The 113,734-nt window shown below is 49.7% G+C and overlaps 2 protein-coding genes across 2 annotated transcripts in view; both read left to right on the top strand.

The window, feature by feature from the left end:
- Window positions 1-31,871: 31,871 nt before the first annotated feature.
- On the top strand, window positions 31,872-89,157 carry Col5a3 (collagen type V alpha 3 chain). Its single transcript, XM_038321912.1, has 67 exons — window positions 31,872-31,902; window positions 45,595-45,756; window positions 45,847-46,036; window positions 46,104-46,260; window positions 46,934-47,038; window positions 47,786-47,932; window positions 50,541-50,654; window positions 50,732-50,875; window positions 53,283-53,330; window positions 53,403-53,444; window positions 54,041-54,103; window positions 55,031-55,105; window positions 55,197-55,280; window positions 55,657-55,713; window positions 55,806-55,859; window positions 56,441-56,494; window positions 57,537-57,590; window positions 57,667-57,720; window positions 57,858-57,911; window positions 58,655-58,699; window positions 58,822-58,875; window positions 59,523-59,567; window positions 59,661-59,714; window positions 59,833-59,877; window positions 61,676-61,729; window positions 61,819-61,863; window positions 61,993-62,046; window positions 63,884-63,928; window positions 64,102-64,155; window positions 64,299-64,406; window positions 65,746-65,799; window positions 70,700-70,753; window positions 72,374-72,418; window positions 72,645-72,698; window positions 72,803-72,847; window positions 73,421-73,474; window positions 73,569-73,622; window positions 74,252-74,305; window positions 74,425-74,532; window positions 74,686-74,775; window positions 75,218-75,271; window positions 76,379-76,486; window positions 77,251-77,358; window positions 77,442-77,495; window positions 78,127-78,180; window positions 79,422-79,529; window positions 80,505-80,558; window positions 80,746-80,799; window positions 80,879-80,932; window positions 81,044-81,097; window positions 81,779-81,886; window positions 82,467-82,520; window positions 82,688-82,741; window positions 82,916-82,969; window positions 83,309-83,362; window positions 83,457-83,564; window positions 83,691-83,744; window positions 84,323-84,376; window positions 84,544-84,651; window positions 84,919-84,972; window positions 85,056-85,091; window positions 85,976-86,029; window positions 86,572-86,779; window positions 86,870-86,982; window positions 87,509-87,577; window positions 87,879-88,118; window positions 88,244-89,157. Exons 1-67 carry the CDS (start codon window positions 31,896-31,898, stop codon window positions 88,388-88,390), a joined length of 5,151 nt encoding a protein of 1,716 aa, XP_038177840.1. The 5' UTR covers window positions 31,872-31,895; the 3' UTR covers window positions 88,391-89,157.
- A 22,572-nt stretch (window positions 89,158-111,729) lies between these two features.
- The window catches only part of Olfm2 (olfactomedin 2), an 86,104-nt gene continuing 84,099 nt past the window's right edge, over window positions 111,730-113,734 (top strand). The window contains exon 1 of the mRNA XM_038323306.2: window positions 111,730-111,767. The gene's annotated coding sequence lies outside the window, so the exon portion shown is untranslated. The remainder of the gene's footprint in view (window positions 111,768-113,734) is intronic.

Here is a 113,734-nt window from a genome sequence, read left to right as displayed (position 1 = left end):
TGAGAGAGGAAGAAAGCCATGTATGTGTGGCCTACATTTTTTTTAAAGTGCTGGGTATAAACCCAGGACCTCATAAAGGCTACACAGGTACACTATAAGTGAGTCACGCCCCAGCTCCTCACTGGGGGATTCTAGGCAGGGGCTCTACCACCTAGGCCCTAGATTTTAAACGGAGAGAGGACTTTGAAGTGGTGATCTTCGAGCAGAGCCCCACTGATGCAATGGGCTGAGAAGTGTACCTGGCAGAGGGACAGTGAGTGCAAGGGTTTGTGGCTGAAATCAATAGGGGTGTTGGAAGGACACAGAGGAGGCCTGGTAAGTCCAGACGGTCTGAGACAGTGATGACTGACAGGCACATCATACCTGACACCCACTGAAAACTGGGGCAGAGTGGACTGTCCGCACTGGGTGTTACCAGTTGTATTCTTTGTTTAAGAGCAATCTAATTCCTTCTCCCTCCCTGGTCTCAGGACTCAGTATTAGAGTCTGGCCTCAGTGGAGACCTAATACTTCAGCTGGTTTGGTTCAGTCACTTTGGCTGAGGAAACATACCTAGGAAGGTGGGCTCACCGAGAGGTGCGTAGGACAGTTAGTACTTTTCCTTCCCAGGATCTCTTCCCCTAGGGCAACCGCTCATGGACAGCAGTCACGTAGGGTCCTAAGTCTGCGGGCTGTGGCCCTTCGAGTGAGACTGGCTCCCGTAGGCTCATGTATTTGCCTGTTTTGTTCCCAGTGGGCTCTTGGGAAGGAGGAGGTGTGTCATTGGGGGTGGGCTTTGAGGTTTCAGAAGCCCCGCCAGGTCCAGTGTTGCTGTCTCTGTCTTCTGCCTAAGGATCAGAATACAGCTCTTCTGCTTCTCCAGTACCATGCCTCCCTGCATATTGCCATCCTCCCCCGATGATGAGAAGAGACTAAACCTCTGAAGCTGTAAGCCAGCCCCAAATGATTTCTTTCACAAGAGATGCCGTGGTCGTGGTGTCTCTTCATAGCCAGAGAACAGTGATCAAGACACCATTTTTCTAGATTATTCTGAAAAATGTAACCTTTCTTCTATGTATTTTCTCAATATGCTTTTCTGAACCTTGGAGTTTCCCCTCGACATTTGCATCTTCCTTACTTCCTCTGAAGTTCCTCCCTCTCTCCTCCAGCCTCCTTCTCTGGGCCACAGCTGACTGTTACTGGGTTCCTCCCCTCACAAACTGCCCTGGGCTCCCATTTGAGCCCATTCTTAAATCCTTCTTCTTTTATTTTATTTTTAATTTTTTTCTTTTTTTGAGACAGGGTTTTTCTGTGTCACAGTCCTGGCTGTCCTGGGACTCACTCTGTAGACCAGTCTGGCTTCGAACTCACAGAGATCTGCCTGCCTCTGCTTCCCTAGTGCTGAGATTAAAGGTATGCACTACCACTGCCCAGCTTTTTTTAAAAAATTTTTTTAGCCTGAATGTCTGCACACAGACCAGAAGAGGGCAGCAGATCTCATTATAGATGGTTATAAGCTACCATGTGGTTCCTGGGAACTGAACTCAGGACCTCTGAAAGAGCAGCCAGTGCTCTTAATTTCTGAGCCATCTCTCCAGCCCCACTGCCCAGCTCTCAATTTTCTTTTATTAATGGGACTAAGAACCTCAAAGAAGGACCCCATTTTCCTCTGTCATGGTGGTCACATATTCTGAGATGGTCCACAGTGCTTCCTTGGTCCCACATCCCCTTTGTTGGCCAATGCATGAGGAATTATCTTCTTGCCCCAGAAATAAATGTACCTGTGGGTGGGAGGCAGGGAGATGGGAGAACAGACAAGGAGAGCCTGATGGCCCTCCCCACCCTGATAATCTGTCCTGCTCCTCTGAGGGCTGGAATGGTTACTCCCTCAGTAAAAGGCTTGTCAAGTAGGCATGGAAACTGTAGGGCTGGATCTCCACAACCCACACAGAAGTGAAGTAGACATGGCAGCTGCCTTGAATCTCAGAACTCAGGAGGCAGGGGTAGGGTCCTGGGGACAAGTTGGCCAGCTGGACTAGCCAGGACCAGTGAGCTCTGGGTTAAGAGAAAGGTCCCACCTCCGAGTACATGCGGAGAGGAATAGACCTCTGGCCTCCAAAGGCACATGTGCTCCCCCTCCATGGATCCACACACATGTAAACACACATGCACACAAGAAACCCACCCATGGAGTATGTCCACTACGAGGTCTCTTTGGTCTCCCAGCTACTAGCCCCCGTGACTGGAGATTTGGGGGAAATGCCCCCTTTTGCCTGTTCACTGTTCTCTACTGGATAACTGAGTCCTAACCAACACACCGTCTGCACCAGCATGAGATCCCCTGGAGCTGTCCAGAGCACAGCCTGTGCCTCCACTCCAGGCAGAACTGGCACCCCAGTCAGTGGCTGACAGATGGAACTGAGGATTGGGATTGGATTTCCCACTGATGTGATGGCAGGCCCTGTCCCTGCAATCCTAGTGAGCCCGGGCAGGTGGCGTGGCATGACAAGGTCTGCTCCTGGACAGGACACAGTGCTGGCATGGTCCTCTCTACACAGGGATCACGTGGGATCTACCTGCCCTGAGGATGGCTTGGAGCTGAAGTATGTAGAGATGTAGGGTTCAAGGCAGGGGTCTCCATAGCCTCCGACTTGACCTTTGCTCTAGGGAAAGGAACAGAGTGGCGAATGGTTTTGCTGTCTGGCCAGCAGGTGGGAGCGTGGTGGGAGCCTGTCTGTATCATACCACCCACCCACACTCACCGAAGTGAGCTCTTGCCTCACGTGCAGCTACCTGAGCTCCTCCAAACATCGCTGTCATCCTTCCTCAGGGATGCTGCTCTGATGCTAGGGAGGCTGGACGGCCTCCTCCCACACCTCTGCATCTTCCCTCCACATTTCCAATCACATTGCTTCTCAGATCTTCGTGTCTGGCCATTGCTGTGCAAGGCTCACTCCCATTTTTCTTTTTGACCTCACGGAGCACAGGCTGGCTTTGAACTCACTATGTAGCTGAGGGTGACCTTGAGTTTCTGATCTCTCTGCCTCTACCTCACAAGTGCTAGGGTGTCAAGGGTGCACTGCCTGTCATGCTCTGCTTATCTGGTGCTGGGGTGTAACCCACAGCTTTTGGCATGCTAGACAACTGCTCTGCCAACTGAGCCCCAGAACCCAACCCCAGCCCCTTTCTCTCCTGATAGGCAGTGAGCCTCGCTTAGAACAGGACAGAGCCTGGTATTCAGTAGGTGCTTAACATATGCTTCTTTTGGGATCAGACTTGGACAAGGAAGAACACGGAGAGGCCATCAAAACACTTCAGTAGGTAAAGTCACTTGTAGCACGGTGCCAAGATGGCTTTGAGTGATGGAACCCAATGAAGGTGGAAGAGAATTGAGTCCACAGGGCTGACCTCTGACCTCCACACTGCACTCCAGCTGGGCCCAGCACTCGGGAGGCAGAGGCAGGTGGAGCTCTGTGAGTTCGAGGCCAGCCTGGTCTACAAGAGCTAGCTCCAGGACAGGCTTTAAAACTACAGTAAAACCCTGTCTCTAAAAAACAAAAAGAAAAAGAAAAAGAAAAAGAATGGCACTCCTACTAAAGATGAAAGAACTGGGCAGGGCGGTGGGTTTTGGAGATCATTCTGAGGTATTCATGAGAGAAGTGAGGAAGAGAGGGAGCCATGAAGATCTGGAGAGGGGAGCAAGCCTGGAAGACAGAATCGCAAAGGTCCCAGGGCAGGAGCAAGGGCAGAGCTGTCTGAGCAGGGGCTGTGAGGTTATGAGGCACGCCGGCTGGGACGGAGAGAGCAGAGTGAGGGCACAGGTGTGGGGCAGGCAGATTTGCAGGACTCCACCTCTTTTCAGTACCTGGGGAAGGTGGAGGATGGTGGGTAGCAGATCTCGGAATCCTTTTGCCAGCCCCAGGTCAGGCTCCAGCTTGGTCTCTATCCAGAGGTGGGAAGTTTTCCTTTCTTCTTCTCTGCAACAGAAGACAGCCAGTGAGAGGGCAGCTGGGCGGACTCTCAGCCATGCTCTTCGGCACAGCCACGCAGCTCAGGCTGGCCCTGGACTCTCAGTGATCCTCCTGCCTCAACCTGGGGTTGCAGGTATTCGCCCTGTGATGCTGCAGAGCAGTGTTCCCTGACCTGAAGTTGCCCCTCCAGGCAGGGGAGGGGCAGACAAACCACATCTTTAGGAAAAATTAAACGTACATGGTTTACCAGGGTCCTTCCAAAGGCATGGAAGCGGCGCACACCTGCTGGGGGAGGAGGCCAGCTAGCAAGCAGCAGAAAAAAAGATTGACAGGCCTGTGCAGCTGCTTGCACATTGTGCAGAGATCCACTGATGCAGCGGCCGAGAGCCATTGCTGTGTTGGGTTGTTGGTGATGTAGCTGGTTTGAGTCATTTCTGTTCCATGTGAGTATCCTCTCACCCAAACTCCTGTTATAACCCTGGTGAAACTGTTACTTTGGTCTGTCATTGGTTCCCTTCTAGAGTGAGTTACGTGTGTGTGTATGTGTCTCTCATACAACATGTCCAATGAGGAGGGGTATTTGTCTGGCTCACGGACATGCTCCTATGACCAAGAAATAGCCCAACATGTAACCAGTGCTCATAAATGTGGGTTGAATGGCTGAGCAAAGTTGTGGTTATCGTAGTGGGAAGCAGTTAACTAATAAAGCAGCAGCTGGATGCTGGGGTCACAGCTCACTGGCAGGGGCATGTCACAGAGACACATACAGCCAGAACAGGTCACACATCTCCTCCCAGGTCTCTGAGTCATGGTCAGGATCCACCAGCAGGAAGCGGGTCAGGATCCCTGCTCACTCTCTTTCCTGACCTTCCATGTTTGTAGCCACGTGGGAATTCAAAGTCTGCTCCTCTCAAGCCTTAGCTTACAAGAGTCTCTGTTATCCAGAAGACCCATACAGGGATGGCGAGAGGGCTCAGTGGATAATGGTGTTGCCACCAAGTCTCATAAACCTATGTGATCTGTGGAATTCACAGGGTGGAAGGAGAGAACCAACTCCGTGAAGTTGTACTCTGACCTCTAAATGTGTGAACGCACACACACGTGTAAAATACTAAAAAGGAAAAGAAAATGAACAACAACAACAACAACAAAAAAGCCAGACATGGTGGCACACATCTTTAATCCCAGCAGTCGGGAGGCAGAGGCAGGAGGATCTCTGTGAGCTTGAGGCCAGCCTGGTCTACAGAGCAAGTTCTTGTCAAATCTACATAATGAGATCCTGTCTGGAAAAAAAGTCAAAAGATAAAAAGAAAGGAAAAGGAAATGAAGGCATCTGTGAACCGAGGAGCAAACCCTTCCAGGTACTGACTGCCAATGCCTGCAGCTTGGTCTTCCTGTTACAGAACAGTGAGGACAGACCCTGCTGTTAACGACCCTCCTAAGTTTATGACAGTTTTTGTTGGGTTGTTTTTGCTTTGTTGCTTTCATGAATGCTAGGCGGGTTTTTCAGGGCGCACTAGGAATTTGGGGCAGGTACATGCTGCTGAGCTCACCTTCAGATCACGGTGTGCTCTATGGCAGCAAGCACTCTGAGGGGTGGTAGTGTCACCTGGCGGTGACGTGCCTTTGGCCCTGCCACTGGCCTTGATCTGTAGTTCATCCTCAGCTTAGAACTGAGGGAAAGGTAGGTACAGAGGGGAGAAAAGCCCTCACGGGGGCTTGGCCTTTGATTGTTTCCCCAACCTGGAGTTTCTTCATTTCTGTCTTTCTCACATGGAAACTTTTTCTTTTTTATTTTTATTTTTCCTTTTTTATTTAATGGTGCTCAGGATCAGACCCAGGACATCATACTAGTCAAGTGTTGGATCTCAGAACCATGTTCCCAGCCCCTCACTGGGGGATTCTAGGCAGGGGCTCTACCACTGAGACATACCCCAGCTTCTTTTATTTTGAAGCAAGATCTTACTGAGTTGCCCAGGGTTGCCTTGAACTCACTGAACCCCAGACTGGCTTGGAACTTGTGATGCTTTTGTCTCAGTTTCCCAAATAGGTGGGATGACAGGCCTGCCACCAGACTGGGCAATGGCTGAGGCTTCATGGAATCAGACCATGGAAGTGCTCTTACTCCCTATACCCACATGATTTCCTCCTTTACACACGTACTCCTGTGTTCTTGTGTTTGGAATGCTTCAGATAGAATCTATTAACAATAGACTGTAATGCCTTTCTAAGTTGGATGTTCTGTGCTGGCAAGGGCTGTGGGAATTTTCAAAATTAGGGCTTTATTGGAGCCTCAGAAAGTGCCAACAGGGTGCATGATGTGACATATTGACAGATGGTCAAATTGCACATGGTTATCAGGTCTTCTTATGGTGGAAGAATGGCAGGGACATTACTCTTGCCCCACCCCGCCCCTGTACTGCGTTTTTGTGGAGCGCATGTTCATCCCTCAGAACACTATCTTTGCTAACCACTGCTGGTAGACATTTTTGTGATCAGTGGTCCACTGAGCATTTAAGGTTCTGTTGGGGACATTGATTTTGACATGGACATTGATTTCAGCACCCTCAAAGGGGACAGCTTGTCTGAAGTGGATCAAGGCTTCAAGGGCCATCATGGGGGTCTGAGTGTTGGAACACAGGCTGCTGCTCAGTACCACAAACAGTGACCCATCCTACCATGCCTCTGTCAGGCATCCTCAAGGGCTCAGTGTGTATTGGACCTGGGGTCACATGAGCACCATATTAGCTCTCCCCAGTTCAGCACCATGGAGAGACACCCTTGCATTGGACTGGGAACCTCAGCAGTTTGGCAACTCCATTCCCACTTCCCAAAGCCACATTCAGCACTACAGACAGTCATGTGAGTTTTGAGATACACCAGCACCTCAGTTACCACACCCTGCCCCTCTCCCCAAGGTCCTCAGCACATGAATCTCCGCTGGGTTGTCAGGTGTCCAAAGCCAGGCTCCTCTAGGGCCCCACTCAGTGCCCTGTACAGAACTGTGGGTAACTTCCTTCAGATCAGGCTGGGTGAGCTAGCACCTGTGCTAGTCCCTCTTTCTCAATGTCATTGTCAGCACTGCGGACAGCTCCCACAGGGCTCCTTGCCTTGACGCTCACTTTGTGACTTTACTCAGGACCTCGGACAGCTCCTGCGCCTTGCCGCGGGTCTGCGTGTGTCAACACCTTGGTTAATTCCCAGTCCCTGGCTTCCCCAGTCCATATCACCTGGGTGGACCCAAAGTTACCTCTTAGTTCCCGCTTGTCAATAAACTGCTCTACAATAACATTTGTCTCACTGTGCAGACTCAGCTGCAGATCCTGCATTAGTGTGTAGGCGAGTACCTTATCTTACTCATCTTTGTCTCTCAGCGTCTGAGCTCGAGAGTTGGCACATAGCAGTTTCTCACTAAACACTGGCAACTCACATTCTGCTGTATTTGAGGCCATGCTTGTACCCACCCTGTTGACTTTTAGTGTGGTCAGTCATTCATACGGCTGGTGAAGCTGTCCAAGTGGTAGTTGGCTGGGAGACTGTAGAGAAGCACCAGTGTGAACGAGGTTGTAGCTGCAGTAAATACCATCTGAATGGTGGGGAACTGTGTCTCCAGGAAGTCACTGGCTCTTTGGATGCTGCCAATCAAATTCTAGAGAGTCAGAAAGAGGAGGTTAGAAGAGATCCCTCAAGGGGAAAAGAAGACCCAGAGGGGCTAGTATCTGCACCTACATCATCTTTGGGCACACAAATTTTATCTCTTCATTCAGGGCCATCAGAATGAAGGCTGTGAGAGACATGTCTGTTTCTGAGCCTTGGTATCCCTTCTGTGTGTGGAGATTCACATGTGATCCCTGGAGCATTTCGAAATAGAGACGCTCACCTGAATTTTGAAATGTTCTCAGGCACCCAGATGGGGGTGGGATGATATAACTGGAGGCAAAATGGTGAGAGGGGAAGGAAAGGAGATAGAGAAGGAGAGGGGCTGCTCAGAGTGTGTCTGGGTGGGGGGGTCTGTATTCTAAGTAAAGTGCTGATGGCTGACTGCATGTGTAGCTCAGTGGTGGGCACTTGCTTAGTGTCTTAGGGTTTTTTCTATTGCTGTGAAGAGACACCTTGACCATGGAAACTCTTATAAAGGAAAACTTTTCATTGGATGCCTTAAAATTTAAAGGTTCAGTCCATTATCATGGTGGACAATTTAGAGGTTCAGTCCATTATCATGATGGGACATAGTGACAGGCAGGCAGACATGATGCTGGAGAAGGAGCTGAGGGTTCTTACATCTTGATCCCACAGGCAATAGAAAGTGAACTGAGACCTCAAAACCTGCCTTCACAGTGACACACTTCCTCCAACAAGGCCACACCTACTCCAACAAAACCATACCTAATAGTGCCACTCTCTTTGGGAGCCATTTTATTTCAAACCACTACATTCAACTCCCTGGACCCAAAAGACTTGTGGCCATAACATAATGTAAAAATGCATCCAGTCCAACTTCAAAAGTCCCCATAGTCTATAATAGTCTCAAAAATATTTTAAAGTTTCATGCAATCTCTTAACTGTAATCCCCTATAAAATCAAAGTAAAAAATATCACATACTTACAACATATAATGGTACAGGATATACATTACCATTCCAAAAGGTGGAAAAGGGAACATAGTGAGGAAATACTGGACCAAAAAAAAAAAAAAAAAGCAAGACCAAAACCAAGCTGGGCTAACTCCAAACTTTGCATCTTCATGTCTGATGTTGAAACGCTCTTCAGATCTCCAACTCTTTTCATCTTTGTTGACTGCAACACACTTCTTTCTCTTGGGCTGGTTCCACTCCCTGTTAGCAACTCTTCTTGGCAGAGTTCCACAACTCTGGCATCTCTGGCTTCTTTGGTTCTCCAAGGTAATGTAGGCTTCAACTTCACAGCTTCATGCAATGGTTTGTCTCTCTAGGCCTCCATTCAGGGACACTCCTGACACATGTCTGGCCTCAGCAACTTTCCTTAGCTGTGGAGGAATCTTCCATACCCCTTTTCTTCTGTCCTTAAAGCCATAACCACGTGGCCAAAGCTGCCAAGTTCTGCTGCTTGCTGGGGCTGGAACATGGCCCCCTCGTTTAATTACATCTTCACCAACTTTCTGTTTTTGATGGTTTTCTTCACTCACCTAAGCTTTGCTGTCCTGGAACTGGATTAGTAGACCAGGCTGGCCTCAAACCCAGATCCTCCAATCTCTGCCTTCCCAGGGCTGGGATTAAAGGCATGCACTACCACACCCAGCTCTAAGCTTTTCTTCATTTTTTCCCCCACAAATTGGACATTTAGCTGGGTAGGTTCCTGCCCTATGTCACCACTCCCTTTATTCCATTTTTTAATCTGTTTATCTCCTGGAACACAGGACGTAGCTCCATTCCACTTCCTGGTAATCTTTTTCTCTTCAAAATTTATATTTTGTAATTTATCCTCTCCCCAGTTTGTTTCTTTTCATTATAAATCTTCATTAGAGTTACCACTGATAACTGCTTGACAGAGTCTATACTAGGCTGTTTTGAGATTTCCTCTGCCAACAGAATTAATATAAAATTCTTCACTTTAGCCTCAGGTAGACTCTTCAGACAAGGGCAAAAGGCAGATACTTTTAACAAAATACCACAAGAATGATCTCTAGGCAACATACTAAAATTCTCCTTCCCTGAGATGTCTTTAGCAATTCCCACACAGTTCATCAAATCTCATTCAATATCACTGTTTTGCATGCTCCTACAAGTATGTCCCATTAAATAGCGTTTAAGACATTCAACTGCTTTTCTAATCTCCATCACCAAGGCCCATATTCCTTCAAATAAAAACACGGTCAAGCCTATCACAGTAATACCCCAGTACCTGGTTCCAACTTCTGTTTTAGTTAGGATTTCTATTGCTGTTTTGGTTTTTCAAGACAGGGTTTTGCTGTGCAGCTTTGGATCCTCTCCTGGAACTAACTTTTGTAGACCAGGCTGACCTCGAACTCACAGAGATCCACCTGCCTCTGCCTTCTGAGTGCCAGCACTGCCTGGCTATCACAGTAATTCTTATAAAGAAAAGCATTTAGTTGGGTGGCTTACAGTTCAGAGGTTTAGTCCATTATTATCATGGTGGGACATTGTGGTGTGTAGGCAGACATGGTGCTGGAGAAGGAGCTGAGAGTTCTACATGTTGATCTGCAGATAACAGGAAATGAACAGAATCACTGGACATAGCTTAATCATAGCCCTCAAAGCCTACTGCCAATAGTGTCTTACTTCCCCCAACAAGGCACACCTCCTAAGAGTGCCACTCGCTTTGGGGGTCTTCTTCTTCTTCTTCTTCTTCTTCTTCTTCTTCTTCTTCTTCTTCTTCTTCTTCTTCTTCTTCTTCTTCTTCTTCTTCTTCTTCTTCTTCTCCTTCTCCTTCTCCTCCTCCTCCTCCTCCTCCTCCTCCTCCTCCTCCTCCTCCTCCTCCTCCTCCTCCTTCTTCTTTAAAAAGATTTATTTATTTACATATACAGTATTCTGCTTGCAGGCCAGAAGAGGGCACCAGATCTCATTACAGATGGTTGTGAGCCACCATGTGGTTGCTGGGAATTGAACTCAGGACCGAGCAGTCAGGGCTCTTAACCGCTGAGCCATCTCTCCAGCCCCTGGGGGTCATATTCTTTCAAACTACCACACCTAGTATGTGCCGAGGTCCTGGGTTCCTCCCTAGCTGTCTATCCAATCTCACAGTTTCCCCAAACAACCACGTCTGATAAGGAAATTGAAGGTTAAAGAACCAAAGCTCAATACAGTTTGTACATGGAGAATTCGGGCTTCAAACTCTTTAATTCCAGCTTTAGCCCTCACACCCAGCTGGGATTAAAGGTGTGAACCACCACTGCCCAGCCCGATGGAGTTCTTTTTGGGACTGTGGAACACAGCAATCAGTATGTCCTCCTGCAAGGGGTCAGCCCAGGCCTCCTGGCCTGTCAGGACCAGGAGAAGAGGGTCTATGGCTAAAGAATTGAGATGTGATAGAGGCAGAGAAGGTCAGGACTCAGTCACTTCCACCCTCAGAGAGAGCTCTGGGTGGAATCTGCTGGGAATCCACTCGGACCCTGAAGATGTCCATCTCCTGCCTATACACTGGCTTGTTGAAGACACACCTGGAGATTGGAGGGTCTCCTGATGGCTTGGAGAGACCTATGATCTCATGATTTCAGAGGGTGAGGTTTGGACCTCACTCCATTCAGAACATGAGCCTGGGACAGGGATATGGCTCTGTGGGTGGCATACTTGTCTAGCAGGCTTGGAGTCTTAGGATCCTTCACCAGCACAGGCAGAGCCTGTGACTCCAGCTCTCAAGTGGTAGAGGCAGGAGGCTGCCTGGTAGCAGTGCAGCCTTGAGAAAGGCCAAGGTGTATTGAGTCTTTCTCTGTCCCACCAGTCAGCTCCCAAATCACGACATGGACACATTATTAACTATGAAAGCTCAGCCTATAGCTTAGCTTGTCCCACCAGCTCTTATAACTTAAATGAACCCATTTCTACTCATCTACATATTGCCCCATGACTCATGGCTTTTACTTCTCCTTCTGCATGTCTGTTCCCTCTGCATCCACTTGTGACTCCACCTTCTTCCAGCATCTCCTGTGCCTGGAAGTCCTGCCTCACTATTGGCTGTTCAGCTTTTTATTAAACCAATCAGAGTGATATCTTCACATTGTACAAAAGTATTATTCCACATTTCCCCCTTTTTCCTAGATAAAAGGAAAGATTTTAACTCTAATATAGCAAAACTATATACAATAAGAATAATTAATGTCAGGTAAGAATTACATTCACAATGTTCAGTCTATTTATATTTGGCAAATTTAGAGAAAATACCCCATTAACTGTCCTATCTTGCTGAGTCCAGTTTTGTACCTAACTTACTTTCTACCCTGAAAACTAAGGAAAACTCTGTCTTCAACCCCATCAAAGACCCGAGAAGGATATACTACTTGAGTAAACAGGAAGTGCAGAGCAAGCAACTTCCAAAACTATGAAACAACAGAGACAGCTGGCTGCCTGGACAGTCACCCAAGGTTCCTACTCAGCAATGGGGCATCTGTCTTTGCCCTACAGGTCTAGATTACCTGACAGACTTTTCTGTGGAGCATGAATTTTGAAGGACTGTCCTATCTTGTCTTGGCAAAGTTCAGCAGTTGCCTTCTTCTGTGTCCTGCTTGTCTAGTTTGGACAACACACTGCCTGTAGTCAAGGCAAGGACAGTTTATTTGCCTACTTGGCTAGCGTTGCCACATTGAAAGCAACTACATATGGGGGTTCTTTGATGCCCATTATTCTTTTTTGAAGTAGATTGGTGCTGCCAGGAGCAGATGTGTCTCACTTTCATGAAAAGCCTCATGTTATTAAAAATATCTTAAATGACATAGTCTGTGTGTCTTTGAAGTGTTTGAAGATCACCTATCTATCTAAAATATATCTTTTTGACCTCGAAAACTTACCTAATATGATTACACCAAGGTGGCTTTTAAAAACTGATATGGGGTTATGGGGCTTGAGAGACGGCCCAGTAGTTCAGAGCACTTTCCTCCCGTCAGTATTTCTGTCTCAGCCACAGCAACAAGAGTCAGGTGTCCTTGTTAAGATAGGAGCAACTTAAACAGGAATGGGTTGATTTGGCTCAGAGTTTTAGAGGTGTTCGTCATGACAAGAAGCACATGGTGGACTACAGATCTGAAACAGATTGTCTCGGTGGACAGGTGATAGAGAAGACTGCACAGGAAGCAGGGTGGGGCTTTAGCCTGCAGAACAACTCATCTCCCAGTGACCTACTCCCTTCAGATGTGCTGGAGCCCAGTATTCCAGCACATAAGCTCACAGGGGACATTACAGTCACACCGTAACAGTAATGAGTTGTAGTGATGAGGTGAGCAGGCCTGTTTTTCGTTCCTCCCAGCTCTCGGCCGCCTGGCTAGCTTATGCCCCGAAATAACAACACATAAGCTGTCCTTCCTCTGTGACTTCCCTTGATCTCTCTCCTGGCCTTCACATGTCTGTCTGTCTGTCTGCACTTTGATAATTGGCCTCTATGGTCCAAGCCCCTAAGTTGTGACAGAAAGTTGAGAGTTAAGAAGATAGAGTGACTTCCTATGGTGAAGTGTTTTGAGAGGTACACAAGGCTTTTGGTTCCTTGGGTTCTCTTGGGGTCTTCCTCCCTAGGGGCAAAGCCATAGGCCAGATCTTGGGAAGAGAAGCAGTTGGGGTGTCTGTTGGTGTAGAAGGAAGCGGTGGGCTGTATCCCGCCACCCGGCTAGCTTTGCCCAAAATAATTACACGGAAACTGTATTCTTTTAAAACACTGCCTGGCCCATAGTTTCAGCCTTTTATTGGCTAATTCTCACATCTTCCTTTAACCCATATTTAGTAATCTGTGTAGCACCATGAGGTGTGGCTTACCAGGAGAGATCTTAACCTGCGTCCATCTCGGAGAGGAGAAGCATGGAGACTCACTATGGCGACTGAAGCGTCTCCCCAACTCTACTTCCTTGTTCCCACAATTCTGTTCTGTCTACTCCACCTACCTAATTTTCTGTCTCTTAAAGGGCCAAGGCAGTTTTCTTTATTAATTAACCAATGAAAGTAACATAGACAGATAACTCTCCTCCATCATGTTGGGAGCAAGGCTACCATGTGCAGTTGTGCATGCCGCTCACCACAGGGCATTTGCAGGGAGAGGAATGAGGTACGGGTCGCATTCAGTTCCCTAAAATAACAGAGGGCACTTCCTACTTGATCAGTTTCTGCAGGTGGAAACTGCTGGCCTTTGCTGGACATCAGGGTCTGGCTGGCACAGTGGCTCCCTCTGGGTTCTGCTGGTACAAGGGCCAGGCCTTGTAACTGTCCTCCGTTAAGGTCTCGATGGCCTGTGTCTCCAGTACACAACTCAGATCCAGTTCATAGGGAGAGAGGCCTTAGGGAGATGGAGGCAGCTCCCTTAGAGTATGGGCAGAGGAAGGAGAATTTGGGAGCTGGTGAGGATTTTAGGGTGTTTGAGATAATATAATTTATATTATAAGATAATTTGTGATAGTTTAAATAAAATGCCCCCCCCCCATAGCCTCATAGGGAGTGGCATTATTTGAAAGGATTAGGACATGTGGCCTTGTTGAAGTAGGTGTGGCCTTATTAGAAGAGTATGCCACTAAGGGTGGGCTTTTTGGGTGATGTTTCAGAAGCTCAAGCCAGGCCCAGCATCACTCTCTCTTCCTGCTGCCTACTGACAGATGTAGAACTCTCAGCTCCTTCTCCAGCACCATGTCTGCCTGCGTGCTGCCATGCTTCCTGCCATGATGATAGTGGACAAACCTGTGAACTGTAAGCCAGCCCCAGTTAACTGCCTTCCTTTATAACAGTTGCTGCGGTCATCTTCACAGTAATAGAAACCCAGACTAAGACAGAGCTTCTGTCCCCCCATGTCCAGGGGTGCAGATGACCTCACCCGTCTGTCAGTGCGGCAAAGCACCAGCGCCATCCTCTCTGTGGACAAGGAGTTAGAGCTGGGCATCCAGGTCACTGGATGATGACATTGCTGTCCTTGTTTGTGTGTGTGTGGGTACACCAGGCCCTCCGGGAGCTGGAGAGAGATACTTTCCTCAAGTTCTGTTGGGGTGTTTTCTCTCTCTCTAGGGGGGAAAGTTTTTTTTTTCCAAGACAGATTTTGCTGTAGTTTTGGAGCCTGTCCTGGAACTAACTCTTGTAGACCAGGCTGGCCTCAAACTCAAGAGATCTGCCTGCCTCTGCCTCCCAAGTGCTGGGATTAAAGGTATGTGCCACCACCACCTGTTCAGTCTGCTTTCTTAAGAAAATACCTTCCAGGGGGCTGGAGAGATGGCTCAGAGGTTAAGAGCACTGGCTGCTCTTCCAGAGGTCCTGAGTTCAATTCCCAGCAACCACATGGTGGCTCACAACCATCTGTACTGAGATCTGGCGCCCTCCTCTGGTGTGCAGGCATACATTGAGGCAGAATGTTGTATACATAATAAATAAATAAACCTTTAAAAAAATACCTTCCAGGCTTGCCTACAGCCCGATCTTATGGAGGCATTTTCTCATTTGAAGCTCCCTCCTCTCTGATGACCCTACCTTGTGTCAAGTTAACACAAAAATAGCCAGTAGAGGAAACAAGATTGCTATGCAGAGTTGTACAGGTTTCTCATTGCTCAGGGTGCTCAGTCAAAGGGGAGGGAGTCCAGCTTCTCAGGCTAACATCAGAGGGGAGGCTACAGTTTTCATAGGTATGGTATAATGGGCCAGCCTTTCTTGGAGCTCCAGCTCCAAGGGACTTGTCATTTCTAAATGGACAGGCTGTGAACCAATTACAAAATGCATCCAGGTCCTGCACGGATTCCACAGTGTCCCTTGGGGGAAGCCCTCTGTAGTGTCTGCCCCCCTAATCTTTCTGCTGACCTAGAGCCACATTTTGTAGCCACTTGTCCTCTCCTGTCACCAACCACCACAGGTGTGTCACTCAGGGTTCCTAGAGTAACAGAACTTATCGAATTCATCTCTATCTGTATAGAAAGGGGGTTTATTTGAATTACAGGCTGTAGTCCAGCTAATCTAACAATGGCTGCCTATGAACAGAAAATCCAGGAATCCAGAAGTAGTTCAGTCCATGATGCTGGATGTTGCAGCTGGTCTTCAGTATTTGCCAGAATCCTGAGGAAGTACACTCTAATGCCAGTGAAGGAATGGACTTGCCAGTGAGAGCAAGCAGGCAGAATGAGAGCTTCTTTCCTCCATGTAATTTATAGAGGCTGCCAGCAGAAGGTGTGGCCCAGATCAGTGTGGATCTTCCCATTTCAAAGATCAGGATTAGAAGTGGGTTTCCCAGTTCAAATGATTTCAGTAAGAACTAAAAATCCTTCGCAGGTGTGCCCAACCACTGGGTTTTAGTTAATTCCAGATGTAGGCAAGCTGGCCACCAAGAAGAGCCATCAGAGCGGGCAAATGAACCATGAAACCATTTTCCACTGACAGTGAGAAGCCTGGGCAGCCCTGTCTTCTTCATGGGAGCAGCCTACACCGTGACAGTCACTTTAATAGGTGTCTCCTGGAGTCTGAGTGGGCATGGATACTGGGTCCTCAGAACTGCTGACCTTCATGACTTGGGGGTCACCAGGAGGTACCTACTTGTCAGAGGACAGAAGCATCATGAGAGGAACTCAGTGCTTGAAGAGTCAAACCAGGGAAAAGAGTGAGGTGGGGAGCAGGGCAAAGTCTATGCGCATGCGTGTGCACCCACACTGCTCTTGCTGAGCTGGCCTTCAATTTCTGCACCTACAGGTCTCCACTAGGCTCCCCCTCCTTGTGGGCAATGGCTGCTCTTGGTAAATCAGGTCCATTGTTCCTGACCTATGTCAGCCTCCTTTCCCAGAAAGGGAATGATGTATGTTAAAGGCAGGGAGGAAAAGAGAGCACACTTGACACGCTCCTGGAAGCCGAGCTCTGGCCCAAAAAGTCTGGCTGGCTGGTGTGTGTGTTAAAGAGAATGCTGATCTGATTTGGACACAGTTGGAGTTGCAGAGAAATTCTGCCTGAGGTTTTATCTGCCAGCTTGGGCAAATTATTATTATTTTAGTTTTAAGACAGTCTATCATGTAGCTCAGGCTCCCCTTGAAATCTCTATGTAGCCAAGGATGACCCTAAACTCCTGAACCCGAGTGCTGGGATTACAGGCATGTCCACTACAAAGGGTTGATGTAGTGCTGGGGGCAGAACCCAGCATGGTGAGGGCGGAACCCCGCATGGTGGGGGGGTCACTACCCACTGAGGGTCGGCTTAGTCTCAGCTCCAACAGCCTTGCCTCTTGCATGGCGTCTGATGGCCATAAACAATTCTAGCGTACATTTGTCCAGAAGAATTTTCTCTTGGTTCTGGATCTGCTTAGCACACCGGGAATGCAGCCATCAATGTGACAAATGAAATCACACCTGTGAGTGAGGACATCTCTTGAGAACTTAAAAGCCCAAGGTGTATTTTTCCTCCTTAAATCTTACAGCTCACAGTGAGTTGATATGACAAAAAAAAAAAAAAAAGTCCATATCCTAGCCCTCGCTGGAGCTGGAGGAAGAAGACCCGCCTAGGCTGCATAAAGCCCTCCTTAAAAACAGACAGACAGACAGACAGACAGACAGACAGACAGACAGGGCTGTGTGTGGCCCACACCTTTATTCTTTATTCATAGCACTCAGGAAGCAGAGGCAGGCGGATCTCTGTGAGTTCGAGGCCAGCCTGGTCTACAAGAGCTAGTTCCAGGACAGGCTCCAGAGCTACAGAGAAACCCTGTCTCAAAAAACAAAACAAAACAAAAAATAAAAACAAACAAACAAAAAAGAAGCTGGACCTAGGGCCAATGAGGTGGTTCATAGGTAAAGCCACTTGTCAGAAAGACTGGAACTACGCTCTGGGTCCCTGGGACTCACGAGGTGAAAGGAGAGAATCGGCTCTTGAAGGTCCCTCTTGCCTCTGTGTGTGGTCGTGTGGCTCAGTGGGTAGAGGTGCTTGCTGCCAAGACTGACAACCTTAGCTCTCTCCACAAACTGTCTGCCGAATTCCGCCCAGGTGTGCATGCTAAATAAATACACGCAGAAATGTAGCTTTAAAAATAAAGCAGAGTGCAGTTTGGGAACTTCTGGTCTCTTCAGGTCTCCACATACATGCACATGTGCACACACCTGCACACACCACAGAGACAACACAGACGAACTAGCAAACTGCAGCTTTTGGGATTTGGGGTTCAACAGCTCTCTGCCAAATTACATCTTCACAGCAAGTTAGACCCTAAGAGGCCAGGTGGACTCCAGCAGGCTGGCCTTGAGCTCAGGATCTTCCTACTCCAGGCATCTAGATGCTGGGATTAAAGGCGAGGGCCATCACACACAGCTAGCGCTCTCTCTCTCTCTCCATCTCTCCGTGTCTCTGTCTCTCTCTCTCTCTCTCTCTCTCTCTCTCTCTCTCTCTCTCTCTCTCTCTCTCTCTCTCTCTCTCTCCATAGTATAGGCCAGGGAACAGTTAGCTAGCTGGAGCCCATTCTCTCTTTCTGCTTGGATTTTGAGCACTGTTTATTGTTTGAAGCACGTAGAACTCGACTCTGGAAGGTTCTAGAACATTGGTGTCCACTGACAGACAATCCTAGGCTCTCAAGGAATCACCCTTGGTGCCTTCGTTAGGGTTTGTTTATTGATTGATTGATTGATTGATTGATTGAGACAGGGTTTCACTGTAGCTTTGGAGCCTGGCCTGAATTCGCTCTGTAGACCAGGCTGGCCTCGAACTCACAGAGATCCACCTGCCTCTGCCTCCCGAGTGCTGGGGTTAAAGGCGTGCTCTTCAATGCCCAGCGTAGTTAGGGTTTTCTCCGCTGTGATGAAACACCAGGACTAAAGCAAGCTGGGGAGGAAAGGGTTTATTCAGCTCACACTTCCACATCTCTGTTCATCATGAAGAAGTCAGGATAGGAAATCAAGCAGAGCAGGAGCCCGGAAGCAGGAAGTGATGCAGAGCCCATGGAGGGCGCTGCTTATTGGTTTGCTCCTCATGGCTTGCTCAGGCTGCTTTCTTATAGAACCCAGGACCACCAGCCCAGGGATGGCACCACCCACAATGGGATGGACCCTCCCACATTGATCACTAGTTGAGAAAATTCCTTTATCTGGATCTCATGGCGGCATTTCCTCAGCTGAGGCTCCTCTCTCTCTGATGACACAAAACCAGTCAGTACACTTGGCTAGGTGACTTGACCTCTGTCCCTCGGTAAGTATTCCCCTGTGTTGAAGGTGACGCTAAGGGACCCAGGGAAGCGTATAGACCAGTGGTGAGGGTGTCTGGGGCTCTGAGTTCCATCCTGCCACTTTTTTTCTTTAATTTGGTTCTTCTCGAATCCCCATCCCACATGTTTCAGGTCCAGCGAATTACAAAGAAAAGCATTTGATCAACATTTAGAGATTGCCTTTGTGTGCCCAGTGTGGTGGTTAATCGAACATGTGTGTGAGGTATGTATATATCTGTGTGTTCATGTGTGTGTGGTATGTATATATCTGTGTATTCATGTGTGTGTGGTATATACATATCTGTGTGTTCATGTGTGGGGGGTATGTATATATCTGTGTGTTCATGTGTGTGGGGTGTGTAAATATCTGTGTGTTCATGCATGTGGGGTGTGTATATATCTGTGTGTTCATGTGCGTGAGGTGCGTATATATCTGTGTGTTCATGTGTGTGGGGTGCGTATATATCTGTGTATTCATGTGTGTGGGGTGTGTATATATCTGTGTGTTCATGTGTGTGAGGTGTGTATATATCTGTGTGTTCATATGTGTGGGATATGTATATATGTGTGTATTTATGCATATAGGGTGTGTATATATCTGTGAGTTCATGTGTGTGGGGTGTGTATATATCTGTGTGTTCATGTGTGTGGGGTGTGTATATATCTGTGTATTTATGCATATGGGGTGTGTATATATCTGTGAGCTCATGTGTGTGGGGTATGTATAATCTATCCGTGTGTTCATGTGTGTGTGGCATATGTGCACTTGTATGTATGTGCATATGGTGGTAGAGGACACAGGGGTGGAATCCAGGTCATCAGTCTTTGGCAAATTCCTTTACCCATTGAGCCGTCTCTCTGGGCCTCCATGGTGTTTATTTATTATTTGAGACATGGCCTTACTATGTATGGCCTGAAACTCACAGAGATCTACCTGCCTTGGTCCCCAGGGTGCTGGGTTAAAGGTGTCCACCATCACGCCTTTTGTCTCCACGCTACTCTTTGAGGCAGGGTCTCTCACTAGCCTGGGGCTCACCTGTCCAAGTAGGCAAGAACTCAGCTAGCCAAATACAGCCTCTCGCTGCTTCCCCAGGCTGGGGTTACAACACGTGCCATCATGCCTAGCTCTTTAAGTGGGAACTGGGGGTTAAACTTGGCTCTCTGTCAACTCAGCCACCTCTTTAGCCTATTGTGACAGGGTCTGGAATCATCTAGGAGACAGGCTTTTGAGCACTACCTTGAGACAGTGTCTAGATTGGGCTCGCTGAGGTGGGAAGGCCCACACTGAGTGTGGCAGAACCATTTCATGAGCTAAGAATGAACAAAAGAGGAGACAAACCCCTGGGCATTTAATCCCAGAATTTAGGAGATTTAGGAGGCAGAGGCAGATGGACTCTGTGAATTCAAGTCCAGCCAGGAGACAAACTGAACATCAGCACCTGTCTCTCTCCACTTCCTGATTGGGTGCAGTGTGACCAGCCGTCTGCTTCTGCAGCCACGCCCTCTGCCTTGGTGGGCTGTCTCTGTGAGCTGTGAGCCACGCCCTCTGCCTTGATGGGCTGTCTCTGTGAGCTGTGTTGGGGGCAGGCTTTGAGGTTTCAAGAACCACACCTTGTAACTCGCGAGCGCCACGCCTGCCTGTCTGCTGCTGGGCTACCGCCACTGTTGTCCTGGACTGAAAACTCTTTCTTCTGTACGTTGCCTTGGTCGTGATGTCTTCACACGGCCACAGAAAGGTGACAGACAGTCGCTGTCAGATGTTACATCACAGCAATGGGAAAAGTGAGCAAGACCTAACCTTGAATCATTGGACAGCACTGAACAGGACAGAAACACCAGGTCCTGTGTATTTCTGACACAGACGTGGCTCCCTCTTTTCATTTTTCTATTTGTAGTTGTTTCAACAACTTAATGAATGGGGGACATCATTACTCACCCATTTTACAGATGAGGAAGAACTGAGTCCCAGTATGGAGAAAGTACTTGCTATAAATTGTGCATTTAAGAACAAAGCACAGCCGGGCGGTGGTGGCGCACGCCTTTAATCCCAGCACTCGGGAGGCAGAGGCAGGCGGATCTCTGAGTTCGAGGCCAGCCTGGTCTACAAGAGCTAGTTCCAGGACAGGCTCTAGAAACTACAGGGAAACCCTGTCTCGAAAAACCAAAAAAAAAAAAAAAAAAAAAAAAAAAAGAACAAAGCATAGAGAGGCTGATCATCATGCCCAGGGCCACACAGCATCCTTAATGATCCTGGGTTGAAGAGGGAATTAACAGAGTCAAGGTGGGCAGGTGCCCTACTTTGTTTTCTGTCACCAGGACCAAAAACAACTTCGGGAGCAAAGGGTTTATTTAATCTTACAGCGTACAGTCCGTCATGATGGGAACACACACACAGGTGGGCTGGGGAGGGCTGGGGGCTGGGAGGGCGGGGACAGGGGTGGGATGGCAGGGACGCACTCAGGGGAGGGGGAGGGAGGGAAGGTGTAGCTCCTCTGGGTCATTTTGAAATCCGGGCTGTGGGCTGGTATAGAATTGCCTGGGGTGTGTGTGTGTGTGTGTGTGTGTGTGTGTACGCACGCGTGCGCACTCATGTAAGGGCTAAGGATAACTTCCAGGAGAGGTCAAACCCAGGTCCTCAGGCCTGGCAGTAGACACTCTCTCACCCCTTGGCCACTCACTAGCCTTTGTTTTTGTTTTGAAACAGAGTCCATGTGAATCCTCAAACTCACTATTTGCCTTAAACTCCGGATCCCCCTCCCCCCCAACCCCACTCCCTCCCCGGGCTTCACCTGAAAATGCTGGAATCTCAGGTTGGCGCCGCCAGGCTGTTTATGCGACGTTGGGCACGGAACCCAGGCTACCAACCGAGCCACAGCCCTACAACCTACTCTGGTGTTTTGATTTTTTGAGACAAGGCCTCATTAAGTAGCTGGCCTGGAGCTCGCAGTAGTTCTCCTGCCTCAACCTCTCCTCTGGCGGTGGGGTCTAGTTATAAATGGTCAAGTCCACATCTGGCCACGAGGGGGCGCGAGCGAGCCGATGACTGGCAGGGCTCCTCGCTCCCACGTCCAGCAGGAATGCTGCTGGCTGGCGAGAGCGAGGCGGTGTTGGCCTCCTGCCCTGAGCAGCTGCTTGCTGCGACTGCCTTGCAGCTCGCCTTCCCCTCCCTGGTCCTGGGGATTGGCCTTGCAAGGACTTATCTGTGCAGACGCGAGTGACCCGGGGCCGCCTGCCTCCTCCAGGGCGCTCAGCCCAGGGCTTCCCGGGAAAAGGCTAGGCAGGCTTTCAGGAGGCCAGAAGATATTACCAGTATCTGTGTAATTGGCAAGGGCTGATAACTGGTTTAACTCCTAGCCGGTCCAGCACAGAGCAGTCTTTCCTGCAAGGCCTTGAGCTTACAGATAAGGAACTGAGGCAAGCCAGAAAGGCATGGTTTCTTTTTATTTTATTTTGGTTTTTTGAGACAGGGTTTCTCTGTAGCTTTTGGAGCCTGCCCTGAACTGGTTCTTGTAGACCAGGCTGACCTCGAACTCACAGAGATCTGCCTCTGCCTCCCGAGTGCTGGGATTAAAGGCGTGCGCCACCACTGCCCAGCGAATGGTTTCTGCCAGGTGGACCTCATCAAGAGTGCTCTGTGGGTTCCAAGGACATTCTGTTAGCTGAGGATGACCCCGAACTCCTGACCCTCCTGCCTTTACTTCCTGAGTGCTGGGATGGACCCCTGTGCCTGCTTCATTCCTGAACTGCAGTTGTTTCTGCTGCTACTGTGTCCGCTTGTGAGTTCAGGGCTCTAGACACCGGTCTTCGGGATTCCAGCAAGTGCTCGCTGAGCCATCCCCACGGCTCTGTTTGTATTTTGTAGCCTAGGCTGGCCTTACACTCACTATGGAGCCCAGACTGGTTTTAGATTCCTCCTGCCTCAGCTCTCACTGCTGGGATAACACAAACACACACAGTTCCCAGAAGGCATCTGATCACCATCTTTAACTTTCTCAAGGCTTTGACTGCTGGCCTGGCTGCCTCACCTCTGTGGACACTGACTGGTGCCGGGAGAGAGATGGAAGATTCAGAACTGACTTTGTCTAGCTTTCGTCCTTCTGGGTGTGAACACCTGTCAGGACGGCAGAGGACGAAGCAGTGGGAACAGGAGGGGCCTGCCAGCTCGGTGCACCTTGGATAGTCAAGAAAGACCTCTTGGAGGAAGCAGCATTTAGGCTGGGATCAGACAGTGGTCAGCAGGCGAAGTGACACATATGAGCTCTCTGGGAAGGCTGAGGCAGTGAAATCACCTGAACCTAGGCAACAGGCCCAAGTCAAGCTTTGTCACCCCCTCCCCCTCAAGAAGGTAGGAGGGCTGGGGGGCTGGGAGACATCTCAGGGATGAGGAGATGCTTATGGGGAAGTGCTTGCCACACAGGCGTGAGGACCTGAGTTTGGACCCTCAGAATCGGCAAGAAGCCAGCTTGTCCCGTAGCCAGCGCTTCTACATCAAGTGGAGCTGGAGATAGGGGAACCCTGGGGCTCAAGGGTCAGCCAGCCTGGTACTGGCAGTGGTGAACAAGAGACTGTCCCAAACAAGATGGGGGCTAATGAATGACACCGAGACTGTCCAGTGACCTCCACATGTGTGTTGTGGTGCTTGGGAGCCCACGCACAGACACACAGACACACACACACATGCGCACACACATACACACACGCACACACACGCACACACACATACACACACATTTATACAAACAAAGGCTAAAAAGCTAACACATGTGTCAACTGAAGGAACGATGGCATTGGAGAGGGAAGAAAGATGGTCTGATTTCACTGAGGTAACTGCCAATGGAAAGACCTGGAAAAGGCTGGGTGTGGATTACCATAAGAAAAAGGCCAGCCTGAGATACATAGAGAGACTCTGTCTTAGAACAGCTGGGGCTGTGGCTTAGGTGGCAGAGTGCTTGCTTGGCGCATCTGAAGAAACGGGTTCTATTCACAGTATTCAATAAACCAGGCATGGTTGTGCCCACCTTAGTCCTGGCGCTCAGGAGGTGGAGACAGGAAGGTCATCTTCAGCTATATAGTCATTTCAAGGCCATCCTGGGCTATGGACGAACAAACACCAACAAAACTAAGGCCAAAAGAAAAAGAAGCTGAGCCTTGTGGGGCACACTTTAATCCCAGCCCTTGGGAGGTGGAGCAGATCTCTGAGCTCAAGGCCAGTCTTGATCTGAGTTCCAGGTCTGTTACACAGAGAAACTCTCTCAAAAACAGAAAATACCCCCCCCCCCCAAAGAAAACCCAGACCAAACGAAAACCAAAACCCTAGGGCCAGGGAGATGCTTCCATGGGCAAAAGCACTTGCCTTGCAAGCCTAGAGAGTAAGTTCAGTCCCCAGAATTCCTGTGAAAAGCCAGACGCAGTGGTGCTCACCTGTTATCTCAGCTCGGCTATGGTGAGGTGGAAGGCGGAGGAGACTAGAGAATCCCAGAAGCTCACGGAGCAGCTAGCGTGGAGTATACAGCACCACAGCAACAAGACAGGAGAGACCTTCACATGTGTAAGGACACACACACACACACACACACACACGGAGCTGTAGCACGACTAATAAAAACCCAGAGACAGATATTGGGGTTCAACCTGAAGGTCAGAAAAGCAAAACAGCCAGCCACAGGCTCTTACCTGGACCTCAGTCTGAAATGGTGATCCTGCCTCCAGGAATCTCAGAATGAGAGTGAGTGAGAGCTGTCTCCTCCATTTTGTATTCCTTTCTAGGGCTGGGATTAAAAGCCTGCACTACTACAAACTAGTGTGGCTATTGGGTTTAAAGGTGTGTGTCACCACTGTCTGGTCTGTAAGGCTGACCAGGGTGGCTGTTTACTCTCTAATCTTTTTTTTCCCCCAAGACAGAGTTTCTCTGTAGCTGTGGAGCTTGTCGTGGAACTTGCTCTTGTAGCCCAGGCTGGCCTCGAACTCACAGAGATCCCTCTGCCTCTGCCTCCTGATTAAAATGCTGGGATTAAAGATGTGCACCACTGCACGGCTTACTCTCTAATCTTAAAGCAAGCTTTATTTATTAAATTACAAATGAAATATCACTACATGCAGCCAAAACCCAAAACTAAATAAATGAAAGTAACTGTACTCTGTGATATTCTTTTTTTTTAAAGAAAAGATTCTTTTATTTGTGTATATGTATGTGTGGCTGGTGTGTGTGTGTGTGTGTGAGTGTGTGTGAGTGAGTGTGTGTGTGAATGTATACATGTGGTGCTGTCCCCTTGAAGCTAAAATTACAGATGATCCCGAGTTGCCTAACGTGGGTGTTTGGAAACCAACCTTGGTCTTCTGTAAGAGCAATGAGTGCTCTAACCGCCGAGCTTTTGTTTTTAATTTTAAAAATGACTAAAGCTGGGGAATGGAGAGATGACTCAGCAGTTAAGAGCACGGCCTGCTCTTCCAGAGGACCGGGGTTCAGTTCCCAGCATCTACGTGGCATCTCACAACTGTCTGTAACTCCAGTGTCAGGGGATCAGACACCATCACACAGACATACATACAGGCAAAACACCAGCACACAGAAATAAATCATTTTTTTAAAATCTACTAAAGCTGGGTGTGGTGGCCCAGGCCTATAATCCTAGCACGTATAGGTCGGGGTGGAGGATCAGGAGTTAGAGACCAGCCTCAGTTATGTGGGACTCTGAACTCAGAAAAGAAAATTAAGAGGGTAAATTTTACATTGTGAATAGTTTATCATATTTTTAAAATCATTAGGAGAGAATGTTTTAATGGAAAAAATACATTCTTTTAAACCCTTTCACTGAGAGCAGCATGCCATACACCAAGTTTGGATCTTAGTTTCTTTCTTTGTTTTTCTTTTTAAACGCGTGTTTGTTTGCGTGGGGGGTAGGCGGGTGTGAGCTGGCTACACCTTCACTGCCGCAGTCACAGGGCAGCTGCAGGAGCTGGCTGTCTCCATTTGCAATGTGAGTCCTAGGAGCTGAGCCCAGGCTCTCAGGCTCGGTGGAAAGTGCCTTTACCAGCTGAGCCATCTTGCTAGTCTGTTGAGTTCTTTTCCTGACTATGCATCTTGGAGCATTTTCTGCAGAAGCCTGAAAAGGCTTCCTCATTCTCTTTCAAACCTGCAATGCATTCCGTCTTGTCTAATCATTTCTGGGGCTGGTTTGCTACTGATGGATCAATGGACTGTCTCCAGGGTGTTTTTTTGCTGTTATATAAACATAAGAATGAACACATCATTTCACACGAATGCCAGAGTTCATGAGATAACTTGGCTTGGATTTTTGCCTTTGCTATTGCTGCGTGAGCATTCTGAAGCTAGCCTCTACCCTGAAGGGCTGCTGTCTTCATGCTCGCTTCCCTGGAGTATCACCATGGCTGTTACGGGCCTTCTGCATTGGTGCAAACAACTGAACCACTGGCTCGGTGGTCAGATGAAGAAATCCCACACTAGCTCAGAATTGAGAATAATAGATGGTTATTTACTTAGGGGTGGACCCACAAATCAGAATCCTCTGCTGGAACGGAGAACAGCAACCGAATCCTGCAGCTGGAAAAGAGGCCTGATGCATGCTTTACCTCGGCATAAATAGTATAGAGACCACGCCCGGGGGGCAGTTAACTTAAAGGCTATTGGCTGTATATGTATATTTCTGCCCTTGATTAAGATATTGTGTTTGTGTAGTTAATTTAAAAATGTAATGTATAATTAAGAAATATAGGTTAATAGATAGTCATCTAAATAATAGTCAAGACTGTAGGCATGTTAGTTATGTTTTCTAGATATATAGAGATATATTTCAATTAGTTAGGTATTCTTCAAATCTTTCAGAGACCTTCAGAATATGGCATTTAAAATGTTTTAAGAAGTTAGGACTTTTCATGACAATGAGACACATCTACTCCTGGCAGCACCAATCTACCTCAAGAGGAAGATGGGCATCGAAGAGGCTCCTTATGGAGTTGATTAGCCATTTGGTCAAGAAACTACTATTGCCTGGTAGTTATTATTATGTCCAGTTATTATGTCCAGTTACTGTTGCTTAACTGGACATGCAGGACCCACAGAGAGAGGACTGCTGAACTTGCCTAAAGGTGAAACGATCCTTTGGGGTTCCTGCTTCATGAAAGAGTCTGTGAGACATTTTGCAGGATATAGAAGAAAATGACTGAACTGTCTTTAAAATTTCCTGCTTCATGGAAAAGTCTGCCAGATACTGTGGGCTGAAGATGGATACCCCAACAATACAGAAGGACTTTGGGTGACTGTCTAGACAGCAAGAAGTCTCTGTCAATCTAGAGTTTTGGAAGTTGCTTACAATGTACTTCCTGTTTACTTAGGTAATATTATATCCTTCTAGAGTCTTTGATGGAGTTGAAGAATAGATAAACAGTTATAGTTTTCCTTAGTTACGATAAAAGATAAAGTAGATATAAATATTGTAACTGTAATTCTAGCTTGGTACCTATTTTGTTATATGTAATTTTACTATGTTAAAGTTAAAGCCTTCCTTTTTATTTAAACAGAAAAGGGAGGTGATGTGGGAGTCCCCTTCATGTTGTGATTACCATTAATGAATAAAGAAACTGCCTTGGCCTGTTGATAGGGCAGAACTTAGGTAGGCAGTGAGGACTGGACTGAATGCTGGGAGAAAGAAGGGCGGGGTTATAGAGACACCATGGAGCCAGGAGAGTCAGACATACTTAATCTTTGCCTGTAAGACACTGCCTCATGGTGATATACAGATTAATGGAGATGGGTTAAATTAAGATATAAGAGTTAGCCAATAAGAAGTTAGAGCTAATGGGCCAAGCAGTGATTTAATTAATACAGTTTCTGTGTGATTATTTTGGTTCTGGGCTGCTGGGACAAACAAGCAGTTCCCTCCCCCAACAAATTGGCACCCACGTGGCCAGCTGAATCCATGTAGGATCTGGGAGGGCTTGAAAAGGAATTCTAGACAAAACACACATACAGACACACACACACAGACACAGACACACACACACACACACATAGACACACACACATACATACACAGACACAGACACACACAGACACACACAGACACACACACACACAGTTTAGTACAGCTTCCTGCTGCTTGCTGGCACCGTGCCACAGCTCCTTTAGGAGAGGTTTTCCTGACTCAGCCACAGCAGAAAAAAGTGGCAGTTTTAAAGTTAAAAGCACTTGCAAAGGACCGGGCTGGGCTTCCAGCACCCATATCCGTGGCCCAGCAACCATCTGTAACCCCTGTTTCAGGAGATCTAGAGCCCTTTTCTGGCCTCCTCAGGCAATGCATGCAATTGGTGCACATGCATGTCTACATACACTCATACATACATACACAGAAAACAAAAAATAAATACATTTAAAAATAATAAAGGCTGGTAGAGGGCTGCTCAGTGTTAGAGCACAAGATTGGCATGCTGGAATCTCCTGGGAGTGGGGAGAGAGGAGAAAAAAAGAGTAGGAAAGGGAAGAAGGATGGAAGGAAGGGCGGGAAGGAGGGAGAGGAGGGGAGGAAGCCATAGCTGCAGTGTCAAGGGGGTACTCAGGTGACTTTTAGCCTGAATGGCTGCAGGATGAGTTTGTCCTGGCCAAGCTGAGGAGGTCTGGGAGGCTGCTGGAGTGTAGCGGGCCTGTTTCCAGCGTCGTCTGAACTCGGGCCAGTCTCCCTGTTGGGTCAGCAATAGCATCCAGCCAGTGTTTAACACCAGCTTCCCCTTGTGTGTTTGTTTGTATCGTTACCACTCTTAGCGATGAGGATTCTCCCTTCTCTGCAGCTGAGTCTGACTCAGTGTGATTTCAGCAGCATAGGAATGTATGTGAGTCCAGGGGCCCATGTCCTCAACCACAGGAAATCCAGAGGGATGAAGAGCTACAGCCTGAACCCCCTTACCCCCTCTGTCTCCCACCAAACCCCAAACTGCAATGAATCTTTTTTTTGTGTGAATTTTAAATTACACTTTTTCTTTTTTACTTCCGTGTGTGTGTGTGTGTATGTGTGTGTGCCCGCGCACACGTGTGTGCGTGCATGTATGGGAATGTATGCATGACGGGGCATATGTAGAGGTCAGAGGACAATTAACAGGAGTCGATCTCCTTCTACCATGTAGGAATTGAGCTCAGGTGGTCAGGTTGGGTGGTAAGTGCCTTTGCCCTGGGTCACCCCCATAGCCCTATACATACATATACCATTCAGGGTCTCAGGTGGAAAGTCACAGCACCCTGAAAATGGGTAACGTGGGGAATGATGACGTCAAGTAGGGATAGTGTGGAGGGGCTCTTGGGGAGATAATGATGTTCAAATGGAGGTCTTACCTCCACCTTTAAGCCTAAGGATCAAAGGGATGGTCCTGAGTTCCTGGTCCTCCTGTCTCTACATCCCGGAGTGCTGTGATTGGCGGTCTGTACAGCCACACCTGATCACGTGCTGCTGGGAGACCCTGCCTCAATGTGTGAGGTGGAGAGCAATCTGGAAAGATGCCATTACACATGCACACAGGTGCCTCTGCACATACATCCACATATAGTCACACACATGTGCACCTACACACACACACACACACACACACACACACACGGGTGGGAGAGGTGGCTCAGAGGTTAAGAGGGTCCTCTGAGACCTAAGTTCAGCTCTCACTACCCATGCTGGGCAGCTCACACAGACTGTATACTCCAGCTCCAGGGGATCTAATGCCCTTTCTGGCCTCCGAGGGCACCCCTGGCACATATGCCAGCCTACATATTAACAAAAAAGTTAGCTGGGCTGGCTGGGCGGTGGTGGTGCACGCCTTTAATCCCAGCACTCGGGAGGCAGAAGCAGGTGAATCTCTGTGAGTTCGAGGCCAGCCTGGTCTACAAGACCTAGTTCTAGGACAGACACCAAAGCTACAGAAAAACCCTGTCTTGGAAAAAAAAAAGTTATCTGGGTGTGGTGGTGTTTATCTTTTATTTCAACACTTGGGAGGCTGAGTCAGCCTGATCTCTGTGAATTTGAGGCCAGCCTGGTCTACATAGTGAGTTCCAGGACTACATAGTGAGACCTTGTCAACATTTCTTCCCCCATGGGCCTGGGTGAGCGAAAAAGTCAGTGTGTATCATCTAGGGGCGCAGTCCTGTTGTCCAGGGTGGAAGGGGTCAGCTTTGCTCTGCTCATCCGGGCCACACACGTGTTGGGAGGCAGCCACAGGCCAGGCATCGAAGACCAAGGTTGAGAAGGTGAGGGCAGCGGAAAAGGAGCCTGTGGGCAGTTCTCACGTACAGGCTTCCAGAGGGGTCCACGGCCTTCAGCGCCGTCAGTGGGAGGTAGCGGGCGTTGGTCTGTCTTCGGAGTGGGGGTCTGGTGGAACCGATGACCTTGGCGATGACCTGTAGGAGGGGACCATGAGTTCCAGGACTTACAGCGCTGCCCGACATCCTGAGCCACAGCGTCTGTCCACTCACCTGGGCCACCTCCCCCGGGCTCTGTCCCACAGAGCGGAAGAGCTCCCTGGAGGCTGGGAGGTACAAGTCCCGGAAGTAGCCCAGGGTGTCAGGGTCAGTGTCCGGAAACTCCGTTGTGGAAATCTGAGTCAGGAGTTTTCCTTCAAAGTCAGTGATGACCGGGCCTGGCTCCACCATTGAGATGCTGGGAGGAGGGCCGGGATATGGATGCGGGGCTTCCGCAAACTCCTTCACTGGCTTTCCCCTCACTCTTTCTCCAGGTGTCATTGTTATTGGTATTTTGAGACAGGGTCTCACTGTGTAGCTCAGGCTGGCCTTGAACTCACAGAGACCTGCCTGTCTCTGCTCCCCAGTGCTGGGACATTGTGTGCCACAAGGTCTGGTCCCTCCTTTGTATTTATTATTACTGCTCTTGTTATTACTTTTCAGCCTGGATGGTCTTTCTCACACCAGGCAACTAAGCCGCAGGCCCAGCCCTCTTGGTACTACTTCATCTTCCTTTATCCCAGTCTCCCTCTCAGCCTATTTCCCTCACCTTCCTCTCTCTTCCTCCCACTTTGAAAAAATGTTTTATTAGCATATATTAATTATGGATAATAATGAATTTCCATTTTTCCCCTTTCTTTAGTATTTTTTTTTTTTGAGATAGGGTTTCTCTGTGTAACAGCCCTGGCTGTCCTGGAATTAGGTGGGTAGACCAGGCTTGCCTCAAACTCACAGAAGCCTGTTTGCCTCTGCTTCCTGAGTGCTGGTATTAAAGGTGTGCGCCACCATGCCTGGCTAATAATGGGTATCTTATGTACATAATGTACTTTGATTGTCTTCATCCTCTCTCAACCCCTCCCACTCCTGCCAACCCCTCCCTCCTCCCAGCCCCCTTCTACTTTCGTGTTTTTCTCTTTTTTGTGACCCAGTGAGTTTCTTGGGGGTTGCTTATAGAGCGTGGGTGAGGGGCTGTTCACAGGGCTGTGGGCTCCTTACCAGTGACCACATGGCTGAAGAAATGTCTCTTCTTCCCAAGCCACCATTAACTGCCCGTCCTCAGCGTGGACTGGGCCTCATTAGTGCCGGCTCTATTAACTGGCCTGCCACCACCTTCACTGTCTCCCTTTCCCTGTGGCTGCCAAGGTGCCCAACTCACAAGATATTGAATTGACGCAGCTGGATAGCAAGACTCTCGAAGAATCCTTCCAGGGCAAACTTGGAGGCTGCGTAGACATCGTTGAACATGACCCCTGGAAGGGGAGGAGGGAGAAGGACTCAGGGGTGTGTGTGCCAGTGAGAGACTTTGTGGGTCCCAGGGTGATGAGGTCTTTGGAACACAGAGCAAGGGGGATTTGAGCATTGACTATGGGGACAGAATCATGGATGCAAGGAGCTATGCAATGGGCATCGGGGCAAGGTTGTTCTGGATAACGTGTCACCACCTTCCAGCTCTACCTGCTCCCAGGAAACTCCCCTACTGCCTTCTCTATAGCATGGTCCTTAAGGCATCCCCATGGTCCATGGGCACAGTGACTTGCTAATGCTTCTCCATTGCAGGTGCAGTTAGAATGTGGCTGGGGAAGGAGTCAAATCACAGAGTGTGTCCAGGATGAGGAAGGGAGGGAGTCAAGAAGGATTTGAAGAGGCAGAAGATCCCAGGAGCACAGATGGCAAGTAGGTGGCAGACATCACAAATCGATCTCTGTCTTTTCTGCTGAGTCTTGAATTCCAACACTATATACATCCCAAGGGCCTGCTGGGGGCTTTCTGTCTTTTGGATTTCAGGGGTTGGAGTGGAAGAATGTGTCAGGTATATCTAGAAGTGGAGTTGATTCTAGGATGTGGATGACTGTCTGTGACATGCGTACCATTACTGCCTACTCTTACACCAGGACAGATAGTAAATCAATCCCAGAACATTTCCTTCCTGGGCTTCAGAATCCTTCTCAAGTGGGGCAGTGGTGGCGCACGCCCTTAATCCCAGCACTCGGGAGGCAGAGGCAGGTGGATCTCTGTGGGTTCGAGGCCAGCCTGGTCTACAGAGCGAGTTCCAGGACTGGCTCCATAGCTTCTGAGAAACCCTGTCTCCAAACAAACAAACAAACAAACAAGAAAAGAAAAGAAAGAAAGACATGTTTGTGTGGACTATGAAACCCTGGATGGGGAGGCCCCAGACTCACCTTGGAGCCCCATCACACTGCTGACCACCACGATGTGGCCCTGTCGCCTCCTCTTCATTCCTGGAAGCACAGCTTTGACCAGACGGACAGCCCCAAAAAAGTTGGTGTTGAACACGTTCTGCATAGCAGCTAGGCTGAGTTCCTCCAGGGGCCCCACAAGGCCTACTCCTGCGTTGTTCACTAAAGGGGTGCACAGAGAGTGTTGCTCGGGTCACCCCCAGGACCTGAGTCCTCAGAACAAGTCTAGGAGACGTGGAACTAGGTGGTATTAAGCCATTTGGCTTTTTGTTTTGTTTGTTTTGAGACAGGATTTCTCTGTAGCCTTCGGAGCCTGTCCTGAAACTAGTTTTTGTAGACCAGGCTGGCCTCGAACCCACAGAGATCCACCTGCCTCTGCCTCTCGAGTGCTGGGATTAAAGGCATGCACCACCACCGCCTGGCTAGCAGTTTGGTTTTTATACAGGCCTCTGGGTCTGAGAGAGTGGGTAGAAGATCTACTGGAAACAAAATCTTTGTCATACCATCCATGAGCAATTTCCGTCTGCCCCCAAATTGCACCAAGATGGCCAGACCCACCCGCCTTAACAGGCTCCATAGGGACATGAGTGGCCGCTTCATCATCCTCCTGTCTCTGAGTGACTCACTGAAGTAATTTTCCCAGCCACATATGGTTTTCTCTTTGTGTGAGGATGTCTCTCCCATGGAGGCCCTCCCCCAAAGTCTGGCATCTCTAATTAACAGACTGGTACTCCTGACTCTTGGCCAACTGGTCTACTCCTTTCTCCAGGGCTAGAAGCTGTCATCATGCTGAGGGGGAATACTTGAGTTGATAAGTGTATGTGGTGACTCCAGGGCCTTCCAAGTCTCACCCAGCACGTCCACGCGTCCTCCTTCAATGTGGCTCAGACAGCTAGCCACTGATTCGTCACTGCACACGTCCAGCTGGGCCACGCTGAGCGTCTTCCCGAGTGCCTCCCCAGCAGCTGCCTCCAATGGTTCTTTCTTCCTCAGGTCCCTCATGGTGGCTACCACTGGAGGTAGAGAGCAGAACTGGACAGGTGCTGGGCTTTTTTACCCTGTGTTTTTCTGTAGGAGTGTTTGCCAAGAATGCACAAAGCTCTGGGTTCTATGCCTAGCTGTAGCAGCACACACATATGAGTAGTCACAGCACTCAAGAAGTGAACAAGAGGATTAGGAGTTCAAGGTCAACCTCAGCTACACAGCAAATTCAAGACTAGCCTGAATTTACAGGAGACCCTGTCTTGAAAGGAGAAAAAAAAACAAAACAAGAAAACAAATCAACCCCAAACCAGATCCATGACAGAGAACACCTGAAATTCTACTACTCGAGGAGTTGAGAGTGGAGGATTCTGAATTCAAGGTCAGCCTAGTTCACATAGTGATATCTATCTCAAAATATGGCTCATAGCTGTGTGTCCGTGTGAGTGTCTGTTCATGTGTATGTACAGCCACAGGATAATCCTGGGTGTCGTTCCTTAGAAGACAACTACCCCCTCCCCAAATTAAATGTGTATATGTGTGTATGTGTGTGTGAGTGTGTGTGCGCGTGCATGGGCCATCACACATGCATAGATGCCAGAGGACAACTGAGGATCAGTTTTCTTCTTACACTGTGGGTTCTGGGGAGTGAAGAGAGGCAGATGCTTTTACCTGTGAACCATCTCTCCATCTCAGTCTCTTCCTGAATTGGAACTCATCAAATAGGCTAGCTTCACTATCCGCTGAGCTGCAGGTGCTCCTCCTCCTTCTGCCTCTCCAATGCTGAGCCTGGCCTTTTTACCCAGGTATGGGGATAGAACTCATGTCTTCACACTTGTGTGGAAAGCACTTTGTTGAGTGAGCTGTCTCTCAGACCTATTGTTGGATTTATTTTATTTTATTTATTGATTGATTTTTGTTTTTAAGACAGGGTTTCTTTGTGTAGTCCTGGCTGTTTTGGAACTCTCTCTGTAGACCAGGCTGGCCTGGAACTCAGAGATCTACCTGCCTCTGCCTCCTGAGTGCTGGGATTAAGGGTGTGAGCCACAACTGTCAGGCTATCTCTAGGACTTTTGTGCTAAGCATTCCTCTGCCAACTGGGCCCCAGTCTCAGAGCCTTAGTGTCTCATTTCTAAAATGAGGAAGAAGAGAATGAGTGAGTTCCCCCCCTGGGTAGGATTAAATGACAGACTAGACACTTAGAATGGTCTTAGGTAGTTAGCACTCCCTTTAGCTGGGTACGTGCCTGCCTCCCAACATTCAGAAGGCTGAGTTAGGAGGGTCTTGAGTTCAAGGTCAACATGGGCTGCATAGTGAGGTGGTGTCTCAAAAACAAAACAAAAAGCTAGGGTAGTGCAATTGTCTAGCAAGTAAACTGGCCCTGCGTTCTGTCTCCAGCATACACACACACATGTGCACACACACACACACACACACACACACACACACACACAGGATGCAACCAACAACAAAACAAACAATCCTCTTTAGCAATATTATTCTTTAAAAAACGTACTTAGCTGGGCAGTGGTGGCACACACCTTTAACCCCAGCACTCAGAGGCAGAGGCAGGTGGATCTCTGTGAGTTTAAGGCCAGCCTGGTCTATAGAGTGAGTTTCAGGACAGATTTTGAGGAAATCCTGTCCTCAAGAAACCAGAAAAGAAGTTTTATTTTTGTATATTATTTGTGTGTGTGTGTGTGTGTGTGTGTGTGCATAGCTCAAAGGACAATTTTAGTAATTGGTTTTCTTCTTTCACCGTACATGTTCAATCCCAGAGATTGAACTCAGATCGTTGGCTCTGTGGCAAGCACCTTTTCACCTGCTAAGCCTGTCATAGGCCCCTTAGGAGATGTCTGCCCACCCACAGGGATGCAGCTTTGCTCACAGGGGAAATTCACACTGTGCCCACTTCTAACCCAGAAGCTGGGAGAATCAACTCTGCCAACTGGGGTGATGTCCTCACCCTGGCAGCTGGCTCTAAAGTGATGACATCTGCCAGCTTCCTCCCCAACATACTGTGGGCCGGAGGATCCAGGGGTGGCCAGCACGGTGCAGTCGTGAACTGCACAGCTGCACTAGTTAAAGGCTCCTTTAAGACCCCAAGGTCAGGTTTACTCTAAGACGGTAAGAGTTTCATCCCAGAACTGTAATCCGGCTTAGTGGGGACACTGTCAGTGACCATCCTTGGTTGCTGAAGCCTGCTTCCTTTGAGATGTCTTCCGGGACAGCTTCTCCCCAACAGGCCCCCCCCCCCAAGATTTATTTATTTGCTTTATGTGTATGAATATTTTTGTCTGTATTGTGCTTGTTGGATGCTCTGAAACTGGGGTCCTGGATGGTTGAGAGCCCCATGTCAGTGCTGGGAGTAGAACTTGGAGACCCTGCAAGAGCAGTCAATGCTCGCTCTGTAGCCTGGCTTGTGCTGCCATGCCACCATACCTGGCTCTACTACCACTGGGCATGCTGCAGTCTCTCTCTCTCCTTCTCTTGTTGTTGTTTTTTTTTTGTTTTTGTTTTTGTTTTTGTTTTTCAGCAAGCTCTTGTTATATGGCTTAGTCTGGCCTCGAATTTACCACAATCCTCTTGCCTCTGCTCCGGAATGCTAAGATTACCAACTTGCACCACCATTCCCAGCCTGCATTCCTTCCTTCCTTCCTTCCTTCCTTCCTTCCTTCCTTCCTTCCTTCCTTCCTTCCTTCCTTCCTTTCTTATTACCTCTCTCCTCTCCCCTCTCCTAATGCACATTATCTAGAGTTGAGGGTTTTTTGTTTGCGCGCTTATTTTATTTTGAGATAGATATCACTATGTGAACTAGGCTGACCTTGAATTCAGAATCCGCCACTCTCAACTCCTCGAGTAGTAGAATTTCAGGTGTTCTCTGTCATGGGCCTGGCTTGGGGTTGATTTGTTTTCTCCTTTCAAGACAGGGTCTCCTGTAAACTCAGGCTAGTCTTGAATTTGCTGTGTAGCTGAGGTTGACCTTGAACTCCTAATCCTCCTGTTCACTTCTTGAGTGCTGTGACTACTCATATGTGTGTGCTACTACAGCTGTGCATAGAACCCAGGGCTTTGTGCATTCTTGGCAAACACACTACTAATTGGTCTACATCTTATGCACACACACATACACACATATGCACGCACACACACAACACACACATGCACACACACATGCACACACACGTGCACACACACCAAGTTTCTTTATAACATTTCCTATCTGTCAAGAAATACATGTGAGGGGCTGGGGAGATGGCTCAGAGGTTATGAGCTCTGGCTGCCCTTTCCACAGGGTGGCTCATAGCTGTTTCTAACTCCAGTTCCAGGGTATTTAGCACTCTCTCTGGCCTCCTTGGGCACCAGGTGCACATGTGGTGCACAGATACACATGCAGACAAAACACCCATACACATAAAATGCAAATAAATCTTAAAGAAAAGAAACATTGAGATGACAGAGTTACGTAAGTGAGTGTAAGAGAGGGCTTCCCTCTGTGTCCAGGCTCTTCCCTACACCCAGGACGGTGGGATAATAGAGACAGTACTAGAAACTGTGGGCCCTAGCGAGCTAGTACTTACCCTGGTAACATTGTCTGGGGTCATGAGCTAGCTGAACAGCGAGTTCAAGGCCAATCCCTGAAGAACAGCCAGAGATGAGCACAGTCCGAGGCTGGGAGGCCATGCTGATCCTCTCAGGAACCTGTGATGTCACCTGCACGGCCCCTCCCCCACCCCACAGGACCTATTGCTTCAGCTCATCTCTCTCCTAAGCCCCAGTCACCGGATCCCCTGCAGAGCCTAGAGGTCCAGAGAGGACCTGGCAGAGGCTGGCCCTGGACAGGCAGCTGCAGCCTCTGTCAAACTCAGCAGCTCTATCTCTCATCTAGCAGATGCTTCCTCTTAAAGGGCCTGTAATTCCAGCACTGGCTTGGGAAACTGAGGCAAGAGGATGGACAGTCTGGGATTTTTGTCTATTTATTTGTTTGTTTGTTTTTAATTTTTTTTTAAATTTTGTTGTTCAAAACAAGGTTTCTCTGTGTAGACTTACCTGTCCTAAAACATACTCTGTAGACCAGGTTGAACTCATAGAACCATTGAACTCATAGAGATTTACCTGCCTCTGCCTCCTGAGTGCTACCATTAAAGGTGTGCGCCGCCACTGCCTGGTGAAAGGAAATTTCTTAAGACAAAGAGTATAGACTGGTTTTTTTCTTTTCTTTCTTTCTTTCTTTCTTTCTTTCTTTCTTTCTTTCTTTCCTTCCTTCCTTCCTTCCTTCCTTCTTTCTTTTTCTTTTTCTTTTTCTTTTTCTTTTTCTTTTTATTTGAGACAGGTTCTATGTAGCCCTGGCTGTCCTGAAATTGATATTAGGTTGTCTGGTCTCAGACTCTCAGAGATCCACCAGCCTCTGTCTCCTGTGTCCTGGGATTAAAAGTGTGTGCCTTTAATCGCCATGCTCAGTGATTGTTTTCGCTTAGGCTGGGCAGTTTAGTCCAAACTTGTCTCAACTATAAATATGTACATACATACATACATACATACATACATACGTACATACATACATGGAGATGCAGTTCAAGGCCCAGCCCTAATAGTGCACACACACTCATGCACACACACTCATGCACACACACTCATGCATACACACACATTCTTCAGTCACTATACCCGGCCGTTTTTCTTTTTAAAAACTACATTTATCTATTTGTGAGTGTGTGTGCCCACATGCCATGGCAGGCACACGGAGGTCAGTGGGCAGGTGTGGGGGTGCTCTTCCTCTACCTGTGGGTTCCAAGGATCCAGCTCAGGTTGTCTACCTGACAACAAGCATCTTCACCCTGTGGCCCTCTCACCAGCCCCCCAACTTTTGTGGTTTTGGAGACATGGTGTAGCCTAGGTTATTTGAAATTGAGACTCTCGACCTCTCAGGTGCTGGGATGGCAGGCCATACCCCCACTGCTTGGCTTATAAGTGAGTCTAGAAGTTCTCTTATGGTGTGTCAGTGAGTAACAGAGTGAGTGACTGCTCTCTCTCTCTCACTGTCTCTGCACGGCAAAGGTCTAGCTTCTCAGGGGAAGAGAAAGAGAGTTCCCGGAAGTCTTCACTGACAGAAGTGAGTCAGAGCAAGTGCAGACACAACTTGTGCACAAGGCCTGGCTTTTGTCCCAGCATCCCCTCCCCTCAAAAAGTCAGTTAGATGTCAAGAAGTGAGACGAGGGGTAGCCGGATGTCTCAGTGGATAAAGGTTTCTGCTGCTAAGCCCGGTGACCTGAGTTCAGTTCCAAGGACTTGCATGGTAGAAGGGACAACTGACCCCCCCCCCCCCAACTGTCTTTTAAGTATCCTGGAGAGTTGTGACATAGAACGTGCACGCACTTGCACATGCACACACAATGAATAAATAAATGTGGAAAAAAGCTAGACTACCGGAAGAACTTCCTAGCAAGAGGACCAGGGCTAGGGACTTGTGATGACCTTTTATTTGGAAAAAGCTGTCTCTGGGGAGAGGAGATTCTTTCTTCTCCCTCTACAGTAGGGAACCCCATCTCTTCCAGCCACACAGGGCCCCACCCCCTCTCCTCAGGGACAGAGACTCTTTGTCTGGGGAACCCAGGCTGGGAGTGAGCTCTCTGCTCTGGCACCTCCCAGTTCCCTGTGAGTGGCACTTGGAAACAGGCTCATCTCTTAGATTTTTCCCTGGGCGAATGCCCCTGACTCCTGCCTGTCTGTGCCAGTAAGCTGCAGAGCAGAATGCTCCCTGGCTCTCTGGAGTTGGGCACCCTGGGAAGTCTCATTTGATGAAGGTTTAGAATTGGGGTGGGTGTCTCCCTTGAATGATTTCAGGGTGAGGCAGAAGGAATGGAGGGATGGAAGCCAATTTCTTTCTTTGGGGATTAAAAACTTGCGGGACAGCCTGGGGTGTGGCTCAGTGGCAGAGTGTTCATATAATAATAAGCACTGGGTTCCATCCCCACTCCATAAAATGGAAAGAAAAACAGAGTTTAAGGGTGGGGGGATGGCTCAACCTCAGGTGTTTGCTGTATAAGCGTGAGGACCTGAATCCAAGGACCTGAGTTCAGATCCCCAGCACCCATAGAAAAACCGGAGTGCATCAGCCCATGCCTGGAATGGGATCCCTGTGGAGGGAGAGAGAGGACCCATGGGGGTCAGTGGCCAGCCAGCCTAGCCAAACTGGAGAACTCCAGGTTTGATGAGAGACCTTGCCACAAAAGGTAAGATGGAAGATGCCAGAGAAAGACAGCCAGCGTCTGTCCAATCTCCAGACACTGTGTATATGTGTGCACAGCCCACCCCATGCACACACAAACACATGGATGTACACAGAAGTTGGACGGAAGGCTAGACATGTGTTTGGAATCCATGGTGAGAGTTTACAGATAGTACCAGGCATCCAATTCCAAATTCCAAGGTGCATTGTGGACTAGTGGAGGGGCAGAGAACAGCTAGGACAGCTTGGGGATCTGAGGTGAGGATTATGGAAGAACTTGGGTCCTGAAGGGCAGGCTTTAGGGTGATGCTGGGAGCTCTCCCTTCCTTTGCGGGCCTGAGACAGAAAGAGTTAGGTATCTGATTCTATGTCTGAGGGGAGGCTGAAGGCTTGCTTTTATTTATATATTTTCTGAGGCAGCTCTGGCTGTCTTGGTACTCACTCTGTAGACCAGGCTGACCTCAAACTCACAGAACTCCACCTGCCTCTGCCTCCCGAGTGCTGGGATTAAAGGTGTGTGCCACTACGTCTTTAGGTTAGGTGCTTTAATTTTGTGTGTCCAGGGTGTGAGAGTGTGGAAGTCAGAGGACGACTCTTGAGAGTCAGTTCTCTCCATTATGTGCATTCCCGGACAGAGATCATCAGTCTTAGTGGAAAGTGCTGCTCCCTACTGAGCTAACTCGCTAGCTCTGAGGTTGAAGGTTTGATCGCGCTGAAACAGCCTTTGAGAGAGCTAGGCAAAGAGCCCGCCAAAGGCGAAGATTTAGCATTACTCTGGGACTCCCCCGCCCCCACTCCGGGAGTCTAGGGCTGGTGGGCGTGACCCATCTTCCAAGTAGTGGAGTCCGGCAAGAAGGGCCACAGATCTCAGCCAGCCAATCAGCGTGTGGCGCCCACTTCGCAAACTTTTTCCGTGCGGCTGTGGGTCTCCCCCGCCTGCCGCCCGGGCCCCGCCCGACCAGGGCGCTAGAGTGCAGGGCGCGGCCAGGGCGGGGTCTCAGGCAGTCTCCTGCAGATCCTCACAGCCTCAGGGTGCCCAGAGTGGCTGCTCCTCTGCAGCCCAGTCCACATTCCCCTTGGCCTTGGCGCACTGGGGCCCCGCTGGGATGAGAAACGGCCGGAGACTGAACAAGCTTCGGGCCGGCCTCTGCCTGCTCCTGGCCTCCCTGCAGCTCGTGTCCTGGACGCTGGCTGGTGAGGCGGGACGAAGGGCTGGAATAGCATTTGAGGGTGCAAGGGAGACCCCAAGACGTGTGTGCAAGGAAGAGACCGTTCGTAACGGGTGCCATGGTGATATGGAGACCCTAGGGTCTAGTTCTCGCTGATGTGTGTTATGTGACGCTGGGGAGGGGGATGTTGCCGGGAAACGTGTGTCTGTGTTTACGAGCTGGCGCGTGAAGATGAATGCTGCGGGCGTGGTGCAATCCCAGCACTCCAGAGGAAAAGTCAGATGGATTGCTGGTTCAAGACTAGTCTGGGCTACCTGAGTTCAAGGGCATCTTTGGCTGCATAAGCAGACCCTGTCTGTCTCTAAAGAGGAACGGGGTGGGTCGGTGGAGCATAGGGCTGGAGCTCAGTTGGTAGACAGCTTTTCTAGCATGTACTGAGTTCTGGGTTCCATCCTCGGTACCATATAAAATCCAGCATAATGGTACATATGTACCCCAGGACTAGGAATTTGAGGCCAGGTCGAGCTATATGAGAGCTTGCCTTTAAAAAAAAAAAATTGTAGTTTGCAGAGGTTTGTGTGCACTCGGGGGTGAGGGTTGACTGGGATTGTGTAAATGTGGGTGACAGGGCAGTCCCTGGGAGAGTGTGTAGTCAGATGTGAGAGTTCAGCGTGGTTGTGGCGCTGTACCCCCCTCCCCTCCCCGTTACATGAAATAGGGTCTCATGTAGCCCAGGCTGTAGCCTTGAACTTCCAATCCTTCTGCCTCTATCCTCCAAGTGCTGGGATGGCAGGTTATGTAGTGCTGGAGATGGACCGCCAGCGTGCAAGGCAAGCACTCTCTCTACCAAGTTTCACCCCTAAACCATGGGGATGATTTTTAGAGCAATCGTGTGTGTTACCGATGTGTTTATTTGTCTTTGGTTGGCTGTAGTTGGGATTTTGGGGTTTATATGATTGCGTGTGGGAACATAAGTGACTGATTCTGAGGCTGGCAGTGAATGGAGTAGGCATATCAGGAACGCTTTTTAAAATTATCTCTCTCTCTATCTATCTATCTATCTATCTATCTATCCATCCATCTATCATCTATCTATCTATCATCTATCTATCATCTATCTATCTATCTATCTATCTATCTATCTATCATCTATCTATCATCTATCTATCTCTCTGTGTGTATGTGTGTACGCACACTTGTGCCACAGAGTGTGTGTAGGTGAGACGACAACTTTCGAGGGTCAGGTCTCCTTCAACCATGTGGGTCCCTGGTATCGAACTCAGGTCATTAGGCTTGACGACAAGCACCCCACCTCAGCCATCTCTCTGACCCACACAATTCCCTTTTGCACGTCTTTGCCCGAAATTAGTTCCCCTCCCCCACCTCCCCTCCCCCACCCCTTTCCCTAGAGCCACAGCATCAGCACCATGGACAGGGCCCTCGGGAGGGCGGCAGCGAGGGGCGAGGCGGAAGCGGCGAGGGACTGAGTGGGGCTGAGCGCCTGCGGGGGTGGTCAAAGTGGAAGTTGCATCGCACCCCAGCTGCAAGATCCTGGGGTGATTTTTCCTAAAGAATTTCTCAGGGTCCCCAAGAGGGTCCCCAGGGCTAAGGGACGGGTGAGTCATCGCTGACGCATGCCCAGCTGTGAGCATCTGGCCTGGAGCCCCAACCACGCCTCTTGGGGGTTCTGCGTGTGGCAATGGTTAGAGGACACGATGATTCTCCAAGTGATGGATGACCAGAGCTTTTATGATCTAGATCATCTCCCAGAAGTAAAGGAAGATGCATTCTGTCCCTCAGAAGCCGCCGGCATACACAGACCCCACGTTCCTAATTTCTGCTCAGTATCGGGAGGTTCCTGCTCATGTGGAGAACCCCGTGTTGGCTTATGCCCCATTCTCACGCTCTCACAACCTCAGGGTCATGTGACCTCAGAATACAAGACCCCTGGGACTCCAGGAATGTGCAACTCAGGCCACACCCAGGCAACCCCATCTGCCACCCGGACAGAAGATCACTCCTATGTTTTCAAATTCTCACACATGCTTCCCCATGGTCCACAGGCTAATGCTGTCATCTTCCACAACCAGCCGCCCACTCAGTAATTTGGTCAGATTTTCCCCTGCATGGCGTGGGAGAAATCTCCTTGGGGTTAATGGCTACATCTCCTGTGGCAAGTCTGGCTTGTGGGGTTTATGGTGTGGAAATCTTGCTGCCAGGGCCCCCACTCATGCTGAACAATGGCATCAGGTTTAGAATTTTTTTTCTTACAATATTCTCTCTGTGTGTATGCTTAAAGGCCAGAAGAGGGCATGAGACTCCATTACAGATGGTTGTGAGCCACCATGTGGTTGCTGGGAATTGAACTCAGGACCTTTGGAAGAGCAGGCAATGCTCTTAACCTCTGAGCCATCTCTCCAGCCCCCTAGAATTTTTTTTTACATTAATTTCGTGTGTGTGTGTGTGTGTGTGTGTGTGTGTGTGTGCATGCGTGCGTGCATGTGCGTGCATGCCACAGTACACATGTGGAGGTCAGACAACCTGAAAGAGAACTGTCTCCTTCCACCATGTGGGTTCCTGGGATCAAATTCAGGTCATCAGGCCTGGCAGCAAGTACCTTCCCCTGCTAAGCCATTTTACCAAGTCCTTAAACCTTTTCATCTAATTAACTGCGTGTACCTCAACCAGTGGCAAGTCCCATGCTTTCAAAATTTTCATGCATGAATTTTTGGGGAATTCCATCCATGATCCAGCCTGTTCCCTCTCTGCTTCCCTCCACATCTTACACTCTACCAGGCATCTCCCTAGACGCCTTGACCAAGGCAGGGAGAGGGGTGTGTGTGTGTGGGGAGGGCTGGGAGGCTTCTGACCCCTCCTGCTGGCTCCACAGGCTCAATGGCTCTTGTGTGCCTCCTTGTCACGGAGCCATGCAAGAGAAAGGGCAGTTAGCTGCTGAAAGGTCATTCATTGCAGCGAGGACTGGAGATTGAAGCAAGAGTGATTCGGGTTAGATGGCCATAAGGACTTTTGAAATGGGAGTTCGCAGTGATGAAGGGGAGATCCCCTTTTCCTACTGCATAGGAATTGGAGTTTGTGCTAGGATACAGCTCAGCTGGTAGAGTATTCATCTAGCATGCACAAATCCCTGTGTTCCATTCTCGCACTGTATAAATGGGCACAGCAGTGTGTCTGTCATCTTAATGCTGTGGAGGTGAGCAACAGAGGGTCAGGAGTTCAAGGCCAGCCTGGTTTACGTAGGATCCTTATCTCAAAAACAAAAACAAACTGAGCTGGACAGAGTGCTCTACTGGAGGATGTTGTGGATCTAAATCTTCCCAGGGGCTCCCAGTCTAGAGGGGACAGTTGGAATGGTCCACTGGGGAATGACCCTTGTGGTTAGCAGAGCCTGAGAGCACAAATTCAGCCCCAGGGGGCTATAATCCAAATACCTCTTAATGACAGCCTGGCCACTGAAGAGACAATTACAGATGGGAGAGGGAGAGAGGGAGAGAGAGAAAGAGAGGAGAGAGTACCAAGAAAGCAAGATTGATTGTTGATTGGTTCAGAATTGAGCCATGGATAGTGGGACAAGGAGAAGGGAGAATGGGCAGGGAACAGAACTCCACAGAGTTTGGGAGGCAAAGTGGGGGAGGGGACTGGGATGGAGGTCTTCGTCCAGATCCCTTCCTCTCCAAGTCTGGTCCCCCAACCCAGTTCTCAGTGATGAAGTCAGCTGAGCCACCCTGGAGTGAGGTCATGGCAGATTCCGCAGAACCTGGCTCCTGCCAAGAGTCTGGGTCAGGGGGTTAGTGGGACAGTTTGCTAGGGGAGGGGACAGGCCAGGGGCTTTGGGCCCAGGGGAAGCCCTCACCCGCCCTACCCAAACCATGTGGATCCAGTTAACACTGTTCAAGCTGCCTGGGCGGGGTTGCAAGGATGGCTTGGATTAGGGGCCTGTTGGGCCAGACCAATTCTTTCTTTTCTGGGATGAGAGAGGGGGAGTGTTATCAGAAATAGAAGTAAGAAGGAGGAGATGGGAAGATGATAAAACCGGTCCCAGGTGAGATGGAGGAACAGGGAAAGATAAAGGAAGAGGTCAGAGGAAAGAGGTCAGAGCAGAAGTCAGATGAGGGAGCTGGATGGAGGAGGCCAGGGGAGTTAGATGGGAGAGTGGGAGGGAGAGGGCTGTGGGCTGGGGCTCCAAGGTAGGAGGCTGTGGAGTCTAGGAAGACTGCACCCCTACAAACACATCCTTTTTCCTCTTGTGGGTTTTCCCTAGCAAGGGGGCTCCATGCCGGGAAACTGCCCAAGGAGCCAGTGTGGGGGCGAAGGGAGAAGGGGAAGGCTTGGTTCTGGGGCTCTGGCCAGGAACCTTTGATTCATCGTAGAACTAGGTCAGATTTTTTTTTTTTCTCACCGAAAACTTAGGAGAAAAAAATAAAACCAGAGTCAACCAGAGTCAATAGACTGATGTAGCAGTAACATCTGTGGGGTAGTGGGGGAAGTGCTGCTGCTCCCGGGCTGCCTGCTGCTCCCTGGACTTGGTGGAGAAGGGAGCCCCCAAACTCTGACCAAGTCTTTTGGAGTTGAGAGTTTTGTTTGTTTTCATCCCAACTTTCAGACAAAGTCTCGTTAAGTTGCTCAGTGTGACCTTGAACACTCTGGCAGACCACGTGGAGGTCCTCCTGCCTCAGCCTTCTGAGTAGCTCTCAGGACTGGAGGCTGTGCAGTCAGGTTGACTCCTGGGCCAGTTATGACCACGCCTCCTCACCTTGATGTCTCTCTACAGTGGAGCCTGTGGATGTTCTGAAAGTCTTGGGGGTGCACAGGAACCAAGCTGGGGTTGCTGAGGGGCCTGGCATGTGTCCCCAGAGAACTCCACATGGCGACCGAGCATTCCGGGTGGACAAGTCCAGCCTGCTCAGTGTCCCCACATGGCAGCTCTTTCCAGGTGAGTCAGGGCAGGAAGGCTGGGGTGGGGCCATCCTGGAAGGGTGAAGTCTCCCTGGTGGTCTAACTGCCCCCTTCTCTGCCGGCAAAGATGGGCAATTTCCTGAGGACTTTTCGGTGTTGTTCACTGTGCGGGGCCAGCCAGTCAACCGGTCTGTCCTTCTGTCTATTTATGATGAAAAGGGCATCCGGCAGCTGGGGCTGGCACTGGGGCCAGCTCTGGGTCTCCTTGGCGACTCCTTCAGGCCCTTCCCCGAGCAGGTCAACCTCATGGATGGCAGGTGAGTATGGGAAAGGGGAAAGGGTACCCCGCGGAAATCTGTGCACTGAGACTCATTCCCCTTGCAGGTGGCACCGTGTGGCAGTCAGCATGAGTGGTGACAAAGTGACCCTGGTGACTGACTGTGAACCTCAGCCGCCCGTGTTTGGTCAGGGACCGCGATTTATCAACACAGATGGACTTATCATGATGGGAACCCAGGACAGCAGGGAGGAGACTTTTGAGGTATGGAGTTCAGTGGCAGGGGAAACTGAGGCAGAGGCTGGGGAGCTTTGTCTTCAGCCTAAACTAGAAGAGAACAGAGAGGGAGAGTTCCCAGCTTCCACCTAGCACCACAGAGCTGAAGGAAGGCAGCACCATACAATAGACCATTAGTAAATCAACAAGAGATCAGGTCACCATGTGACGCATACTTGGTCCCTGCTGGAATAAGCGCTGGGACAGGTTGCTGAGCCCACCACATGATGCAGGGGCCCATGGATCCAGGGATCCAGCATCCAGGGGATGGCTCAGTCAGTAAAGAAGCTTGCCGCCAAGCCTGTTGGCGTGAGTTCAAACCCAAGATGTGTGGTGGGGGAGAGAACTCAATCCTGAAGGCTGTCCTCTCTCACCTCCACACGTGAGCTTCCTGGTACACCTGTGCGTGTACGCATACATATGTTAAATAAATCAGTGTAATTTTAAAAACTTGGCAAGCTTAACTGTTACACTGGGTATGTTTTATCCTGTAGTGTCATGGACTTGGTGAGTTACAGGTGGAGGTGCCACAGGCTTCCCCTTCTTAGGAAGCTGAGTGGGAAGCTGGGTGGGAAGCTGAGGCTCCATGGCAGGAAGGGGCAGAGACATGCTGGGGAGCGTGGGCCAGGATCATCCTATGGCTCCTTTTCCTCCTGCGCAGGGAGACATTCAGGAGCTGCTGATAATCGCAGACCCTCAGGCTGCCTTCCGGGCCTGTGAACACTACCTCCCTGGCTGTGAAACCCCAGATCCCTCAGCCACAGAGGTGAGTGAGGGGCTCCAGGTGGCAGGTGAGTCACCCCTGGGTCTAGGTATCAAGAAAGAGTGGACTATGACCCAGGAACACAGAGCTGAGCAACTTTAGACCCTGAACGCAGGACTAATCCCAGAAGATGACTTCAACCTTAAGCCAGATGTGGTGAGGTACACACGTCGCCTTGGTACTCAGGAGGCTGATGCCAGAGGACATGGAGGGCAACCCAGGCTAGGTAGCAGAACCCTGTCTCCAAAACAACAACAACAACAGAAAATCACTCCGGGGATGGGGAAGATGGTTCAGTCAGGAAACCTGGCTCACTTTCGAGCACCAGGACCTGTTTGGTCCTTAGAGCCTGCACGGAAAAGCTGAACGTGGTGGCACTTGTAACCCTCGTGCTGGAAAGGCAAAGGCAGGCAGACTCCTGGGGCTCGCTGGCCTGTCAGCCTGGCCTAACTGGTGAGCTCCAGGCCAGTGAAAAGCTGTTTCCACAGCAATAACAAGGGTGCTGGTGCCTGAGGAATGACACCCAAAGCTGACCTCTGGCCTCTGTGTGCATGTGCGCACACTTGAATGCACTCCACACACACACACTCACACCCACACCCCTCCCCCACCCACAGCCCCCCACCCCACACTCACACGCACGCGTAGCTGAATGACAACAATGGACCATGTCATGGCCTTCTGGGAGTCAAGCGATGGCATTTCCAGTGGGGGGAGATTCTCTAGTCCTGACTAGAACCTTTTCCTCAGGTCCCCAAGGATGAACCGGAAACAACTACCCCTCGTCGCAAGGGCAAAGGAAAGAAGAAAGGGCGGGGTCGAAAGGGGAAGGGAAGAAAGAAAAAAAACAAGGAGGCCTCAGGGCTGAGCCCAACCCCTGGTGCCCCCGAGAATCAGGTAAGAATCTGAGACCTCGCTCTCTTTGCTTTTTGCTGACTGATCCCCACCCATCTCTGGTCCCTCATCTTTGTGTTGGTCCTCAGGGCCTGACACCTGAGGTCTGGTTCTCTCAGCCAAGGGTGATGCCAGGTCCTGCATCAGGGGCTCCCCCTTGTCTATTCCACCTAAGCTCCAGTCTGGAGGAGCAGGAGAGACACCTCTGAACACAAGAGGACCTGATGATGACGATGTAGTCTTAGCAGTGGGGTGTTCATCAGGTGGGGTAACTGGTTACAGCTGCATGGTTATTGTGCCAGTATGTGGGGTTCACTGCTGGGGGTCATTGGTGAGGGCTCCATCTGGGAACTCATCCTGAGGGTCTAGCAGGGAAGGACAGACACTCTCATACCCCATCAGGGAAGCTCATCACTTTGAGCTTTAATTTCAGGAGATACACATATGGAACAGGGAGGGAGGAAGGGGACACCTGCCTCACCAACTAGAACAGCCCAGTCAGCCTGGAGGTCAGTGGGTGATAGAAGTCACATCCTGATCACCCTCACTTCCTGAGGGTGCTGTTTAGTATTGCTGGTTGAGGAAGTTGTTCACTGAGGTAATGGTAGGGAGCTCCTAGCGGGAGGTCTCTCTAGGAGGCTGTTGGTGTTTTGGCGGTCTTCGTTGGTGAACTTTCCTGGGATAGACATGGACAACCGATAGAGAACTAAGGAGCAACTAAGGCACGATTCCACTCCGATCTAGTTTGGGGAACCAGTGAGTTGCTGGGGTGTACTTACAGAGCTAAGGTGAGGATACACACAGGGGTGTGGCTTACCCTTAAACGGTCACACTAAGTGTGGATGCTTACTTTCCCCTTAGCTGCACAGCTGGAGTCCCCTTCCTTACCCCTCAGTACTCTGCTTTCCAGAGATCAGGAGACCATGTGCAGCCCGGGCAGAGTTACAGACAGCTGGGAGAGGGCTATGGGAGAGAGTGGCTGGAATCTCTGATGAGGGGCCAATGGCCTCCCCACCACCTCCCTCTGTAAGAGAGTGGCCACAGGCTGGGTCTTGAGGGTCTTTCATAGTCACAGTTGCTTTCGATGAAGATGGCAATAGGTATTAAGGATAGCTCTGGAGGACAGCATTCTCTGCAGCCCCATTCCTATTGCCACGCTAAAATATCCTGAGCAAGGGGCTGGAGAGAGGGTGCAGCGGTTAGGAGTTCTTGCTGCTCTTGCAGAGGAGACTGGGTTTAGTTCCAAGCACCTGTTTACCTGGATCCTGACAGCCTGTAGCTCCAGTTGATGCTCCTGTCAGTGATCTGCACTCGTGGTGCTCCAGTGAGTGCACACACACACACACACACACACACACACACACACACACACACTTGAAAACAAAAGCAAAAGCCCAACATCTATCCCGGTCCAAAGCAACTTGGAGGAGAGAGGGGCTTATTTCATCTTACAGTCTCAGTCTGTTATTTTTGGGAAGTCAGAGCAGCAGCTTCAAGTGTCACATCCACAGTGACAGCAGAGAGAGAATAAACCCATGAATTCTTGCCTGCTTGCTTGCTCTCTTTTGCTTTTCTTATACTGTTCAGAACCCCTGCCTACGAGGTGCCAACCACAGTGGGCTGGGTCTTTCCACATCAGTTAACAATCAAGGCAGTTTCCTGGGGACACGCCACCGGCCCACCTGATCTAGACAATAGCTCAAGGAAGCTCTTTCCCAGGTGGTTTTAGGCTGGCTCAAGTTGACTTAGAATGAATCAACACACTAGTTAAAGATTAAAGGTTAAGGGTTATTTGTTAGGGAGATTGCTAGAAGACATGACAGGGTCACTGTTAGTGGAATAATTGATTGGGGATCCCAGAGAAGGCTCATTATTTCAGGGATCACTAAATAGTGATTTTTGTTGGATGATTCCACTGGTTGGGGTCACAATTGGATCCCTGGATGGAAGGGTATCTGTTTGGAGCCTTTGGTGGGAATCATGAAGGTGGGGCTCACTTAGCAGTCACTGTTCTTGGAATAATTTGTGTTAATTTTGTAGGTTATTGACAGGTGGGTCCAAAGTCATTGGTTGGGTCACTGCTTGAAGTCCTTGGTTGGAGGGGTTGGTCACTGACTGTTAGCTGCATGTTGGTTCCAGATCTTTCTATTCCACATGAATTCCAAGAGTAACATGCCCTCGTCAGCCCCTGATTCTGACCTACACCCCGTGGCTTTCCTTCTCTGCCTTGACCCAGTTCTTCTGCAGCTGTCCAGGCTGGAGGAGCCGCAGCCTGGCTGGCTGACCGCTGAGCTGTCCTGGGAGAGGACATGTGGGGTTGGGCTTCCGGGAGTCTGGCCCTGAGTGCTGGCTCTTGACTTTAATCACTGGGTCCTGGAGTCAATCCAGTTCTGCTCCCAGGCCTGAGAGACTTGGCCCTGTTCTGCTCCTCTGTAGCTGGTTCCGCCTCTGGCTGCCTTGGACCAGTTGTGCAGGGCACTTGCCCTTCCTCCTCCCTCCTCCACCATTGGTGGGAAGCAACACTGAGGGAGAGACCTGGCTCTTCTTTTGTCTCCTTTTTGTCTTGATTGTCCTTGCTCCACATCTGACACTCCTTCCATGCCTGCTGCAGACTCTCCTCCATACCCCCGAGACAGAGAAGCCAGTTCCCCATCGGTCTCCAACTCCCACCCCCTTGGCCATAGCCACCACTGTGACTACTGGACAAAATGCCACTGTCTTGCAGGTTGGTGGGGGAGTTGATGGTGCTGGGCTAGGGGGTGGGGTGGTGAAGGTGATGACAGTTCTCAATATCCTTAGCAGGGATTTGACTCTGATGCTGAAACTGAGCTGTGGACTCCAGAGATTGAGGCTACTGAGGAGGATGAAGAAGGAGGTGACCCCACCATGGGCCCCAAGTTCCGGGCAGCAGAGCAGTCTTTACAGACTGAGTTCCAGATCTTTCCTGTGAGTCTAGAGGGATTGGATCAGGAGATGGATGCGAATACCCGCTTTCTCTTGACTGCGTCTGTCTTGTGTCAGCTGCTTTTGCATGACCCTGGTGCAGTTGCAATTGAAAATGTTTACCAAGCACTCAACAGTGTGACAGAGACCAGTGATGCAACTGGCTCTTTTAGTCTAAACAGGGTGAGAAGCCACTTGACTTCCAGTGGAACCCGGCTTCTAGCTCCTTGAGTGCCCTGCCTGCTGAGTGGACAGTAGAGGGAGCCAGAGAGTCAGTGGGGAAACTAGTGTTAGCAAGCAGCCAGAGAGAGAATACTTGGCTCTTGTTGCTGGAGGGCTTGTGTTGGTTAACATCGTCACCTAAACAGGCTCATCGAAGACACAAGCCTCTGGGAAGGTCTGTGAGGCATTATCTAGTCTAGATTAAATGAGGGAAGACCCACCCTAAATGTGGGTGGCACCAGCTCTGGGTCTCCTACTGAATTAAAAGGAGGAAGGGAGCTGAGAACCAGTACTCAGGCTCTTGCCTTGCTTCATGGCTGTGGTTACAACATGACCAGCTGCCTCATGACACCTTCCATGCTGTGATGATGTTTACCCTCAAAGGGTAAGCTGAAGCAAACCTTTCCACCATTAGGTTGCTTCTTGTCTAGTTTTTTTTTTTTTTTTTTTTTTTTTTTGACTCAGCAAGGAAAGTAATGCAGACAGCGGAGAAGGCAGCCATGTGGCGGGACATCAAGTGAGCTTCAGGACAAAGTAGAGAGCCAAGTACCTTTGGGGGTCTTGAATTTGTAATGCTTGACATTCAAATAAGATTTCAAACCAGGGATGACTAGAAGATTCTAGAACTCAGGGGAGCCCATCTAGGCTGGGGAGAAAGGCTTGGGATGACTCTTGAGCACAGAGACAGTGTCTAAGTCAAAGCCTTGGGTGGAAGCATCTAGAGGGGCAGGCTGGTTCTCCTTGGTGCTGGTGTAGTAGGAGTTGGAGCTGAGACCAATGCTGATTTTTTGTCCTGTTTGTTACTCTGCTTGGCGCAGGGACAAAATACTTGATAGAAACAACTGGTGGGAGGAGAGGACTGTGGAGGGATCGGTCCACTCATGCTTTTGAGGGGAGCATCATAGACATGAGAGGATGCAGTGGAGGGCAGCATCATAGAGATGGGAGGATGTGGTGGAGGGGAGCATCATAGAGATGGGAGGATGTGGTGGAGGGGACAATCATAGAGATGGGAAATGTAGTGGAGGGGAGCATAAGATGGAGGATGTGGTGAGGGGAGCATCATAAGATGGGAGGATGTGGTGGAGGGGGGCATCATAGAAATGGGAGGATGTGGTGGAGGGGGGCATCATAGAAATGGGAGGATGCGTGGAGGGGTTCAGTTCCTGGAGAAGGGGATGCAGTAATTGGAGAGTGCTGATTCTCTGCTGGCTTTCTTCTTCCCCCTGGTTGCCTCCCTCAGTGTATTCTCTCTATAAACACCCGGACACACCCACAGTAGTATATCACCAATCTCTTAGGTGGTTTCACTTTGTTGTTGCTTTTTTATTATTTTATTAATATTATTTTTGAGACAGGGTTTCTCTGTAGCTTTGGACCTTGTCCTAGAATTCATTCTGTAGACCAGGCTGGCCTCAAACTCACAGAGATCCACCTGTCTCTGCCTCCTGAGTGCTGTGATTAAAGGCGTGCATCACCACCGCCTGGCTTTTTTTATTTTATTTTTGAGAAGGGTCTTATTATATAGCCCTGGTTATCCTGCAATGTGCTATGTAGTCCTAGCTGCCCTCAAACTTCCAGAGAGCCACCTGCCTCTGCCACAGGCATGCCAAGCAGCTTGTTTTAGATGAGTCTAGAGCGTGTCAAGGTGACAATGTTTCCCATCACATCCACCTCCAGCCGGAAGTGCTGGGATTAAAGCATTGCCACCACACCTGGCCTCTCCGAGGCAATTTCAAATCCTGTTGCCTTTGGTGGTGCACATCTTTAATCCCAGCACTCAGGAGGCAGAGACAGGCAGATCTCTGAGTTGGAGGACAGCCTGGTCTACAGAGTGAGATCCATGACAGCCAGGGCTACCCAGAGAAGCCCTGTCAAACCCAATGAAGATAAGTCATCATATGTGTTGAGTGTTGTAACTCATTTGCCATACGGGTGTCACATACTCACTGACTCCATGAGTTACCTGTGCGTGGCCACAGGGTTGAGCAAGGTGCCAGCCTCACTGAGGAAGAGGCCGAGCCATGTGATAAGGATCTTGTCACCCTGAGCAGCTTTCAGAAGTCAGTTGTCTCCTTCCACACTGGAGTTAGGGGCTGGATTCAGGTCCCCAGCCTTGTAGGACATGCATGTTCACAAACATGTGTCTGTCTCCTTGTCATCACATCTTCCTGCCCACTGTCCCCAGGGTGCTGGAGAAAAAGGAGAAAAAGGAGAGCCTGCGAGAATAGAGCAGGTGAGAGGACAGGGGTAGGAGGAGGTTGAGGGGCCTCATGAGAACAGAGTTCACACTTCTTTTTCCCTCCAGGGACAGCAGTTCGAGGGACCTGCAGGAGCCCCAGGACCCCGGGTGAGTACTGGTTCTAGTCCCACCTCCTTTCTTCTAGAGCCCATGTACAAATCGGCTGTGCGGCTAGACACTATATAGCTGCTCTCACTCTCTTCCGTCCTTTTCTTTATAAAGTCCAGGCTGAGCTCAATCTCACTATGTAGCCCAGACTGCATTCCCACCCTTTTGGGTTTTCAAGACAGGGTTTCTTTGTAGCTTTGGAGCCTGTCCTGGAACTCACTCTGTAGACCAGGCTGGCCTCGAACTCACAGAGATCCTCCTGCCTCTGCCTCCTGAGTGCCGGGATTAAAGTTGCGTGCCACCACTGCCTGACTGTAATCTATCTGTTGATCCTCCTGCCTCAGCCTTCTGTGCTGGGATTATAGGTATGCACAGAGAGGACTTAGACTATAGTGTTGCCTGGAGATCATTGGATAGTCAGCACCAAAAGATATGTCAAAAAGAGGTCTAGGGTGTGAAGTTGAGGGTGGTACTGGTCTGGCTAAAAGGCAGAGAGCAGGGAAGTCTGCCTGAAGTCAAAGTTACAAGGTGGGTAAGAAGCCAGCCAAACTCAAATTTTGTATCTCCTGAGACTTCTTTTTTCTCTGTCTTCACAGGGAATATCTGGTCCTTCAGGTCCTCCTGGCCCTCCAGGATTCCCTGGGGACCGAGGTCTACCGGTAAGAGACTCCCGACTGAGTGCACCCCTTTGCAGGGGTGGGATTTCAGGTTGGGAGTGTGAAGATTTGAATGTGTGGGTGTGGGGCTGGAATCAGGAACACTGTTTCTGAAGTGACTCTGACCCCATCTGTGAACCTTCCACTGGTTACTGGGAAACTATTCCACTTTTCTCCTCACGCCTGTTTTGTGTGTCTTTAAATATTTTATGACGTTTTAATTTGTCTTTTGTGTGTGTGTGTGTGTGTGTGTGTGTGTCAGGTGGTGGCATGCACCCCGGCACCTGAGTGGAGGTCAGAGGACACCTTGCAGAAGTCAGTTCTCTCCCTTCCACCATGCTGGATCCCAGAGATCAAATCAGGCCACCAGGCTTCATGGCATGTGCCCTGGCCTGCTGAGCTGTCTTGCTGAAACTCTCCTTATTTATGTCTGTATATGTGTGTGCATGTGTGTCCATACCTGTGCACATCCAGAGACCGGAGGGGGTTTTGGATCTCTGAAAACTGTGTTGCATTCCTTTGTGGGATGCTTGGCTTGCCACTTGGGTGCTAGGATCCGAACTCCAGTCCTCACGATCATACATCAAGTGTTCCTAGCTGCTGAGTCATCCCTCCAGCCTCCATGAGTGCACACCTGTCTCCTACATCCGTGTCTGTCTCCCTTGTTCATCCATTTCTGCCATCCCCCATCTCTCTCACATCACCTTTGTCGCTCTGTCTCCCTCTCTCTGCCCCCTCCTCTCTTCCTCCTCAGACTCTCTGTCTCTCTCTGTCTCTCTCTCTGTCTGTCTCTGTCTCTCTGTCTCTCTGTCTCTCTCTCTCTCACTGTTCCCCTCTGTCTTTTTTGGTTTTCTCCCTCTCCCCTCTCCTTTTCTGTCTCCCACCCCCACCTCAGTTCCGTTCATCCCTCTGTCTCCCTCCCTCTCTCAGGGTCCTGCTGGCCTCCCAGGAATTCCAGGTGTTGATGGAATCCGGGGTCTACCTGGCACCGTAATTATGATGCCGGTAAGGAGGGGGTGCCCCGTACTTGGGGAGTGGCGTTCTGGCCGGGTGCCTTTCTCTGGACCTCGGCTCACTATCACTGGTTGCTCCTCAGTTCCATTTGGCGAGCAGCTCGTCGAAAGGCCCCCCAGTGTCCTTCCAGCAGGCCCAGGCGCAGGCGATACTGCAGCAGGCTCAGGTGAGTGTGCTGTGTGAGGGATGGCAGAAATAAAGGTTCATGCAGGCCTGGTGGGGATACAGAGAACCTCTCTCCCAAAGATGCTTGCTGTGAGTTTCTGTTGTTACGGTGAAATCCTGAGCCTGGGTGGTTTATAAAGAACAGCCGATTCCCAGAGCAGAACACTACCTTCTGGTTGAGTGCATTGTAAATGTTCTAAAATGAGACCTTACGACTGCCATTATGGGGACCCCACCCCTCTGATTTCATCCAATTTCAATCTTCCAAAAGGCCCCCCTCAAAGTGTTATCAACATATGAACTGGGGGACAAATTTGCAACCTGTGAATGGGGGAGGCTCTCTCTAACTATAGCAGTGATTCTGTCTGTCTTTCCAGCTCTCCATGAAAGGACCCCCTGGTCCAGTGGGACTCACTGGGCGCCCAGGCCCTGTGGTGAGTAACGGGTCTGCATTGGGCAGAGGGATGCACCCGTGCCAGACAGCTACCTTGCTCAAGCCCTGTTCCTCCATCTCTTCTCCTCCAAGGGCCTTCCTGGATATCCAGGTCTGAAAGGTGAATCAGGAGAAGTAGGGCCACAGGTGAGATTGGAAGGATGTGAGGGGTGGGGGGATTAGACAGGAAAACTTCCTCCTTAGGATATAGGATAAAATACTGGTTGGAGAAAATAACAAAAGAAATAGAAATATACCTTTGAAATTATTGCCCCTCCTAGTGAGCGATTTAAAATAGGTCCTGGGCTAGAGGTTGGGGCTCAGCTGGGAAAGCACTTGCCTAGCATACTTGAAACCCTGGGTTACATCCTCAGTACCACATAAACCAGGAATGGGTGTGCAACTGTCATTCCAGCCCTGGGGCCGGGGGTGGGGGATGGGGGTCAGGTGGTCAAGGTCAACCTCAGTTACTTAACAGTTGGAGACCAGACTGGGCTTTCTGAGACCCTGTCTCAAGAATAAATAAAACAAACTGTTTGTGGTCATATATACCTTCAATCCCAGCGTTCAGTAGGCAGAAGCAGGCAAATCTCTGTGAATTCAAGGCCAGCCTGGTCTATATAGTGAGTTCTAGGCCCACCAGAGTTACATGGTATGAGACACTGTCTCAAAAAAAAATTAATCATAAGCCTTCCTTTTAATTCCTTTCTTCTTATTTTCCACCATAGGGTCCCCGAGGATTACAGGGCCCTCCTGGGCCTCCTGGCCGGGAAGGCAAGACAGTAAGTAACTTCTAAGTTCTTAAATTATGCTTTCTCACCCTCTGAGTCTTCCCCTGTTATCAGAGGGACCTGCGTGCGTTGAAGGCAGGCAGTGCGTGGTGAAGGATCTTGTAGTGAGGAGCTGCGGGCCGCTTCCCGCAGCCCGTCTCTTGGCCGCCTGGCTAGTTTATGCCCCAAAATAACAACACACAAACTGTATTCATTTAAACACTGCCTGGCCCATTAGTTTCAGCTTCTTACTTACATCTTGATTAACCCATATCTAATAATCTGTGTAGCACCACGAAGTGGTACGTCCATCTTGGGCCGGAGCTTCATCGTCTGGCCCAGAGAGCAGAGGCATGGCAATTTATTAACTTCCCTTCCCAGCATTCTATTCTGTCTACTCCGCCCACCTAAGGGCTGGCCAATCAAATGGGCCAGGCAGTTTCTTTATTAACCAATGAAATCAACTCAAACAGAAGACCCTCCCACATCAGGATCTGGCATGTCATAGCTTCTAGTGGTCTGGGGTCTGAAGTGTAGGCAGGAGCAGCTTGAGGAGCACAGCATATAAAAAGAGGCCTGAAGCTGTGCATGCCAGCGTACACCTGTAACCTCAGGACTGGGGATGTGAGGCAGGAGAGTCAGAAGTTCAAGGTCATCCTTTAACTTCTACAGAAGGTGAGGTGCTTACTGCCAGGACTAGTGACTAAAGCTCAATCCAGAGACTCACCTGATGGGAGGAGAGAACCGACTTCTGAAAGTTGTCCTCTGACCTCCACATGTGAGCCACTTGTGAGTGTGTGCTCACTCACACACAGATAATAAACAAACATAAACAAATAATAAGTGCTTTTAAATGAAAACACTAGCCAGGTGTGGTGGCACATGACTTTACCCCAGCATAGTGAATACCAGGCCAGCCAGGGCTACACAGCGAGAGCCTACCTCAATAAAAACAAAACAAAACCAAAAAGGGAAAGTCCCCCTGGGAAAGGGGCAGTGAAAGGCAGTACACACCTGTCATTTGCCCTTGACTTTGGCCTTATTTTCTTCATAGGGCCGAGCTGGAGCAGATGGGGCTCGGGGTCTCCCAGGAGACACAGGACCTAAGGTGGGTGATGGGGCCAGGTTGGGGGTGGAGGGTGTCAGGATCAAGGGTTGAAGGCAGCTGCTGTCTCTTCCCACAGGGTGACCGGGGCTTCGATGGCCTTCCAGGGCTGCCTGGTGAGAAGGGCCAGAGGGTGAGTATGTGAGGTGCCCCTCCCATATCCATGCCCTTGTCCCACATCAGTGTCTGAGCCTTCATGTCCCCACACTGGAGTGAGTGGTTCCTGCGTGTGCTAATCCCTTCCAATGTCCTCCCCCTCCTCTGCTCCAGGGTGACTTTGGACATGTGGGGCAACCTGGTCCCCCAGGAGAGGACGGTGAGAAGGTAAACTTGGAGGAAGGTTTAGGAATAAGGCTGGTTTGGAGGTTCAGAAACCTGAGGAACAAGGGCGCTTGGGTGATGGCTCAGCAGGAGAGCTCTTGCCTAGAATCCCTCAGCATGCTGGGAGAGTGGCTCATTGGTAGAACCTCAGCATAGAATTCTTCAGTGAGATGCTGGGGGAGGGGTGTGGCTCAGTGGTGGAGCCCCTGCCTAGAATCCCCCAGTGAGGGGCTGGGGCCATGGCTCAGTGGTGGAGCATTTGCCTGCCTACTGTATATGAAGCCCTGGTTGCTATTCTTATCATTATAAAAAAAATTAGCCGCGTGGTGGTGGCGCATGCCTTTAATCCCAGCACTCGGGAGGCAGAGGCAGGTGGATCTCTGAGTTCGAGGCCAGCCTGGTCTACAAGAGCTAGTTCCAGGACAGGCTCTAGAAACTACAGGGAAACCCTGTCTCGAAAAAACCAAAAAAAACCCCCAAAACCAAAAAAAAAAAAAAAACAATTAAACAGAAACAGACTAAATGGTACCTGGGGACTGACTGGGGCCTGTTGGAGGAGCAGGGAGCCCCAGCGACCTCTGCAGGACAGCTTTGGCACTCAGAGCTAGCGCGTTAGGGTTAGGATGTGGGGTGGTGAGTTGAGGCCTGGAGTCTGTGAGTTCAGTCTGCAGAAATATGGAGACATCAGACTGACTCTGAAAGGGGCTATACTTCCCCACTCTGAATAATGATGACACTTTCCACAGGGCCTGCAAGGACCTCCAGGGCCCACTGGCCAGGCTGGAGAGCCGGTGAGTATTGGGAGACCCCAGACTCCTTTGCTGTGGAGGGGAAGGGAAGAATTCCTTTGGGCCATGAAAGTTTTAAGAGTATATACCTCTGATGCTGGGATCATGTGACCCCTTCCTTGCAGGGTCCCCGAGGTCTGATTGGTCCCAGAGGCCTCCCTGGACCCCTGGGACGCCCGGTGAGAATCTTGCTGGCTCTCTGCTCCCTGTCTGTTTTATACTTACCTATCTTCCCTTTGCACCACCACCCATATTTGTGGTGTGTGTGAATGTGTGTGTGTGTGTGTTCGCATGCCCCACATGTGGAGGTCAGGTTCTCTTCCTTCACCGTGTGGGTCCCTGGAATCAAACCCAGGTCATCAGACTTGGCAGCAATGCCTCTACCTGGATCACTGGATGATCTCTTTCCCTCGCTCCCTCTTTTCCTTTCTGTGTACGATGCGCACAGTCATGTGCGTGAGTGTGATTGCCTGCCCCACAATGCAAATGAAATGCAAAAGTCCCAGGACAGTTAGAAGTCTGGTGTTTTTTCACCTGTCTAAGGGCTTTTCTGTGGCTTTTCTACTGTGTCCTTGGGGGCTAGCTGGCCTGTAAGTTTCTCATCTCCCTGCAGGGGATTACAAAAGCTAATGCTACCTGTCAGGCTTTTACATGGGTCTGGGAATTTGAACTCAGATCCTCATGCTCGTACAGCAAGTGCCTTTACCCACTGAGCCATCTCCCTAGCCGGAATAGTCTTTCCGTTGCCTGCTGTTTCCTTTCTGACATGTTTCTTAGTTGCTTGTACCCAGATCTTGACCCATCCTCGTATTCTCCGTCCTCACAGGGTGTGACCGGAAGTGATGGGGCACCAGGAGCCAAAGGCAATGTGGTAAGTGTCCCTCACTCTTCCAACAGTCCAAACCCGTGACCCTCCACACCCTGACCCCTCCTGGCGTCACTGAACCCACCCCTTTCCCCACAGGGTCCTCCTGGAGAACCAGGTCCCCCAGGACAGCAAGGAAACCATGGCTCCCAGGTTCGAGACCTCTGTCCTGACAATGGGCGTGTGGTGGTCGGTTAAACCACAGCTCTCCTTGCCCAGTTTTGCCACCCATCTCTCTTCTCATGATTTCCTCACCCTCTTTTTATCCCAGGGGATTCCAGGCCCTCAGGGGCCCATTGGCACTCCTGGGGAAAAGGTAAGTGGCTTTTCTCATGTTGTCAGGAGAAGCTCCTCTCAAGGGCCCCTTTGAGGGACTTCCTGCTGGTGAATAGTCACATTCCAGAAGCCAGCCCAGAGTGACAGAGTGGCATTGTTGGGGGAAGGTTTCCAGGAAAATCTCACCAAGGCTGGCAGACAGAGGAGCCACTGTTAGCACAGAAGCCCTCACAGAAGGGACTCCCAAGATGCCAAGGCAGGACAGCCCTTCCTAGGGACCGGAGTGCTCTTTCTTTGTCTCTCTGCACATCTGTGGCTTGCTTCCCTGGCAGATACACTTGTGTGTATAAGTGTGTGTCTGTGACGTGCGCGAGTGTGCCTCTGTGTGTGTTTGTATGTGTGTAGTATCTATGTATATATGTGTGATGTATGTGTGTATGTATGTGTGATGTGTGTATGTGTGTGTTATGTATGCATGTGCGTGTACATGTGTGTATGTGTGTATGTATGTGTGTGTATATGTGTATGTGTGTGTTTGTGACGTATGTGAATGTGCTTCTGTGTGTTTGTATGTGTGTGTAGTATCTATGTATGTGTATATATGTGTGATGTATGTGTGTATGTGTGTATGTATGTGTGATGTGTATGTGTGTATGTATGTGTGATGTGTATATGTGTGTTATGTATGCATGTGTGTATGTGTGTATGTATGTGTGTACATGTGTATATGTGTGTGTGTATGTGTGTGTGTGTGTCTGTCCTAGTTTGCCTCTCTGTTGCTGCACTGAAGCAGTGACTTGAGGAGCAGCAGGCTCATTTGACTTATGCTTCCATGGGATTGCGGGAAGTCAAGGCAGGAATCTGGAGGCCACGGAGGGGAGAACTACTTATTAGCTCTGCTCAGCCTCCTTTCTTATGCAACCCAGGATGCCTGCTCAGGGCGATACCACCCATGGTGGGCTGGACTCTTCCACATAAATCATTAATCAGGAAAATGACCCACTTCCTGCAAACATCTGATAGGGCCCAAGGTGGACACAGCCCAGCAAAGCCAATCAGATCCTTTCAGGAATTTAGAAACAAGAAGCATGGAACCCGGAAGCCTCAGGGCTGCCTAATCTTGTGGGTGGGATGTACTTTCTTTTGTTTCTTTCCCCCTCCCCGTTTTCTTTTCCTTTTTTTTTCCTTTTAAGACAAGTTTCTCTGTGGCCCCTGGCTGTCCTAGAACTCACTCTGTGGACCAGGCTGGCCTTGAACCTGGAGACTCTCCTGCCTCTGCCTCCAGAGTGCTGGAATTAAAGGCATTCCCACCACACCCAGCGGGATGTACTTTCAAAGAAAGGCATCTTAAAGGTGTAGACCCCTTCAGTCCCAGCAATTGAGAGTGCAAACCAGCTTGGGCAAGGCTGCAGAACTTTGCCTCAGTAAATAAGGGAAAAAAATGAATAAAATAAAATAAAGCAAAAGAACAAAACAAAAGGTTGTAGGCGAGAAGCTCCTGACTGACCCTAGCATATCTTATACTTTATCCCTTTATGGTTCTAGGCTTGGGACCTGGGCCTTGTGCGTGATAGGCAAGCGCTCTACGTTGGAGCTGTTCTCCAGATCCTCACTAGGGGGATGATGGAGACCTGCCCCTGAGCCACACCCCCAGTCTTCTCATAGTTTATATCAGAAGCTCAGGGAGGACAAGCTGGCTTACCTACCGGAGTCATGAGTAGCTTGAGCGGAGCTGGGACAGACGGCTGTGCTGCAGACACACTTTGAGTTGCTGGGGGAGACCGCTGGGTCCAGGCTCTGAGACACTCTGGTTACACTTCCTGTTCCTACTCTTTCAGGGTCCCCCTGGAAATCCCGGAATTCCAGGTGTCCCAGGAGCTGACGGCCCCCCGGTAAGAACCAGGAACTGGGACAAGGGGAAGGTTCCTGACTTTGTATGGCAAATTTTGGCCTTTGATGAGTTGATGTGTTTTTCTACCAGGGTCACCCAGGCCCTGAGGGTCCCACAGGAGAAAAGGGGGCCCAGGTGAGTGATCAGGAGGGTGGCTGGGCTGGGGAAGAGGAGTAGTAAGTAGCCATGGGCCAGTGAGGAGACAGAGGATACTGGAACAGGGATGGTGTGGAAGTGGATAGTATCGGCCTTATTTCCTTTCAGGGTCCACCAGGGTCAGCAGGCCCTCTGGGCTATCCTGGACCTCGGGGTGTGAAGGTAGGTGACGCTGGAGGACTTGAAGGTAGGATAGATAGCTCGTTAGCGTGGGTGTCAGAAAACTGACTTAGTGCCAGGCATGGTAGCGCCTGTCGGTGGACCCAGTATTTGGGAGGCAGAGGCAAGAAGATTGCTGCAAGATTGAGGCTAGCCTGGGCTATACAGCGAGTTCTAGGCCAGCCAGGGCTGAATTGCATTGCTGCATTACCTCCCCCCCCCCCCGACATACACACCCTGTAATTGCAGTACTTGAGGGAGGAAGATAAGGTTTTTTTTGTTTTGTTTTGTTTTGAGACAGGGTTTCACTATTCCGCTCTGGTTGTCCTGGAACTTGTAGACCAGGCTGGCCTTGAACTCACAGAGATCCGCTTACCTCTGCCTCCCTCTGGAGTGCTGGGATTAAAGGCGCCTTTTTCATTTTCTTTATTTCATTTCATTTTAATTGAGTCAGAGTCTCATTTAGCCCTCACCTCCTGGTGAGATCAGGATTTTAAAATCAGTCTCAGCTGTACAAGTTTGAAGCCATTCTGCCTCAAAATACGAATTAAAAAGAAGGCTGGGGCTGTAGCTCAGTCGGTGGTAGAATGCTTGCCTAGCAGTGTGTGGAACCCCAGGTTCCATCTCCAGCACCCTCGACTCTCAGTGTGGTGGTGCATGCTTGTTGTCTTAGTGTTGAGGCACCGGAGACAGAAGATTTGGGGGTTCAGTGTCATCCTCTTAGCTATTAGTGAGTTTGAAACCAGCCTGGGCTAAATGAGACTCTACTCGAAAACAAAATGAAAAACCAAGCAAACAAAACACCCCAGCACTTGGTAGACAGAAACAGGAAGATCTCTGTGCTTTCTAGGCTATCCTGGTCTACACAGAGAATTCCAATCCAGGCTGGGGGAGGGCACACTACTGTCCCCAAAATAAAACAAGAGTCCCTCTCTCAAAACAAAACAAAAAATCCACAAAGAACCCACAAAATAAACAAACAAATGAAAAAATAGTATACCGATAGTTCTGTTTTATTGTTAGTTTCTTTTGCTCATCTTTTTCTTTGCCTAATTTATAAATTGGATTTTATCATAGTTTGACGCGTGCAATAGAGGAGGCAACACTGATAAGAGCTGGGTCTTATGGCCTTCAAGCAATCCCTGGAGGTTTCCTAGTTTATTTTGCAGATAAGTGGAAGGCTGTGGCTGCAGCCTGTGTTGTATCTGAATCTAGTTACTTTGTAACCAAGGGAGGGGCCAGTGGCAGCCAACAGCTTTCTTTGCTGTGGTCCAGTGAATTAGTGTGGGGCTGCAGAAAGCCCTGCGGTTTCCAAGCGCATAGTTGCATCAGCTCCAAGCTCTAGTTCATTCTTCAGCTGAGCCCAGTCCCATCTGAGCCAAGAGCAGTTTGTCAGTGTGGTACAGGCAGGAAGTCAGTCCAGGGCATGCACTGCATAGTGCTGTCACCAGGCACAGAGTCTCCTTGTGGCCAGCACAATGGGGAAACTCTCCCCTGCCTTCGGAACGAGGCTGGACTCTGGAATGTTCTTTCTGCTGCCAGAAGGAACTGTGGACACTGTGTCCTCAGGAAGTAGAAACGAATGGCATGGAGATTCAGCTTTCCTTGTTCCCCCTACGCACATGAACTTGGGGCGGGTGGTGGCTACCAGGCATGCAGTGGGTAGGGGAAGCTGAGCAAGCACACTGAGGGGCTCTGGGGAGACAGGGCCCATTTCCTCCATGGCTCCTCACACACTAGACGTCTTGCAACTGTTTTAACAATTTTAGGTTAAGGGAGGATGTCTAGAACCTTCCTTAAGCAGGGAAGGAGACAGAGCTCTTTTAAAAAATTTTTTTAGGGTACCTCTGGCAACCGAGGTCTCCAAGGAGAGAAAGGAGAAAGGGTGAGAAGGAAGGGGTTCATGGGAGGGGGAGAGGGAGCTCCCGTAAAGAGTCCCTGGCTGTGGCCCTTCCCTAAAGCCCTGACTTCTCTTTCCCCAAAGCCTCTTTCTCTTCTACTACCGGTTTCTCCCTTTTCCTCTCTTCTCCTCCATTTCAATTTCTATCTCTTCCCCAGGGAGAGGATGGCTTTCCTGGCTTCAAGGGTGATGGGGGACCAAAAGGTGACCCGGTAAGACCAGCTCCCAATTGAGGGGTAGCGTGGGTCTAGGGTGGTTTAGGAAAGACACAGGGTGAATGAGCTACGGTTAAGTAGAGGATGGACAGAGTAGAAAGGACAAATGACTGTTTCAATTCTTTTCTTTTTAATTTCAGGGAAACCCAGGACTCCCAGGTCCCAGAGGAGAGGATGGTCCAGAAGGACAAAAGGGACCTGAGGGACTGCCTGGCGATGAGGGTCCCCCAGGAGCAGCAGGGGAGAAGGTGACTAGACAGGGCTTACTTAAATAGTTCACTACCCGTCTCTGTACCTTGCTGCTGCCCCACCCCCCAATATGGAGATGGAACCAGGGATTTTCACATGCTAGAAAGCAGTTGTGCTGTGTAGAGTCACACCCCAGCCCCTCACTGGAGGATTCTAGGCTGGGCTCTACCCCTGAGCCACACCCCAGGCCCTCACTGGGGGATTCTAAGCTGGGCTCTACCCCTGAGCCACACCCCAACCCCTCACTGGGGAATTCTAGGCAGGGCCTCTACCACTGAGCCACACTCCAGCCCCTCACTGGGGGACTAGGCAGGAGCTCTACTACTGAGTCACACCCCAGGCCCTCACTGGGGGATTCTAGGCAGGGGCTCTACCACTGAGCCACACTCCAGCCCCTCACTGGGGGACTCTAGGCAGGAGCTCTACCACTGAGTCACACCTCAGCCCCTCACTGGGCGATTCTAGGCAAGGCTCTACCCTTAGCCATGACCCCCAGTCCTTCACTGGGGGATTCTAGGCTGGGCTCTACCCCTGAGCCACACCCCAGCCCCTCACTGGGCGATTCTAGGCAGGGGCTCTACCACTGAGCCACACCCCACCCCCTCACTGGGCGATTCTAGGCAGGAGCTTTACCACTGAGCCACACCCCAGCCCCTCACTGGGGGATTTTAGGCAGGGGTATAAGGCTAGTCTAAGCCCCTGCCATACCTAATTTCTTTACTGAACATTATAGAACAGTTTCTTGCACGTAACTGTGTTCTAATCTCTACAGCTTTGTGTAATAGGCATTTTAAAGATTTATTTTGTCTTTAGCTGGTCATGGTGTATCCCTTTAATCTCAGCTCTGGTGGGCTGGGGGTGGAGACAGGGTTTTGTGAGACAGGGTTTCACTGTGTATCCCTGGCTGTCCTGGAACACATTCTGTTGACCAGGCTGGCTTGAACTCACAGAGATCCTCCTGCCTCTGTCTCCTGAGTGCTGGGATTAAAGGTATATACCACCACAGCCCAGCAAAAAAGGGAAAAATTATTTTTATTTTTAATTGTGTCTTTCTGCATGAGTCGTTCATATGTGAGGCCATTCCCTGAGCTAAGGTCACAGGTGGCTGTGAGTTTCCGGATGTGGGCACTGGGGACCAAACCACTGTAGTCCAGCCCTGTAATCAACCCCCCCCCCCCACAGATGAGGACACTGGTTTGCATGGGTGAGCGAGCTCCTCACAAGCACACACCCCCAGGAACTCAGTATCTCACTCTGCTGTGCAGCCATCTTTACCTTTCCTTTCTGGCCTCTAGCTTGACATGCCTGACCTTTGTCCCATAACCCTTCTTCCCATAGGGCAAGCTCGGGGTGCCAGGTCTCCCCGGTTACCCAGGACGCCCAGGACCTAAGGTAAGAGGCCTTGGAACCGGAGGCGGGCAGGAGGAAGGCAGACAGACGCACACCTCTGGGTCCAGGCTGTGGTCTGAGGGCCGATGGGTCAGTGAGAGGGGTCACTGCTTATGCCCTACACGACCTTGAGTGAGGTTCTCCAACCCAGTTCTCGGCTGCTGAAACAGGGGCCTGTGATGTCTGCCTCGTTCACTTGACGGCTTTTGCTGTGGTTGTTTGGTTCACCAACCAGAGGGGTGTGTTAGACGGTTTTCTGTTGCTATAACAAAAACATTTGTAGCTGGATATTTTATGGAAAAAAGATGTCTTAGGTTATTATTGTTTTAAAGACTAATAATTCAAAACCAGAGGGCTCCATTGATTCAGCCCTAGGTAAAGTCCCTCCTTGTCTGAGTTACTTTATTAGGGAATGATGTCATGGTGGAATCAGGTACGAGTTGAGTGACCCAGAGACCGGATGGCCACGCTTATTCCGTAATAACCACCCTCTGCAGACTAGGAGATAGCTGGCAGTAAAGCGCGTGGCGCGCAGACACGAAACTGTGAATGTGAATCCCAGCCCCCATGTGAAGAGCTAAGTGTGGTGGCATACATCCTCAGCACAGGGAGATGGAGAGGAGGGTCCCTGGGGACCAATGCCCAGCCAGTCTAGCCAAGAGCAAGCTCCAGGTTCAGTGAGAGACTTTACTGCAAAGAATTAAGACAGGGTGGGGGGCTAAGAAGATGGATCAGTGGAGAGAGCTTGCTTCAACAAGCTTATGAGTTCAGATTTCTGTCACCCACTTCTGCATCCAGGCTGGAGAAATGGCTCAGCAGTTGAGAATCAGTTCTCCACATCCACATTGCCAGCTCCCAACTGCCTATGACCTCAGGTCCAGGAAATCTGACATAGTCTGTCCTCTGCCCGCACTGCCACCTCTCTCTCTCTCTCTCTCTCTCTCTCTCCTCTCTCTCTCTCTCTCTCTCTCTCTCTCTCTCTCACACACACACACACACACACACACACACACACTATAACAAAACTTTAAATAAGAAGGAAAAGAAATTCAAGCAAGGCCTTTTGTGTGCACCCGTAACCCCAGGTTTTGGGGGCTGAAACACGAGGATCACTGGGGCTCACTGTCCACAGCCTAACTCCATGTTCAGCGAGAGACCCTCTCTCTAAGGAATATGATGGAGATCAGTAGAGAAGGGTGTCAGGTATCCTGCTCTGGCCTCTGCTTGGACACATGTCCGTATACTGTCTTAGTGTGGGTTTTTATTGCTGTGAAGAGACGCCATGACTGTGGCAACTCTTATAAATAAAATATTTAATTGAGATGGCTCACTTAGAGTTTCAGAGGTTCAGTTCATTGTCATCATGGTGGGGAGCATGGCAGCGTGCAGGCAGATGTGGTACTGGCTCTATCTTGACTTGCAGGCAGGCAACAGGAAGTTGACTGAAAGTCACACTGAGGGAAGCTTGAGCAAAAGAGACCTCAAAGTCCGCTCCCACAGTGACACACAATTCATTCAATAAGGCTATGCACCCTAATAGTGCCACTCCATTTGGGGGCCATTTTCTTTCAAACTGTCACATATACCATGCGTGCATGCTCCCACGCGGTCTCACATGTGCACCCATACATGCTAAAGTGAAATACAATCAAAGAAGAGACCCAGAACTGACTTCCAGCCTCCACAGGCGTGTGCACACACAGGCATGTGCACACACAGGAACACACCAGACAAAAATCCTTTCGGATGAGCAAGATGCTTGCCTCCAAACCCTGTGGCCTGAGTTTGATCCCAGCACCCGCTTGGGGGAAGGGAGAGGACAAGCTTCTGCAAGTTGTCCTCGGTCCTCACATGTGTGCTGTGACACACATGCACCCAGAAAAGAAATAAATGTAATAAAAGTGTCTTAGTTTTACTGGGACAGAGTCTCACTGTGTATAGATCAAAGTGGTCTTTAACACACAGAGATCCACCTGCCTCTGCCTCCCAAGTGCTGGCCCAAACTGGTCTTTTAACACACAGAGATCCATCTGCCTTACTCTCCTGAGTGGTTGTCATTAAAATGTTTTTTTTTAATTTATTATTATGTATTAGTGTTCTGGGCACCAGATCTCATTATAGATGGGTGTGAGCTATCATGTAGTTGCTTGGGATTGAACTCAGGACCTCCAGAAAAGCAGTCAGTTCTCTTAACCTCTGAGCCATCTCTCCAGCCCCAAAATGTTTTTTAAATACCATTTCTAAATGATTTTGAGATTTTACTTATGTTTCTTTTATGTGTATGTGTTTTGCCTGCATTTATGTCTGCACTGTAGATGCATGCAGTGTCTGCAGAGGCCAGAAGAGGGCGTTAGATCTCCTGGAACTGGAGTTACTGGATGTTGTGAGCCTGACATGTGGGTGCTGGGAAGCAAACCGAGGTCCTCTGGAAGAACAGCCAGTGCTCTTATCTGCTGAACCATCTCTCCAGCCTTCTTTATTTTTTTTTTAAATATTTATTTATTTATTATTTATACAGGCAAGCCAGAAGAGGGCACCAGATCTCTTTACAGATGGTTGTGAGCCACCATGTGGTTGCTGGGAATTGAACTCAGGACCTTTGGAAGAGCAGGCAATGCTCTTAACCACTGAGCCATCTCTCCAGCCCCTCCAGCCTTCTTTAAAAACCTTCTTATGGGCTCTAACTGGGTCCCATGAGAACTCTGTTAGTCCTAACAGAAAAGGCCCCCCCACTACACTCTGCCCCTTACAGGTACCATCTGTATTCCCACACTAAGGATCAAGCTGTCGTGGGGCCAGGGGCACAAAGACATTGATGTGCTAACAGAAGAAATTCACAGAAATGAGATCTGTCCAGTCTTGAATTCATTATAAACTAACCCAGCATACTTATACAGAAATGTGGTCGTGTAGAAACACGTACCACTGTTCCGAGGGTAAGAGTGTGGGAGAGATTGTGCTCTCTGTCTGAGCCACACTCCAGACTGCATCATGGGCGATTGAGCATGTCTGTTTATGGGAACTTGAAGATGTGTGGGAACAAATCTGAGTGCAGCATTCTCTTTCTAAAACTGCACTCATGAGCTCGCTGGAGGTGCACACCTTGATCCCAGCACTTAGGAGGCAAAAGCAGGTGGATCTGAATCTGAGGCCAGCCTGGTCTACAGAGTGAGTTCCTGGACAGCCAGGGCTGTTACACAGAGAAACTCTGTCTGGAAAAAAAAATACATTTATGGGCTGGAGAGACGCTCAGAGGCTTAAGAGCTCTTGTTGCTCTTACAGAGACCCTGGATTCAGTTCCCAGCACCCTAGCTCCAGGAGATCCAGTGCGCTTTTCTGTTCCCCGTGACACACAGGCACACTGGAAGACAACTTGTAGTCTTCCACCCTGTGGGTGCTGTGGACCAAACTCAGACCATTAGGGTTGGTAGCAAGCACCTTTACCCCCGAGCCATCTCACTGAAAGAGAACTCTTCCTGAGTTCCATATTTTTGCTGTTTGGAGTTGACATGGTTGTCTTGCCCACACCTCACTGGAGACTTTTATTATTTTATTTTTGTTTTTTCAAGACAGGGTTTCTCTGTGTAACCCTAGCTATCTTGGAACTCGCTCTGTAGATCAGGCTGGCCTAGAACAGAGATCCGCCTGCCTCAGCCTCCCGAGTGCTGGGATTAAAGGCGTGCGCCACCCCTGCCTGGCTTTAGAGACTATGGTCTTGAACGGCCCTGCAATTTTTGGCTTCTGGTGGCAGGATGAAGGTAGCAGGCAGGAGTCACACACATCATGAACCAGGAGAGTGGGGACAGAGAGGAGAGGTGGGGAGAGAAGATAGTAAAGAAAGAGAGAGGGAGAGAAAAAAAGGGGGAGAGAAAAGGAAGAAAGGAAAAAGAGAGGGAGAGGAGAGAGAGAACGACAGAGATCAAGGCACACAGTCCCATTCAGAGAGACCCCCCAATAACCTAATGCCCTCCCACAAATTCCCACCCCACTTTTGTTGCCCTCTGAGTTGCTTGTTTGGTTTGTGTATTCCTGTTCAGACGTGTGTTGGCCTTCGTGTGTGCAGGTATACCTGTGCGTGAAAGCTGGCGGTTGATGGCCAGTATCTTCCTCCTTCACTCCCACCTTATATACTGAAGCAGGGTCTCTCCCTTGAACTCAGAGCTCATCAATGCCAGTTGTCTAGCTTTCCAGCTTGCTCCTTTGGGGGCTCCATCTCTGCCTCTTGAGTGCTGGGTTTGCAGGTGGGCTGCCACATCCACCTACCAGCTCCTCTTGGTTTTGTTGAGACAGGGTCTCATGTAGCTCAGGCTAGCCTCACACTTGGCGTGTAGCTGAGGCTGACCTTGAACTCCTGATCCTCTTGTTTCACCTTGAATGCTGCGACCACAGGCAGATGCCACCACACTTGTGTTATGTGGTGCTGCTGGTGGAGTTCAGGAGTTCCCGCACGCTAGGCAGGTGTTTTACAAGATGATAAGGGAGGCCACATGACACTCCTGTGTGACTCCTATATGTGCACCTGCACACACTCATATACACACATCACACACACACATGACATTCTTGTGTGACTTCTATATATGCACCTGCACACACTCATACACACATATCACACACACATGTACACAGAAACTATAAATGGTAAGTGACTGGCTTTGTGTAGACCCAAGAGAAGAACATTTAAGGTGGAAGAAGGGACATGTGCAAAGGTTCTGGGCGGGAACGTGCTAACACAGCTGGGGAATTTGGAGGGGAACAGTGTGGCTGCTGAGGTGGGGAGGAGGTGGAGGACCATTCCAGGAAGGCTGTGGTTGGCCATACAAGAAAGCCAAAGGATGGAGTCAGGCCGATTCCGTCAATGCTCACTCATCCTAGAGTCTCATGTTGAATTCTCTCTGTTTAGGGATCTGTTGGATTTCCTGGACCCTTGGGACCACTGGGAGAGAAGGGCAGAAGGGTGAGTTGTGATCCAGAGGGTGTGGGAAGGTGGGTGTTGGGACAGCTTGTGTTTGGTAGGGTAAGTCTGTCAATCAAGGTATTCAGGACCCTCTCATAGACACTCCCACGGGCTAGCCTGATCTAGACAATCCCTCATTGAGACTCTTTCCCAGGCTGGTTCTAGATCGCCCCAAGCTGACAGTTCACACTAGCCACCACAGGACTGGAGAGATGGCTCAGTTAAGAGCCCTGGCTGCTCTCCCAGAGGGCTGGAGTTTGGTTCTCAGCGTCCCTTCAAGTGGTTCCCATTCATCTGTTGCTCTGGCTCCTGGGCATCTGATGCCCTCTTCTGGGCTCTGGGAACACCTGCACTTCCATGCACCCCCTACCCATACACCCCCCCACAGCACACACACATACACCCATACACACACATCACACCCACATACCATACCCCCACCACACATACGCACCCCCTACACCCCCCCCCACAGCACACACACATACACCTATACACACACATCACACCCAACTACCATACCCCCACCACACATACACAACCCCTACACCCCCACACAGCACACACACATACACCTATACACACACATCACACCCACATACCATACCCCCTACCACACATACACACCCCCTACACCCACACACAGCACACACACATACACACCCATACACACCTATCCACACACCCATGCCACACACCCACACCCTCCTATCCATACACCCCCCCCACCACAGCACACACACATACACCCATACAAACACATCACACCCACATACCATACCCCCCACCACACATATGCACCTCCTACACCCACACACAGCACACACACACCCATACACACCCATACACACCCATGCCCCCCCACATTTTACAAAAAGAAAACCTAACTGACACAGCTACACCCATTGTCAACTGGACGCACTAACACATCAATTTAAAACCATAACTTCCCACTTCCTGTTCCCAGAGTCTAATGTTTATTTCTGAATGTAAAATAAAATCAACTTGGAAAACTTCCTGGTCTTTCAAACTGACAAAAGCCAAATTCAAGCCAGGTGGTGGTGGTGCACACCTTTAATCCCAGCACTCAGGAGATAGAGGCAGGTAGCTCTCTGTGAGTTTGAGGCCAACCTGGTCTACAAAGTGAGTTCCAGGATAGTCAGAGCTGTAACAGGAGAAACTCTGTCTTGAACCCACTCTTCCAAACAACAACAACAACAACAACAAACTCCAAACCAAAAAGTCAAATACAAAACTAAATTACATTGCATGGAAACAATCCCCATTCCACAGGGAAGAATGCGGGCACGGTCAGAAAATGCTGGGGTCCAGCAGGGCAAGCGCCGAATTCTATGGCTCTGTGTCTGGTACCTGGGCTTCTGTTTTAAAGGGCTTTAGATGGCTCTGTCCCTGCAGCATTGATGCCTACAGCCTATGTTTCTCCTTTGGGCTGGTTTCACTCCCCACATGCAGTTTTCCTTTGCAGAGATCCTTGTATACATACATTCCACCCGTGAACTCACGTGTGCCTGTGTATAATACATACATCCCACCCGTGAACACACGTGTGCCTGTGTATCTCCTGAAGCTCAAGGCTTTCTGATTTGGCTTACTTTCTAGGGCAAAGCAGGGCAGCCAGGGGAGGAAGGAGAGCGCGGTGTGCCGGTAAGGAAATGATGCCTGCTCTACACAGGGGAGCAGGTCTGAGGGGAGATGGGTAGCGAAGTCATGAGAGAGTTGGGAAAAGGTCGGGTGCTGTCCCTGTTGCTGGTGGACTCGGATGGATTCTGGAGGAAGGGACCTCTGTGAGGTGTCTTCTCTCAGGCCTACCCATCTTCTCACTTCTCTTCTTTGCTTTTTTTATCTTTTTAAAAATTTCTTTTTTATGTAGGGCCCTCGAGGAGACCGGGGACAACCAGGGGCCACAGGCCAGCCTGGCCCCAAGGTATGGGAGCGATTAAGGGCCTTTGGTCTATCTCAGGCTAACTCCCTGCCAAATCCTCCCAGTTGAGTGTGTTCTGGTCTTGAAGATTATTTATTCTGTTTTAGGGTGATGTGGGTCAAAACGGGTCTCCTGGGGCCCCTGGAGAAAAGGTGAGTGTGTGTGTGTGTGTGATTCCGAACAGTGTGAGTGTGATTCTGAGCAGTATGTGTGTGAGTGTGATTCTGAGTAGCATGTGTATCTATGAACGAGGTCAGCCTCCTCCAAGGCCAGAGATCTGAGTTCGATTCCCACTTGTCCCACTTGCTTACTGTGTGACCTTGGGAAACTTGCTTAACTTCTCTTTGCTTTAGTTTCCTCTTTTATAAAATGCGGTAACCGTGGTCCCCCCTTGGGTGGGCTGCGGTGCTGAATGAGATGGCACACTGGCACACCATGAACGAGTACTCAACACCATTCCTGGCATGCTGCAGCTGCTCAATATTGCTGACTTTAAAGAAGAAAAGCAGAACGAAACTCTCCCTTTGTGTGACTATGGAGGTCAGAGGGCAACTCAAAGGAGTTGGTCCCCTCTGTCCACCTGTGGGATCTGGGGATGGACGCAGGTCATAGCTTTATCACCTTGACCAAATGATCCACTTTGACAGCACTATACTGACTTTTAAGGTTATTCAGATGCAAGACACTCAGGAGAGATGACGTAATGATTTTTGGTTCCATTTCAGGGTCTCACCGGTCTGCAAGGTCCCCCAGGATTCCCTGGACCAAAGGGCCCCCCAGTGAGTGATGCGCTGACTCTGAGTCAGTGGAGATGGGTTCAGGGTGGCTTGGCTCCGGTTCTAAATCTTCATTTCCTCTTACTTTGTTCCCCAGGGCCCTCAGGGGAAAGATGGGGTACCTGGGCACCCTGGGCAAAGAGGAGAATTGGTAAGTGACCATCGACCTCTGACTTCCAACTGTGTTGGGCCCTTGTGTATAGAGGAGGCGGTGCATGCGCGTGAACACGTAGAGACCAGGAAAGGACGCCAGGTGTCTTCCTCTGTCCCTCTGCATCTTACCTTTTAGCACCGAGCCTGAAGCTTGCCGTTTTGGCTAGGCTGGCTGACTAACAATTTCCAAGGCCCACCTGCCTCCACGCTACGGTGCTGGGGTCACCGGCGTGTGCTGGGGTTACCGGCGTGACGCTGCAGTGCTGGGGTTACGGGTGTGAGAGCTATGCGTGGCTCTGACGTGGGTGCTGGATTCTCTTGCTTGACTAGCAAGTGCTCTTTCTCATTTGGCCATCTCCCTGGCTCCCGTCGTAGTTTTTGAGGAAGGACCTCTCACGGGCACATGAGGCTCGCTGATTAGGTTAGACTGGCTTTCCCGTGAGCCCCAGGAAGCCACTGGAATGAGGTGTGTGTCACAGCACGCCTGGCTCTCTGCATGGATGCTGGGAAGCTGAGAAGCTGAACTGTCTTCTGCTCCATGGGGCATTTTACTCACTGAGCTGTCTCCCCAGGGCCTTGACTCTCCTTTTCCTCCCACATGATACCCCTTTCCGTTTCTCTCCTTAGGGCTTCCAAGGTCACACAGGGCCCCCTGGACCAGCCGGCGTCCTAGGTCCTCAGGTCAGAGTGGACCCCACCAGCCTTTCCCCATTTTGTATCACCCAACGAACCCGTGGAGCTGGAGGTCTGATGTACGCCCCACCCCCAGGCTGCTCAAGATGTCCCTTGCTTGTTTCTAGGGAAAGGTAGGAGACGTGGGTCCTCTTGGCGAGAGGGGCCCCCCAGGTCCCCCTGGACCTCCTGGTGAACAAGGTATTCCAGGAATAGAAGGCAAAGAAGGGTCCAAGGTAAGATCTTGGATAAACTGCCCCAAAGGCATCACCCAAACCCTGGGTCTCACATGGGAGCAGTGGCTGGAAATTAGTTAGTTGGGGATGGGCCCAGAGTCTGGAGAGACATCCCATATCTGAGGCTAACTTCTCTTCTTTGGCTGTCTGCAGGGTGAGCTAGGACCCTTGGGGTCCCCTGGGAAGGAGGGGCCACCTGGGCCCATGGGCTTTCCTGGCCCCCAAGGAGCTCCCGGCGACCCAGTGAGTATCTTTGGAGAGTCCACTGGAGTGTGGTGCTGAGGGGTAGAGGAAAGGAGCCTTCTCCAAGAGTGGCTACAGGAATGGCAAACTGGAGGGGGCCTGGAGAGAGAGGTTAGTGGTGGCCGGTGAGATGACTCAGGGGAGATGACTCAGCTGGAGACGAGGCTGCCAGGGCTGATGAACTGAGCTTGCTCCCAGGACCCACGTTGTAGAAGGAGGGAACTCACTCTTGCTGGTTGTCCTCTGATCTGTGTGTCCTGGCAGGTGTGAGCACACACAACACACACACACACACACACACACACAAAGCTATAGTAGTGGACAGATCTGTAAAACTCAGGGCCCATCTGTGATAGGTCTAGGGATAATGAGGGTTCCCCAAACTAAAGGCAAGTCCTTGGGGTACCTAGGAGATTTTCTGACTGGTCATTTCTTTCCCCAGGGACCCATTGGTTTGAAGGGTGACAAGGGTCCCCCGGGCCCTGTTGGGGCCAATGTAAGTATAAGCGTACTGGCTGGGCAGGGAGAGGGCTGGAGAGGGCTGCGTCTTTAGAGCGAGGTCCTCAGGGAAGAGCTTGTGCTTTAGGGGGATGTGGGCCTGAAGCACACACAGCCCCCCCCACCCCCCCCGTGATCTGAGTCTCACCCAGGACGCCTCAGTCTCCTCCTCTGAAGCAGCTGTCATAGGGCTGGGTTGGGAGCTGGCTCACTGGGTAAAGTCCTTGTCACACAAGCTTGAGGACCTGAGTTTAGAGCCTTAGCGCCTGAGTGAATGTCATTGGGCAGGGCGACCCACCTGTAATTCCAGCCTGGGAAGCCAGTTAGCTGGACTAGCCATGTTAGTGGGACTAGCTGACTTGTTAGCGAGCTCTGGGTTTGACGGAGAGACCCTGCCTCAGTAGACGTGGTGGAAGATTGAGGATGAGCCCTGACACCAACCTCAGACCTCCATATGCACACATGTTCAGATGCACCCACACATGTGTCCATATGCACACACACACAGACGGAAAGAGGAAAATATCATACAGACTACATGTGGTGGTACAGAATGACCCCTGGCATGTGGGAGGCTGAGGCAATGGGAGTTTGAGGCTAGCCTGGTCTACTTACTAAGGCCATGTTAAAGGGAAGGAAAGGAAGGAGGGAGGAGAGAGAAAGGAAAGGGAAGAGAAATGGAAAAGGAACAAACATGAGAAGGAAGAGAGTACATGGAGTGTTGGGAAGAGCATCTTCAGCAGGCTGGTTGGGGGAGGCATCCCTGAGGGGCCAAGACCCAGAGGAGACGAGCATGGAGCCCTGTGATACCCGGAGGAGGGTTTCTAGGCAGAAACAACAGCATGTGCAGAGGCCCTGGGGTGTGAGGAACAGCGAGGTCTGTGTAGCTCGGCCTGAGTGAGTGAGAACAAGATGGGGACAAGCAGGTGGGCAGTTCAATGCTGGGCTTTGTGGTCCTCAGCTGAGGAAGGCGAGAGCCGTTGAGGTTTGTGGAGAGCATCATCCCTTAGGTGCTCAAGGATGCCCTCTGACTGCGTATCAGATGTGACACTGGTGCCAAGGCCCTGTCATTGTAGCCATCCCTGGCCCTCCACTCTTTTTCCAGGGCTCCCCAGGTGAGCGTGGTCCTGTGGGCCCTTCTGGTGGCATTGGACTTCCTGGCCAGAGTGGTGGGCAAGGCCCTATTGGTCCTGCCGGTGAGAAGGGGTCTCCGGTAAGTGTCTGTTGGTTAACTTTTTCTGGGGAGATGTGAGCAAGCATCTACTCACTCCAGATGGGACATCAACAGCTGACCAATGAAGTTCTATTTCTGTGGGCGGGAGAAGGGATGACTCAGCGAGTAAGAGTACTTACTGCTTTTGCAGAGTACCTGAGCCCAGTATCCATATTGGTGGGCTCACAGCTGCCTGTAACTCCAACTCCAGGTGATCTGTCACCCACTTCTGGCCTCTATGGGCAATTGTGCTCATATGCACATACCTACCCATTCACATCCACATACATATATACATAATTAAAAATAAAGCAAATCTTAAAAAAATTAATTCTTAAAATGATCTTTCCCAAATCCAGCTTAATGAAGCTGTGAGTTTATTGGGATTACTAACAGGACCATGGGTGAGGAGTGACTTACAAAACATGGCTGACTCAAAGGTAGCTGTATCACTGAATGACCATCCCAGCCTGGCTTATGGCTCAGAAAAACTATATTCCTGGAGCTCCCTGTATAACTTTCAAGCAGCGTGACAGGCCAAAGACTCTCTCTGGCAGTTGTTAACTGCTTCTACAGCCTTGAGGAGGGGACCTGGTGAATTTTGTAAGTTTTAGGAACTTTCTGAGACTTGTGTGTTGTTTGTATCCTGAGACTTAAGGAGCTCTCTTCAGGATGGATAGTTTCAATTTTAAAGAACTTTCTATACAGATATCCTCCCCTGGGTCGCCTGCTCCCAACTTTTGTCTTTCCTTTCCTTCCATCAGGGAGAACGGGGTGCCCCTGGTCCCACTGGCAAAGATGGTATCCCAGGGCTGCCAGGGCTTCAAGGACCCCCTGGAGCTGCAGGGCCTTCTGGAGAGGAAGGAGACAAGGTGAGGGGACCAGGGAGAGGGACAGTACAGAGAGGGGTGGATCTGATGGGCGCTGGACACTTCCTAATATGTTTATCTTGCAGGGGGAAGTAGGGATGCCTGGTCACAAGGGAAGCAAAGGGGATAAAGGAGATGCGGTGAGTGGGGGTCCCCAGGGAGGGTGTGCTCATGGGAGGAGATATGGGGTGGCCTTGGCTCTCTGCTTCCCTTAGCTGAGTTTTAGTACCTATCTCACTAAGGCTGAAGGTGCAAAGATCCCCATCTGAGCATTGTTTGAGCCCCAAGAGCACAGGAGAGTGAGAAAGACCTCTTTAGGGATGGTGACAAGGCTCAGTAGGTAAAGCTGTTGCTAAGCCCGAGGACCTGCATTCCATCCCCAGGGCCTTTGTGGTGGGAGAAAACAATTGACTCTCAGAAGCTGATGCACACATGCACATACACATACAGAATACATAAATAAAATAAAAATTTAGAGAAAGGCACTTCTGGGCCTCAAAATCTCCTATCCCTCCATGGTGAGAATCTACCATGGCTTGTAGCCAGCTACTTTCCCTATTCCCAGCACCAATTGGTTCCACTCCATCCCAGGGCGAGGTTTGTTTTAATTGCTTTTTTTTTTTTTTTAAGATAAAAGAGTTCCTGTGTAACCCAGGCTAGCTTCAAACTTGCTATGTGGCTTGACTCCTGATTCTCCCGAGTGCTGGGGTCACAGGCCTGTACCATCAGGCTCAGCTCTGATAGAATTTTTGATTTTGTTTCCCACTCCAGGGCCCACCCGGACCAACAGGGATAAGGGGTCCTGCAGGCCATCCAGGGCTTCCGGTGAGTGCTCCCAGCTTGGTGACTGTACCCTGGGTCCTTGAAGTGAAGACACTGTGCCACTCTTCTGAATAAAATCCCAGCATCCTTGCCCAACCTTGGTCTCCTCTCAATGCCAATACCCACAGTGAACTCAACTCTGACCTTGAATCTGACCTTAGCCCTTACTCTCTGTTTTCTGCTCTGCTCTTCATCCAAATCAAATTCCCAAATCATGCAAATCCTAGCTGAGCCCTGGTCTCCTCACTCCAGTGCTGGCCTCAGATGGAACTTGAACTTTGAGTTGGACTCTAGCCTTGCCGTAGTTAATTTTCCGATACTGTTACAAAATCACTGAGGCTAAATGATGTATGTGGGTGACTCATGGTACTGGAGGCTGGGAAATCCCTAACAGTGGTGCTGGCATCTGGCCAGCATCTTCCTGCTTCATTGCGACATAGTGACATAGTGTGTTATTAGCAAGTATGTGAACTTGGGTCTTCTTATACAGCCACTAGTACGACATTGTGGAGCACCACCCTAGTGACTGCATCTGATCTGCATATTTTCACAGGGCCCTATCTCCAGCATATGTCTTAGTCAAGATTTCTATTACTGTAAAGAGACACCATGACCACAGCCTTTTTTTTTTTTTTTTTTTTGTCCTTTTTGGTTTTTCGGGACAGAGTTTCTCTGTGTAACAGCCCTGACTGTCCTGGAACTCTCTCTGTAGACCAGGCTGGCCTTGAACTTACAGAGATCGGCCTACCTTTGCCTCCTGAATGCTGGGGTTAAAGGTGTGCGCCACCACTTCCTGCTTGAAGCTGTATTTCCTAATAAGCATGCTTAGCATAAAGCAGCTTGTGCAAGACCCCCAATTCCAGTTCTCTGTCTTCTTTATCTTCTCACCTCCTGGCCACCTCCCCCTTAGGAACCCTGTCACTGAAGAACGACCTGCTGGCTCAGGTCAGAGTGTCACCAAACCATTATAGGTCACACCTTCCATCCTATGCCTAAAGTTCATCTCAACCTCCTATGAACCTTGATCATAACTGTACCCGAACCATAGTTCTGACTCAGCATGTGTCTTAAAATGTCACCTGGCACTTTATTCCTCTAGCTTTGATCCTCAGCCCGAGCTCCACATAAAAGTAAAACCTGACTCACTGAGCTTGACTCCAAACCCTAGCCTCTGTCCTAACCTTTGACCCTGTCAGCAACCTTTGATCTGGACACCAACATGTTTGTCCCCATCTTCTTCACAGGGTGCTGATGGGGCTCAGGGTCGCCGGGGACCCCCTGGCCTCTTTGGGCAGAAGGGAGACGATGGAGTTCGAGGCTTTGTAGGTGTAATAGGTCCTCCGGGTCTGCAGGTAGGTGTTTGATCCCCTCATCCCAGGCTCCAGTCTTTGTATGTGGTGTGTTTGTGTGTGTTATCCCTGAGTCTTGTATGTGGTGTCTTTGTGTGTGGTGTGTTTGTGTGTGCTATCCCTGAGTCTTTGTGTGTGGTGTGTTTGTGTGTGCTGTCCCTGAGTCTTTGTGTGTGGTGTGTTTGTGTGTGCTAACCTGAGTCTTTGTGTGTGGTGTGTTTGTGTGTGTTATCCCTGAGTCTTGGTGTGTGGTGTGCTTGTGTGTGCTACCCCTGAGTCTTGGTGATTTATAAAGATGAAGAGCTCAGAGGACTGAATGTAATGGCGCATGCCTTTAACCCCAGAACTCAGGAGGCAGAGGCAGGTGGATTTCTGTGAGTTTGAGGCTAACCTAGTTTATGTAGAGTTCCAGGCCAGTGAGCTACATAGAGAGTCTATCTTAAAACAAACAAACAATTTAAAATATGGAGGTTGGCATGCATGTATGCGTGTGGGGGATGAGGGCTGACCCTGTGTGTTTCCTCTGTAGCTCTCTGTCTAATATCTGTTTTAGCACTGTGTGTGCATGTGTGTGTGTGTGCACACGCACGTGTGCTCACATGCGTATTCATGCTATGGCACATGTGTGTGTGGAGGTCAGAGGACAACTTGCAGGAGTTAGTTCTCCTTCTACCATGTGGGTCTCAGGGATCAAACCCAGGCATCAGGCTTGTTGGCAAGACCTTGACCTATGAGCCCTTTCAACGACCCTCCTTACCTTATTTTTGAGACTATGTCTTTCATTGGCCACTGGTCACCAACAAGCTCCAGGGGTCCTGTCTCTGCCCTGGGGTTACAGGCAAGCTCTGCTGTGCCTGGCCTCTTGAGAACGGGCTCTAGGGATCCTGACTCAGGCCAGCTCACTTGTTCAGGGGGTGCTTGACCAAATAGGCCATCTCACCAGCTGTCTGTACTACAGTTTGATTCTTTGTTTCACAGGGGCTGCCGGGCCCTCCTGGGGAAAAGGGCGAAGTTGGAGATGTGGGATCCATGGTATGGACTTCCTGGGGAGTATAGAAGATGGGGGAGGGATGGAAGTGGGCACTGATCCATGTGGAAGCTCACAGCACTGTGCACTGTCATCTTAAGGGTTACACACATTTTATAGGCTGTTTGTGACTACTGTAACCTTTCTGGTGGAATCATGAGGCTCACTGCACACTGTTTGGTTCTTTGACAGGGTCCCCATGGAGCTCCAGGCCCTCGGGGTCCGCCTGGGCCCAGTGGATCAGAGGTGAGAATTCTGGGATGGGCAGAATGTCTCTTTGGGTCGGCCACACTTCTAGGGGCTCACACTCCCCTTGTATCTCTAGGGCTCCCCAGGGCTGCCTGGAGGAGTGGGGCAGCCTGGTGCTGTGGGTGAGAAGGTAAGAGAAGAGCTTGAGCCTGCCCAGGATGGCAGGGACAAGGCTGCACGGGGACCCTCCTCCCTGCCTGTCAGTGGGAGGATTGCTTCCTGTTTTCTTTGCCTTTCACAGGGTGAACCAGGGGATACTGGAGACGCTGGACCCCCAGGAGTTCCTGGCATCCCTGTGAGTCTCTATAGAACATTGCCATGTACACGGGGAACTGCTGACCTTGAGCATGTCAGGCTACCATGACCTCCAGGAGATTCTTAGAGCACCCCGGCCCCAGACATCTCTGGTTATCTTGATGAAAGACGCCTCCCCCTACTCTCAGGGAGTCTATAAATTGTCCCATAACTTGCCCACTGCACAAGAGTGCAGACCTGAGGAGACAGCTAGGGGCTTAAACCCAAGTGACAAGCCTTGAATTGGGGGAAGAGTTGCCCGAAGGGGGACCATTATCTAGGGTAGACCAATGGCTGACCAGGTCATCGTCCCTGACTCAGATAGTTCTAGTTCTCTAACATCAGATTCCCCTGCAGCTGGAGCAATAGGTGGTTGTGAGCTCCCGGATGTGGGTGCTAGGAGCTAATGTTGGGTCCTCTGCAACAGTAGTATGTGCTTGTAATCATCGAGACACCTTCCGGCCCTGCTAATCTTTAAAAATATCTATATTATATTTATTACTGTGTGTGAGAATGTAGCACATATGTGGAGGTCAATTCTCTTCTACTATGGGTTCTGGGGATTGAACCCAGGTCACTGGGCTTCCAAGGCAGGTGTCCTTATCCAATATGCCCTCATCATTGTTCCCTGAGGAGACCATGCCGCTCTGACCTTTCACTTCTGACTTGTGCTTCTACAAAGGGGCCCAAAGGCGAAATAGGCGAAAAGGGGGACTCGGGTCCATCAGGGGCTGCTGGACCTCCAGGCAAGAAGGGACCCCCTGGAGAGGACGGTGCTAAGGGGAGCATGGTAAGCCCTGGAGGAGACAGAACAGAGGCTGTGAGGCCTTAGTATGTTAAAGCCTTATCCCAAAGATAGGCCGGCGTCTCTTCTCCTACTTGTTTTTAATTTTTCTTTTTCAAAACATTTTATGTGTATGGGAGTTTTGCCTACACATCTGTCTGTGCACCATGTGTGCACAGGTCAGAAGAGGTTGCCGCTGGGTGTGAGCCAACCTGTGGGTGCTGGGAATGGAACCCTGTTCCTCCGGAGAGAAGCTGATGCTGTCAAAACACTGAGCCATCTCTGCAGCCCCTCCTCTGCCTATTTTCTATTTCTCTGAGCCACCAGATAAAGGCTGAATGAATAGATAAAACAATGAATTAATGAATGAATGAACAAAGCATGGAAATATAATGGAGAAGCAGAGCCCTTCTGCTGGCCCCATGCCTCGTCTCTTATGCATGCAGCAAACACTTTACTGCCTTCATTTTATGGTTTATTTGTAACATGTCCCCTGCAGCTGCTCTGGGGACTTCACCTGGGGGTGGGTGAAGGAATGACTCCTTGCTCATTCTGAGATGTGATCAGTAAGCATTTTCTATTCTAGGGTCCCACAGGACTCCCTGGAGATCTAGGACCCCCAGGAGATCCTGGAGTTCCGGTGGGTGAAAGTTCTCCCCGCAGCCCAATATGTTCCCTAAATGTGTCTCCATCTACCCCATCCCCCATGAACCTGGACAAGCTAAGAGGCACAAATGACCAACTGCCTCTCCAGTCCCACCTAGACTGCATCTACCCCAAGACTCTCCCACTGTCTCCCCTCCCTAGGGAATGGATGGCCCCCCAGGGGAGAAGGGAGATGCTGGTGATGTTGGGGCACCGGTGAGTGGGGATTTGGGATGGTATAGATCTGGTGATGGGAGAGCAGGGTACCTAGGGCATCTGTGGACCCCATGATTGTGAGTGGTTAGGGCAGGGAGGTGGGTGGTGTTGGGCGGTGTCTGTGGGCCTGCTGTCAGCTGTGAGTTGATGTTGTGCCTTCTCTTGACTGGACAGGGGCCACCTGGAGCTTCAGGGGAGCCTGGGGCCCGTGGGCTCCCTGGCAAGAGGGTAAGCAATGATCTACTGCCCAAGGGTCTCACATCAACCTCATCTTAGGCCGTGCGAGAACCCCCTCTCCACACATACCTGACTTATAATTTTTGGAGCTATATTAATTAATTTACTTACTTATTTGCTAGTGTGTGTGTGTGTGTGTGTGTGTGTGTGTGTGTATGTGCCACAAAGTTATATGTGAGTCTGAGGACAGTTTATGGGAGTCCATTCTCTCCTTCTACCATGTGAGTTTCGGGCAATGTCTCTACCTGCCTTGCCAACTAGCCAGCCCACACACCCACTCTTAATATAAACCCGGGGTTCCACACTGACCCTCACACTTTCCTTCCTCAGGGTTCCCCCGGCCGCATGGGTCCAGAAGGCAAAGAGGGAGAGAAAGGAGCCAAAGTGAGTACCCCCTTGGGAAGGGTTCTCCCCTGTGAGGCTCCAGCCGGCAGCAGGCAGTCCCCTGAGACTACCTTCTGCACCCCGTCCATTTCAGGGAGATGCCGGTCCTGATGGACCCCCAGGCAAGACAGGCCCCACTGGGGCTCGAGGGCCCCCTGGACGGCTTGGGCCTGACGGTCTTCCAGGGATCCCTGGTCCTGTGGTAAGCAGTGTAAAAATGGGGAGGGGACAACAGGGACAGGGCTTGTGGCTTAGGGCTTCATCCCAGCTGAGGAGCCAACCCTGGGGGATGATGAAATGTTCACACCCTGTTCTGTCTCCTCCTCAGGGTGAACCAGGCCTCCTGGGATCTCCTGGGCTGATAGGCCCTCCAGGGCCCCTGGTAAGAGACTTCTCTATCCTTGTTCCTTGTGACCACAGCCCTGAAAGCCACACTAGTCATCGAGAGACACTGAGTAGTCAGTAGTGCTGATGGTACAGACGATCCCCTCACTGCATCCATCTGTCCATACTGACTACCATTCTAACTGACTGCATACACCAGGCCTTCACACCGCTGCCCTGCACTCACCCTTTACATCAACCCCCCCTTGGTGCCCTCCACTGACACCCCTTGGTGCTCTCCACTGACCCCTCCTTGGTGCTCTCCACTGACTGCCCCCTTGGTGTTCTCCACTGACCCCCCCTTAGTGCCCTCCACTGACCCCCCCATTGGTGCTCTCCACTGAACCCCCCCTTGATGTTCTCCACTGTCCCCCACTTGGTGCCCTCCACTGTCCCCCCGTTGGTGCCCTCCACTGACCATTCCTGCTGATCTTTCTCACCGCCCCTCCTGTCTTCTTCTGACTATCCCATGGTTGCAGCCCTGATCACTTGCATTTGAGAGCCAGGTGGCTCTCTGGTGTACCTTCCCATCCCAAGTTTTCAAGGAATCTCAAGCTGAACCTCATCTTTTCCCAGGGCCCTCCTGGCCTCCCAGGGCTGAAGGGAGATGCTGGCCTCAAAGGGGAAAAGGTAAGCCTGGCTCCCTCTGCTGTTCCCCACATCTCCCTCACCTTTACCTCCTGCTCTGGCCAGAGGGCTGGAAGAACTGGGCATTTACTGCTCCCCAACTCATTCCTTCCAAGGCTCCAGGAGAAAAATTTCCCAACATGTCTGCATGGTGTACCTTTCTCTTTCAGGGCCACATTGGGCTAATAGGCCTTGTTGGTCCTTCAGGGGAGGCCGGTGAAAAAGGCGATCAGGGGTTGCCAGGAGTGCAGGGCCCTCCAGGCCCCCAGGGAGACACCGTGAGTGTGTGCACTGCCCTGGGCAGAGACAAAATGTTCAAAGGGGGTGGTTTGAAGGGTGGGGGACATGGGATGGGGGCTGTGTTTGGGGGGTTGGGAGCCTCTAACTGGGACTGTCATGTAGGAAGCTATGTCTGGGTACTGGATGACCTTTTAGAAGAGTTGAGGGTCTGTGTATGACTTCAGGCATGCTTTTGAGGGGATAGAAAGATATCTGGGTAATAGGGCTGAACCTCATTAAGGCTGACCCCAGTATCTCTTTTCCAGGGTCTTCCTGGTCCGGTTGGCTCATTAGGTCATCCTGGTTCCCCAGGTGTGGTGGTGAGTGTGGGGTATTGGTGGGATGGAGGGGTCACCGTGATGGATGGGGTTGGCACCTCAGCATTCCCTACCTCTTCCCACAGGGCCCTCCGGGACAGAAGGGCTCCAAGGGGTCCCCGGTGAGTGACAGTGCTCCTCTGGGTCTCCACGTCCCAGCTCCCTGCCCCTCCACCTCACCCTCCCAGCCCCCTTCCTCTTTTCAGTGGTTCCCTCACCCTGTCTTCAGCCCCTGCTGTTGCATTCTGGGAGTCTGAGGTGCTGTAAAAGGAAGTAGTTCTGCTGACTTGTGGCTTGCAGGAGACACTGTGTGTTGATTTCAGAGACAAGGGAAGGGAACACACAGCTTAGGTTTAGTGCAGGACACTGGGAACCTCTTCTGGGCCTTGTTTGTACGCATATATGCAAATGTATGCACACATGTGTACATGTGTGTACTCTGCCCTAGAGAGGGAGAAAAACGTTCAAGGGCCTGGTTTAAAGGGGGAATGTGTGGTGACGCCTTTAATCCCAGCACTTGGGAAGCAGAGGCAGGCAGATCTCTGTGAGTTCGAGGCCAGCCTGGGCTACAGAGCTAGTTCCAGGACAGGCTCCATAGCTACTGAGAAATCCTGCCTCAGAAAAAAAAGCAGGGGGTGTGTGGGTCAGGATTGAGGGGGACTGTGTTAGGGAAGCTGGGGGGACTGTAACAGGGAGTTTAATGTGGGAGGCTATGTCTATTGGCTTGGGGGGTCTTCTAGAGGAATGTATATGCATGTCTACATGTCTACATGAGTGTATGCACAGTTGTATATGCATGCATGTGTATGTAAGTGTGTATGTGTGGGTGTGATTGCGTACACTAGTGTGCAAATGAACCCATGTGTTCAGATGTATATGTGTGCACATGTTTCTCTGTGTATGTGTGCATGTATATATGTGTGTGCATGTTGCCCATGCATGTATTCATGTTAACAGAACCAGGTCTCCATAGACAGGATTCATTCCAAAGTGGTCTCTCCCATAGGGATCTATTGGTCCTCGTGGAGACACTGGACCAGCGGGTCCTCCTGGCCCCCCGGTGAGTTCCCAGAATCTGGAAGAGAAATTGGGATTGGGGTGTTCCTAATGGGTGCGCCGGAACCCAGCCCAGCGTTCCTTGAAAGTCTTGGGAGGAGTGGTGGGCGGTGTGCACACCTGTTGGTCCAGAACTGAGAGGCAGAGACAGGAGGATCAGGAGTTCACTATTGGCAGCTATAGTGAGTTTGAGGCCAGCCTCGGGTACATGAGACCCTGTCTCAAAACAAACATATACCCAGTTTGGGCTTGGGGTTGAGGCAGCCCTGGTGAGGCCATTTGTGGGGCTCTTACCTGGGCTCTTCTCCCTCGGGTCTGCTCCATCCCCCTCTCCCCCCTGCTCCTCCATCTTCTTACCCATCTCTGTCTCAACATCTATGTCACTTCCTTCATTCTCTGCTGCTCCTCCCCCGTCCTCCCCTCATTCTCCCTTCTTCTTGCCCCCCCTTTCCTCTTCTCAATCTCTCTGCCTTCCATGTCTGTCTTCTTCTCTGCCCATCTATCTGATTCTTACTCTCCTCCATTCCCACTCCCTCATGGGTCCAGGGTCCCCCTGCGGAGCTACATGGCCTGAGAAGGCGTCGCTCGGTGTCCGATACCCTGGATACCCCGGAAGGTGGCCTGGAGGAGGTGGTGGCCTCCCTCAATTCACTGAGTTTGGAGCTGGAGCAGCTGCAGCGACCTCCTGGCACCGCTGAGCACCCAGGCCTCATATGCCATGAGCTTCTCCGCAACCACCCACACCTGCCAGATGGTGAGGGCTAGGTCCCTTCCCGCGCCCCCCGGGAAGGGCAAGCGTTTCAGCATTCATATCCACTGATGCATGGGTCTGGCTCCGTGGCAGGAGACTACTGGATTGACCCCAATCAGGGCTGCTCACAGGATGCCTTCAAGGTTTTCTGCAACTTCACTGCGGGAGGTGAGACCTGTCTCTATCCAGACAAGAAGTTTGAGACGGTGAGTGATGGAAACCATCCTGTCTCTCTCTCACCTCCTCCACCTTTGGCCACTTGTGGGACCTCATCCTGCCTCCAAATGTCGCATGTCCCCCTGACTGTGTCAAATAATATCTGCAGTAGAGGACCTACATCCAAACCTCAAGGCAAGGGAGCTATTCAGCATTAGAGTACTTGGCCAGCATTCATGAGCTGCCGGGTTCCAGCCCCAGTGCTTGCCAAGTGTGCACAGGGGTGGGGTGGGGTGGGTCGTTTCATTCCCTGAAGCTTAAAGAGCATGCGCAGGCCCAGGCTCCACTCCCCAGCAGTACCAAGCCTTCTGTCCCCTCTACTTGAGCATGGGCAGGGCCTGGGTTCTGCCCACAGAGAATGTGTTGGTAGTGAGGGCTCTGTGGACCCATCCTCCAGCTCCCTTGCTGTGTCCTTATTGTGGGCACTGCCTATGGCATCTGTGATCCGCGATGTCCAGTATGAGGAAGCAGAGGGGACTTGGGTTGGTGCCCAATGACCTTTCCGCCCTCCCTCAGGTGAAACTGGCCTCCTGGTCCAAAGAGAAGCCTGGAGACTGGTACAGCACCTTCCGCCGGGGGAAGAAGGTGGGTTGCCAAAGGCTGACTTGAAGGGTGATGGGAGAATTTGGGGGAACTGGTGTGGGAATTTGAGGTGGGAGGTGAGATGCACTTACCTACAAAGCCCTGGACTCCGTTGCTAGTACCACATAAACCAGAACTTTAGGAGTTCAAGGTCATCCTCAGCTTCATCAGGAGTTCAAGACCAGTTTGGGCTACTTGAGACTTGGTAGAAGTGCAGTGCCCCGAGTGGACCGGTCTGGGAGGTGCGTCCCTCAGCAGGAGTGTGCGCTGAAGGAGCCCCTCACCCTACCTTGCCCCACCGCAGTTCTCCTACGTGGATGCCGACGGCTCCCCGGTGAATGTGGTTCAGTTGACCTTCCTGAAGCTGCTGAGTGCTGCGGCCCACCAGAGGTTCACTTACTCCTGCCAGAACTCAGTGGCCTGGCTGGACGAAGCTGCTGGTGACTACGGGCGCTCCATCCGCTTCCAAGGGACCAACTGGGAAGAATTGTCCTTCAATCAGACACAAGCAGCTGCGGTCAAGGTCTCCCATGACGGCTGCCGGGTAAGGCCATGGAGCCAGGGGGACTGGGGGGGATTCACGGGGGGGGGCTGGGGGTGCTAGGGTGGAGTGGGGAAATCTCCACCCTATCTTGCTCTAACTCACTCTCCATGCCCTCTCGTGGCCAGCTCCGGAAAGGACAGGCGAAGACCCTCTTTGAATTCAGCTCTTCGCGTGCGGGTTTTCTGCCTCTGTGGGATGTGGCTGCCATTGACTTTGGCCAGATGAACCAGAAGTTTGGGTTTGAACTTGGCCCCATCTGCTTTAGGAGCTGAGCTTTGGAGGTGGGAAGGAAGCTGAAGGGAGCCCACGTGGGGCTACTTGGTGCTGAGGCTTTGAGGCCGTTCATTCTATTTATCACCAGGGACTCTGGATCCAGGGTCTCTGTCTGGTCTTTCTCCCTTTTGGGAGGAGACGTGAGGGTGGCGAGCCTAGCTCCCTCCTATTCATCCAGGTGGCATAACCAACTGTATGCTGGCTCTTCCCCCTCCACTCACCCACCCACTGCCTCCCCAGACTTCAGTGCAGTGAGCTTTAACTCAGAGCTGATGAAAGCCCCCACCCGCCTCTCCACCCCGCCTCTCATCAGTGCCCGCCATACCTCTTGGTGCTATCCCTTCCCATAGTGAAGCACTGGCTACCTCCCGATCCCTGGCTGGGACCCTTCCCGTTCATTCCCATTCTTTCTGGAGTAGGAGGTAAAGCAAGATCAGAGTGGGACTTCCCTCCCCTGAGATGTGCCTGCCTTCTGCTCCCTTGACGAAGCTCTGCACACTCTCTTCTCCCCACCCTGCCCCACTCCTATGCCCCCAAGTATTCTGGGGACCAAGATGTTGGGCACAAATCAGGATCCTATATGGTGCTGGCCTGTTCATAACTGGGAACTGTATGAAAAGGGGAATGAATGGTTTGTGGTCTATTTAATCTGCTTCCTTGTGAGGAAGTCTGGGATACGGTGAGAGATTCCAGAAGGATCTCTACCCTCCCTCACCCACTATGCACCCCTCCTCCCCAGGTCACAGGGCAAATCGGCATCTCAAGAATAAACCAGGAAACTGTGCTCTTTTTTCTTTTTTCACTTTAAAAAGTTTCACTTGTTGGGGGTGGTGATAGCATGTGACAACATGTGTGTGGAGGACAGAGCACGTGTGTGTGTGTGTGTGTGTGTGTGTGTGTGTAGGACAGAGCACGTGTGTATGTGTGTGTAGGACAGCACATGTGTGTGTGGAGGACAGAGCACATGTGTGTGTGTGTGTGTGTGTAGGACAGAGCACGTGTGTGTGTGGATGACAGAGCACGTGTGTGTGTGTGTGTGTGTGTGTAGGACAGAGCATGTGTGTGGAGGACAGAGCACGTGTGTGTGTGTGTGTGTATGACAGAGCATGTGTGTGTGTGTAGGACAGAACACGTGTGTGTGTGTGTAGGACAGCACGTGTGTGTGTAGGACAGAGCACGTGTGTGTGTGTGTGTGTGTGTGTGTGTGTGTGTGTAGGACAGAGGACAACTTGCATGAGTTCTCTCCTTTCCACCAAATGGGTTCCAGAGAATGAATTTGGGTCCTGAGACTTGGTGCCAGCACCATACCTGCTAAGCCATCTCTGGCTTAACTAACTTCCCCTTTACCTCTTCCTTCCTTCTTTCCTTCCTTCCTTCCTTCCTTCCTTCCTTCCTTCCTTCCTTCCTTCCTTCCTTCCTTCTATCCTTCCTTTCCTCTTTCTTTCTCTCTCTCCCATTCCCCCCCTTGTCTCTCCCTTCCTTGTCTCTCTCTCCCTCACCTCCTCAGTTTTTAAGACTAAGTCTCTTATTGGCCTAACACTTGCCAAGCAGCTCAGCCTGGCTGGCCTGTGTCTGCTCCTGTCACTAGTATTACAAACACACGCCACCACACTGGCCTTTTCACCTTGGTTCTGGTTCTGAGCCGAGGTCTGCATACTTATGAAACAAGCACCTTACCAAGCAATCCCCCCAGTCCTTGGCCACCTGTCTTAATTATTTAGGAAGGCCTTCTGAATGTCATGCATCATAGAAGCCACGGGCCTCTTAACCATGGACCTGGGCTAGTCGGCTTTCAGTCTGAGGAGAACAAATGGAGGAGGTGGGTTTAAGCCTGTGCTTTGGAGTTTCTTGGTCTGTGCAGATGGCCCCAGCACTTTGGAGCTGAGGTGAGGCAGAGAGACATAGTAGGGGGCACATGGTGGAGCACATGGGGGAGCACATGGGGGAACACACGGTGGGGTACCGCTGTTCACCTCACAGGAATCGGAGAGCATGAGGGGAAGGAAGATGACATTTTTGGGACCCTTTCAAGGGTTCCCCCAAAGACCCAATTCCTTCACAAGCCCCACCTGGACTTTTTCTGATATCACTGTCAACATATGAGGCTTTGGGAGACCTTTCTTTTGTGTAGGTGTGAGTGGGTGTGGGTGTTGCGAGACAGGGTTTCTCTGTATAACAGTTCTGGCTGTCCTGGAACTCAGTCTGTAGACCAGGCTGGCCTCAGACTCACAGACATCCACCTCTGAGTGCTGGGATTAGAGGCCTGGGCCACCATGCCTGGCTTGCTTCGGGGGTATTTAAGATTCAAGCCATGGGGCTGGCAGGATGGCTTAGCAGCTAGAAGTGCTGTCACGGGTACTGGTGCCTGAGTTCAGTCCCCAGAAATCACATGTGGAGGGAGAATCAACTCCTGCAAGTTGCCCTCTGACCTCCATGGGCATGTGTCCCTAATAAATAAATGTAAAAATAAAACTGTAAGATTTAAACCAGGCCAGGGATGGTTATGCATTCATTTAATCCCTGTTCTTGGGAGGCAGAGGCAGAGGATCTTTGAGTTTGAGGTCTGCCTGGTCTATGTAGCAAGTTCCAGGAGGGCTACATAGAGAGATCCTCTCAAAGAGCCAAAAACAAAACAAAAAAAGATCAAAACATCCAGGGACCAACTGTAGAAGTTGAAAATATCCTCTCTTCCTCAACATAAAGCCAGCCACACTGAACCTTATAGAAGAGAAAGTGGGAAGTACACTTGAACGCATTGGCACAGGGGACTTCCTGAAACTGAAAAGCAAAGGGCACAGTCACCAAGAAAAAACAACAGCCTACAGAATGGAAAAGATCTTCACAAACCCCACATCAGACAGAGGTTTGATATCCAAAATATACAAAACTCAAGAAATTGGACACCAAAAGATCACATAATCCAATAAAAAAATGGAGTACAGACCTAAACAGAGAACTCTCAACAGAGGAATCTAAAATGGCTGAAAGACACTTAAGGAAATGTTCAACATCCTTAGTCATCAGAGAAATACAAATCAAAACAACTCTGAGATTCCATCTTACACATGTAAGAATGGCCAAGATCAAAAACACTGATGACAACTTATGCTTGGAGAGGTTGTGGGGGGAAAAGGGAACACTCCTGCATTGCTGGTGGGAATGCAAGCTGGTACAACCCCTTTGGATGTCAGTGTGGCAATTTCTCCAAAAATTAGGAAACAAACTTCCTGAAGACCCAGTAATACTACTTTTGGGTATATATCCAAAGGATGCTCAATTGTGCCACAAGGACATGTACTCAACTGTGTTCATAGCAGCTTTGTTTGTCATAGCCAGAACCTGAAAACAACCTAAATGCCCCTTGATCGAAGAATGGTTAAGAAAAATGTGGTACATTTACAAAATGGAGCACTACACAGCAGAAAAAATAACAACAGCTTGAATTTTGCAGGAAAATGGATTGAGCTAGAAAACATTTTGAGTAAGGTAACCCAGACACAGAAAGACAATTATCACATGTGGTAAAAACTCACAGGTGGTTTTTAAACATAAAGCAAAGAAAGCCAGCCTACAAACCACAATCCCAGAGAACTTAGACAACAATACAGACACTAAGAGAGATTTACATAGATCTAATCTACATGGGAAGTAGAAAGTAGAAAAAGACAAGACCTCCTGAGTAAATTGGGAGCATGGAGACCTTGGGAAAGGGTTGAAGGGGAGGAGAGAGGCGGGGAGGAGAGAGTCAGGGAGGGGAGCAGAGAAACATGTAGAGCTCAATAAATATCAATAAGAAAATCCTCTTTTTTTTTTCTTCAAAGACAGTCACGTAGCCTAGACTGTCTTGAAATCATTAATATAGCCAAGGATGACCTTGAACGTGATCTCTCTGTCTCCACTTCCCCAGGGCTGGGATCACAGGCGCACACCTCCGCAGCTGGGTAACATCCTGCTGGGAATGGGCCCTCATGCATGCTGAGCCAGTGCTCCAACAGTCTCAGTCCCTGTGTTGACAATAGGCCTTCAGGTCTCTAGCTTGCCTGGGAGGACGATCCAGAGGTTCCCACTGGAGATGGTGATAGCGGGAGGTGAAATGCACAGTGTAACAGTTCGAGGAGAGTCTGGAGAGGAAAGAATTGAACGAGGAGTTGAAGTTTGCTATGAGTTGAGGTTGGAAGCCAGCGGCTGGGTGAATTCACCTGAAACCGAGGGCAAGGCTGCAGCTTACCCGGCATGTGGAAGGTTCTGGGTTTCAAATCTATTACCTCAAAAAAAAAAAGTGCCAGGCAGTGGTGGTTCATGCCTTTAATCCAAGCACTCAGGAGGCAGAGGCAGGGGGATCTCTGAGTTTGAGGCCGGCCTGGTCTACAGAGTGAGTTCCAGGACAGCCAGAGCAACACAGAGAAGCCCAGCCTCAAAAAAACAAAAAACAAAAGTGCAAACGAGAGATGATCGGAGTTGGAAATTGACTTCCTCTACATTGAGTGAGCCTGAGGCTGTGAATTGAGGAGGAGGTTTGAGTTGTAGGCAGAGTGTCAGGTGGGAAAGAGCAGAATCGGGAGATCGGAGAGACGGATCAGCTGGCCAAGGCACTTAACACACTGCAAGCTCAGAACCTGAGCTTGATTCCTGGGACCCACACAGAGGTGGGAAGAGTACTGACTCCACAGGGTTGTCCTTTGTCCTACACACACACACACACACACACACACACACACGCACGCACGCACACATGCACACACACACACACACTCACACAAGCCACACAGCCCTGGAGGCAGCTGCACTGGTAACTTGCCAAAATCACATGGCCCGGATCCTCACAGTTCTGGGTTTTTGTTGTTGTTTTTCTACACACAAAATCCACATCCTGGCTGACACACTTGACACACAAGTACAGTTAACAAGAGCAGAGCTACAAAAGCCAGAAAGCAAGGTCAGTGCATTTAGGTTCCTGGGACTGTGGTCTAGGTCTTTAATGGGTTAGGTCTTTGTCCTAGCTTGTCAAGTGTACGTGCTGGGTTTTAAGGTCAGAATGATGCCTGTAACATGTCATTAGTTGTGCTGAGGTCGAGGACCTGTTAGAGAGACCAAGGCAGGAGGATTACGATTTTGATATCAGTCTGGGCCATGTAGCACGTACTATCTCAGCGACAGAGACTGATCTCCCTATAGGGACGTGCCTCTACTCTGTGGAGGCTGCAGGAACTTGGGCTAGTGTGGGTAGTTCGGGCCTCAATATAGAGCCTGCTGAGATGAAGGTAGGTTTGGAGGGACTTAACGGTTAGATGGTGGTCTGTTTTTTTTTTTTTTTTTTTTTTTTTAAAAACAGCCTTTTGGAGTTGTGATTTACATAGCATGTAATTTACTTGTTTAAGATATACAATCAAGTGGTTTTTAGTAAAACCAGACTTGTCCTCCCATCACCACAATTTTAGGATATTCACATCACCCCAGAAAAAAAAAATCTCCATCCCTAGAAAGCCTCGCTATGCTCTGTGGCCAAAGACCCACCTCTGCCGGACGTTTTATATCCATCAGTTAGGGGGCCAGAGTGACTGTGGGTAAAAATGCTTGCTGCTGAGCTCGATGACCTGAGCTCAGTCTCTGGAACACACTTGGCGGGAGGAGAGAAGCAGTTCTTGCAAGTTGTCCTCAGCCCTCCTCACTTCTGTAAACCCACACATACCACAACTGAGTAGGTGCAATTAAAACTTTTGTTGGCAGCCAGGCGGTGGTGGTTCATGCCTTTAATTCCAGCACTTGGGAGGAAGAGGCAGGTGGATCTCTGAGTTAAAAGCTGGTCTAGTCATTCTAGTGAGTTCCAGGCTAGCAGAGATACACAAAGAGATTCTGTCTCAAAAAACAATAATTGTGTGTGTGTGTGTGTGTGTGTGTGTGTGTGTGTGCGTGCGCACACGTGTGCATGTGCATGCACGTGCGTGCCGGGGGTGTTTAAATTGTTTGTGTATCTGCATACATGTTCATGCAGTGCCCACAGCAGGCCAGAAGAGGGTGACTGATCCCCTGGGACTGGAGCTGGAGGTGGTTGTAAGCCACCATGTGGGTGTTGAGAAATGAACCCAGGTCTTTTGGAAGAAAGTTGGTGCTCTTAACTGCTGAGCCATCTCTTCAATCCTAAAAAAGTAATTTTTTTAAGGGTTAGGCACAGACTTATGGACAGAGCCTCTATCTTGAATTTCCCACCCTACAATGAGGGGTGGGGGGCGTGGCTCCAAGGTAGAGCACTTAGCTGCCTGCCATATGTAAGACTCTGGGTTTCATTCCCAGCACCACAAGTAAATAAATGCAGATGAATAAATCATGCCTTAGAATACCCGAGACAGTGTAAATGTTGTTTGAATAGTCATTGTTTAGGGAATAATGATAAGAAAATTTTCTGGAGCCAGGACTCAGCTGGCAAAGAACTTGCCTAGCACGCGTGAAGATCTGGTTCTGTTCTTAGCATGGGATGAATCAGATGTCCTGGAACTTGCTTGTTATCCCAGCACCTGGGTGATGGAGGGAGGCAGGAAGATCGGGACTGCAATATAATTCTCAGCTACATATTTGGTTTGGGGCCAGCCCTAGCTCCATGAGATCCTATTTCAATAAAACAATAAGCAGTTCAAGTCGTAGCTTAGTCAGTACAGTGCTTGGATTACAAGCATGAGGAACTCCACTGGATTTCCAGAAGTCAGGTGAGAATCAGCCAGACATGGTGGCGTGTGCTTGTAACCTCAGAGCCCAGGAGGCAGAGACAGATGGATCCCTGGGACTTGATGACCGGCCAGCTTACCCTGCTTGGCAGTCTCCAGTGCAATGAGAGACCCAGTCACAGAAAGCAAGATGGGGAATTGAGGAATGACAGTGGATGTCCTCTGGACTTCATACTTGTGCAAGAACACACGTGCTACACACTTAAATCTGCCAACACACAAACAAGAAGCAAAGCTAAATACCTCAGCTGGCCTCAACATACCACAATACTCTTTGGGGTTTTTATTGTTGTTACCTTTATTTTCTTATGTTTTGAGATGGGGGTTCTCTGTGTAGCCCTGGCTGATTTAGACTCATTCTTTAGGCCAGGCTGACCTAGAACTCACAGAGATTCACTTGCCTCTGACTCTGAGTGCTGGGATTAAAGCTGTACACCACCACAGTCACCCATATTCTATTCTATTTAAGGCAGAATCTCACATAGCCCAGGCTAGCCTCATACTTGCTTAGAATGATGATCTTGCACTGATGATTCTCCTGCCTCAACCTCCCAAGCGCTGGGTTACAGCTACATGTTACCATTATTTTATGATCATCCTTGGTTTTGGAGTTCCACTCCTGATGGCGGAGAATACAAAATAATTCCACACTAGTTCAGAATTATGTATAATAAAGGGTTATTTAGGGGAAACTTACAGATCACTGTCCTAGATCACAGTCCTCTGCACAAATGGGGAACAGAAATAGAGTCTAGCAGCCAGAAGTGAGAGCCAGAAGCAAGAGAACGAGTGCAGGCCTTAGAGCTGCATTTATAGTATAAGAGACCATGCGCAAGTGGGCTGGTATCTTAAAGGCTATTGGCTGAAGGAGGAGAAGGAGCTCCCACAGCACTTCCCCTTTTGTTTAAATAAGAGAGTTCCAAACCCAACACAAAACTATATACATTAGGAACAGATATCAAGATTAGAACTACAACCAGCATAAACAATATTAAGCAAGGAATGTATGCTAAATGTTTTGATAAACATTCTATCCTAAGGAGTCTAAGTCTTTTATTGGAAATGGCTTGGTTAGATCATAAGAGGATGGCAACTATGACTATCTAATCTTCAGCCTCATCAAAGGCCTGCGAAGGGGGATAATATTACTTGAGTAGACAGGAAGTGCAAACAAGGAGCTTCCAAAATGTGCAGTAGATGACAGAGGCAACTGGCTATCTGAGCAATCACCCAAAGTGATTCAACATTTGCAATGTTGAAGCAACCAACTTTGGCTAAGGCCTAGAGTAACAACTGACAGACCACTTTCAGAGGCAGGAAAAATTTCAGAACCATCTTATGGTATCTTGGCAAGATTTGACAGTCTTTTTTCTTATATCCTGTTTGTCCAATTCGGACATTGGGCACTTTGTCAGTGGTAGAGGTATGGGCAGTTTCTTGCCCAAAGGCCATTTGTGCCAAGAAGAAGACAAACTCCAAGTGGAGTGCCTTTAGTGCTCAACATTCTCTTGGGAATGGATAGGTGCTGCCAGGAGCAACTGTGTCTCACATCAACAGAATCCTAAATTATTTGAATGCCATGTTCTACAGATCTTTGAAGTGATTGAAGATTACCTATCTATGTAGAATACAACCTCTATGTATCTAAAGAACCTAATTAGTCTGACTAAAATATAACAAACATGAATGACTATTGACCTATAATACTTAATACCTATATAACTTAAAGATTAAGACTTCATATCAGAATATTAAACAATCTTTAAACAACTGTGCAGTAAAGGAGGACAATGACATCAAAATGTAAGCAATCTATAAATATCTTAATCAGAGGTAGAAATATAGAATGCAATATGACAAATATATCCTAAAATTGTATCAATATACAAAATGTCTTAAACAGAGGTAGAAACATGCATGCATACATTATGAAAAATAACTTTGCATAGGTGTACAAATATTGTAAACAGAAATAACAAATATAATTTGGACTTGTATCACTATACAAGAAACTATACCTGTATGAATTGTCCATAAATAATGGCTCACAAGTACTCACTCTATTACTCACTATTATTATTAGTGTGAATAAGTTCACACTAAATTACCTATCATCCCATTCAATCTTCCTTTTTTTTTTAAGATCTCTAGGCCTACATAATTTCCACCCCAACCCCCAACCCTATGCGAGTAATAATAAACCCCTAAATAGTGCCTCTAACTGTGATGATAAACTTTTTTGGGAGAGGGGATGTCACTTTCTAGAACTGCTTCCTGCTGTCATGGGGGTGATGTTTCTCCTATGGGACCCTGTAAAAGTAAAATGATGGTTAAGTTTCAAGATTGTTGTTCTATATAATTACAAATGTTCTCTGAGTAGTTGATGGAGTCTTTTTGTTTGTTTGTTTGTTTTGAAGTTCTTATTTGGAGTTCTAGCCGGAACATTGTAAGAAGGTGTACCATTTCCACAGCTGGTACCTAAAAAAACGGTCTCATAGTAGCGCTATCAGCATCATGATGTCATATCAACCAGGTGGAGTTGCTGTTGTGGGGCTCCATCTTCTTCCTGGAAGCTTCAAAGATTACTGCAGAAAAATCTACTGTTCATTGTAGAAAACTTAAGCATTATTCATATAGACATATATTCAAAGAAAGATATGATATAAACAAAATGGGCATGAAGAAAAGTAAAATATTTCCTTAAAAATCTGTCTTCTTTCTGTTCCATACCAGATGGTTCCTGACATGAGACAGAAATTCTGAATTTTTCTTTTAACAACATATTTGATTTAGAGAAGGATAGCCATTGTCCAACTCTAAAACCAGCTCTTATTTTTAAGTAGAGATGTATATGTGTCCAAATAATCAAATTTTACCATGCAGATAATACAGCATCATAAGGCACATTTCTCTTTGCTTGTTGATTCTTTCTTTTTTATTGATACTTATTCAATTTCTTTTTGCTGATACTTATCTTTTTATCTTTAGGTATCTAGATGTCCAAGGTCTCTCCACTTTTTGAAGATGAATGTTTTCCTGCAAAGACAAGAATAGAACCCTGCCCCAACCCTTATGAGGTTTTCTTACCACCTGTATGATTACCACCTTTGTGGATGAGCCGTCATTTCTCATTCTTAAAAGGTTTCCCTTTTTCAAACTGAACCTATCAATTTTGATGGTAACCACTCCTGTGGAAACAAGAGTGAAACCCTTCCCCAATGTAGCACATCGCCTGTTTCCATTGTGAGGTCAGCACATCTTTGAAATATACTGGCTGATTTAATTCAGAAGTTTTTTTTTCTATCATCCAATGTTCCTGAGGATCAGAGTAATGACTCTTGCCAAGAGTTTGATCTTGAGAAGTCTTTTGTTTTCCCTTATTGCTTGAAATTTTTTTTTTGCCTCTTCTCTCCAATTAACACTTCCAAAGCAGCTGAGGTCCATTTTCTTTTTTAAAAAATATTTATTTATTTATTTGTTTATTTATTTATTATGTATACAATATTCAGTCTGTGTGTATGCCTGCAGGTCAGAAGAGGGCACCAGACCCCATTACAGATGGTTGTGAGCCACCATGTGGTTGCTGGGAATTGAACTCAGGACCTTTGGAAGAGCAGGAAATGCTCTTAACCTCTGAGCCATCTCTTCAACCCCTGAGGTCCATTTTCTAGGACCACTGAGATTAATTGAAGACAATTGTGTGGGGTGGCCTTAATGCTTGAAGCCCACATTTTCATCATTTCCCTGACAAATGGTGAATGTAGCCCATAAGAAACTATTGCTTGTTTTATTTCTTTTAGATTGCTCATACATATTGGTTCCTATGCATATTCTTTGACTACTTAGGTTACTTTGTGCCAGATGGTCTTTCTGAGGAAATTATCAGATATGCAGTTGAAACTCTGTGTAAGTCATCCAGGGGACTGGCACATACTGAAGAGGCTAAATCCTGTCCTTGTACCTTCTGTCCCTGCTCCATCTTTTCAAATCTTTTTACTACTGCCTTTTTAAAAGTCTGAATCTCCTGTCCAGTTCTCTTCTAATGTTCTCAATGAGCATTCCAACTTATTCAGTAAAGATAATGTCTCATCCTTGAACATATCATAACTTTTCAACAGTTTCCAATAGTTATATTCAACTGCAGAAATTCTTTCATATAATTTTGTCAAATTGATGCTATCCCTCTCCATAGTATTGAACCATTTTTTAATGAGATAATATTGAAAACAAAGCTAATTCCTAGAATCAAATAAAGGGAAGGAAAATAGCATAAGTCTTGTACAATACCTTCCATAATAAGCAAAATAATTATTGAACTCCTGGATGTTATCAGTCATTTTTTCAGATCAGTTTTTCAGATCTTACCTGTCATAAGGCAATTACAATGAATTTGAGTAGGTTATAATTGTTATCGGCCAGCAGGTGTCGCAGTTGCAGCCACGTGGCCGAGAGATGCTAGCAGCAGCAAACAGCATGTGCTGCTTACTTAGGTACTGAAAAATATGCTTTGTTTAACAAACTAAGAACGGTTATTAAGGCAATCAAATGATTCCGAGTGTTGGTGTCCAGGATAAAGAGAAAACCCAAAGTTTTCCATCAGTACAAGTTGCAGACTGTGTGCACCACAGGGGTCACAGGCAGTAGTGTGTGTCAGGGAGTGCTGAGCAGCCTAATCCATCATCCAAGGGCCCACTAAAGCCGTGGGTGGGAGAGTCAGTGCCCAACATGCCATGTGGCTGGTGGACCAATCCCAAAAAGTGTGTACTGTTCCCCACGTTTGGGCGCCAGATGATGGCAGAGGCTACAAAATAATCTCATACAAGTTCAGAATTACATATAGTAAAGGGTTATTTATTTAGGGGAGACTCACAGATCACTGTCCTAGATCACAGTCCTCTGCACAAATGGGGAAGAGGAACAGAGTCTATTAGTCGGAAGTGAGAGCCAGAAGCAAGAGAGCAAGCACAGGCTATACAGCTGCATTTATAATATAAGAGACCACACCCAAGTGGGCCGGTATCCTAAAGGCTATAGGCTGAAGGAGCGGAAGGAGCTCCCGCAGCACACTCCTGTCTCCCCCTGGTGTTATACAGTGCTGGGAATGTACTCCCTGGGTTTTATAGGCTACACAAGTTCTCTGCCCAGTGAGCTACAGTCCTGGCCCACATTCTCTCTTTAATTCTTACAGTCCATAGAAGATCAGGGAAGGAAACTGAGTCAAATATGGGAAGTTGCCATGCCCCATGTACACCCTCTCTTTCCAGATAGAGTCCTATATAGCCCAGGTTGATCTCAAACTCACTATGTAGCTAAGGATATCTTTGAACGCCTGATCTTCCTGTTTCTACTTCCCAGGGACTGGGTTACAGTCGGAAGCCACCAGGACTAGTTTTATACAGAGCCAGAGACAGGACTGAGTCTTGTGTGTGCTAGACAAGCTCTCTACCCATTAAGCCAGATCTCCATTTCCATGGTCCAGGGTCTGGGTACAGATCTTCCTTGGTTTTGCTGTTCCACTCTCCATACCCCTAGGCTTGCCTTTTGGAGAGAAGGGATGATTAGGATATAGCTTAATGAGGATGCTTTAATTAGTCAGGAGCTTGTTAATGAATGAGCAACTCGACCCTGTAAATTTCAGGTTAATTGACAAAGGTGTAAGAAGGGAATTCCAGTCTGGGCTCAGCTCAGTTTACCCAGCATCGTGGCCAGCACTCAGGTGGCTTCTGGGAAAGCCCCCAGCTGATTTGCATATTCAGTGGCTCTAATCACTTCATTTCCTCAGCAAGTGCCGATAGCCACTGTTCCCAGCTGAGGGTGCAGAGGCCAGCAAGGGGCTACCTGGGCTGCTAATTGGAGCCACTTGAAGAGATGCCCAGTGTGGGATTGTGCACGTGGGCACGCAGAGCTGCATCAGACCAGGACGCACACATGGATACAGAACTAGACTCCATGCTTGCTGTCGCAGCAGCCCAGACCTGTGCTTTTTAAATTTTTATATTTGTTTGAAATTAAGTTTTTCCTATCCTCCCTTCCTCTCCTGTACCCCCTCACTTTCCTGCTCGCTTTCTGCAATTTTATGTGGACTGTGTATGTGTGTGTGTTCTTGTTCACACAGGAAGACCTGAGGAGGATGGACATCAAGGACCCTCTCTTCACCCTCTACCCATCAGACAGGGTCTCAATGAATTTGGAGCTAATGCAGTAAGCTCCAGTGATTCCCCATCTTCATCCCCCATGGTGCTGGAATTACAAGTGCATCTGATCACACTTGGCTTGTTTTTAAGTGTGGTTCCTGGAGCTCTGAACTCAGAACTGATAGCACCTAAGATACTATTGTCCAGAGTGCCACTACCCCACCCTGTCTTCCTTTCTTCCCTTTCTGGTTCTCGATCTTGTTTTGTTCTTGCTTCCCTCCCTCTCTCCTTCCCTCCCCGCTTCCTTGAGTTTTTTTTTTTTTTGTTTGTTTGTTTTGTTTTTCGACACAGGGTTTCGCTGTGGCTTTGGAGCCTGTCCTGGAACTAGCTCTTGTAGACCAGGCTGGCCTCGAACTCACAGAGATCCGCCTGCCTCTGCCTCCCAAGTGCTGGGATTAAAGGCGTGCGCCACCACCGCCCGGCTCCTTTCTTGAGTTTTTAACAAAATCTCATGTAACACATGACTTCAACGACAAATTTAAGGCTAGCCTGAGCTATCTGTGAAACTTGGTCTAAACTCCAACCCCCAAATAAAATAAAAGGATTCCGGTTAACTCCCCAAGTCCCAGGTGGCACCGCCCAGGTGTGAGAACGGCAAGGCTCGCCACCCTACTTCCCATGGCGCTGGGAACAGAACCCAGGGTTTCGTGCATCTTAGGGAAGTGCTCTAGCCACTGAACTACAGACCCCGTGCTGCTGTAGTTGAGGCAGGGTCTGGCTGTGTAGACCAGGCTGCTGCTACACAGGGCCTCAAGATCCTCATGCTTCTGCATGCGCTAGGATGACACCCTGCAGCACCACACCTAGCTGACCACAGACCAGCAGCACAGGCAGAGCCGCGGCTAAGCCTTGCCACCAGGTGTGGCACGTTGGGGGTGGAGCCCGAGGTGGGATCCTAACTCCAGCCCTCTATAGCTGTGTGACCTTGGGCATCAGTTTAACCTCTCCGCACTGAACTGCACTTTCGTCTCTGGCAAGCCCATTCTGAATGACTGCAGGAGTGGAAATGACCGAGAGGAGGGGCAGAAGTCTGACTCCTCAAGGGTGGGAACTGCTCCGTTTCTAAGCCTAGTTCCTCGTGACCACAGATGAGGGCTCTGTTTCCTGTCTTGGCAGAGCCGGGAAGCTTTACTGGGTCTGCTTGTCCCGCCAGCGCGGACCTCAATTCCCAGGCCTGTGATGAGAAGCACATGCTCTGGCCTCCAGCCCACCCTCCTTTCCTCCTCTGCCCCCGCTGAGGCCTCCTGAGTCATCCTGGCTGCCCCTTCTCCCAGGCTCATTCCCACGCCTCTGGGGCGGCTGCTTGTGTGTCAGAGGGTGTTAGCCTGTGTGTGTGTGTGTGTGTGTGTGTGTGTGTGTGTACTCCCTGCCAGTGATGGCATTAACTGCGCCCAGAGTGTGCTTCTGTGGTATGGTGTGTGTAAACTGCCTGTGCAAGTGTGCACATGTGCTCATGTTAATCATGGATCTTAGATTTAAGTTTTCTTTTTCTTCCTTACTTTTTTTTTGAGAATATCCTGGATCTCTCTGTGCAGACCAGGCTGAGCTTGAACTCACAGAGATCTACCAGTCTTTGCTCCCAGTGCTGGGATTAAGTCATGCCCTACCGTGCCAGACCCTAAATTTTGTTTATTTTTTACATTTTATTTATTTTGTGACTGGTGGCTCATTCATGTCCACGGCATGTAGACGTCAGGGAACAACTTGCACGATCCGTTCTCTTTCTACCATGAGGGTCCCAGGGATCAGAATCAGGTGACTGGGTTTGGAGGCAAGTCTGTTTACTCAGTGAGCCATCTTGCCTGTCCTGGCTTGTGTGCATGTGATGTGTATTTTGTGTATATGTGGTGTGTGTGTGTGTGTGTGTGTGTGTGTGTGTGTGTGTGTGCAATGCATGCACCTGCCTGCTGCATCTAAGACATCAGGTGGCCTCCTCTCTTGCTCCTCAGCTTATTTCCTCGAGACAAGACCAATCACTAGACTGAGAGAGGCTGCCTGGCCAGTGAACTCTCTGGATCTGCTTGTCTCAGCACCTACATGCTAGGGTCACAGACCCAGTTTTTTACCAGGGTGCTGTGGATTGGAGCCCAGAGTCCTTGTGCATGTACAGCAAGCCCTTCTGTCCACCAAGCCATCTCCTAGACCCTCTTAGAGCTTGTTTGTTTTTGAATTTTTTATGTGTGTAAATGTGTGCACACATGTGGGGCTGGGCTGTGAAGGTGTGCGCACACACATGGAGATGGTCTCTTCATTTATTTTGTAGCTTTTCTTTGACAGTTTCATTTATGTATATAATGTATTTTATCATGTGCACCCCTTCTGCTGAACCACTTGTTCCCAGCAAGACAAGACTTTCTCCAATTTTTTTTAGACAGGGTCTCTCTGTGAATCTGGAGTTCCCACAGCTAGACTGTCTGTAGACTGAGACCTGGGGACCTCCTTCTATGCTTCCCCAGTGCTGACATTACAGGACAGGGTTGGGCACACACAGTTTTCTATGTGAGTGTTGAGGACTGAACTCAGATTTTCGTGATTCTGCAGTAAAGTCTACTGGCTGAGTGTAGTAAGGAGCCACTTGTTCCTTTCCCGGCACCCAGACTCCCAAAATAACCACACAGAAACTGTATTAATTAAATCACTGCTTGGCTTATTAGCTCTAACTTCTTATAGGGTAGCTCTTACATTTTAATTTAACCCATTTCTAGTAATCTGTTTATGGCCACGTGGCTGTGGCTTACTGAATAAAGTCCTGTCTGGCTCCAGCGGGGCTACATGGCTTTTCCCTGACTCCGCCTCCTTTCTCCCAGCATTCAGTTTAGTTTTCCCTGCCTAGGCCTCTTCTGCTATAGCTCTGCTATAGGCCCAAAGCAGTTCCTTTATTAACCAATGATATTCACAGCATACAGAGGGGAATCCCACATCACCTCCCCGTTTCTGTTTAAATAAAAAGAAGGTTTTAACTTTAGCATAGTAAAATTACATATTATTATATCTGAAAACTATAACTATAAATTCTTTAACTCCATCAAAGACTCCAGAAGGATATAAAATTACCAAAGTAAACAATAAGTTCATTGTAAGCAACTTCCAAAACTCTAGAATTGACAGAGACATCTCGCTGCCTGGATAGTCACCCAAAGTTCTTCTGTACCATTGGGGCATCCATCTTCAGCCTACAGGCCCATAGTATCCAGCAGACTTTTTCATGAAGCAGGAAATTTTAAAGACAGTTTTACCTATATTGGCAGTTTGTCAGTCACTTTCTTCTGTGTCCTGTAGAATGTCTGGGAGACTCTTTCATGAAGCAGGAACCCTGAAGGATGGTCTCACCTTTAGGTAAGTTCAGCAGCCATTTCTCTGCGGGTCCTGCATGTCCAGTTCATCAAGCAGTCCAGGCAAGAGCAGTTTCTTGGCCAAATGGCTAAACACCTCCATAAAGAGCTTCTTCAATGCCCATCTTCCTCTTGAAGTAGATTGGTGCTGCCAGGAGCAGGTTGTCTCATTGTCATGAAAAGTCCTAAGTTATTAAAACAGTTTAAATGCCAATGTGTGTGGGGGGTGGGTGGAGAGAGAGAGAGAGAGAGAGAGAGAGAGAGAGAGAGAGAGAGAGAGAGAGAGCATTCAAGGAAGAAAGGTGTCAGAGAACTTAGCTCAGTGCTGAGTTTATCCAGAGCTCCAGCCAGAAGGTATTAAATTAAAGGGTGTTTCTGGTATGGGGCGGGGGCAGGTGGGTCACAGGCTGCACAATGGAGGAGGCTCTTGTCAGCTGGTAGTATCCTAAATATTTTCTGGGAGGCAGAAGCAAGAGGATCTGGAGTTCAAGGTCATATCTGATTACATAGCCAGTCTCAGTCCAGTCTGGGCTACAGGCTACCCTGTCTCAAAACCAAACAACAAAAGTGCAGGTTAAAAAAGCTGTGTGCACGTGGGGCTTTGCATATGTGGAGAGTTTTCTGTGTGTGGCATGTTGGGTTGTGTACTGTACGTGGCGAGTTTTGTGTGATGTGTCCCGTGTATTCTATTGTGTGTGTTATGCTCAGGGCTGTGGTACATGCGATGTGCTTTGTGTAGTATTGTGCTGTCCGTTCTGTGTGTGGCATTGTGCGTGTGTTGTATGTGTGGTGTATGGTATGTTGTGTCTTGTGAATACTTGTTAGTGTAGGTGTGTGCACATGTCAACATGCATGTTGACAGAGGCAGATACTGAGTGTTTTCACTGTGTTTGACGCAGTGTCTCTCACTGTGCTCAAAATCCAAATCAACCAAGCGCAGAGATTAGAGGCTCAGTTTGGCTAGGGAATCTGCCCATCTCCACCACACCCAGGCTTTCTTGTGGTGCTGGGATCTGAATTCAGGTCCTCGTGTTTAAGAAGCAGGCTCTTCGTCAAGTGAAGCATCTCACTAATCCCCTACTAACCCCCCCCCCCCCCAAACACATCTTCAGGGTTTAGCTCTGGGAAGCGAAAACCACACTAGGATCTAAATCTGATGTATCTTTCCCTGCTCCCCTAACTAATGTTTAAATGTTGGAAGCTTGGTCAAGAGGTAGTGGAACCTTTAAAAGGCAGGGCTTAGTGGATGCTGAGAGGCAGCTCAGTAAAGAGCACCTGGTACTCCTGCAGAGGACTGACATGAGTAAAGTTATGGGATCCTGCTTACTTCCACTTCCCACTAGGGTAGGGCTAGGCTTTTCGTTGTTCTGAGTGAGTAAGTGAGTGAGTGAGTGAGTGAGTGAGTGTGTGTGACCAGGCTGGTCCTGAACACACAAGAATTCTGCTAGCCTCTGCCTCCGGAGTACCGGGACTAAAAGCCTGCACCATTTCACCCTGAAGCGTGTTATGCAAAGAGCAGGTATGGCTTCTACATCCTGGGACTCCCTATCTTACCCTGAGCTCTGTTCCCCACATGCCCACTTCAAGTGCCCACTCCTGCGGCTACCACCATGAGGGTCTGACTAGGGTTTAACAGGTGCAGGTGCTATGCCCTTTAACCTCCAAATCTGAGACAAAAAGACCTCTTTTCTCTACTTCAATTTTTTTTGAGACAAGATTTCTCTATGTAACAATCCTGGCTTTCCTGGAACCCATTTTGTAGACCAGGCTGGCTTTGGACTCAAAGAGATCCTCATGCCTCTGCTGCCCATGTGCTGGGATTAAAGCTGTGTGCCACTATGCTGGCTTTGCACTTTAAAGTTTTAGAAATTTTGTGTCTGTGTCTCTCTCTGTCTCTGTGTGTGTGTATTTACACATGCCATGCACACATGCAGAGGTTGGAGGACAACTTGTAGAGTTGGTTCTCTCTTTCCACCATGTGGGTACTGTAAATGGGGTTTCTGGTGAGATTCCTAAAAGATTTCAGGTTTAGGACTGGAGACTGCTGGAATTCTCATTTCCCTGCCAGACAAGCTTCAATAAAGTTTCCCTCTCTTTCTATTCTGTCTCAATACCAGAGCTCAGGAAGCTAAGGCAAGGTCAGCTTTGAGTTCCTGGCCAGCCTGGGCTACACGTCAAGACTGTCTCAAGCAAAATAAAACAAAATTTGACTATGAGAACCTTTACACAACCAGGAAGGACAGCAAAGAGCATAGTGCTGGCCTTAGGCTAGCGAGTGCACTGGTGGTGGCACAGGTCACCTGTTAAGCAGGATACTAGCCAGTGTGATGGGGACCCTGACATCAGCACTGACCACAGATGTGGTTGCAGCTATGACACTGAATATATCCGACTTGGTTCCGTGATCAACAGCCGAAGCCCAGGGCTGGGCATGTCTCAGATGGTATGATTCTAGTTTAGCATGCCCAAAGCTTTGGGTACTGTCCCAGCTCTGAACGGGGTCCAATGACACACGCCTGTCATCCCACTACCCAAGAGGCAGAGGCAGGAGGATCAGGAGCTCAGTGTCAGCCTTGGCTACATATGGCGTTGAGGCCAACCTGGGCTATAGCTTGTAAAAAGTAAAATAGATAAAACAGATCTACGGCCGTGTAATACAGGGACTTTCACAGGTATGAGGCAGGTTTGAAGAGTGCTTTGAGAGATCAGTGGGCTCTGGAGGGTCAAGTCTCCATCTTCCTAAAGACAGGAACCAGGGAACAACTAGCCTTCAAAGTTCCAAGGATAGGAGCTGAGCCACAGCAGTTGACAACCACATCTTGACACATCTGCAGGAGGCGGAATGGAGAGGCAGGGAGGGGGAGAGAGAAAAAGAAACAGGGAGAGACAGGGAGTGGGGAAGAAACCGGGGGTGGGGGGTAGAGATAATCTGGTTTTGCCTTCCTTCCTGCCCTCTATTCTCTTTCCATCTCCTAGCATCTGGTTCTGGCTGCAAGCAAGGGAATCTGGGAGATGTAGTTTATAGGGTGCAAAGGGTGCCTGGGAAATGTAGTTTACAGGATTTGCTTGCGGAACTGAGGACTTAAGGACCGAAGGTTAACCGTGCCACAGAAGCCATAGATTGCCTGTGGTAGTGACCACTTCCCTGACACTGTTTAGGGAGGACACTTTTTATGGTCTGGATAAAATGGCTTCTGATAGGCTGGTATGTTTGAGTGCTTGGTCCTTTACCTGGTGGTGCTTTAAGAAAATCAGCTAACTATATAGTAGAACCGGATGGTTGGGGCTGGACCTTGAAACTGGTATCTGCTTGACCTCTTCCTCATTTGACAAATGCCAGGAGCCTCTACCACACTCTGGCTGCTATGCATTCCCACCATGATGGCGTGTGATGTAACTGTAAGCCAGTGGGCTGGACAGATGGCTCAGGTGCTTGCTAAGCAAACCTCGGGACCTGAGTTTGGGTTCTCAGTACCCACATAAATCACCAGGTACAGGGCCAGAGAGACGGCTCCGTGGTTAAGAACACTGACTATTCTTTCAGAAGGCAGGAGTTCCATTCCCAGCAACTCCCTGTGACTCCAGCTCTGTCACCCTCTTGCCTAGCTTTCATGGGAACGCAGACACACATATACACACACAGACATGTATACATACACACACAGAGCCATGCCTTTATCCCAGGGTGGGCAGAGACAGGTAGATCTCTGTGAGTCTGGAACCATCCTGTTCTTCGTTGAGAATTCCGGGCCAGCCAGGGCTACATACTGAGATTCTGTCTCACTGAACAAAAACAGGCACAATTATGTGCTTGTTAGTTTTTTGCCTACTTGACACAAACCTAGCTGGCCTGGTAAGAGGAAATTTTACTAAGGAATTGCCTTCTTCATTTCTCTAGGACGTATTCCTAATTGTTGGTTGATATGGGAGGACCCAGTTGGCTGTGAGCTGTGCCATCCATACGCGGGTCGTCCTGCGAAGTCGAAGGAAGTCACGGAAAGCAAGCCAGTGAAGAGCACTTCTCCATAGCCTCCTGCCTTGAGTTCCTGCCTTGGCTTCCTTCAGGGATGGGCTGTAACCTGCAAGCCAATAAACCTTTCTTCACGCGTGTTGGTTTTGGTCAGTGTTTAGTACAGCAGCAGCAGCAAAGTAGAACACACGGCGTGAGTCTACGTCTCAGGGCAAGGGAAGCAGACAGAAGGGCCCCTGCAGGGCCAGCCTAGTCTCACCCAGCCAGTGAGCTCCAGGGTTAGTGAGCTGAGATAAACTTCCTCTACAATTCCTCTGCCTTGAGTTGCTTTTGGTACTTAAGAACAACTGGCAGGGGTCTTAGTCCTGAAATCCAAACTGAACAAATGCCTCCCCCCCCCCAGACCACTTCCATCCCCATTTACAGTATAGCAACTGCCCTCCCAGCCTAAAGGACCCTCAGAGGACTGTCCCCTTTTGGGGGCAAGGAGCTACAGGATTGATGGAGATATCTTCTGAGGCTAAGATTCTGCCTGAAGACCAGATCCTGTCTCTAGAGGTCTCTGGTAACAGGCTCTGGGGTCTGAGAACCAATCATCTACCTATGTGTCAGATGTCCCTTGACAGACAACATGGGTGAAGAAAGGGGTATCTTTGTGTGTATGGTGATGTTGGGGTGCAAACAAGGGGGGCAGAGGAGGACAGCAGATCTTTATCACTTGCCAGCTTACTGCCTGGTGACAGGGTGGCTTAGTGATCCCAAGGCTCACCATGTCCACTAGGTTAGCTGGCCAGCAAGCTCTCAGCATCTACTTGTCTCTGCCTTCAGCTCTACGGTTATAGGCACACGGAGCCAGGCTTGGTTTCCACGTGGGTACTTAGAATTTAAACTCGGATCCTTGTGCTTATATGGCAAATACTCCTACCCTCCAAGTCATCTCTCCTGCCCAGGAAAAAAGGTGTGTTAACAGGAAAACTGGGTGGCTAGTTCACCTGGAGAGGTATTGGCCCCAGGACTGCTGGCCTCCTCACCTGTGCAGAACGGTCACCCATGTGTTTACTGCAACCCAGTAGCGCCTTCTTCACCTAGCATGCTTTTTGTGGATTCGTGTGTGGTGTATGTGTTATGTATGTGTTCGTGCGTGCACATGTGTGTTTGGGGACCAGGGAACAACCTCAGGTGTGTGTTCCTCAACCCTCTGCACCTTCTAGTGTGGTGCACAGACCTAAGTATATCAGTGGGTGTGCACAGGAGTGCATGCAGACACCAGTGCAGGACACGGTTCCTTCCTCTGTCTCTTTCTGTCAGATTCCCTAAGACAAGTCTCATGGGGAAGCCAAGACTCTGGTTTTCAGCGAGGCTGGCCGATCAGTGAGCCCTCAGGGTCGGCCTGATCTGCTTGTCTCTGTTCTCCCTCCTTCTTTATGGCCAATTTCCCTGTAATCTAACTATATCTCTCGTTCTACCTCAACACCGCCCTGCACACACACACACACACACACACACACACACAAGAAAAAAGATACAGAAAGAAAGAAAGATAGATTGATAGATGCCACTGAAAGGCTTCAGGAAGGAAGGGGATTGGGGACACTCCTGGCTCGCACTGAGAAGCAGACAAAGAGTTTCCCAGAAGGCAGGACAGGGACGCTATTCATACGCAAATGAGACACGAGGCCTTGCTAATATTTTGATTCTCTTGAGCATCCAGCCTGTCATCTTGCACCATTAAAGCAGGAAAGAGGCAGGACCATTTGGGGAGGGAGAGAGCTTCCATCCTGAGGACCTGTGGGGACATGGGATGCCTCTTGCTGAAGGATGGGTCACTAACTGCTCACCCACTGACTTGTCTCAGTGTCTCTTCTGCTCATCCCCCCCCAATAGGAATCTCTTCATTTTCATTTTTTTCTTATATTTTTACTTATGTGCGTATGTGTGTGTGGAGGTCAAAGGACAGCGTCCTTGTGGGTCCTGGGGATTGAGCTCAGGTCATCGGGGTTGGTGGCAAGCACCTTTACCCACCGAGCCATCTCAATGAGGGTCGAACAAGACCATCAGATAATACAGAACAATTCATAACAGTAACAAAATTACAGTTAGGAAGTAGCAAAGAAAATAATTTTATGGTTGGGGGGTCACCCCAACATGAGGTATAGTATCATATGATTGAAAAACTAGAAAGGCTGAGAACCACTGCTTGGAACTGGCTAGGCAGAACTTGCTGGCCTTGAACACACAGAGATCCCTCAGGTCCCTTAGTGCTGGCATTAGAGGTGTGTGCCACCATGCCCAGATGACCTCCCATTCCAGAGCCTGCCTTTACCTCCCAACTTCCAAATGCTGAGGCGACAGATGTGTGCCACCAGGACTGGCCTGTGTGTGTGTTTCGAAACAGGTTCTTACTCTGCAGTCTTTGTTGGGTGGAGACTCACAATACAGCCCAGGGGACCTCAAACTTCCAGTCCCCATGCCTCTGCCTCCTTCGTGCTGGGTAACAGGTGTGCACCACGCCACCGGCTTTGCTCTTCGACTTTGCGACCCCTGACTCCCAGTGCCCACCTTTGCCCCACCTTCCCTCCTGTCATTCACTCCTTCCCCAACTCCTAATTTCCCAGTCTGTGCCTCAGTTTCCCTGTTGATTATTAAATCTCTTTTCCTACTACTAGGTCTTCCCCTTTGTCCCCCATCCCTCCTCCAGCCCCGTCTTCGCCGTGGGAAAATCCTAGGACGGTGAAATCGACAAGAACGTGATAGCCACCCTCCCCCATCTCCTGACCTTTCACATCTAGTTTTAAGGGGGATGATGAGTTGAGGGTTGCCGGTTCTGGACCTCGGCTTCCCTCGCTCACCCGTGACAGCTCCCCACCTGCTGGCAGGGGCCCCACTCTGCGGGGCTGTCGCCCGAAGCCGGGCTGGGGGCGGGGCTGGGGGCGGAGCCCGCGACAAAGGCTGGGCGCGGGGCGGGGGTGGGGTGGAATCCCGGCCGCGGGCGAGGCGGGGTGGAGGCGCTCAGGTCGCCCGGGCGGGCGGGCGGGGTCGCGCCAGGCGGCGGGTCCCCATTACCCAGGCGCCTATCGGGCGGGGGGCGCGTCATGTGGCCGCTCACGGTCCCGCGGCTGTCGCTGCTGCTGTGGCTGCTCTGCCCAGGCCTCGCCGGACAGGTAGGGGCCCCGCGGGCAGGTGCGGAAGCCGGGGAGCCCTAGAGGGGGTGTAGGCTCGGAGGGGTCCCGCAAACAAGAGCTTTGGGGTCCCACCAGTCTCCCCTTCCAAAAGCTGCAGGATGGCGAGGGGCTTATGGGGAAGGTCGCAGCAAAGGAGGGGTTGGAACATCCACCCTCGTTTGGGGAAACCCTGGGGACACCCAATGCAACCTCAAGGCGGTGAGACTGGGGGGACTCTAGTTTTGGGGTTCCAACCCGCTCGATGAACCACAGCTCACATCCCACCATCGGGCTGTGAGATTGGGGAGGGAAACTTCAGGGGGGCTTTGGGGTGTCGCCTGTCACTTGCCCGTTATGGCTAGGGTGGCTTAGCTTCTACAGATCCCCCCATCCATTGCCTGCACCCCTATAGTGGGGAAGGGGGCGGGACTCACGTGTGAATGACTGACAGGGATGTGCTCCAGGTGCTTGCTGCTCCCGAGTGCTGGGGAAACGTGTGTCTTTGTGTTGTGGCTGGGTGTGACCCAGGGGAGTTTGTGTGTGTGTCCAAAAGAGTGAATTGGGGTGTGACTGGTAAAGGTTGAATGTACGTGTGGGAGTGTATGCGAGTGGAGTGGGGGCGGGGTGACCCGAGGGTGGGATGATAGGTAGGAGTTGTGCGTCTGTGACTGGCTGTGTGACCCGGCATGAAGACTTGTGAATCTCCTTGTGTTCAGCTCCTGCTGTATGTCAATAACGGGGTGTGACAGTTGTCCTCATGGCTGTGCCCAGATGCCTGGGTTGTCCAAAACTCAAGTGACAGTCAGGTGTATGGCCATGTGAGGGCACTCTGTGCCTTTGGTTGAATACATCACTCTAAAACAGGGTGTTCAGGGTGACGGGCTGTGTGTGCAAGCGTGACATTCAGGCCCCGTGTGTGTTGACTCTATGCATACCCCATTCCTGGTATGGCAGAAGCAGGTGGCTCCCTGTGGTATCCCATCTTTTGGGCAAGCTTGGAGAGCTTTACAAAACAGGGAGGGTCCAAGCTTTCTTTTACTGTTAAAAAATCTCATTCCTCCTCCATCTTGGGGGTGGGAATACCCCAAGATATTGTGTGTGTGTGTTGGGGGGGGGGGGGCAGGAGGAAGCTGGTATCGATAAAACAGTAACATATCAGCAAACGCTGGAGAAAGTCTGTTGCCCAGTGTTTTATCACAAATGGCCAGAACTAAGCGGCTAAATCCTCTGAGTGCCCTCTTTGTGGATGGTACCCTGGCAGAGTATCCTCATTTAAGAGATAGGGAAACTGAGGCAAAGCAAAGTTAAGTCACTTGCTTGAGTCCAGACAGCTCAGGAGGAGCACAGAGAGGATGAGCTGAGGTAAGTCTCTCCTGAACCCACACACTTACCGTTTGTTAAATAATCCACCCGACGGGTCTGCACTGCCTGGGGAGACATGACTAGGCGGAGTTTCCAGGTAGGAACTCAAAATAACAAGGATCTGGTCACCTTCTCTTTTCTGACTTAGACAAGAGGGGAATGAGCTGCAGGTACACCCCACTGCGGGGCGCTGGAAGAAATGGAGGTTAGGGTCCGTGTAGGATTTCCACAAGAAGAGGTTGTCAGCACAAACACGCAGGGTGGGGAAGGTGCAGTAGGTTGCACACAGTAGGCACTCAGGATTTGAGCTCAAAAGAAATTAGGTACACCACATGTGAAAAAGACAAAAAGAAAAAAATCCACTTGAAAAATGGCTGAAAAAAAAAATGAACCAGGAGGGAAAGCTTTAGTTCCTGAGGGTGATCCAGTCACCCTTAGGTTCCTAATTCCAGGGCCAGTTTGCTGAGAGACCCCAAGATTGGAGGGAGGGACTTGGGGCGGGGCTGAATGTGGGTGGGGCTACTCAGAGAGCGAGGGCGGGGACACATGTCAGAGCACGCTGGGGCTGAAGAGGGGAAATTTGAGTCCGGTCGTGAGGGGCATCA

Source organism: Arvicola amphibius, chromosome 3 (genome assembly GCF_903992535.2).
Source record: "Arvicola amphibius chromosome 3, mArvAmp1.2, whole genome shotgun sequence".
NCBI classification, from domain to species: domain Eukaryota; kingdom Metazoa; phylum Chordata; class Mammalia; order Rodentia; family Cricetidae; genus Arvicola; species Arvicola amphibius.
The sequence above is the reverse complement of the archived record's forward strand: the minus strand, read 5'-3'. Positions and strand labels throughout refer to the sequence as shown.

Excerpts from the sequence above, each read along its gene's own strand:
- Col5a3 (XM_038321912.1), top strand. Across the intron at positions 46,261-46,933 it reads GCAGGGAGGAGACTTTTGAG|GGAGACATTCAGGAGCTGCT; the intron begins GTATGGAGTTCA and ends CCTCCTGCGCAG. Across the intron at positions 64,407-65,745 it reads CAGGAGCAGCAGGGGAGAAG|GGCAAGCTCGGGGTGCCAGG; the intron begins GTGACTAGACAG and ends TTCTTCCCATAG.